The 108,935-nt window shown below is 40.6% G+C and overlaps 1 protein-coding gene across 3 annotated transcripts; it reads right to left on the bottom strand.

The window, feature by feature from the left end:
* Positions 1–3,712: 3,712 nt before the first annotated feature.
* MOB1B (MOB kinase activator 1B) lies at positions 3,713–89,477 on the bottom strand. 3 transcript variants are annotated; one of them, XM_055384486.2, is made up of 7 exons: positions 89,238–89,471; positions 41,148–41,259; positions 32,919–33,085; positions 21,939–22,032; positions 16,654–16,787; positions 12,612–12,775; positions 3,713–9,901 (listed from the first exon to the last, which is right to left on the bottom strand). In XM_055384486.2, exons 2-7 carry the CDS (start codon positions 41,174–41,176, stop codon positions 9,824–9,826), a joined length of 666 nt encoding a protein of 221 aa, XP_055240461.1. In that variant the 5' UTR covers positions 41,177–41,259; positions 89,238–89,471; the 3' UTR covers positions 3,713–9,823. The 3 variants fall into 3 exon arrangements, with proteins under 3 accessions (XP_055240461.1, XP_055240462.1, XP_004038838.1); XM_055384487.2 differs by lacking the exon at positions 89,238–89,471 and adding an exon at positions 49,072–49,107; XM_004038790.5 differs by lacking the exon at positions 41,148–41,259 and having other exon boundaries at positions 89,238–89,477.
* Positions 89,478–108,935: the final 19,458 nt, after the last annotated feature.

Genomic DNA, 108,935 nt, shown 5'->3' with positions numbered 1-108,935 from the left:
TTGTCATCAGGTATAGCAAGGAAGTTGGGAGAAAGGTGCTGGGGAAGCTAATAGGTATCACATTTCACAGCCAAGCTTGGGGGAAAACTCATGAATTGGTAAGAGTACTGGCAGCTACCGAGAGGAGGAAGGCAAGTCTCTTGAGACCTTCAACAGGAAAGCAGAGCTGGTCCTGGATGGATGTCATAAAGAGGCCTGGGGTTAAGGAGTAGAAATCTCCAAGTGTGGTTTCCACAAAAAAGACCCACACAAGAAGTATCTTACAATGATGAAGAGTTTAAGCACTGGAAAATGAAAGATTTCAAACACCAGTTCTACCAGTTTCTGGCTGCAAAAACTTGAATTCATCTGAGCTTAAGAGTATACTTTGAAAAATACAAATGTGGGAGGCCGAGGCAGGTGAATCGCTTGAGCCCAGGAGTTTGAGACTAGCCTGGGCAACATGGCAAAACTCTGTCTCTACAAAAAATAGAAAAATTAGCCAGGCGCCTGTAGTCCCAACTATTTGGGAGGCTGAGGTGGGAGAATTACCGAAGCCACGGAGTCAAGGCTGCAGTGAGCCAAGATCATGCCACTGTACTCCAGTGAGACCCAGTCTCAACTAACAACAACAAAGTAGGGAAGCAAAGAATCTAGCTTTTTTGGCATTAAGTCCAGCATAATTTCCCATTTTCCTACATGACCTGGGGGTAACACAAGGAGAGAACAGAGAAAAGCACTTTTCAAAACATCTTGATTTTTGGTCCACAATCTCTTATCTAAAACCCTGGCAGCCAGATGTTTCAGAATTTAAAACTTTTAGAAAAGATTTTTAGAAAAGAAATTCTAAACTTTGGAACTGGCTGGACGCAGTGGCTCTTGCCTATAATCCCAGCACTTTGGGAGGTACTCTGGAATGCTTGAGCTCAGGAATTCGAGACCAACCAGGGAAACATGGCGAAACTAATAGAAAAAATACAAAAATTAGCTGGTTGTGGTGGCACACACCTGTGGTCCCAGCTACTCAGGAGGCTGAGGTGGGAGGATGGTTTGGGCCTGCAAAGTTTTAGCTTTAGTAAGCTATGATCGCGCCACTGCATGCCAGCCTGAGTGACACAGCAGCAAGACCCAGTCTCAAAAATAAAATTTGGAATCGAAACTTCAGAAACGATACAGTGCATATACTGTATATTAATTATTAAGTAAGCACCCCCACTCCCCCTGCAGAGGTGTTAAATCAAATGCACTAATATTTTCCAGTGAAACAAAGAGTGTTAACATGAAGTGGGATAAAGACTATTAACATCTGGTCAGAATAAGTTTGCACTGAATTCAAAAAAAATACCTTTGGGGCCAAGCACGGTGGCTCACGCCTGTAATTCCAACACTGTGGGAGGCCGAGATGGACAGATTACCTGAGTTCAGGAGTTCGAGACCAGCCTGGCCAACATGGCGAAACCCTGTCTCTACTAAAGATACAAAAACTAGCCGGGCGTGGTGGTGTGTGCCTGTGGTCCCAGCTACTGGGGAGGCTGAGGCTGGAGAATTGCTTGCACCCGGGAGGCGGAAGTTGCATTAAGCCAAGATCATGCCACTGCACTCCAGCCTGGATGAGAATGAGACCCCGTCTCAAAAAAACAAACAAAAAAATTTTGGTTTTCTGAGCTTTTCAGGTTTTGAAACTGCAGATAAGAGACAGGATACAGAGCACCCAGCCAGTCATGATCGTGCTGCCACCTAATCCTTTCTTACCAGAAATTTTACTACTCCTTCAATTTGGGAATTCTTTTTCTCCTGTGGGAATTCTAGTGCAACTAAAGAATGAGACAGCGTTCTGACTGACAACATACAGGTTTATTAGGAAAACTAAATCAACCCAGAAAATAATAAAAAGCAGAAAAAATAAGAGACCCTGAACATTAAGTAGTGGTTACACAGCCCATGAGTTTGTCTACACAAACTCAACTACTTCTGTAAAATGATGTTTATCAACTTAATAAGCTTGGTTATAAATTTCCCCTTATAATCTTCATTAGTGCCTAGAAAACAGGGGGTACAGAAGCCATCATAAATGCAAGAGTGGGAGTCAGTGTGCTTCCTGCAAATCTGAAATCTGAAAGCAAAATAACATACTAGAAGAGCATAGGAGCCATCAGATGTATATAGCTTAGCAAAGAAAGCTGTTTTACTACATGCTTGTAAAGTGGACTGAGGTCATCAAGAAAATGTGACATTGTATTCATCATGCTGTAACAGGAGCATGTACAATTTCTTAGTAAAACTTCTACTAAACATGGTTGTTTAAACCTTAGAGGAATAATTAATTAGAATCTTTGTGTTGCAAAATGCTCATTGCAGATGTTATATAAGGGATTAACAACTTATAATACATTTAGTACAACAGAGGTAAATGAACCTAATTATCAAAATGTAGGTAATTTTACAATATATATTTCTTTACACACAATAAATGAATAACAGGGTGTTTTTATTTTTTTATTTCTTGAGACGGAGTCTTGCTCTGTCGCCCAGGCTGGAGTGCAGTGGCACAATCCGCCTCTCGGGTTCAAGCGATTCTCCTGCCTCAGTCCCGAGTAACTGGGACAACAGGCACGCACCACCGTGCCCGGCTAATTTTTTAATGTATTTTTTAGTAGAGATGGGGTTTCCCCACATTGGCCAGGCAGGTCTCAACTCCTGAGCTCGTGATCCGCCCACCTCGGCCTCCCTAAGTGCTGGGATCACAGGCGTGAGCCACCGCGCCCGGCCCACAGGGCGTTTTTAAAGCATGCAGACACAGTCCACAACAGCATTGGCTAGCATTTCAACTAGTCTTTCTCCCAAATACCATTAGTGACTTTGAGCAACTGTGGCTACTACCATTAAATATTCTTAACCTGAAGATTCAAACACAAATGCCTCTAACATAAATACTTCTGATACTCTGAGAAGACTTCTAAAATAGACGTTTTGGCCAGGCGCGATGGCTCACGCCTATAATCCTAGCACTTTGGGAAGCCAAAGCTCGTGGGTCACCTTAGGTCAGGAGTTTGAGACCAGCCTGGCCAACATGGTGAAACCCTGTCTCTACTAAAAATACAAAAAATTAGCCGGACATAGTGGCATATGCCTGTAATCCCAGCTACTTGGGAGGCTGAGGCAGGAGAATCACTTGAACCCAGGAGGTGGAGGTTGCAGTGAGCTAAGGTGCCATTGCACTCCAGCCTGGGCAACAGAGCAAGACTCCGTCTCATAAATAAAATAAAATAAAATACACATTTCCTTTTGGAACTTGGTAAATGATTCTCCAATATTATTAATATTCCTTAATGATCTGTAATGAAGACAAAATATTAAATAATAGCTTGGTGAAAAGGTCAACAAATGATTATTACTGTGCTAACTGTTCTCACTGTAATAGTATATATTATAGAAAACATACACCTGCATACTGCAGAATAAAGAAAAAAGCGAAAAAAGTAAAACAAAAACACTGGTTTCAAGTTCAGACACAGTAGGGTTTTAAAACCCTAATCCAAATCAGTGACTTGTACAATTTCTGAGCTTTAGTTTTCTAAGATGTTAAGACACTGGTTGTTGTGAACATTACAGAAAATAGTGCCTAACAAATTTTAAATGTTCAACATATTCCATATGCCATCAATATTTCCCTTGGAATGTGTTTAGTGTGGGAATGCCTATAGCAAAAATAAACAGTAATGCAAAGTCAGGATTCATGGCCAAACATAACTATTTATTCATTTTTTTCTTATAAACATTGAGTTTCTTCTTTAAAAAAAAAACAAACACCTAGAATTTAAATATTTCCCATCCCATCACATACAAGTCTGTATACATTATTTACATCTTTTGAATAAAACATATTACAGATTTTCTGACATCAGTATCCCTTTTTAAACAAAAATGAAGCAATTAAACTTTGATCAGTAACAACTACAATTTGCATAATCCGGCACAGTTTGTAATATAGCGCCTATGTTGAATTTCATAACTTAGATGATTTTTCCCCTTCTAGTTACTTGATTATAAGAGAGAAACTGTCTCCATGAGAGTAGTTCCCTGTCTTTATGCACTCTTCTCAATACTTGCACAGTGTAAATGCTGCCCTTACTCTTCCATTACTTGGCACTGACAATATTCCTCTGCTTTTGTCTTCAGAAATGATTTCTATTTGAACTTTAAGTGTTCTCATATATACTGTATTCTCTTTCAACCCAGATTTCATGACACTGTTCCTAGTGGTAATTCTATGCAGTAAAAGTTAAACCTACAGGAAAAGTTCAAATAAAACATCAAGTAAGTGTTTCCTACAAGATTAGTGCCCTCACCACCCTGGTTACGCATGTACAATAATAAATACAAGTTAGTAGCTCCAAAAAAACTATTTTCCCTAAAAAGTCATTTCTGTCGAACAATTTAAGGAGCAAAGCATCCTTAAAATGAAAATGCACTAATCTTTTTTACAACCTGCACAATTATTTCAGAAAAACAAAAACTTGTGCAAAATGGTAAGAAACGCCCACCTATACAAATTTAATATTAAATCAGATGAGAACATGAATTTACAAGTAAAAAACAATTTAATATTAATAATATATGGAGAAATTAAATATTGAAATTTTAACTTTGTATCACTAATAATCTCAGCTTCAGTGAAATAATTTAAAGAAAGCTTTCAAACACTAATTTCCTAAATAAACTGAAACCTATGAATTGACAGTAAATACTTCAGAATCTCTAACAATGAAGACCTGCAAAATCAGCCTAATTATTTTCCAGTGTGTGTGTACACTCACAGTGGAAAAACATACAGCTGGAAAAAGCCAGTGATTTTACTATCTACCTTTGAGAACTATAGCCCATATTTTTCAATTATTTAGTTCTATATGCAGAAAAAGTTATTACATTTGCAAAACTCATTTTTGTATTTTCTCTCTTTTGTCAAAATGTGAATCAGTTCAGCTACAAGTGACAGACCATACAGTGCAGTTTTATACCTTCAAAATGGATTATTCTCTGTGATCAGCCTATTAGGAAAGCCTTAAAAATTCAGAATCATCTGTGGTCAGAATTTTTGTTACATCTTCAAATTAAACTTTTCCATTAAATCTTAAGATAGCTTTACTGCTAAACATTTATCATATCATACACAATTAAGGTGATAGCTGAATAACAGTGATTTCCACGGTAAATTTTAATATTACAACAAAACTCTGATATTTAAGTTATTTAAGAGTAGTCCTTAAAGTGTTTCTAAGAATTGGTATATATTCTTTAATTTCAAAATAAGCTTAAAGTATAAATCTGTGTTTTTAAGAATTGGTAGATTCTTTAATATCCCAGATAAATTTCAAAATAAGGTAAGTTTTCTTATTGGTATGCAGTCACATTTCCAAATTATAAATATATTTTTGGTCCCACATCTTTTAAAAAGACATTAAAAGTTATAAATATACGAAAAGGTTATACAATTCTAAATATTTTGTGATATGTAGGCTTAAAACTCGGCATAATTAGTATATGAAACTTATTCCTATTTCTTTGTACAAAAATCTCCAGTCTTTTATTAAAGTCAAATTGTTCATCTGAGTGAAAACATTTTAAAAAAAATGGCAGTAAAGGCTGTTGTTTCCTTAAACTACTTCTATCTTAAATACTGGATCCACTTTTCCATAGTATCCATTCAATCAATACTATCCTACAGTAGTTAAAATTAAATTGAGAAGTTTTCATGAAAAGGAACAAAAATAGAAAACAAGTCCTAGAGAAAGGACTTGGTTTTTTTCCATTAGTATATCTAACTAAGGTAATTAAGGTAAGGTAATTAAGCTGAATTTTTTTAAAAAGTAAAACCTCCACATCCAAGTGATATTTTCCACTTCAAAATAGTGACATCAGGAAACTATTCTTTTACTCAGTGATGCTACCAATGCTTAAAACATTCTCTTGTGCAAATTCGGAAATCATGGCACTTTCCTTTGAACTTCCCTAATGGTTTAGCTCCAGAGAACAGCCAAATTTAAATTACAGTTGAGCTGATGATTAAGATAGGTCATACTGGCTGGCTGTGGTGGCTCACACCTGTAATCCCAGCACTTTGGGAGGCTGGGGAGGGCGGATCACTTGAGGTCAGGAGTTTGAGACCAGCCTGGCCAATATGTTGAAACCCCATCTCTCCTAAAAATACAAAAATTAGCCAGGTGTGGTGCTGCCTGTAATCCCAGCTACTTGGGAGGCTGAGGCAGGAGAAATGCTTGAACCCAGGAGGTGGAGGTTGCAGTGAGCTGAGATCATGCCATTGTACTCCAGCCCGGGCAACAGAGCAAGACTCCATCTTAAAGAAATAAAAAAAAAAAAAAAAAAAAATTTAAAAAGGTCATATTAAGCTGCCAAAAGTGTTCGGTGTAACTAAAATGATGAAACTGATTTTCCTGCATAATAACAAACTGCTTTTCATGGCACGCTCTAGAACAGTTCCAAAAACATTATACTTTTGCAGTATAGCTGGAATAAACAGTGCTCCCAAAAGAACCACTCTGAAGATGAACTCTTATTTGCATGTTAAGGCATGACTTATTCACCTTAAAAAGAAAGTTCTACAACTCAATATTTGTATCTCACATATTCTACCATTTCAGTGGTTATCAAAACCTCTCTCAGAGAGGGGTAAACAAAAGTATAAATGAAATGTTGTTTTGCTATTTTCCCATAAGCAAGGAAAATGCTAATATATAAAATGGAGTCTGGTGGTTATATATGTAATATATAAATATCCACATCATCTCTATTTCCTGATAAGAGATTGTAGTGTTTTATCCATCCTGATAAGACAGGCAGTAACTCAGTCTGAGATATATTATACATAAAACGTATCTTCTCCTACCTAATACATTTTATGGTGACCATTTAGAATTTACAAATAACTAACAGAGGGAAGGTAGAAAGAGACTGCAATTAAAAGTCTTCCAATTTAAGGTAAATTAACCTCCAAAACCTCTACCAGCAACTAACATGCTTGTTATTTTAGTGCAGTCTAATGCCATGGTTTTTAAGAGAAAGGGAATAATCAAGTCAGCAAATGAAAGCCAGTAGCACCATCTACTGCTAATTAAAATATTTTCACTTCTTGTTATTAATTTCTCTCTACCACCACTACTCCATCAATTAAAGTAATTCCAAAACATTGCTTCATATCAACATTTAACCAAAAAAAGCATTGTGTGTGACAATAATACTATGTTAACTTACTACTTTATATTTTATGGGATGCTTTTATCAAAGGATAAGAAAACCAACTGTTGCTTTATAGCTACGTATTAATATAGAGAGCAAGGGGGAAAATAATCATCTTGGTTACTTACAAATTAATTAAAGAAATCCAAAAAGAATCCAACAGACATTTATCAGCAAACTCTGCTGCAGAACAAAGCACTGATCCTTATATTTAAAAGGGCATCTTACTAACTTTCATGGGAACCAACCAAATCAAATCAACCTTTTATTACATCAGTTCTTTCACTTTCTGATTTTTTCCTTACTTGTAGCCATGTAACACCATGTGCAATGCCAGGCCTCTCCCCTAGAGAACTGCTATGCTTTGTTACCATACATACACATATATACATCTCCTTACTTCCCAGTGACTGTGATTAAAGAAATACTCTAAGCAGGCACCTGAGATTCTGGCACAGTGAAAACAAACTATCTACATATAGTGGGAAAGTAGGTCTTACTACTAAAAACAAGTACAGTGTACTACTGTATAAGGCTTGAAAGGGCAAGATTAATTTTTCACTATTCTCTCTATACTTGGCTATTGCAACTCCTTTTTTACTAGATTGATATGAAGTCAAATACAATATGGAAGACTGAGTAATTCTGTGCTTCATTTTCCTATATAGACAAGATTCAAAATCACCTCACAAATTTTATTTCTGAATCAACCCATAATGATTCATATTATCTATCTGAATACAAAAAGATTTAAGGAAATTAACTAGCTCTGACTGCAGTTTATAAATAAGCTTTACCAATAAATGTCCAAGATATTTAACTCTGCCAGGCTTTCCTGTTACTTCTACTGTTGGTACTTGGTAAATAATTGCTAGAATTGAAGTGGAGAAAAAGGCAGTTTCTAGTCAACATAATTGTAATGGCATTAAATTGTATCACTGCTCTACTTTAATGGCAAAACAAATTCATTTAATTTTAGATTCTTTTCTACTGAGTGTTTTTAATCTATACTATTTCAGAGCAAGCATTTCTTCCTAGATGTGAAAAAGATGTATGTTTCAACTGAAGGAAGGATATATATTTCTAACTGAAGAAAGATTTATCGAAAATGACAAAACTAAAACTGGATTTCTAAAAAGGGTATTTTCTAGAATAAAACTGAAGTGGAAAAATTAATATTTATTCTAAAAACTAAGTTTCCAAAATTGTTATTTATGGTAATAATTCACTAGAAAGTCATGGCGAATAAAATTTAGAAGTTAATAACTACTGAATTAGCATTTTTCATTATCTAATACTGCTGCAAAGAAAAACATTTCCTTTCATGGTGGAAAAACCAGAAGTCAGAATGCTTCAAACTGGGCCTATAATAACCAAAGAAGGTACGGTATCATCTTAAAATGACAGGCAAACATCAGCTCCATTCACTGAATGGAAATGCTAAGAAGTGATCAATTTCCCCCAACAGTCCTTAAATTCCATGTTTAATGTCTGTACCTAAAATTAATAATTTATTTTTAACTTCTCATGGAAGTTGATTCCTAAAAGGAAGTCTCTAAGACTTTGTTTATAAGTAATTGATTAAAATCTTCATGCCATTCTATTCAAAGGTTTTCAGACAAAACTTTCTAGAACTTGACTCCCCATCCCTAACTCCTCATACATACGAACATCTCCATGCCCCCAGCCAAATACACATTCCTATCCCCTCCTCTTCAAAGTAGAAGGGAATTCTGCAGACTTACGGCTCATTTGGCAATTACTAGGAAACCTCATAGTTCAGCATCACCTCTGAAGATGGCAATCCTATATATAACCTGAATTTTTACATCTACAGTGCAGTTAACATGTAGAAAGAAGCCAAAATGTAATACATTTCAACATCCTCAAGTTTCAGTATCACAGATATCAAGAGGTGGGAAAAGACCTGCTTGTAGAGCTTTAAGCATTGTTGAATGTAATATATTACCATCAATATAAAAAATAATTAAGAAATATTTTTTATGTTCTACATGCATACCTTTACAAATTCTGTTTCTTCAAAGCAGTAAAGGCTGGAAATCACCATTTTAGGTAAACTATGGCTTTTATCATAGATATTTTACAACATGCACCAGTAAGTGCCCTGGGTAGTAATCCTAATATTGTTTCAAGCCCTGTTCAGTTCTATATCTATGCTTTGCACCTCAGAAGTGAGCCTGCCAAGGCACTTAAAAACATAAGTCTTTTGGGGACTTCAAAAATGGGCCACAATTTATACCACACAGAAACCAATCCATCGGCAGTTCAATCAACAAGCACTTTCTTGCAGCACACAATATTATTAAAAAAACTCCTCAAGTAACCAAAACCAAGTTTAAAAACACTAAGATAAATTTACCCTTATCAAGTGTATAGAGAAAGGTTCTTGGCTTCCCCTAGCAATAGAATATGGTTTCACATAATCAGAATAAAGAAAAAGGAACCCAAACAAGCCCCCGCCCCCAAACCTAGGACAAAAACAATCCAGATAAAAACAAAATATAACAAAATCCCCAATACACTCCACACTGCTTCATTTGAGGAACAATTTGCACAGCTCTGCATCCTTTTATCTGTCTTTTGAGGTGAGTTTTTCAATCAGTTCTTGGAGTGGTGCAAGTTCTCTTCTATCAATAAGGTTGAATTCCTATGCATGATAAAGAAAGACAGAATAAATAGCAAAAACATTATTTGCATCTTATTCCAAAGTAAATTACCATGAACATTTGTTGGAAATTAGCTTTTGAAGTACATAAAAGTAGATTTTTTTTTCTTGTTCACTAGGTCTGTGTCTTGGGTAAATCACTTAACCACTGCTGATGTTATGCTTTTACATCTGTGACATTAGGATAAATCCCCCTATCTCATAAAATTATTGTGGGGACTAAATGTGATACTGGATGTTAACTACTTCATGTAATGCCTGACACAAAGTAACAATAAATGGGAGTTGCTGCTTCCTGTTGAAAGGAATGATCTGGACACCATTTAAATACAGTTAACCAAGTAGACATACACACACACATACACACACACACACACACACAAAACACTAGCATCTCAGGCAAATTCAGCATTATATGAAAAGCCAAAACCTGGTTACAAACTAACGTATCTGCAAGCTATCAAAAGATATGGTAGGAAAATAACATGAATATGGTTGAATCCACAAATGATAAAGTCCTGTGAAGAACAAATGAGAAAGCCTGAATTTAATTTGTGCTCCTTTAGAAATTCCACCCGTCATTCTGAAGTTCACTTCTGAATAGATTTCCCCTGAACTATAAACTATAAGGCTAGTAAATAGAGGCTTGTCTACACTTCTGATCTTCTGCCATGGTAAGGCATTCTTAGCTTCCAATTTAATTCATTTATTAGCATCTACCATATGCCAAGCACTACAGTTAAATACTGGAGAGAAGCATTAGAGGATATTTAATAACAGGACCAAGCCCAAGATTTGTAGAGTCTGGGCCAAGAACACAAATGGGTATATATCATATGACTAAATTACTAAATTTTATATTAAGCTAGAATGTTATTAAGTAAAACATGCTCTATCCTCCTACCTTAACAAATATACTTTCACAGCGACCAGGAGAACAGATTCAAACTTAGAATTCTCCAGACTCCTCAGGATTCTGCACTGGAAAGTAGTGACATGAGGAAAGCCAGCCCCAGGTGCCTAGCCCTCAGAAAACCTCCCTGCTTTTCCAACTCCATCCACCCTGCACCTCAAGAGGTCTCACATACGAGTGTGGACACTTTGGGTAATGTCCACACGCCCTCAGAAACAGCTGCCATCAGCAAACCCTCAGGCCTAGAGGTATACATATCAGAGACAGGACCCGCCCTCAAAAGAATGGAGCCCAGAAAAAGATGCATGGAGACCCTGGAAATACATTTTGGACCATGTGGACAGAGAATTCTGGGTTTCAGGTACCCAAGCAAGCAACAGAAGGGATCTAGATAGGCATATTCTTAGCCCTATGGATTCCTCACTCTGTGGGGAGGGGTGCAGGCTGCGGAAGGACCAGAGCAGGTATCTCTAAATTGTGGGGCCCAAGGCAGGTGCGCCCCTTACTTAATCAAACAGTGATACTGTATAACTAATGGACCTACCTTTAAGAAGCTCACAGTGTCCTGAGATACAAACAGAATCAGATGTGGTAAATGCTATGTATCAATCCCTTGCTATTTGCTAGGAATTGGGAAACACAGTGTAAGATCACTGAGTCCAGTAAAATTAACCTTTCTGGAGGGAGAATATACTCTCTTAAACCACCACAACCTGAACTTTAGCAATCATGTTCTGCCTAAACCAAACACAGATGCAAACTTTAGGACAACATTTTCTTTGTTCCTGAGTTCTGGACATGGGATACCACAGTAAAGTAACTGTTGAGCGCAACAGTTTTCACAAGTTACAATCTCCTAAAGTATGTTTATATAGGTAAAATGTGTGCCTTCAGTGTGAGGAGTGTGTACAGGGGGAAGATGGCTACAAATTTCTTAACAGAACAGGGGAAGTGGCAAAGGCATTTATAAATATATGCCTGTAGATATACAAAAACAACACGAATTCAAGATGTTGAATTGTTTATTCTCCTGATGACCATCTCCCCTTCTCAACCTCCAACAACAATAATAGCAACAATAAAAAACTGGTCAGCTCTTTTATTTCCACCTCTTTTTCATTTTTGCCTGTTATTTCTCTTATTATTAGAGCATGGTGAGAATACTGTCACTGCTCTTAGTCTACATTTCTAAGGCCAGTTATTTGAAGACTAAAAAAAGAGGAAGTTAACTAGGATATCAGACCAAAGACTAATGGCCCTCTGGCACAGAAACATTCTTTGTGACATATTTTTCCCTCAGACATGATGGATAGTCCTTAACTTAAAACTTATTTAGAATGTGGTTTTAAAAAAAAAAAAAAAAAAGGACAAAAAACAGATGTGATATTCAAAACCCATTCCTGCACCAGAGTCCGCTAATAAAGATCCAGGGCAGACTGCAGTAGGAGAAGTACTAAAATGCCCAGGAGAACCAGTTCATCCACAGATCTGCCAAACTAATCAGATTCATTATCCATCCCCTGCATATGGCCTGTTAACTGAAGCAAATCCAAGGTACGACTTTTCGAATCCATTTTAGACTTGCATACCATCAACTTGGAAACTAATAAAATTTAGAAACAAAAAGTCAGTCCTTATCATCATGGAAAACTGTAGAAGAGGATGCAGACTACAGAGATATGGCAAATTCCATCCTGACAGTGTGAATACAGTATTCACCTTAGAACTATGAAGATAAATGCTTACCCTGAGCACCAAAGGCCTCCTAATCCAACTTACCTGGACAAAAAAAATAAAGTGCTTGAAAGATGTATTTAGATGTGCTTCCTCCTGAAGCTGGATCACAGGGTCAAAATGCTGATGATAAATGTGAGCATAAACCCTAAAGAGGCGTTTGAGTATAGTTTTTGCCACAGACATGAAATTCTTTGGGAACGGGACACCTAGAAAAGAGATAAACAACTCCCTCTAGTAACAAGAGATGACAACAAGACAATGAGTTTGTCGGCAAAGGGCAACATAAATTACCAAGACAAGGCTGAAAAGAAGTAGCATTTATGAATTTATACATATACCCATTATACCTTTTCAGAAGTTCTCAACATGTCATGAATGAAAATAAACTTCAAAGTTTTTATGGTATAAGAATTAGTCTTCATTACAGCCTGTTATGTCTCTAACATACTACCACCACATTTCTAAAATGAAACACACACACACACACCCAAGATGGTAGTGGAGCTTAAACTCACACTCAGATCATCGGATTTCTTAAGTCTCAATACAAGTATGTGCTGAACAGAAATAATGCATTAACCACCTTCAGTTTTGTTTAAAATGCTTGCAGTTTATATTGTACTTTTTTCTATGGGAATTACTTCATTACTACTCCAGGTCTACATTTGTCCTGAAATTAGCTGCATTCTCTATTCCATCGATTTGTAAATTACAGCACTTTTACAGCACTGAAATACAAAAGTAGAAAAATAGAAAATCCCTGTGGAGAAGAGGGAACTCTTATATACTGTTGGTGGGAACACAGATTGGTATGGCCACTATGGAAAACAGCATGGAGGTTCCTAAAGAATTAAAAATAGAATATCATATGACCCAGCAATCCGTCTTCTAGGCATATACCCAAAGGAAATGAAATAAGCCAGTCGTACAGGTATCTGCACTCCTATGTTCACTACAGCATTGCCCACAATAGCCAAGATATGGAAACAACCCAGGTGTCCATCAACAGATGAATGGATTTTTAAAACTGTGCTATATATACACAATGAAATATTATTCAGCTACAAAAAGAGATCTTGCAATTTGCCACAACATAGATGGACCTGGAGGACGTTATGCTAAGTGAAACAAGCCAGACACAAAAAGAAAAATATTGTATAACCTCACTTATATGTGGAATTTTTTTTAAGTCAAATATACAGAGATAGAGAATAAAACAGTGGCTACCAGGGGGAGTGGTGGAGCTAAGTGAAAGGACAGAAAGTAGCAGATACGTAAAATGAACAAGACTAAAGATCTAATGTACAACATGAGGACCATAGTTACAAATAGTGTACTTAGTGTACTGAGGCTGGGCGGTGACTCACATCTATAATCCCAACGCTTGGGAGGACAAGGTGGGAGTATCACTTGAGCCAGGAGTTCAAGACCAGCCTGGGCAACATAGTGGCTCCTTGCCTCTACAAAAAACTAGAAATTAGCTAGGTATGGTGGTGTATACCTGTGGCCCCAGTTACTTAGGAGGCTGAAGCGATAGGACTGCTTGAGCCCAAAAGATGAGGCTGCAGTGAGATGTGACTGTGCCACTGAACTCCAGCCTTGGCAACAGAGTGAGACCCTGTCTCAAAAAAAAAATTTAAAAGAACAATAGTATACTGTATTCAGGATTTTTGCTAAATGAGATTACAGCTGCTCTTACCACAAGGGGGAAAAAGGGTAACTATGTAAGATGATGGATATGTTAATCTGTTCCACTATAATAACCATTTTATTATGTATAATCTCATAACATCATGTTGTATACCTTAAATATATACAATAAAATTTATTTTAAAAATATACACGATAAAATTTATTTTTAAAAATGTATAAAATCCCATATCCTTTGTTAAACTTACTAAATGATGCAGATTGGCAAAACAGCCAATATTGGTACTACTGGGTTCAATGTCATCATATTGCCATCATATTGCTATTGCTCATTTAAAATTATTATAGTTCACAAAGACACATAAGACAAACCAAAGTGAAAAGACAATCTATAAAATAATATGCACTCCTCAACAATATCGATGTCATGAAAAACCAAAAATGACTAAAGTGCACATTTCCAGATCAAAGGAGGCTAAAGAGACAACAAATAAATGAAAACAAATATAAAAGATTTCCTTTGCTTATAAAGTACATTATTAAGAAAACCTGAAAAGCCCAAATAAGATCTATATAGTATAGCATCAGTATAAATTTCCTAAGTTTGATATCTGTACTGATTTTTTTAAGGAAATACATATTAAAGTTTTTAAAGGCATCATATACGCAACTTACTCTCAAACAGTTTAGGAAAAGGAATGAATGAATGTATGTGTATGTGTGAAAGAGGCTCGGGAGAGGGAGAGGGAAGGAGGAAGATGTTAACAACTAAGCATCTGGATGAAGGGTTTGTATGATTCTTTTTACATTTCCTTGTATAAGTCTTGTAAATTTTCTAAATGTTTGAAATTGGATCAAAATAAAAATTTTACAACTGTATTATGAGAGAGAAGAGATAAGGTGGGGACACTCATCCAACCCTTATGATTGAGATATATATATATATATATATATATATATATATATGTAATTCAGTCTTGAAAAATTGCTCTTTTATTTAAAAAGTTCCAAGTGGTTAATGCATTCAATAAATATGTTTAAGATACTCCATAACAACAACTATTTATATTGTTGTCACTTTTTTTTTCAAAAAAAACATAAAATGTTAAAAAGTTCTAACATTACAGGAGCAGACTCTTAGCTTTTTGAGACAATCAGTTGTCAGAAGTTTGAGAAGGCAAAAACATGACTATCTAAATGTAAACAATTTCTACTTGATAAGTCTACCCTTAAAAGTAACAATACAAAAAAGCAAAGTCACTCAGCCGATGATACAGCAACCCCTCAAATCTTGTTTTCTTCTCACATAGCTTAATATCTGAATCTGTAAGATTCATATTGTGGGTCATAAATTCAAACTCCCTTTTGATCACAAATATATTACTAAATAACACTGGATAGAAGCCATATGAACTTCCCTAAATAAGTAGATACAACTGCGGCAGATGTTATTAGCTATCTACTCAATATCCATTCTCTTTTTTGGGCCAGATTTTGTTACTATCCTAGATATACTGATCTCATCATTTAAAATTATAGAGAGGGTTCCCAGTACTTTGGGAGGCCGAGGTGGGTAGATCACTTGAGGTCAGGAGTTCCAGACCAGCCTGGCCAACATGGTGAAACCCTGTCTCTACTAAAAATGCAAAAAAACTAGCTGGGCGTGGTGGCACGCGTCTGTAGTCCCAGTTACTTAGGATGCTGAGGCAAGAGAATCACTTGAACCTGGGAGGTGGAGGTTGCAGTGAGCCGAGATCACACCACTGCACTCCAGCCTGGGCAATACAGAGAGACTCTTGTCTCCCAAAAAATGAAAAATTTAGATTAAAATAAATAAAATAAAATAGAAGGTTTACCTTAATGTTCATGATAAATTTGGTATGAAAAACATAGAACACCTGTAAGTGCATAAGATTAAAAATATATGTTATGTATGGTAATTTACCATGGTTCCTAGAATAGGAATAACCCTCCATCTAGAACTTTCTACTGAAAGGGCTTCTTAAGCCTTTCCCTTACTTCAGGGAAGTAAGTTTATTCTCAATGATGATCATAATTTTTTTTAAAGTATTAAAAAATGCTATCATTGTCTGAAAATAAACTCAGTGATACTTTAATCTAGAATATCATCAAAAATAATTACCTTAAGAGAGGGAGATCATTTATTTTCTAATAAACCTATACTTTCAGCTAATTATGCATTTAAAAGCACTAAGTTAAAGGGGAAAAGCTCAATTCACACAGGATCACTTGCCTATTTTACCACTGGGTTAACAAACTTTTGTGCCTCTTCTTGGGAACTGCGTAACATATACATATATCAACACAGCCGTAAAGAACTCTCCAACTAGATATAGTGGAAAGACGGAGGAAAATTCTATAAAAATATAAAAGATAAATCATGATGGAACCCCATTACAAAAAATAATTATACCAATTTTTGATGGAAATAACGTCTCATCATCCAACTGGTCCTGAACCCAAGTCATCAAGTAATCAATATACTTTGGTGCAGAGCACTTAATAGGTTTCTTTATGTTCGTTCCATCTGCCCAATGATACTCATATCTGCATTGGAGAGATAAAAAGCACACAGAAGATTAGTATATACCTATACACAGTGTATGTATTTTATGTATCTATATTACTAATGTACACACAGACATGTTTTCAACACTCTGCTCCTCCAAATAAAGATACATTTTTAAATACCCAGTGGACTACTTTGCGTTTATCACAATCCAAACTAAGTAGATCCCAACAAACTCATGTTTTGTTTCTATGCTCTCCTCACATGTCCATTTTTTTACATAGCCATCATAAATAGCATTTATATTTTAGAATCAGACATTATTGTAGTAGAAAAACTAGCTTACTTCCTAGTTCTATGATGACTACTTTTGGACTTTATGGTTGTTTTTCTTCCTTAAAAACCACTTCTCCTTACACAGTACAATTCTTTTTAACTTGGGGCTTTAAAGTTTCGGTTAAGGATAGAGAATGACACAGAAGCACCAAAATAAGATTAATGAAGATGAGAATGATTTCATATTTGAGTACATTTAACTGAAGATCTAAACATGTCTTTAAAGAAGGTCCAAAGAAAATTTGCAACCCAAATAAAGGCTTTTGGTATTAGCAGAACACCACCATCCTTTGATTCAATAAACATCTAATATGCACCTTCCATGTAAAAGATACTAAGAACAAGAAACACTAAAATGAAAGACACTTTCCCTACTCTCAAGGAAAACAGGCTAGTAGAAAATGCAGACTCAAGAGTGAAGATGTAAAAACAGTGTAAGAACCCTAAAAGAGGCCGGGCACGGTGGCTCACACCTGTAATCCTAGCACTTCAGGAGGCCGAGGCACGCAGATCACTTGAGGTCAGGAGTTCGACACCAGCCTGGCCAACATGGTGAAACCCCATCTCTACTAAAAATACAAAAATTAGCCAGAAATCGCTTGAACCAGGGAGGAGGAGGTTGCAGTGAGCCAAGATGGTGCCCATTCCAGCCTGAGCAACAGAGTGAGACTCCGTCTCAAAAAAAAAACCCTAAAAGAGTTACACACACACACATACCCTGAATTTTGAGATAAGGAAGATGCATACAGGTGAAACTCCAAAGTGGAAAAATCTCTAAACTGAACTAGCATTTAGTATTTTAGTTTCCAAAAGGTTACTCCTGCTGCTTAACTTCTCCCTTTGATTCAATTCTACCCTTGTTCCCAGAGTTTGGGCTAAATGACAGGTCAGTGAGCCTGGGAAAGGAGATGACAATATATAATAGAAAAATACTATAGGGTATTTTAAACAATAAAAATTATCTTTGGATAGGATAAATGAGGATGCTTTCTATTTAATCAGAACTACTTATACCTGAACAATAATACTAAACAAGCTATACCTGAATTAAACATTCTGTAGACAACCTTACTGCCAAAAGTGAGGCAATAAGGATGAAGTCCACTTTGAAGGTCTCCAAGGAGATACTTTCCAACACCTCTTGATATCCTGTTTTTACTGTTTAGTCACTTACTTTCCAACACCTCTTGATATCCTGTTTTTACTGTTTGATCACTTTCACAGTCAAAATCACTTTCACAATCAAAAGATTCTAATAAAACACTAAAGTTCTTAGTGCAATTTAAGCCTATTGTATCTCCTTGTTTGCTCCTCTTAGGAGCTAGAGACCACGAATGGTAAGATTTTAGCCATCATTATGCTTTTTTTTTTTTTTTTTTTGAGACAGGGTCTTGCTCTGTAGCTTTGGCTGAAGTACAGTGGCACGAGCATAGCTCACTGCACCCTTGAACTCCTGGGCTCAAGCAATCCTCCCATCTTGGCCTCCCAAAGTGCCGAGATTACAGGTATGAGCCACCATCCCCAGCCCATCATTATTCTTAAGAGACGGGCACAACCATGTTTACTACCTTATGTTAAGAAATCTTAACATTTTTAACCTTCCCTCACAATCAACTTTTCATCTTGTCAATCATTTTCAGATGTGTCACATTCATATTTAAATGTAAAAATCAGAAACAGACAAGGTAAACCAAAGAATAATTTTCAATATCCTGAAGTATTTTTTAAAAATATTAACTTTCAATATCCTAAGGCTTTTTGAAAAATAAAATAATTAGGCCGGGCGTGGTGGCTCACGCCTGTAATGCCAGCATTTTGGGAGGCCGAGACGGGCGGATCACGAGGTCAGGAGATCAAGACCATCCTGGCTAACACAGTGAAACCCCGTCTCTACTAAAAATACAAAAAATTAGCCAGGCGTGGTGGCGGGCACCTGTAGTCCCAGCTACTCGGGGGGCTGAGGCAGGAGAATGGTGTGAACCCAGGAGGCGGAGCTTGCAGTGAGCCGAGATCGCGCCACTGCACTCCAGCCTGGGCGACAGAGCGAGACTCCGTCTCAAAAATAAAGTAAAATAAAATAAAATAAAATAATTGTATATTGCTTAGACCTTTAGAGTTTACAACTATGACTCCCTAATCTCTTTTCTTTCGTCGTGTTTATACTTAGGATGACTTCCTTCATTCTGTAGCTCTATTTTGCCGCGATGCCTTTCTCATTCTACCTTTGACAGACTATTCTCTTTGAAATGTATTTCTGTCATCACAGCATGAACTTGTAAACTGCAAACTCCAATTCACAATTTCTTTTTTAATAATAATAAAAATCAGTAACTGAGGGCCAGGTGCAGTGGCTCACCCCTGTAATCCCAGCACTTTGGGAGGCCGAGGAGGGCAGATCACTTGAGGTCAGGAGTTTGAGACCAGTCTGGCCAACATGATGAAACCCCATCTATACTAAAAATACAAAAATAGCCGGGTATGGTGGCATGCACCTGTAATCCCAGCTACTCAAGAGGCTGAGGCAGGGAAGATCTCTTGAACCTAGGATGCAGAGGTTGCAGTAAGCCAAGATCGCACCACTGCACTCTAGCCTGGGCAAGAGAGCGAGATTCTGTCTCAAAAAATAAAATAAAAATAAAAAAACAGTATCTGAGAACAAAGTTCTATGAGCCATCATTCAATACCACTTTGCAAGGGGCTTAGCATTTATTAAGTATTAACAAATGCCTCTCCTAGGCACAATCCTGCATCTGCTGGTAAAAATGAAGAACTATGACAACAACTACATCTTCTTAGCACTAATGACTGGGAAATGTCAAGATTCTCCCAAAAAAAAAAAAAAAAAAAAAGGGAGAAAGGAAGAGAGGGAGGAAAGACAAGAAGAGAAGGAAGAAGAAAAGAGACGTAGAGAAAGAAGAAAGAAGGAGGGAGAAAGGAAGGGAAAGAAGGAAGAAAGAAGAGAAAGAGAGGGAAGCAGACACGCAGGCAGGAGACCACACAGCTTTAACATTATGTACGCACACATGCATGCATACAGGAGCAGAGACAAACAGCTCTCAAGCCAGAAGAACTGGCTTTCTTAGAAGGCAGTGCTATTTAATTTCTCAAGGCATAACTAACCACAGAATAGAAAAATTAAACACATCTATTTTCACAAGTGAAGCTTAACCAAAGTGAACACCAGTAATACTGGCAAGAATTAATACTAAAGGGGGACTGATTTCATTTCTAAATGCCCCCGTTCCTCTAAGAAATCTTCCCGAAATAACAAGTAACAGAAATTCACACTCTAGCTTTGATGATAAAACTAGGAGACACCTATGTCTTTAAATTACTTTTTTTTTTTTTTTTTTTTTTTTTTTTTGAGACAGAGTCTCACTCTATCATTCAGGCTGGAGTACACACACTGGCACGATCTCAGCTCACTGCAACCTCACCCCCACCTCCCAGGTTTAAGTGATTCTCCTGCCTCAATCTCCTGAGTAGCTGGGATTACAGATGCACACCACCACGCCCAGCTAATTTTTCTATTTTTAGTAGAGACGAGATTCACCATGTTGCCCAGGCTGCTCTCAACCTCCCGATCTCAGGTGATGATCTGCCAGTCTCAGCCTCCCAAAGTGCTGGGATTATAGGCATGAGCCACCATGCCCAGCCTAAACCACATTATTTTTTAAAGGGACTATCTTGACTAGACTTTTCAAAAAGGCGAGGTGGGGAGTGTGACAGTTCATACAAGTTCAAACAGGGTGAGGAGAGAACAAAAGATGCACCTGCAACTACAAACCCCATACAAAGTCCACAGAAGACGTTTCTCCAAAGTAAACAGTCCCATGACGGGTAAAAACCACAAACATACTTCTGCAGGAAGAGGTGTAAATGGAGGAAGGGAACTGACAGATGCTAGATTTTGAATAGCTCTGCAGCTATACTCATCTCCATGGGCTAGAAAGAAGTGAAGGTTCAAACACAGCTTTGTGTCTTTCCTAGTGCGGTCTTCCTTTCTCTTTACTGAGAACTGCCAACTTCTTTTACCTCTTCATATGGTATCTCCATATTTTTCCTGAGCTACAATATTATACTTCTGTTACGGGCTCTTTGATCATTTGACTAAATTATTTGAGTCTACGGCAATGCATAGAGCAATATTCTTATAATGAATGTTGACATATGATGTAAAAAACATGTATGAAAGGCCTTACATTTAGGTACCACTAAATAAATGGTAACTGTCATTGCTATTATTAGTAGAAGTAATAATAAAAGCCAGTTTCCAAAATGTACTGATTCAACCCACATTTTTTGAGTGTTAAAACAAGGTGGCAAGCTCTGTCCTTGCACCAAAAGGGAATTAAAAGAACAAATCCAACAGGTTAAATAAAACATATATGAATAGTGTAAGAAATATAACAAACAAATTTCATTACAAAGGTAAAAAAAGTGAGTCTGATGAAATCAGAAGGCTTTGACAGAGAAATATTTGATAATAGATTTGAAGATCAGTAAGATTTTTTGAAATATTGACAGAAAATGACAGGAATGAAATGGGAGAGAAGAAAAATGTCCAAGAGAAGAAGAGAATAAGCAAGCTTCCAGAGAAGTACGTAATGGAGGGAACAGCAAGGTATTTCCAGTAATCCAGTTAGGACAGACTAGAGAAGACACATAAGCAAACAGAGGAAAGGCAAGATGGACAGTCACAAACCCCAAGCTAAGGAACCTAGATTAATAGTCACTGGCAAACCTCAGAAAGAGACGATAAGTAGAAAAATTATATGGTCAGAAACTTCGTTCTTCTCTAAGAACCGTAAAATAATGTAAAAATAAGAAACTGATCATTAACTATGTCTTACTTTGGGCCAGCTGACATCACTGGACAACTCTCTTCTGTACAGAAGTCTGTGATAGTTCCATAAAGCATGTTGATCTGATTGAAGAAATCCACAGCTGTAAAGCAAGTATCAGTTGTAAGTAAAACAGAATGGCTAAATTTAAGATGAAATTTTAATTGTACTTGAACAGAATAGGCTTATCGGCGTTCGTTCCCCTACAAACAGGTGAAAACCATACACAGAAGTATCAATACATTGAAATGAGGAGCTTGTGTTCATCAAACGACTCCCTTGAGAGCAAAAAGGCAAGCACAGAGATGAAGAGATTATTTGCAACACATACAAACAACAGAAATCTTATATCTAGAATAGATAAAGAACTCATATGGATCAATAAGAAAAAGACAACACAGCTGAAAAATGTGAGACAGTTTTAAACTGTCACTTCACAAAAGAAATTTCCAGGTGGTCAAATGTCCTATGAAGAGATGTTGGTAATCATGGAACTACAAATTGAAATGATAGTGAGATGCCATTCCATAGGCCCTAAAAAGGCTAAGATTTATCTGAAAATGCAACAAGGCAAGAATCCAACACATTCTTAAAGAACCAGGCTGGGCACGATGCATCACACCTGTAATCCTAACACATTCACAGGCCAAGGCTGGAGAATCGCTTGAGCCCAGGAATTCAAGACCAACCTGGGAAATACACTGAGACCTCGTCTCTGCCAATAAAAATAAAATTAGCTGGGCATGGTGGTGCATGCCTGTGGTTCCAGCTACACAGGAGGGTGAGGTGGGAGGATTCCTTGAGCCGAGGAAGTCAGGCTGCAGTGAGCCATGATCACATTACTGCACTTCAGCCTGCGTGACGGAATATGTCTCAAAACAAAAACTAAGGTAAGTATTAAGATTTATAAAGCACAACGAATAAAACAGTATGATTTTAGTACACCAATGGAACAGAAGAGAGACCTAGGCAGTTACAGAAACAGATGCAAACACAGATGAAACATTTGATATATGACATAGCCACCATTGCAGAATAAGCAAAGGACAATCTTTTCATAAATATTTCTGAATCAACTGGTTATTGCTATGGGAAAAAATAAAACCTGGCCAGGCACAGTTGGCTCACACCTGTAATCCCAGCATTTTGGGAGGCTGAGGCAAGAGAATGGCTTGAGGCCAGGAGTTCAAGACCAGCCTGGGGAACACAGCAAGACCCCATCTCTGCAAAAAATATTTTAAAAATTAGCCAAGTATGGTGGTGCTCTCCTGCAGTCCAAGCCATACCATTCAGAAGGCTGAGACAGGAGAATTGCTTGACCCCAGGAGTTCGAGGCTATAATGAGCTATGATCTCACCACTGCACTCTAGCCTGAGCCAAAGAACGAGACCTTGTCTCAAAAAAGAATAAAGTAAAATGAGGCTGGGCACGGTGGCTCACGCCTGTAATCTCAGCACTTTGGGAGACTGAGGCAGGTGATCACCTGAGGTCAGGAGTTCAAGACCAGCCATGATCAACATGGAGAAACCTTGTCTCTACTAAAAATACAAAATTAGCCGGGTGTGGTGGCGCATGCCTGTAATCCCAGCTACTCGGGAGGCTGGGGCAGGAGAATTGCTTGAACCTGGGAGGCGGAGGTTGCAGTGACCCGAGATCGTGCCATCACACTCCAGCCTAGGCAACAAGAGCAAAACTCCGTCTCAAAAAAATAAATAAAGTAAAATGAAATCAAATAAAATTTGACTCTTCACTCATGTCATACCCAAAAAGCAATTCAAAGTAGACTGTACCTCTAAATGTGAAAGGCAAGACAATTAAGTTTAAAAGAACATAGAAAAATATATTTGTTACCTTTGACATGTATAAATTTCTTAAAAAGAGCATAGGCTGGGCAAGATGGCTCACGCCTGTAACCCCAGCACTTGGGGAGACCAAGGCCTGGGGAGGATCACTTGAGCCCCAGAGTCTGGGACCACCCTGGGCAACACAGTAAAATCCCATCACTACAAAAAAATTAAATAATAAATAAATTAGCTGGGCATGGTGGTCATGCCTGTAATCCCAGCACTCTGGAACACTCTAGGAGGCTGAGGTGGGAGGATCGCTTGAGCCAGGAAAGTTCAAAGCTGCAGTGAGCCATGATATCATGCCACTGCACTCCAACCTGGATGACAGGGCAAAACCTCCTCAAAAAAAATAAAAATTTAATTTTAAAAAAAGAGAACAAAATGTACTAATCATAAAGGAATAGTTTCCAGGTTTCATTAGATTTGTTCCTAGGTTGATATTTTTGATGCTAATTTTTTTTTCCTTTTTTTTGTTGTTCATTTTTCTTTTTTTGGCCTCTATTTCCTGGTGATGAGATATTCATAATTTTATATTGACCCAAGAGCTGACAACCTCATTAAACTCATCTATTAGTAATAATAATTATGGTCTTTTATATTTTCAACATATTTTCTTTTCCAAAAAGGGATTTTCAGAACAATCAACATATTTTTTATTGGCTATAAATGAAAAGAATAATTCTTTCCTCCTTTCCAGTCAGTATATTTTTTATTCTTTTTCTTGCCTTACTGAATCGGTTAAGACTCCAGTAACTGGCTGGGTGCGGTGGCTCATGCCTGTAATCCCAGCACTTTGGGAGGCTGAGGTGGGTGGACCATCTGAGGTCAGGAGTTGGAGACCAGCCTGAACAATATGGTGAAACCCTATGTCTACTGAAATACCCAAAATTAGCCGGACATGGCAGCATGCGCCCGTAGTCCCAGCTACTCAGGAGGCTGAGACAGGGGAACTGCTTGAACCCAGGAGGCGGAGGTTGCAGTGAGCTGAGATCACGCCACTGCACTCCAGCCTGGGTGACAGAGCAAGACTCCGTCTCAAAAAAAAAAAAAAAAAAAAGACTCCAGTAACATATTGGTGGTGGATATCCTTGACTCTTTCCTAAATTAAGAAAAAATTTCAACATTTACTATTATAATGTTACAGCTATTCTGCAAATAGGTATGCTTTATCAGAAGAAAGTTCTCATCTATTACTTGATAACCCTTTTATTATGGATTTTGAATTTTAGCAAATGGTTTTTCTGCATGTATTGTTGTGATACGACTTTTTTTCTCCTTGATTTTGGCTAATGCAGTGAATTACAATGACCAATTTACATTTTTTTTCTAATTTTTTTTTTTTTTTGAGGTAGGATCTCACTCTATTGCCCAGGCTTGGGGTGCGGTCAGAGCTCACTGCAGCCTCCAACTCCTGGGTTCAAACAATCCTCCCACCTCAATCTCCTTGAGTAATTAGGACTATAGGCATGCAACACCACACCTGGTTAACGTTTTAAATTTTTTATAAATAGTGGGACTCGGCCAGGCACAGTGGCTCACGCCTGTAATCCCAGCGCTTTGGGAGGCTGACGCAGGTGGATCACCTGAGGTCAGGAGTTCGAGACCAGCCTGACCAACAAAGAGAAACCCCGTCTCTACTAAAAATACAAAATTAGCCAGGCACACTGGCGCATGCCTGTTAATCCCAGCTACTCGGGAGGCTGAGGCAAAAGAACCGCTTGAACCTGGGAGGCAAAGGTTGTGGTGAGCTGAGATCATGCCATTGCACTCCAGCCTGGGCAACAAGAGCAAAACTCCACCTCAAAAAAAAAAAAAAAAAAAAAAAGTGGGACTCACTATATTGCCTAGGCTGATCTGAACCCCCTGGCCTCAAGCAATCCTTCCACCTTGGCCTCCCAAAGCACTGGGATTACAGGTGTGAGCCACAACCTGAGGCCCCTCAGATGTTAAACTAACCTTTGTATTTCTGGAATAAACTCAACTTAGTCATAATGTATTATATACACTTTTAAAATGTTACTAGATTCAATTCACTAATACTTTTATTAGAATTTTTACATCTATGTTCATTTCAAAAGTTAGATGACCTAGTTCCCCTTCTTCTAATGTTCATGTAGAACTCATAAAACTAATATTTTTTCCATTCTTTGTAAGAGCCAAAGGCTGGTGTTATTTCTTCCTTGTTTCATGGAAATACTACTGTGGCAAGGTTTTTAAATAGATTACAATTTTTTTTAAGTTATAAGATTATTCAGATTTTTTATTCTAGTGTTAACTTTGATAAGTTGAATTTTTATAAGAATTAGGTTTTTTCAATTAAATTTTCAAATTTATTGGGATAAATTTATAACTTGTTCACAATATTCTCTTACAACTTTTTTTTTTTTTTTTTTTTTTTTTGAGACGGAGTCTCGCTCTGTCGCCCAGGCTGGAGTGCAGTGGCGTGATCTCGGCTCGCTGCAAGCTCTGCCTCCCGGGCTCACGCCATTCTCCTGCCTCAGCCTCCCAAGTAGCTGGGACTGCAGGTGCCCGCCACCACGCCCAGAGAATTTTTTGTATTTTTAGTGGAGACGGGGTTCCGCCGTGTTAGCCAGGATGGTCTCGATCTCCTGACCTCGTGATCCACCTGCCTCAGCCTCCGAAAGTGCTGGGATTACAGGCGTGAGCCACTGCGCCCGGCCTCTCTTACAACTTTTAATGCTATGTAAGATCTGGTATGTATTTACTTTTTTATCCCTGATATTGGCTATTTGTGCTTTCTAATATTATTAAATAATTAATATTTTAAATATTATTTTTAAAATATTAAAATATTTTTTTCTTGATCAATCTTACCAGGAGTTATAAATTTTTAAACTTTGCAAAGAACCACTTTTTTTTTTTTTGAGATGAAGTCTTGCTCTGTCATCCAGGCTGGAGTGCAGTGCTGCAATCTTGGCTCACTGCAACCTCTGCCTCCCACGTTCAAGTGATTCTCCTGCTTCAGCCTCCCAAGCAGGTAGGATTACAAGCACCCGCCACCACACAAGGCTAATTTTTGTATTTTTAGTACAGACGGGGTTCCACCATGTTGGCCAGGCTTGTCTTGAACTCCTGACCTCAAGTGATCCACCTACCTCAGCCTCCCAAAGTGCTGGGATTATAGGTGTGAGCTACCACGCCCAGGCCAATTCCCTTTATTGTATGTTTCTTTTCTATTTTATTAACTTCTGTTCTTTACTGATAACCTCTTTTAACTTTTTTTTTTTTTTTTGAGACGGAGTTTCACTCTTGTTGCCTAGGCTGGAGTGCAATGGCGCAATCTCAGCTCACTACAAGCTCCGCTTCCTGGGTTCAAGCAATTTTCCTGCCTTAGCCTCCCACGTAGCTGGGATACAGGCATGCCCCACCACGCCCAGCTAATTTTTGTATTTTTAGTAGAGATGGGGTTTCGCCATGTTGGCCAGGCTGGTCTCGAACTTCTGACCTCAGGTGATCCACCCACCTCGGCCTCCCAAAGTGCTGGGATTACAGGCATGAACCACCGCACCCGGCCTCACCTCTTTTAACTTTCTTTGCATTTAATTTGCTGTTGTTTTTCCAACCTCTGGAGATTGATGCTTAGTTCATTAACTTTAATATTTTTCCTTTTCTAATATATGTATTTATGTAAGGCTCTAAATTTCCTCTAACACAGCTTTAGCTATAATATATCCCACAAGTTTCCATATATAGTATTTTCATCACCAAATTTCAGTTCAAAATATTTTCTGATTTCCATTGAGATTTACTTTTTCCAAACATATACAGATTTCTGTTTATTACTGCTTTCTAGCCAGATTCCACCATGGTCAGAGAATGTATTGGTTTCCATTTTTGAAAATGTACATATATGTACTCTTAGGTGCTTAGGTCATGTGCTCCTAGGTCAAGTCTGTTAATCATGTTGCTCAAATTTTTCTAATTCCTTACCAATTTTTTCTTCTGCACTTTCTATCTGTTACTGAAAGAGGAATGTTAAAATCTCCCATTATGACCATGGATTTGTCTACTTCTCCTTTTAGTTCAGTCGACTAATATTAATAAACTTTTGAGATGTTATTAGAAACATATGCATTCAGAATTTTATATACTATTTGGGAATTGAACCAGTTATCATTTTAAAATATCCTTTTTTATTGCTTTTTGCCTTAAAAGTCTACTTTATCTGACATAACACGACTATCGGGATTCTTTGGATTAGTGTTTAACTTTAGTTTCAACCATTCTATATCTGTATATTTAAAGTATGTCTTGCAGCATTCAGATTTGTTTTGCTTTGTAATCATCTTGACACATTGGTGTTTTTGTTTGTTTGTTTTGGGTTTTTTTTGTTTTGTTTTTTTCTTCTTTTGTGATGGAGTCTCACTCTGTCGCCCAGGCTAGAGAGCAGTGGTGCAATCACAACTCACTGCAGCATCCACCTTCTGGGCTCAAGCGATCTTCCCACCTCAGCCTCTCAAGTAGCTGGGACCACAGGTGTGTGTCACCATGCCTGGCTAACTTTTTTATTTTTGGTAGAGATGGAGATTTGCCATGTTGTCCACGATGGTCTCAAATTCCTGGGCTCAAGCGATCCTCCCACCATGGCCTCCCAAAGTGCAAAGATTACAGGCATGAGCCACCATGCCCGGACAATCAACTTTTGTGTTGGACCATTTTGTCCTTTACATTTAATACAATTACTATTGATAATATTTGGATTTCAACTTACTATTAATATCCTACTATTTGCTATCTATTTATCCTACTCATTGTATGATTCTTTTTCTCTCCTTACGTTTTTATTAATTCTATTTTATTTCATTTTTTTAGAGACAGGGTCTCACTCTGTTGCTCAGGCTGGATTGCAGTGGTAGGATCATGGTACACTGCAGCCTTGAACTCCTGGGCTCAAGTATTCCTCCCACCTCAGCCTCCCAAGTAGCTATGGCTACATGTACGTAAATCTCCGGCTAACTTATTCTTTTCTTAGAGACAGGGTCTTGCTATGTTGCCTAGATAGCCCTTATTGCTGAATTTAAGAGCTCTATGTATATTTTGGATACAGGTCCTTTACCATATATGTGGTCTGCAAAGATTTTCTGCTAGCCAGTGGCTTCATTTTTTATTTTCTTTACAATGTCTTTCACAGAGCAGAATTTTAAATTTTCTTTCTCTTTTTTTGTTGGAGACAGAGTCTCGCTCTGTCACCCAGGCTGGAATGCAGTGCCACGATCTTGTCTCACTGCAACTTCCACTTCCCAGGCTCCAGCAATTCTCATGCCTCAGCCTGCCAAGTAGCTGGGACTACAGGGATACACCACCATGCCTGGCTAATTTTTTATTTGTATTTTTAGTAGAAATGGGGTTTCATCATGTTGGCCAGGATGGTCTTGAACTCCTGAGCTCAAGTGATCCGCCCACCGTGGCCTCCCAAAATGCTGGGATTACAGACGTGAGCCACCGTGCCCGGCCTCTTAAATTTTCATGAGGTCTAATTTATTAATTTTTTCTTTTAAAAGCACACTTTTGGTTTTGTATGTAGAAACTCATCACCAAATCCAAGGTTGCATAGATTTTTCTCCTGTTTTTTTTTCTAGAAGTTTTATAGTATTGTGTTGTATTTTTAGGTCTATCATTCAATTCATGCTAATTTTTCTGAAAGGTGTAAATCTGTGTCTAGATTTATGTTTCTGCATCTCGATGTCCCAGTGTTTCACCACTACTTGTTGAAAAAATAATCCTTTCTCCACTGAATTGCCTTTTCTTCTTTGTCAAGATCAGCTGCCTATTTATATGAACCACTGGTCTCTTTCATAAATTCAAATAGATTTTTCTGTGTTCCATTTTGAACATACTCACTTTGAGATCACATTTAGACATCAAAATAGTGTTATCAGGTAGAGTTTTGACTAATTCGTGAAGCCTGGGGAGAGATCTCAACTACAGTGATGAATGCAAGAGTCCTTGGTCAGTAAATTTTTATTTTATTTATTTAGAGAAGAGGTCTCCCTATGCTGCCCAGGCTAACCTCGAACTCCTGGGCTCGAGCCATCCTCCCACCTCAGCCTCTGGAGTAGCTAGGACTACAGGTGTGAACCACCACTCCCAGCTAATTTATTTTATTTTATATTTTTGTAGATACAGATTTTGCCCAGGCTAGTCTCAAACTCCCGGCCTCAAAAATCCTCCCACCTCGGCCTCCCAAAATGCTGGGATTATAGCGTGAGCCAATGCAACTAGTCTCTCCTTATATTCTTCAGGATTATTTTTTATTATTCTATTTTTCTCCTGTATTAGCTAAGTAATTACACTTTCACCTATTATTTGGATATAGATCTTATCAATAATTCCCTTTACTCCTCTATGAACCTGAAATGTTTACTGAATCACTGCCAGTGACTGGAAGTATCTGTCCTGACTCCAACCCTATTCACCTATTTCATCAAGTGTCATTTGGGAAGATTGCTATAAATAAAGAAAATTTTAAGTCCAACACTTCAGTTAAATGTTGTATTTTCAAAGCAGAGTATGTCCTAGGCAGATGTTCTAATGCTTCAGTCCAAAGCAATCTTTGTCCAGCTACAGTAAAATCATAGAACTACTGTGAAATTTTAAGAGTTCTCAAAGTTCTAGGCGTTTCAGTAGTACAGTAGTCCTCCTTTATCTGTGGTTTCACTATCCATGGTTTCAGTTATCTGTGATGAACCATGGGCTGAAAATATTAAATGGAAATTTTCAGAAATAAACAATACATAAGTTTTAAATTGTGTGCCATTCTGAGTAACGTGATGAAATTTTACAGCATCTCATACCATCTCACTCCATCTGCTTGGGATGTGAATCATCCCTCTGTCTAGCTGTATACCTGCTCATTAATCACTTATAGTAGCCACCTTGGTTATCAGAGTGAAGGATTACAAAAAGGGTTAAGTAAAGCACAATAAGATTATTTTGAAAGAGAAAGACTATATTCACATAACTTTTACTACAGTATAACTGTAATTGTTCTATTTTATTAAGAGTGTTAATCTCTTGCTGTGCTTAATTTTAAATTAATCTTTAATAAATTTTAAATTAAGCTTTATGAATTAAGCTTTATCATAGGTATGTAGTGTACAGGAAAAAACACAGCGTATATAAGGTTCAGTACTATCACCGGTTTCAGGAACCCACTGGTCATCTTGGAATGTATCCCTAGCAGATAAGAGAGGTACAGACACTCAGTTGTGGCAACTGAGAAAGAGACAGAATACAGACAGAAAATTATTTGCTTTTATATTTAAAAGTCAGACTCTACTGTAATATAGAAGCTCTATACAGCCTTCCTTACATTTTAAACATGAGTAAATGAACTCTCAAATTTTACAAAAAGGCACAAACTAGTACAAAAAGAACGTACACATATATTGGAGATTCATTCTGAATATTGTCTTGGAGATGACACAGAAATATCTTAGAAATACGGCAGGCCTCATCAATAAAGCAAACAAATCACTTTATTTCAAATAACTAGACTCTCTTGGTCCAGGAGGATAATCACATAATAATAACATGGCTCTTGTGTAAATGCTGTCATGGTAAGTTTTAAGACATCACAGTAAAATCCCCTGGTTCCTAAAAGGTATTAGAGGGGGGCAGCTCAATTTATAAATCCCATGACATAGTTCAAATTATAATAAGAGGCCATTAAATATAAGAAAAATACTGTTTTGCATTTCCTTAAAGCCTAGACATTTTGTGTATGCTTTCAATGAAATTTCATTTTATTTTTACTAAATTCAAATAAATTTCCTTTAATTATAAAATTCTATTATTACTATTTTTTTCACTAATGTTGAAAAACCCTGAAGCTTTTATTCCTCAACTTTCTCTGGCTTAATTCCCAAGAATATAATTACTATTCATACGTTATTCTCTGTAGGAGTTAAGAACATCTCATAAATATATTTTACTAATTTCATAAGATGACTACTTGATATCTTTTTTTAAAAAATAAGCACAACTGGCCGGGCGTGGTAGCTCACACCTGTAATCCCAGCCCTTTGGGAAGCTGAAGCGGGTGGATCACGAGGTCAGGAGTTCGAGACCAGCCTGACCAACATGGTGAAACCCCATCTCTACTAAAAATACAAAAATTAGCCGGACATGGTGGTGCGTGCCTATAATCCCAGCTACTCAGGAGGCTGAGGCAGAAGAATCGCTTGAACCCAGGAGGCAGAGGTTGGAGTGAGCCGAGATCGTGTCACTGTACTCCAGCCTGGGCGACAGAGCAAGAGTCGATCTCAAAATAAAAATAAAAATAAAAAAAGCACAATTAGACAAATAACTGAGTATGCCACTGAGAAAGGCAATTTAGTATAGTGGTTGACTCTATAGACTCAGAAATTCTATAGCTGTATATTTGATCCCAGGCTCTTCCATTTAATAGCTATATGACCTAGGCAAGTTACTAATTGTCTCAACTTAATCTATTAAACCGAAACAATAATCATACCTACATCATAAGGTTATAAAGATAAAATCATCCACGTAGAAAGGAGAGTGGTATGTCTATACAGTGTTTGACACATGAAAAATTATTATAATGAAGATAGTAAATCTATGCTTTGTATTAAAATAGGAAACAAGATTTCATAAAATTCCATATTCAGAAATAAAATAACAAGGACTGGATGTGGTGACTAGTGCCTGTAATCCTAGCACCGTGAAAGGCTGAGATAGAAGGATCACTTGAGGTCAGGAGTTCAAGACAATCCTGGACAACATAGTGAGAACTCCATCTCTACTAAAACATGTTTGTAAATGAGCCAGGCAGGGTGGTATGTGCCTACAGTCCCAGCTACGCTAGAGGCTGAGGGTGGGAGGATTGCTTGAGCCCAGGAGTTCGAGGCTGCAGTCAGCCATAACTGCGCCACTGTACTCCAGCCTTCCAGCCTGGGTGACTGAGTGAGACCCTGTCTCAAAAAATAATAATAATAAAGTAAATAAAGTAACATGAAGGTTAAAGTTAGATTGAGATATCACTCTTTTATCATATTAGCTTACTAACTAAATCCTAGAATGGACAGCACCAACACTCACCAACAATGAGGCTATTACCCTAATTCATAGTCTACTGAGAAATAAAAAGGCTACTTACTGTTAACTGCAACCCATTCATTTAGATCTTCCCCCTCAGGAAGCATGACAGCCATCCGAAGGTTGCCACTGCCAAGTGTGGCTTCTGCATGTTTTAAGAGCTCATACTGGTGAGAACCCTCTGGAATGTTCTTCTTTGGTTTAAAAGTTTTAGAAGAGCGACTACCACTATGAATAGAAAAGAAAAAAAAAGGGTTTAATATTTAAGGCATGACATTCAATAGAGTCATTCACCAAGCATTAGACCTAAACTGTATTGGCTTAAATCCCAGCAATAGAATTGCTGTAACTACTGTGCTCTCCATCCGAAACTCCTACAAACTTTCTCTGCTGTGTCTAGTTAACTCACAAAAAGAAAAATTTTTAAGCTGTAACTAACACCTCTTCTCAATAAATTAATGACTCAGGATTATAAACTGTAATCTAAAAAAAAAGTACTTCCATGATAAGTTTTAGTTATTTTATTCCTTTCACTCCTATTCTAAGTCTCTCATTCTAATAAAATAAATTTGTTTCCTTCTTAAAAGAAATATAGAGATACAATTTGATATCAATAAAACATAAAAATCCTGGAACAAGAAAAAAAAGCTACATGTTCAGCCAGGCACAGTGGCTCACACCTGTAATCCCAGCACTTTGAGGCAGAGGTAGGTGGATTACCCAAGGTCAGGAGTTGGAGACCAGCCTGGTCAACATGGCGAAACCCCATCTCTACTAAAAATGCAAAAAAATTAGCCAGGCATGGTGGTGGGTCCTTGTAATCCCAGCTACTCAGGAGGCTGAGGCAGGAGAATCGCTTGAACTTGGGAGGCAGAGGTTGTGGTGACCCAAGATTGTGCCACTGCACTCTAGCCTGGGCGGCAGAATGAGATTCCGTCTCAAAAAAAAAAAGAAAGAAAAGAAAAGCTACATGTTTTTCTACCCAATTATAGGAAGTATCAGTAATCAATTTTAGTCCAGAATTCTGGTTAAGCAGTTAAGTAGCTAGACATTCGTGTGGCTGGTTTGCTCAAATTTCTGAATGCTTAAGCACACACAGAGACACAGACACAAACACACACAGCCTATGTGTATGTGTATATATACACATAAATATTTTTTAATGGATCAACTGAAACTAGGCTTCAAGGTGGTTTTAATAGTTTTTAAGAGAGCTGGGCACCTCTAATTCCAGCTACTCAAGAGGCTGAGGTGGAAGGATCCCTTGAGGTTGTAGTGCACTATGATCACACCTGTGAACAGACACAGCACTCCCACTTGGGCAACATAGCAAGACCCCCACCTCTTGAAAAAAAAAAAAAAAAAGGCAGGGAGCTGAGTGTGGTGACTCACACTGGTAATCCCAGCTACTTGGGAGGCCAGAGGCAGGAGGATTGCATCACGCCAGGAGTTCGAGACCAGCCTGGGCAATGCAGTGAGACCCCCCTCCATCTCTAAAAAAATGTTTAAAAATTAAGCCAGGTGTGATGGTGCAGCCCGTAGTCCCAGCTAGGGACTAAGGAGGCTGAAGCCAAAGGATAGCTTAAGCCCAAAGAGTTCAAGACTGCAGTGAGCAATGATCATGCCACTCTACTCCAGCCTGGGCAACAGAATGAGGCCTGTCTCTTTTAAAAAAAAAAAAAAAGAGAGAGAGAGAAAGAGCGATTTTTAAATCTTCTGTTAATACTAGCAAATTTTTATCAAATTAGGGGTCACCCCTGTCCATTATTCTCCTTCACTTCTTATGAAAAGGAACAGACTGGAAAAAAAGAGGCTGGAGAAGTGGGAACTTTTTTTTTCTGGTTTTTTTTTTTTTTTTTTGAGACATAGTCTCGCTCTGTCACCCACGCTGGAGTGCAGTGGCACGATCTCAGCTCGAGAAGTGGGAAACTTTAATGTTATTAAATTCACATCATCAAAAACATCTAGGCATTTGAACATATGAATACGGAAGTGGAATTCCAAAAAAAAAAAAACCACATAAACAATGGTTACACTTTCCAAACTCTCCAAAGCTTTTCACTCTACCTCCTCTCAAGTTTACACCCCCAACCCCAATCCCTCCCTCTTTCCCTAAGATAAACCAGTAGTTCTCAACCCCTGGCTGCATTACTATAATCATCTGAGGAGCTGTCAAAAAGTACTGAGGATCTTGAAATGAAGTAAGAATCTATCAGTCAACCTGAATATACAATTCAAGTAACAGGTATTTTTTATTCTAAAGTACTGGCATTCTCATTTAAATGTAGGTCTCTCCATAGGTGTTTAATTAGAATTAAACTGATGTTCCTCATAACACACACCCTCTCCTATCTCTACTCAACAGCAAAAGGATCACTTTAAAAACACTCATCACAGGGCTGAGCACAGTGGCCCACACCTATAATCCCAGCACTTTGGGAGGTCGAGGTGGGCAGATTGCTTGAGCCCAGGCCAATATGGGCAACATGGTGAAACTGTCTCTACAAAAAATACAAAAATTAACCAAGTGTGGTGGTGCATACTTGTAACCCCAGCTACTCAGGAGGCTGAGATGGGAAGATCACTTAAGCCCAGGAAGTCAAGGTTACAGTGAACCAAGATCACGCCACTGCTTTCCAGCCTGGGTGATAGAGCAAAACCCTGTCTAGAAAAATAAAAATAAAAAATTGACCCAGCACAGTGGCTCTTCCCTGTAATACCAGCACTTTGGGAGGCCGAGGTGGGAGGATCGCCTGAACCTAGGAGTTCAAGACAAATCTGGGCAACACAGTAGGGCTCCCTCTCTAAAAAATATATTTAAAATTTTTTTTCAACCAGAGAATCAGGAGCTAAAAGAAAAAAAATTTAAAAATAAAAACACTCATTAGATTATGATACATCTCTGCTTAGAACAACTCAGCGACTTTCCAGTGCAAAAGTGTAAATCCAAAGGTCAAATATTAGATATAGTCAAGCTCTAGGCCCACACTAGAGTGCAGAAATTCTTCAGTTTAATGAGACAATGTATTAAACACCAAATTTGCTCCCAGCATCTCTAAAATATAATTATAAAAATATAAATGTTAGGTATGGCAGTACATGCCTGTAGTCCCAACTACTGGGAAAGCTGAGGCAGGAGCATTGCTAGAGGGCAGGAGTTTGAGACTAGCCTAGGCAACACAGTGAGGCTCTGCCTCCAAAAAATAAAAATAAAATGAAATTTAAAAATTTATTTATATAAATATAAATGGTAATAATATAAATAGACATATGCCTACCAAGCTTGAAACTTACTTCATTTTCCTCTTTCTAACCCTTTATCAAAATTTTGCATAAGACACATACTTCACTGGGCGCAGTGGCTCCCACCTGTAATCCCAGAACTTTGGGAGGCTGAGGCAGGTGGATCACCTGAGGTTGGGAGTTATAGAACAGTCTGGCCAACATGGCGAAACCCTGTCTCTACTAAAAATACAAAAATTAGCTGGGCATGGTGGTGCGCACCTATAATCCCAGCTACTCTGGAGGCTGAGGCAGGAGAATCGCTTGAACCCAGGAGGCGGAGGTTGCAGTGAGCCGAGATCACGCCATTGCACTCCAGCCTGGGTGACAAAGCAAGACACCATCTCCAAAAAAAAAAAAAAAAAAAGACACATGCTTCACAAACATATTTTACAAAAAAGACATTTTACTAATTTATGTGTGATTAATTTGGAAAAGAGGTCTCCTATGACTAATGTGGTGCAAATCTTCAGACAAAGTGTTAAGTATATTTCCTTTAATTAGCACACAGCTGAGATGGCTGCAGCAACTGAAGATGTGACAAGCAGCTCTGAAAATGGCTGGCAAGAGTACATGAGAACTACAAGGACCTCAGCTGTGTCTGCACTCAGGTAAGTCCGAGCCTCACCTCCCCCAGAGTCATCTACTAATCAAACCACTCTGCCCCGACGTTTTAGGCTTCCAATGTTTTCTTGATCAATTCTCCTCCCAGAACTTTATACTTTGGTAGAAAAAATAAAATCTAGGCCGGGCACAGTGGCTCATGCCTGTAGTCCCAGCACTTTGGGAGGCCGAGGCGGGCGGACCACTTGAGGTCAGGAGTTTGAGACCAGCCTGGCCAACATGGTGAAACCCCGTCTCTACTAAAAATACAAAAATTAGCTGGGTGTCATGGCGTGCACCTGTAATCCCAGCTACTTGGGAGGCTGAGGCAGGAGAATCGCTTGAACCTGGGAGGCGGAGGTTGCAGCCTCCCAAGTAGCTGGGATTATAGACATGTGCCACCATGCCCAGATCGCACCACTGCACTCCAGCCTGGGTGACAGAGCGAGACTCCGTCTCCAAAAAAAGAAAATAGGCCAGGCACAGTGGCTCATGCCTGTAATCCCAGCACTTTGGGAGGTTGAGGTGGGCAGATCATGAGGTCAGGAGATGGAGACCAGCCTGCCCAACATGGTGAAACCCTATCTGTACTAAAAACGTAATAATTAGCTGGGCATGGTGGCGCAGCCCTGTAATCCCAGCTACTCAGGAAGCTGAGGCAGGAGAATTGCTTGAACCCGGGAGGCGGAGGTTGCAGTTAGCTGAGATTGCGCCACTGCACTCCAGCCTGGGTGACACAGCAAGACTCCGTCTCAAAAGAAAAAAAAAAAGAAAAGAAAAGAAAAAATAAAATCTGGATTCAATTTTGTGAAGGCCAACTTTGACACACACATCAGCTACTATCTCAGGCAAATTACTTAGCTTTCCAAAGCCTATTTTTTCTTTAGCAGTGAAAGCCTAATAAAAATAGCAAAACACGAACACTACCTGTATCACAGGACAGTGGCAAAATGAGAGGATATATGCAACATTTAGTATTTTCATTATCCTTTCTTTTCTTGAACCACAATGACTCATAGAAAGAAATGGTAGTGCAATGCTAAAACCCCAAATCCTATTCTATCCAAGACTGAATGGGGGAAAAGATAATTAGTTCAGAAAGAAATAACTGTCACACATCAAGTTTAAAAGACAGTTTTTTAAATTTCTGGGTTTCTTTTTTTGGGGGGGTGCTATGCTGAAAGGTTCAGGCGATCTTGGAATAATCTTAGGGTTAGACTGGAAATCAGGAAAACAAGGTTCTACTCCCCATTTTGCAACTTTCTTCTTTTATTTTCTTTTTTAAGACAGAGTCTTGTTCTGTCACCCAGGCTGGAGTGTAGTGGCATAATCTTGGCTCATTGAAACCTCCGCCTCCCAAGTTCAAGTGATTCTCCTGCCTCAGCCTCCCAAGTAGCTGGGATTATAGACATGTGCCACTATGCCCAGATAATTTTTGTATCTTCAGTAGAGACAGGGTTTCACCACGTTGTTCAGGCTAGTCTCGAACTCCTGAACTCAAGTGATCTGCCCGCTTTAGCCTCCCAAAGTGCTGGGAATGACAGGCATGAGCCATCATGCCCAGCCTGCAATTTTCTTCTTATGCTACTTAAGAAACCACAAATTATCATCTGGGCTTCCACTTTTTGTATTTTGTTTTTTGAGAGTCCAGAAAATGACTTTTTACAAAAGTGTATCATTTAGAGATTAGATGTTTGTAAATGTTTTTAGTTCCCTGCAGCCTCTTGACTCTCTTCTCCATTCCTCATTTCCACATACATTTCTGCTTTCAAGTCCTGCATCTAATTTTCCTTCTATCTAACCCATCTGCTTTATTCCTGCAGAATACTCTAACCACGTAATACTTTTAAAAAATACTCTTTTTAAAATCTTTGTTAGGTTTTCTCCTTCAGCTGCTACCTGAATCTTCTCCTACCAGAATCCACCCAACCGGGGAATGGTGGTGGTCAATAATGCTCCTCATTCGCCCGTCAAAAGACCAACTGACAGGCCAGGCAAGGTGGCTCATGCCTGTAATCCCAGCACTTTGGGAGGCTGAGGCAGGCAGATCACTTAAGGTCAGGAGTTCAAGAACAGCCTGGCCAACATGGTGAAACCCCATCTCTGCTAAAAACACAAAAATTAGCCGGGCATGGTGGCAGACACCTGTAATCCCAGCTACTCGGCTGAGGCAGGAGAATCGCTTGATCCCAGGAGGCGGAGGTTGCAGTGAGCCAAAATCGCACCACTTCACTCCAGGCTGGGCGACAGGGCAAGACTCCAACTCAAAAAAAAAAAAAAAAGACCAAATGACAAAATGACAGAGTCTTCAAATACAAAAGCATAAATACCCAAGCATGTACACGGAAGTCCTCATCAGTGAGTACAAGCTCTTGTAGCAACACTGTATGCCCAAATGCATACATCTCACATATTTTAAGACATACGAATACAAATCTTCACAAAAATTTTCAAAAACATAAAATATGCTGCCCTCTTACCCCACCTACCTCAGAAGAAATTACAGTTTCTAGTATCTGGTATAAGCATTAGAAAGTTTTTTTTTTTTGTTTTCGTTTTTTTTTTTTTTTTGAGACGGCGTCTCGCTCTGTCGCCCAGGCTGGAGTGCAGTGGCACAATCTTGGCTCACTGCAAGCTCCGCCTCCTGGGTTCACACCATTCTCCTGCCTCAGCCTCCCAAGTAGCTGGGACTACAGGCACCCGCCACCACGGCCACCTAATTTTTTGTATTTTTGGTAGAGACAGGGTTTCACCATTTTAGCCAGGATGGTCTCGATCTCCTGACCTCGTGATCCGCCCACCTCAGCCTTCCAAAGTGCTGGGATTACAGGCATTAGAAAGTTTTGTGCCTGTTTTTATTTGCTTTTACACAGTAGCATAGTGTACTTAATAATGTTTTTCACTTAACATATCCAGAAGACTGTTATATTTAAGATACAAGTAAATCTACTTTATTCTTTCTAAAGACTGAAATAGTATTTCCTTATATACATTATATTATAATATAGTTTGATCAGTCCTTTATTTAAAACATTTAGATTGTTTCCTCCAGTCATCTGCTACCACAAACAACACTGCAGTAAGCATCCTTGTGTGTACGCATATATGAAGGATAAATTCCTAGAACTGTTGTTTTAAAGAGCAGTTACATTTTTAAATTTTATGTAGTGCCTATTTTTTCCCCAAATAAATTGTACCCTTTTACAATCCCATTAACAACGTATGGGAGCAGCCACAACGTATGAAAGTCTTAAAGGACAGGTATTAGATTGCTAATTTCTCTTGTACAGCTTCCAACACAGCATCATAACTATGGAGAATAGTTGTGCTTTGTTTTTTGTTTGTTTGAGACAGGGTCTTGCTCTATTGCCCAGGCAGGAATGCAGGGGCATGATCAATGGCTCAAGTGATCCTCCCACCTCAGCCTCCTGAGTAGCTGTGACTACGCCACCACACCCAGCTAATTTTTTGTATTTTTATTAGAGATGAGGTCTCACTTTGTTGTCCAAGCTGGTCTCGAACTGCTAGGCTCAAGCAATCCCCTCATCTTGGCCTCCCAAAGTGCTGGGAATACAGGCGTGAGCCACCATGCTCAGCCACTATGGAATGCTTTCTGACTAGAATGTGAATGATGTATTACATATTAGAGGTATCACATTAATAATTCATAGCATTACTCTGCTGCTTTCCAAATAAACATCCACGATATTCACATTTGTTTTCCCATTCTTACTCGTATTTGAAGGCAAATCAATTTTTAGAGCAGGACAGGGTGATCTGTCTAGTAAACAACTCAGTCCCAGAGATAGCTCTGAATACATATCTCTTAGTCTTCCAATTTGATTTATCTTTTGCAAATTTCAATATCATTTATTTTCTCTTTGAGACTCTAAAACAGTGGCTCCCAACCTTTTTGGCACTAGGGACCAGTTTCACGGAAGACAACTTTTCCACAGGGGTTGGCGGGGTGCAGAGCTCAGGTGGTAATGCTTGCTTGCTGGCTGCTCACCTCCTGCTGTGAGGCCCAGTTCCTAACAGTTTTTGTTTTTGTTGTATTATCCCTAATTTTTTCTGTACCAGATACCTATATATTGACACTGAAGAATATGTAAATTTATTCAAAATTAAAAGCAAATTATTTGTGACACAAATGATTGTAAAATAAATGATTTGTGTTACAAATCATGTATTTGTGCCAACAGCTCCATCTCTTCAAGGTTAAGTGAGTTATTAGTCTAACCACAGCTAGCTAAATGGCAGAACCAGGGTCTCGAAGAAGTTACTGTTACTGAGTCTCAGCTTCCTCGTCTACAAAATGGAGATAATAATACCTACCTTACTACTGAAACTTATGTTAAGAACTTCACTACTATTAGTTCTCTCTGCTCCGCCTCTAGGTACTAACCTTTCATTCACTTCAGTAGCTCCTTCCATAGGTCTAAGTCCAACACTACAGATCAGGTATTCGATAAATACTTGTTAATTGAAAGTTCCAGTCAACTTCAGGCTGAGAACTCCTACATCAGGATAATAATGATGATTAATATTAACTAACATTTACTGCAAGCTTTGTACTCGGAACTATTTTACATGCAATATATCTCATTTAATCCTCATAACTCTGATATACATGCTATTATTTTTCTTTATTTTATGGTGACAAATCTAAGGATTTAAAGTACTTACATACTCTGCTCAAGATTATAAAAGTGGTAAATTAAGGAGCCAAAATTTAAATCCAGGATTTAAATCTCTAAAGACCATTCTTTTCTTTTTTTTTTTTATACAGAGACTTGCTCTGTCACCCAGGCTAGAGGGCTGTGACCCGATCTTGGCTCATCCGCCTCCTGGGTTCAAGCGATTCTCCTGCCTCAGCCTCCTGAGTAGCTGGGACTACAGGCACCCACCACCACGCCCAGCTAATTTTTGTATTTTTAGTAGAGACGGGGTTTCAGCATGTTGGCCAGGCTGGTCTCGAACTCCTGACCTCAGGAGATCTGCCCATCTCAGCCTCCCAAAATGCTGGGATTACAGGCATGAGCCACAGCACTCGGCCTAAAGCCCATACTTTTACCCACTACCCAACATTACTCAATGTTTTACCTTTAGCTTCTACCCAATTATTTCTAATAATTTTCTCCCTTTTTCACCACATTTTAATCAAGTCATTCATGAACAACACAAGGCTAACTTATACCAAGAGAGTTATTAATAGGCACCTTTTTTTTCTTATTTTTAAAACATTCTTTTTTCCTTACCCTTGTCTCCACCCCTTTGTAATTTTATTTATGTATTTTTTTGAAGACAGGGTTCACTCTGTCCCCTAGGCTGGAGTGCAGTGATACAAACACAGCTCACTGCAGCCTCGACTTCCTGAGCTCAAACGATCTTTCTACCTTAGCCTTCCACCTCGGCCTCCCAAGTAGTTGGGACCACAGGTTCACGCCACCATGTCCAGCTAATTATTTTGTTGTTGTATTTTTTTGTAGAGAGGAAGTCTCACTTTGTTGCCCTGGCTAGTCTCAAACTCCTGGGCTCAAGTGATCCCCCCATCTCCACCTCCCAAAGTGCTGGGAATAGATACATCTCAATCTTCAAACCACCTAATTCCCCTCCTATACCAACTCTAATTTATATGAATACTTAGCACATACTCTGCCAGTAAGGAAAATTAAAATTCCACCCTACACCAATTTCCCCCAAATGTTGCCATTTGGCTTTCATCCACGCTTTCAGAAAGGCAGACATGCATCTGCAAAAAATGTTAGAAGCTGTCAAAATAGAATGTGTTCTAGAAATAATAAGACTAAAAGCTAAAGGCTAAAAGCTATGAGTATTGAAAAGATAACCTTGTTTCAAGACAGACAGCAGTCTGAACAGACATATCTACTTACATTTCTGCCTATAATCCCTTTTAAATCACTATTATTAGTGGCAGGTGGTATTGCTACTATTGTTACTGTTAAGAGAGTAAGAAATCCTTAACTCGGCTGGAAAAAAAGAAAGAACACTATCTGCTATCCGCAGTTCAGAAATCGAGGAATTCTTATAAGATTAAAAAGTTAATGAGACATAGTGACTGAGAAGTCTGAGAAAACCTAGCATAGATATGCCCAGTAGAGGTCTCTATGAAGGTAAGAGTGATTCTGCTGTGCTCCAAACTCAGAATCTAGACTACGGGAGAGGACCCTGAGAGGATCTCCAGAAGATTATAGGCGAACTTGACCCAGGATCTTTGCACAAGTGAATCCCAATACCCTTCTGAGTGGCCTTTTTCTGAGAAGTAGACAAGCGCAGCCTAAGCTGAAGCTCAGAGCATGGTGGAGGGAGGGATTTTAACCACCACCCCAGCAGGCAGGGGAACTTGGCAATCAAAAGAGAACTTACTGGCATACCTCTATACATTAGGCAGCAAGCAGTTCCTACTCCTTCCTGTCACCAGAGGTATGCTCCCATAATCAGTATATTCACCAAGAAGCAAACCAATATCCTCAAACACTCAAGTTGAGCAGACAATCCCAAATCACTAAATATTCCAGGAAAACCAACACCATGAAAGAACTACTCAACAATATATCTAATGCTAACAAAAACCAAGAAGAACATACTAAATATAATCAATATCTTTAGAAATAACAGAGACACTATTATATTCAAAAAACAGGCAATTATGAAAAGAAACAATTAGGGAAGGATGGAGAAGCTGAAGTTCTCCTTAAGCAAGTGGTGTCAAGTCGAGAGATATTAACCACAGTGAGGGGAACTGAAAAATTGAAGAATTCTGGTAAGATTAAAAAGTTGACTTTTTAATATAATTGACTGTGGAGATGGTTACTAAAAAACTGTATTAAACAGTGCACTCTAAACGGGCGATTTGTAAGGTATGTGACTACGTCTCAATTAAGCATTTTTTAAGGCACAAAGAAAAATATAATTGTCATTATAAAAGTGAACAGTGGACCATACAAACAGAGTCAACTGATACTGACAAAAGAGGAAAGGCAATTCAATGGGGAAAGGATGATCTTTTCAACAAGTGGTAGTTCTCTACTACTTGGGACACTGGGACATCCAGAGGCAAAAACATAAATCTAGACACAGATCTTACACCTTTCACAAAACTTAACATGAATTAGATGATAGACCTAAAACTACAACACAATACTATAAAACTTCTAGAAGAAAACATAGAAGAAAATCTATGTGACCTTGAATTTGGTGATGAGTTTCTAGATATAAAAAAGCATCTTATGAAAGAAAATACTGATAAATTAGACTTTATTAAAGTTTAAAATTCTTCTCTGTGGCTGGGTACAGTAGTGCACGGCAGTAATCCCAGCACTTTGGGAGGCCAAGGTAGGCAGATCACTTCATCTCAGAAGTTCAAGACCAGCCTAGGCAATATGTTGAAACCCTATCTCTATAAAAAATTATCTGGGTGTGGTGGCACACACCTGCTGCCCCAGCTACTCAGGAGGCTGAGGCGGGAGCCTAGGGGTGTTGAGGCTGCAGTGAGCCAAGATTGTGCCACTGCACTCCAGCCTGGGCAACAGAGTGAGACCCTGCTTCAAAATAAATAAATAAATAAAATTCTGCTCTATGAAAGACACTGCAAAGAAGGTCAAATATCAAGCCACCGACTAGCAGCAAATCTTTGCAGATCACATACATAGTTAAGGACTTATATCCAAAATATACAAAGAGCTGTTAAAATTCAACAATGAGAGACTGAGCAACATAGTAAGACTCCATCTCTTGGGGGGGGGGGCGGGGAAAGCCTAGCCAACTAGACAGGGATGTGAGGTCTGTAGTCCTAGCTACTCAGGAGGCTGAGGTGGGAGAATCACCTGAGCCCAGGAGTTCAAGGCTGTAGTAGGCTGTGATCATGCAACTGCACTCCAACCTGAGTGACAGAGTGAGACCCTGATTCTAAAAAGAAAAACAAAAATCAACAATAAGAAGACCCAGTGTCTTGATCCTGCCTTTTCAGAGTCTACGACTCACTTGTCAGGGACTCCTGCAAAACTGGTGATATCATCCCCAATTTTTTAGTTTTAAGCTTAGGGAAATTGTGTAATTTGTCTGATATTTCACGGCCAGTTTCAGATCCTGTCTTTCTAACTTACTGGCTAAGAACTTCCCTAAGTTTAAAATGAAAAAACTGAGAACGACATCACCAATTTTGAAGGACTGTTATGATAGATGAGTAAATACATTTGAAGCACCCTAGTTTTGAGGCAGCAGTCACAGGGCAAACGCTCAATATAATGTGAAAGAAAAATATAATCTTGGAACCCCAAACACACTAGGCTTAAGAGAAAGTTGGCTGGCTAATCAGAGCCTCACAAGAATGTAACCACTTGCCTCACTGCCTACCCTCCCTCCTTTTTTTTTCCTTCCCCTTCTGTTTCCTCTTTCCCCTTTAATATTGAAGTTCCCAAAACCCCTTAGGAAAAAGCACAGGTCACAGATCCTACTGTGACTTGTGTTTCTTTTTCCCAGGCACATCCTCAACCTTGGCAAAATAAACCACTAATTGATTGAGATCTGCCTCAGTCAGTTTTTGGTTTACAATAGGAACTAGCATTTTTCAAATGTTCAATAACAAATGACTATATATATGCATATTTACATGCACTTATATGTGTATAAATAAAATACCCTTTCTGACTTTATCCCCTTGCCATACTAACCCATGAAGGGTCAGCTTAAAATATGACCTCCTCCTGCTTATTTGTTTATATTTCTTTTTCCCTCTCCCTCTCTTTCACTAGATTGTGGGTTACAAGGGATATGAGTCTTCTCTTAGATACCTTTGCATTCCCAATACCTAACACAGAAGCTGAAACATAACGGAATGAGTAATAAATGTTTATTATCTCAAATAATGATGTTGAAGAAAAATCTCATTCTTATTGCGAGGAGCCATTGTTACCAATATTAAAGAAAAGGATCAATCTGTCATCTTTATTTGATTCACTATGACAAATCTAAAGGATTCCAACTGTGCAAGAGAAGTAACAGATTGAGGAATATTTCCTAGTCCTAACACCAAAATTTCATTTTCAATATTAGGCCCCTTTATAGTCCTGCCCTACTTAAACTTTGGCCAAAAAAAAAAAAAAAAAGAACAAACAAAAACCAGCTTAGCCAAAGCATTTGCCTGCAAAAGACATTCAATGCAATCAGTGACACAGAAGTTTTGTAGTCTTAATGCTTTGAAATTAAACTCTTATAATACAGAAGCCAGCCCGATAGGAAAAAAAAAAGCACCACAAAAAGTTAAAATCAGGTAGCGCCTACTTCTCCTTATCTCATACAATGTTAACTGCACTTTCTTTATTCACCAAATAATGTCTAGTCATCCCTAGATAATCAGTGCAGGGGTAATTTTCCTCAGGAAGCTTCCCTGATATCCTAAGACGGGTTAAGGATGCCTTCTCTGTGTTCAGACAGGATACTATCATTGTTTATTTTACACAGCACCATGAGTTTCTCAAAAATAAGAAATGTTTCTAAGGCATCACTACATCTCCAGAACCTATCACAAGGCTTAGGTCAGAATAGAGCTTCAGTATTTGTTGAGCTAAATGACAAAGAATTCCAGGACAAAAATTTGAAAGTACAGCAAATACTTTAGACATTTGTCAAAATTTATATCTTCAGCTTATATAAATAGGCCTAATCATGATAGGTTCAAGTAGCATAGTACAGAGTATGCATGCAGAATAATATGCATCTTGTATTTTAACTAACATTTCAGTAGCACAACTGAACAAACAGAATCCAAGCACAAAATTACAGTACGAAGCTATAGAATTTACCACGACAGTTTAAAATTCAGGGCCTTGGAAAGGGCCCTAACAAAAATCACGAAAGCAATCCAACTACAATTGGTTAAAGACTTCTGTTCTGACTTCTAACTTCTGTTTCTGACTCCCTCTCCATCATACTTCCTCCTTGGGTAATCTGATATTCTGGGCACTGAACTAAGGGGAAGCTGAGTTGGGTATTTATATATATTTAGGTTTCATAGGATATATGTAGTGTGCAATCACATCCATGTATGACTAGATAATTGCTACTCTGGGTACAAGAATGACATCCAGGAATATTCCTACCACCCAATGCACTGCCTTATCTGGTACCATTAACACTAAAGCAGAGGACCAGGGACATCTAGATATGAGCTCCATATGGTATTGGCACAGAAGTATGTAAAAACACTGCAATTCATATAAAACCAAGGGTGAGACAGTTTGGATATTTGTCCCCACCCAAATCTCATGTTGAATTGTAATCCCCAATGCTGGTAGGTGTTTGGATCATGGGGGTGGGTCCCTCATGGCTTGGTGATGTCTATGTGATCGTGAATGAGTTCTCGAGATCTGGTCATTTAAAAGTCTGTGGCATCTCATCCCCTACTCTCCCCCTTTCTCTCTCTCCTCTCTACTTCCTCTCTCTCATACTGTCTTGCTTCTACTTTTGCCATGTGACGTACCTGCTCTCCCTTTTGCCTTCTGCCATGATTGTAAGCTTCCTGAGGCCGCCCCAGAAGCTGATGCCATGATGCTTCCTGTACAGCCTGCAGAACCTGAGCCAATTAAACCTCTTTTCTTATAAATTACCCAGTCTCAGGTATTTCCTTATAGCAATGCAAGAACAGCCTAACACAAGGAGCTGCCCCAAATTTGACAACAATCTTAAAATATTACAGACACTACCAATAAAACGAGTTGTGAATCTCAAACTTTTCTAAACTGTCAATAATAAACACAATTTGATCAGTCATGGTAGAGAAAAAAGTACACTGTTGACATATGAAGAAGCGGTCAAAAAGTATACAGTCAAAAAAATCTAAATAAAAAAGTATTACAGGCCGGGTGCAGCGGCTCACGCCTATAAACCCAGCACTTTGGGAGGCCAAGGTGCGAGGATCACCTGAGGTCAGGAGTTTGAGACCAGCCTGGCCAGCATGGTGAAACCCAGTCTTCACTAAAAATACAAAAATTAGCCGGGCATGGTGGCATGTGCCTATAATCCTAGCTACTCAGGAGGCTAGGGCAGGAGAATCACTTGAACCTGAAAGGTGGAGGTTGAAATGAGCCAAGATTGCAACTAGGTGACAGAGCAAGACTCCATCTCAAAAAAAAAAAGTATTACAGATATCTAGCAGTTGCCATAAAAATGTTATTTTTCTATAGTTTGTGATGTTAACTAACCTTGTGTTATTAAAATTGTGATCTGTGTTTTTTCATTCTAAATATTCATTTTGACATCAAATTTTGTATTTATATATTTTTTCATTTTCTCAAAAAGGGAAATGTTTTGTTTTTTCTTATTTTGATTGAAAAAGATTTTCTCCAAAAATCTAGATCTCTACCCACTTGAAGGCTTATTAATGCTACTTACAGAAGGAAAATCAGAAGTTATAGCTTGATATAACTGATTCTCTCAATTACCAATATATAAACCCATTTAGGTACACATATAGTCTTCTACTACTGTATTTACCAAGCTATGAGAAGTGTGCGTTAACTCCTGTCTCTTCTATTACCATGTACAATTTAGAAGCAGGTCCCATATGTCTTATTCACTTGGGTATTTTTTCAGAAGTTACTTTCTAATGCAGTAAATGATCAATGATTGTTGATTTTTTTTAAAAAGTTACTATACCTTGAACTACTGTCTTTAGAAAAGTTTATCAAAGCTCTTTCACTATTTTATGTCACATGATTATTCATCATTGTGGGGTAAGTGGAAAACATGATTAACTATAAGAAATGATGTGAGCTAATCTTGCTAAGGATTCAGGTGTTGAGATACTGGATGTCATCCCAGTTCTTTGCTCACCTCAAAGATCACCACAGTTATAACAGCTGTGCTGTTCAATGGGCAAAACTAGCACCAAGTGCAAAAAGCAGAACTAGTAAACTACTTGTTCCTCTTCCATAAAAGCTGAACCACCCCATTTAGCTAATGGAATCTCTAGAACTATGTGAAATGAGAATGTATGCTTATACAATATTATGTCAAAAAAACCATCAGAAATGACCCTATGGTTTTATTTTTAAAAGGTAAAGTACTTTCTAGGGTGACGGAAATGTTTCAGGTTTCAAAAGCAGTGTGGTTTACAAAAAGCATACACTCGTTTAACTATACGCTTAAGATCTGAGCACTTCATGTTTTGTAAATCATATCTCGATAAAATAAAAATAACTTAGCAATGAATTCCCCGAACCCACTGAGATATATTTCTGAGCTACATTAAAGGGAAATACTGCCACAATGCTCTTAAACATTCATATAATAATTTTTTCTTTGCTTACTTCTTTGCCTCCAGTTCTTTATTTTGAGCCTTTCATAATCCGACAATATGAACCTTCTCTCTACAGACAAAAAACACAATATTTTGCATACAGGAATTCAGGGAGGGGCTAAAACCTGTTCATAAACCCAGATACAGAAATCCTGCCCTAGTCTGTATCTTTTCCCTGAGGCTATCATAAAAACATCAGTTTCTCTTTAAATGTCTATGAGCTTCACATTTAATTTCTAATCCTATAGACATACCTTTTAGATAAAACACACACACATTCAGGATAGGTACAAGTTTTATTTCAATTAAAAACTACAGTTTAGGTTTATTCTTTTTCTATTAAACAGTGACTAGCAGAAAGCTTTGATCATATTTATAAAATAATTTATGTTAAAGTTCAAAACCATGGCATTTATGAGAAATTCAACGCATTAAATTCATTCTTAAAAAAATAAAGAAATCCATGCTAATGCCTATAAAAACTGATAAAGTGTACTAGGAAATAACTTTACTTATTAAATGGCAATTCCACTTTAATAGACCACTAGAATATTAAATATTAAATATTTAATAGACCACTAGAATATTAAATGGCAATTCCACTTTAATAGACCACTTTAATATCACCACTAGAAGATATTGGTAATATGTACACAAAAGTTATAAACTATTTTCTCCTATAAATCTAACTTCAAATGCAGCTGATCTGAGTGTTTGTTTCTTAGGATTTTTGGTTTTTAATAAAATAAGAATCATTCCTGATTTGGAGGTCAATTTTAACCAATGTGTAATTAAGGTCAAAGACATTGAGGATTTAAATGAGAGTTGCCAAAGCATACTTCTGATGCATCATCTGAATACTCTGAAACATTAACTAAGATTGATAACAATATTAAATTATAAAACTTACTAAAGCCTTTCACAACTATTAAAACATTCTAATCAAGAGGTTTAAGAAATTTAGAAACAAAATTCTTACACAGGGTTAACATCAAATCATCTGTTCTTCTGACAGATATTGAAGTATCTCAGTCCAGTTTTACCATAATGATAAAATTAAAAATACCAAGCATGTGATCTCAGTAATTAGCTTTACTTTAAAAGATTAAATTAGCATTTGAATGTTCGAATGTTAATTTTCTCTGTAAAGAAAGGTACCATAGTTTCTCTGAAAAGAAAGATACCAAAGAGAAATGTCACAAGGAAGGATGGAACAGAAGAAGGGAAAGAAGGAAGAAATTTCTTGACTGGGCACGGTGGCTCACACCTGTAATCCCAGCACTTTGGGAGGCCGAGACGGGCGGATCACAAGGTCAGGAGATCGAGACCATCCTGGCCAACACAGTGAAACCCCGTCTCTACCAAAAATACAAAAAATTAGGCGGGCGTGGTAACGGGCACCTGTAGTCCCAGCTACTTGGGAGGCTGAGGCAGAAGAATGGCGTGAACCCGGGAGGCGGAGCTTTCAGTGAGCCAAGATCACCACATTGCACTCCAGCCTGGGCAACAGAGCGAGACTCCGTCTCAAAAAAATAAATAAATAAAATAAAACAAATTACTTAAGTTGCAGCAGATAAAAGTGACAAAGAAGTAAGCAGAAATTAGAGTACAGTACTGAGAACATATTTCATGTCTAAAAGGGCACCTGGAAATTCAAATCAACCTGTTAAGAAACAGTCACTACTACTGTGTGTGTATGGCATAGAAAAGAAAAAAAAAAAAAGAAATAGCCAAAGTAGCCAAGAGAGATATGATAGCCAGATACAAATAAAGAGAAAATCAGACAATGTACATGTGGCAAGAGATGTCTACTTCTGCAGTCATAGTAAGACAAAATACTACAGTTAAATTTCGTTAATCAAATCCTAAATTCAAAGCTGAGATACATTAAAAGACCAATTAATATTTAATGCCCTAATATTATTTTTATTATTAACCTGAAAACAAAAACGAAAGGAAAATTGTTCACCCATTCGGAATCAGATTTTAGAGACATTTAATTGATAACAATGTTGATACATGGACAGAGATTCATCTTTAATCCTCTAGGATACCTAATACGGGCAAGTCACCACCATGTTAAGCAATGTGGGAAGCTAGGAAAACACATAACAGATATTCCTTGCAGTTTAAATTTGGTGGTTTGTGTTGTTTTCTGACATGGGGTCTCGCTCTGCCCTTGCCCAGGCTAGAGTGCAGTGGCGCGATCTTAGCTCACTGCAACCTCCACCTCCTAGTGGTATGGAAGGGAGGCAGAAAAGTCCTGGGTAGACAGAGGAAGGTGGGTCTCTGGAGAGGGCTGGGCCTGTGCCCATGGACCTAGGTGAGGACAGGCACTCCTGCCTTTATGCCCAAATGCTGCATTTCTCAAGACCACCCTGGCCCACCATGGCCCCATCCTGTGCCTATAAAATCCCCCGAGACCCTAACAGGCAGAGACACAAGCGGCTGGACGTGGAGAGGAACACATCAGCGGAAGAAGACACAAGCAGCTGGAGGTCAAGAGGACATCGAGTGGAGCACACCGGCAGGACAGCAAACCAACAGATGCCGGCACTGGGCAGGCCATAAACCAACAGAAAGATGCACAGGCCAGGGCAGTCGGAGGAGACACTGGGCCACAGAGTGGCCAGACTCCAGGGGAAAATCATCTCCCCCTGGCTCCTCCATCTTCTGAGAGCTACTTCTGCTCAATAAAACCTTCCATTCTTTCTCCAAGTCCACCTGTGATCCAATTCTTCTGTACACCAAGGCAAGAACTCCGGGATACAAAAAACTCTCTGTCCTTGTTAGGCAAGAGGTCTCAGTGAGCTAATGGGTAAACTAAAGAGCACCGGGTAACACACGCCCACTGGGGCTTCAGCACTGCACACTCCCTGCAGAGGTTTGAGCAGCAGGACACCAAAGAAGCGAGCCACACCCCCCACCGCACACCCTTCAAGGGGGACAAGGGAACCTTTCCCGTTTCACCACATTCAAGAGATCCTCCCGGCCTCAGCCTCTTGAGTAGCTGGGATTGCAGGTGTGCGCCACCATGCCTGGATAATTTTGTATTTTTAGTAGAGATGGGGTTTTGCCACATTGGCCAGGCTGGTCTTGAACTCCTGACCTCAAGTGATCCACCCACCTCGACCTCCCAAAGTGCTGGGATAATAGGCATGAGCCACTGAGCCTGGCCCCTTGCAGTTCAAATTTGGATTCATCTGTTTTCTTGCAAAAATGAGAGCTGCTGCAAGTCAAAGTTGGAAAAAGGAAATATCAAATTTGCTGAAAAAAGGATTTTAAGAATATCTACTAATACACTGCAGTGATTCAACACAATAACACAATTTCCTTTCACTTAGACACAACACAATTGCAAATGCTTAACAGAACAATAAAATGGTTTAGTACTTACAAGAAAACTATTGAAGATGTTGGGCTGAAAACATACACTAGCCTCCACTTCCTACTCAAAGTCACAATAAAGTGAAGTTTTTTAAATCATAATCTCATAGAAATAAAAAGAATGAAAGAGAAAACAAAATTTTGGAAATTATAAAGTAGATGAATAACTGATTTAATGTCCCTAAGAAAACCCAATCCTAGTCTGGGTGTGGTAGTTCACACCTGTAATCTCACACCCGTAATCACAGGCCAAGGTGGGCGGATCACCTGAGGTCAGGAGTTCGAGACTACCCTGGCCAACATGGTGAAATTCCATCTCTACTAAAAATACAAAAATTAGCCAGGCATGATGGCAGGTGCCTGTAATCCCAGCTACCTGGGAGGCTAAGGCAGGAGGATCACTTGCACCCAGGAGGTAGAGGCTGTGGTGGGCCAAGACTATGCCATTGCACTCCAGCCTGGGCAACAAGAGCAAAACTCCATCTCCAAAAAAAAAAAAACCCAATCCTAAAATTAAAACCAATCCAATTTACATCATAGATCCCACAAAAGATTTAGGAATTAGTGACACCTCTAGATGCAGAATACTCTGGAAGTGCAAGTAAAAATACAACAGGATTTTTACCACTCTGTTTAAAAAGCAGTTATACCTCCAGAACCCCTAAACAATCTACACAGTGGGCTTCTGTACTACCCCAACCCCGAGGAAAAACTGAAAGCTAAAGGTTTATTCTATGGAGAGTGCAAAACAGAAGGTCTCTGGCTTAAGAGACACAGGTATAGTTGCAGGCAAGTTTACCATACTTAACACATGGAGATAAACTGAATCTGAATAATCATGTCGAGACCCCTAGCCTATTCCCCTAACCAGAAACCTTGCAACCAGGGATAATAACCTCCAAACAAAGACTGAAAAGCTCTTTTTTTTTTTTTTTGGGGGGGGGGGGGCAAATCTGACCACACCATGTATAAGGACCTGAAAAGATAATCATACCAGGAGTTCTTCAAGGAAATAACCTAGCTATATCATCCTTCAGCAAAGCCCACAGTTGATAAACCCTCCACACTCATGCACACAGAAATCCAATTAGCTTTTTAATTGCCCTACTTATAATTAAAAGCAGAAAGCAAAAGAGTTACCAGACACTGGAAGGAAGCTTCTAACATGAGAGACGACACCAAAATCGAAAAAAGTAACTTGGAGGACAAACTAAATGTTCAAAAAAGCCCAAACACTATCAATAAAAATCTTTAGCAATAGGAAAAAAAGAATGCTTCATGAACTGAGAACAGAACACCACATTAAAAAAAGAAGAAATTAAATAGGACTCTAGAAATTTTTTAAAAAATGATTGCAGAAATTAAAAATACAAGGAATAGAAAATAAAACTGACGTAATCTCCTAAAACATAAAGCACAAAAACAAAGAGATGGGCCGGGCACGGTGGCTCACGCCTGTAATCTCAGCACCTTGGGAGGCCAAGCCAGGCAGACGGCCTGAGGTCAGGAGTTCAAGACCAGCCTGGCCAACATGGGAAGACCCCTTACTAAAAATTTCCCCTTACTAAAAATACAAAAAATTAGCCGGGTGTGGTGGCTCGTGTCTGTAGTCCCAGCTACTTGGGAGACTGAGACATGAGAATCACTTGAACTTGGGAGGCAGAGATTGCAGTGAGCCGAGATCACACCACTGCATTCCGGCCTGGGTGACAAAGTGAGACTCTATCTCAAAGAAAAAAAAAACAGATGGGAAAAGAGAAAAAAAAAATTAAGGACCAGTCAAGAAGCCTAATATCCAAGATATAGAAAATTCAGAAACATAAAATGTTTTATCAGTAAATCAGGATATTTTCCTAGAACTGAAAATGCTCTTTTAGACTAAAAGAGAACCCACAACAGTGCATGAAAATAGACCCACGCCAGAGGATGCCATTATGAATTTAGGAAAAGTTACAAAGATAAGACCTTAAAATAATTCAGAAAAAAAAAAGAAGTCCCGTATAAAAGATCAGAAATCAAAAAACCAATAAAAAAGTATTAGAGACTGGGCAAGCTGGCTCACGCCTGTAATCCCAGCACTTTGGGAATCTGAGGCAGGAGGATCATCTGAAGACAGGAGTTTGAGATCTGCCTAGCCAATATGGCAAAACCCCATCTCTACTAAAAATACAAAAATTAGAGAGGGGTGGTGGTGGGTGCCTGTAATCCCCAGCTACTCGGGAGGCTGAGGCAGGAGAATAGCTTGAACCTGGGAGGCAGAGGTTGCAGTGAGCTGAGATCTCACCACTGCCCTCCAGCCTGGGCAACAGAGCAAGACTCCGTCTCAAAAAAATTAAAAAAAAAAAAGAAACCCATTTAGACTTCTGAATAGCAAATGGAACTTCGATCCCAGACAAATTAAAACAAAATTCTGTAGGAAAACTATTTCTACCCTAGAACTCTATACTCCTCTGACATAATGCCAATCAAGTATGAGGGTATGTTCAGATATATAAGGTCTTAAAATACTTACATTCCTCTTACTGCTTCTAGAGTTTTAGAAGATCTGCCTCACCAAAATACAAAAGTAAACCAAGACATGAGATCAAAGAAACAGGAAATCCAACCCAAGAACTATGTAAGGGGAATCCCATGGATGAAGGCTAAAAGAGATTCCAAATATGACAGCTATGGTGCAGGACTATATAATACCAACAATACAGACTGGAGCAGGTCAAAAAACTCCAACATAGGTTTGTTCAAAAAGATCGAATGAGCCAGGCACAGTGCCTCATGCCTGTGATGCCAGTGCTTTCAGAGACCAAGGAAGGACAGCTTGAGGCCAGGAGTTCAAGACCAGCCTAGTATTTTGCTGAAAGTTTTACTTTCAGTTTGGGTTTGAGGATTTGCAAGCAAAAGAAACCACAATATTACACTTAAATGCAGTTCAAAGAAAAGTTTAATGATTAACATAGCAAAAGAGTATACTGGTGGCTCATGCCTGTAATTCCAGCAATCCCAGCACTTTGGGAGGCTGAGGTGGGCGGATTGCTTGAGCTCAGGAGTTCGAATACAGCCTGGCCAACATGGCAAAATCCTGTCCCTACTAAAACTACAAAAATTAGCCAGGCATGGTGGTACACACCTGTAGTCCCAGCTACTCCAGAGGCTTGAGGTGGGAGAATCGCCTAAGCTCAGGAGGCAGAAGTTGCAGTGAGCAGTGCAAGGAGGCAGAAATTGCAGTGAGCCACTGCACTCCAGCTTGTGTGACAGAGTAAGACCCTGTCTCAAAAGAAAAAAAAAGAGTATAATGGTTAACTTAGCAAAGACTAAAGTGAGAGAAAAGGAAAATACACACACACACATTCACCAAGTTGAGGAAAATACCTACATTCAGATTAAGCAGTGCCGGGAAGTCCTAGAACAGCCATCCGGAGTTCCAACTGAAATGAGTTCCGGGCAATGTGTGCTTACTCCACAGGCGAGACTTCAGAGAGCAATCAGAGGGTCCCAGCTTATGTTGCCAAGCCGCTAACTGAAATTATCAGCTACATGCAAATATGCAGCTCTAAAGGTTTAATTCATAATGCTTAATTTTTTACTTTGTGTGTCTTCGGATGGTGTGAAACCTAGAGAATTGCCCAGATTCCCTAGGTTTGAGAAGTTCCACGGTACACTCCCTTTCTTATCTGAAGTTTTTCAGGACTGGTGGGTGTTTAATCTCCATGTAGGCTGTAGCCCACATAGGGTCATTTGTTGGTCAGAGGCCTAGCATTGCTTCTGAAGGCTGAACAAGACTAATATAATTTTAAACTCCTTATATCTGGGCAACATAGCAAGCTCTCATCTCTACAAAAAAATTTAAAACATTAGTCGGGCATACTGGCATGCACTGTACTTGTAGTCCCAGCTAGGCAGGAGGATCATTTGAGCCCAGAAGTGGGAGGCTACAGCTATGATCTGCCATATTCTAGCCTCAGCAACAGAGAGAGACCCTGTCTCTAAAAATATACATATAATAATAATAATTAATCTTAAAAATTAAAAATAGGCCAGGCGCGGTGGCTCACGCCTGTAATCCCAGCACTTTGGGAGGCCGAGGCGGGCAGATCACGAGGTCAGGAGATCGAGACCATCCTGGCTAACACGGTGAAACCCCGTCTCTACTAAAAATACAAAAAAAAATTAGCCGGGCGTGGTAGTGGGCGCCTGTAGTCCCAGCTACTCGGGAGGCTGAGGCAGGAGAATGGCATGAACCCGGGAGGTGGAACTTGCGGTGAGCCGAGATCGCGCCACTGCACTCCAGCCTGGGCGACAAAGCAAGACTCCGTCTCAAAAAAAAAAAAAAATTAAAAATAATTCTTTAATTATAAGAAAAGAATTTAAATATGTTTGAAGGTTAATTGGGGGAGTATTTGAGGATAAAAGACTAATGAATACATATGAAATTAAACAAAACAATTACGGAGACAGCATAAAGTTATGCAGAAGAGGAAAAATAAAATTATATTCCAGGCTGGGTGGGGTGGCTCACACCTGTAATCCCAACACTTTGGCATGCTGAGACAGGCAAATCACTTGAGGTTAGGAGTTCGAGACCAGCCTGGCCAACATGGTGAAACCCTGTCTCTATTAAAAATACAAAAAAATTAGCCAAGCATGGTGGCAGTCGCCTGTAATCCCAGCTACTCGGGAGGCTGAGGCAGAAGAATCACTTGAATCTGGAAGGCAGAGGTTGCAGTGAGCCAAGATCACACCACTGCACTCCAGCCTGGAGTGAAAGAGCAAGACTCAGTCTCAAAAGAAAAAAAAAATTATATTCCAGTACTTGGCTCAACTGTCCACAGTGTTTACATAATATATATTGAAAAGTTGGCAGAATGGGGCCGGGCACAGTGGCTCACGCCTGTAATTCCAGCACTTTGGGAGGCCGAAGCAGGTGAATCACTTGAGGCCAGGAGTTCGAGACCAACCTGGCCAACATGGTGAAACCCCATCTCTACTAAAAATACAAAAATTAGCCAGGCACATGTGGTACATGCCTGTAATCCCGGCTACTTGGTAGGCTGAGGCAGGAGAATCACTTGAACCCAGGATGCAGAGGTTGCAGTGAGCAGAGATCGTGCCACTGCACTCCAGCCTGGGCAACAGAGAGAGACTTCACCTCAAAAATAAATAAATAAATAAAATAAGTTGCAGAATGAGAAGTACGTATGTGGTATTTGCAAAACTTTTTTTCTTCTTTGTAGAGACAAGATCTTTGCCATGTTGACCAGGCTGGTCTTGAACTCCTGGCCTCAAGTGCTCCACCTGCCTCGGCCTCAGAAAGTGTTGGGATTACAGGCGTGAGCCACTGCACCCAGCCCTATGTGGTAAGAGAGGGGTGAAACCTTTTCCTCCACAGTAAGGATTCAATAATTGGCCAGGCACAGTGGCTCACGCCTGTAATCCCAGCACTCTGGGAGGCCAAGGTGGACGGATCATGAGGTCACGAGTTTGAGACCAGCCTGGCCAACATGGTGAAACCCCATCTCTACTAAAAATACAAAAATTAGCCAGGCGTGGTAGCGGGAGCCTGTAATCCCAGCTACTCGGGAAGCTGAGGCAGGAGAATCGCTTGAACCCGGGAGGCGGAGGTTGCAGTGAGCCGAGATCACGCCACTGCACTCCAGCCTGGTTGACAGAGCAAGACTCTGTCTCAAAAAAAAAAAAACAAAAAAGTTATTTTTATTACAAGCCCTATAGAACTATTTGACTCTAAATTAAACTACGTACATGAAGAACACTGATAAAAATAAAGTTTTTTAAGTTTGAAAGCCTAATTAAAACTAGTTTGAATGCTTAATCAAAACATGGTAATAAAATGGATTATGTATAGAAATGTTAGTAAACTGCTCTGTTTTTAAAACCTAAATATACTATATAATTGATATGGTTTGGTTTTATGTCCCTACCCAAATCTCATGTCTTAGTGTTGGAGGAGGGGCGTGGTGGGAGGTAATTGGATCATGGGGATGGACTTCCCGCTTGCTGTTCTTGTGACAGTGATTTTGTTCTCCTGAGATCTGGTGGTTTAAAAGTGCTTAACACTTGCCCCTTTGTTCTCTCTCTCTCCTGTCACCATGTAAAGAAGTGCTTGCTTCCCCTTCTCCCTTCTGCCATGATTGTTAAGTTTCCTGAGGCCTCCCCAGCCATGCCTCCTGCACAGCCTGTGGAATTGGGAGTCAGTTAAACCTGTTTTCTTTATAAATTACCCAGTCTCAGGTATTTATTCACAGCAGTATGAGAACAGACTAATACAATAATATAGATATATGACCCAGCGTTCTTACAGTATACTATAGATAAGTCAAAACCATCTATACAAATGGAGACTTCTCATTCTAATGGCATCCTAATTAGCTAGTAGCTGGTAGCTGCTACTGCTATCATCCTTAGTGCTATTACCAAAATTGTTTCAAAAACATCCACATTAGAAACACTGCTACATTCAATCAATGTGATATACCAATGGCCCCTAAGGAAAACAAAAGCCAGAAACATGTACCAGGTTGTAATTTACAAAACCAACAAGCAGCATGGGGCAGTGGAAAAACACAGACTGATGACTGGAGTCCTATGGCTCTGGAATCACACTGCAACTCCACAATTTAGTGAGAGAGTTGATTTACTTCCCAGCCTCTCTAGAACCTTATTTGCCTCATCTACAAAATGGAGAGACCAGCATGCTGCAAGAGTTTTCCCAAGGATTAGAAATCAGAAAATAAAATACTAGTGCGATGCCTGGCACAAAGATCAATAAAACCCATTTACTGTTATTATTTAACTCAGGCATTACCTACTTCATGTGGTTAAAAAAAAGAAAGAAAAAGAAAAAAATTCCTTGATTTTTGCTGTTGGATCACCTAGACTGGAAATGCTGATCTGTCCAGAACTAGTTACGTGATTCCAGGTAAGCTATTTAATTGCTTGACTGCAATCATTTTGATTGCAAATCATATAATTTACACGATGGATGATATGATTTCTCTTATAATCTGAAAATTAAATTATATATATAGAAATATAGAGCACCACTTGGCATACAATCGATATTCAATAATTAATACCAGCTAAATAGATCTGTACCATCTCTTTATCCTTGGTAGCTACTAGAGGCCTGCTCCACAGATACAGGCTTGAGTTATATCTACATATTGTACATTTTTAACAATAAACTGCGAAAAGAGCAGAAAACCAGCCAGGTGCAGTGCCTCATGCCTACAATCCCAGTAGTTTGGAAGGCCGAAGTGGGAGGATTGCTTGAGCCCAGGACTTCGAGACTAACCTGGGCAACACAGTGAGACCACGTCTGAACAACAACAACAAAACTTAGCCAGGCATGGTGCATGTGCCTGTACTCCCAGCTACTTAGGAGACTGAGATGGGAGGATTGCTTGAGCCCACGAGTTTGAGGCTGCAGTGAACTACCATCGCCCCACTGCACTCCAGCCTCAGAGTGACATCCTGTCTCTAAAAGGTGGAAAATTGTCTTAATGTCATAAAATTCAACTAAAATAAGACACTTGGAATTCTTGGTAATCAAAATTAGTCTCACCAGAATGTATTTATACAGTTGACAAAGTGTGGCCTCAGAAAATCATAAAACCCAAAGCAAATATTTCATCTAAAAACAAAGAGGCTGGACTAGAAATTTTTCCAACCCTAAAAAATCACTAAAGGTAATCTATTTATTCAGAGGTCTGATCTCATTCTGACCAGTTCCACAAGCCAATCACAAATCTTCTCTAACATGTTTAGGAAGAAAGCCTGCATGTTCTCAAATAAAAACTGTTATTTTATGAATAAGAAAAAGAGACACAAAAGTACGATGATTTTGCCCAAATTATACGTTTTGTAACTACCACTACCTAAAGTCTAAGTCCTACCTCTTTGAGCCTGATTTACAGGGGCATACACAGTTCTAGACATATTCTTTCAGAATGTAACTGCAAATCATAAGAAGACTTGAATTCCTCTATACAACTGAGCCAAAACATTTATTTCATTAAAGCTAATTTCATTCTCCCCTTTCTGTCTGGGAAGCTAACAGATCTTTCAGATCACCAATGCTTTAAGCACGAGCTTATGGTACCCAAGCACAGGACAACCATGATTTCTCTAAACAAAGTCTAACAAAAGCAGCTAGTGGTTATCAGTGTGATGTCAGGAAAGGCCCACTGTGAAAGTAATACACAGATGCAATCAAACCTGGGACACAAGGCAGAGAAACGGCTGTGTTTAAAAAAAAAAAAAAAAAAAAAAAAAGGAAAGGTACAATTAAAAATGTTTAAAGAAGTCCCTTTAGTGCTAATACAGTCAACTGCAAAAGTGACATTTCACATTATTTGAGACGTTGCAATGCTCCCCAATACCTAGAATGGGTTTCGACTCTGACCATTTAAACTAAGAGAGGGTAACAGAAATAAGTGAAAACCATCAGAGGGAAAAAAAGAAAAAAATGCATAAAACTAAATGCAAAAATCCTCCCTCTTCCTCTTTTTGAAATAAGTGAAATGCAAGCACAGTTGTCAGACCTGACATTTAAAAAAAGAAAAAATTCATTAAGCTACCAGGGTTTCACACATACAATCATACACAGTATTTACTGATTTTACTAATAAAAAAAGGTAAAGAGTGTTCTGAGTTGTCATAACATATAAATTACTCTTAATAGTTCAACTTGTAAATACTCAAAAACAACAAGCATGCCATAAAAGCATATTCTTCACATGCACTAGCAATTGGACACTACTGTTTACTCATACTTTGGGGAAAGAGTTACTAAAAGAAAAAAACTCTTCATCCTGAAATAACTCAGAAACTAAAAACCCTGGCATAGCTTTCTAACAGACTCCATGAGAAAAGCAATAAGAGAATTAAGAGAAGTAAGTGAAAAGTAACTTTAAATCTACCCCCAGAATTTAGTTATTTTTACAGCTCCACATATGCCATCTGCCTCCCAAACATGTTTATGTACACTAAATTATCAGTTTATTGTCCGTAGTAAAATATCAAAAAAAAACTAAGAAACAAGATATACACTGAGTTAAATATCTCAGTTTGTGAAATCCACCCTTATAGACTATACTATATGCTAATCTTTGAAAAAAGCATTATTTTTCTAGTAAATTGTTAAAACCTCATTTTAAATCTAAATTTTAAATTTTAAAACTTCATTCTGGCCAGGCACGGTGGCTCATGCCTGTAATTCCAACACTTTGGGAGGCTGAGACGGGTGAATTTCTTAAGCCCAGGACTTCAAGACCACCCTGGGCAACACAGGGAGACGCTGTCTCTACAAAAAATTTTAAAAATTAAGGCTGGGCACGGTGGCTCACGCCTGTAATCCCAGCACTTTGGGAGGCGGAGGCGGGCGGATCACGAGGTCAGGAGATCGAGACCACGGTGAAACCCCGTCTCTACTAAAAATACAAAAAATTAGCTGGGCGCAGTGGCGGGTGCCTGTAGTCCCAGCTACTCAGGAGGCTGAGGCAGGAGAATGGCGTAAACCCAGGAGGCGGAGCTTGCAGTGAGCCGATATCGCGCCACTGCACTCCAGCCTGGGCGACAGAGTGAGACTCCATCTCAAAAAAAAAAAAAAAATTAGCTTGGTGTGGTGACGTGTACTTGTGGTCCCAGCTACTCAGGAGGCTGAGGTAAGAGGATCACCTGAGCCCAGGAGGTGGAGGCCACAATAAGCAGTTGTTGGGCCACTGTGCTACAGACTCAGCCACAGAGCAAGACCTTATCTCCAAAAATAAAATAATAAAATTAAATTGGCCAGATGCAGTGGCTCACACCTGTAATCCTTTGGGAGGCCAAGGTGGGCAGATCACTTGAGGTCAGGAATTGGAGATCAGCCTGGCCAACATGGGAAAACCCCTTGTCTACTAAGAACACAAAAATTAGCCGGGCGTGGTGGCACACACTTGTAATCCCAGTTACTTGGGAGACTAAGGCAGGAGAAACACTTGAACCTGGGAGGTGGAGCTTGCAGTGGGCCAAGATCACGCCACTGCACTCCAGCCTGGGTGACAGCAAGACTGTCTTAAAAAAAAAAAAAAAAAAAAGAAAGAAAGAAAAGAAAAAGAAGAAAAGAAATACAGGGGACAGAAATTATTACCTTTACTATTATCTTGTTTATTTGGCATTAATTTTAAAAATCCAAGAAGCTTTCATGACTCTTTTTCTTAATGATGCAATGATAGTGGGAATGCAGGGAAATGAGCACTCTCATTCCCTGGTAGAGGGAACACAATTTACAGGGCACATTGGAAAATAGGAAACTTGTGCCTGGTATATGACAATCCCGTAAAGAAGGTCTCTACAAAACTATGTCATAAAGATACAATAAATAAGGCTGAGTGCAGGGGCTCACACCTGTAATATTGGCATTTTGGGAGGCCAAGGTGGGAGGATCACTTGAACCTAGGAGTTCAAGACAAGCCTAGGTAACATAGCAAGACCCCGTGTCTATTAAAAAAAACTTTATTTTAAAAATCCAATAAATAGGTATTCTAAACTCTTCTGTGCACAGTAGCCACCTTTTAATATTTTCCCTAAAATCTTTACAATGGAAAAACATACAACAGACTGAGGAGAATCACTCATACTCTCACCACCCGTGATGAAATTCTTGAAAATGTCAGGCCACGTGTGGTGGCTCATACCTGTAATTCCAGCACTTTGGGAGGCTGAGGCGGTGGATCACGAGGTCAAGAGTTCGAGACCAGCCTGAACAACATGGTGAAACTCCATCTCTACTAAAAATACAAAAAATTAGCCGGGCATGGTGGCACGCGCCTGTAATCCCAGCTACTCAAGAGGCTGAAGCAGAAGAATCGCTTGAACCCGGGAGGCAGAGTTTGCAGTGGGCCGAGATCACACCACTGCATTCCAGCCTAGGTGACACAGCAAGACTCCATCTCAAAAAAAAAAAAAAAAAAAAATTCTTGAAAATGTCATTGATTAGTCAGGAAAAAAAATTGTCACTAAGAGGCACTATGCTAGGTGGTAGAGATTTAAAACAAACATTTTTTGAAAATGCCCCATCTTCAAAGAGATCATACACATGACAATGGGTGGAGTACAATGTCTTTTTGGAAAGGACTATGATAAGGACTATAAAGGGCACTGAAATGGTATCTAACAAATTGGGAAGGGGGCACAGGCCAGGGAAAAAGTTGGCTCCTGAGCTAAAGAAATGGGGGTGGGGAGGAGAAGAGCAGTCCAGCCAGAATAACAGGAACGGCATTTACAAAGGCAGAAAGACGTGGGAGCAAAGCAGGTTGAGAGAAATGCAAATAAAATCACTGAACACTGTGGGGGAGGGAAGTTAGAGCAGGAAGGCACAGATGAAGCTGGAGTGGTAAGCAAACATCTCATGGAGGCCTTCTATGCCTTGGAGTTTTGCAGACCACTTCCAGCCCATTCCAATATCTACCTGAAATGCCCAAGTGAACTACAGGAAGCGAGTGCACCGAAGGATTCCTACCACTTCCCCTCCATGTTAAAAACCAAGATGCTAAAGTGGAACAGCAGTGGCAGCAATGCCAAGAACAAGCAGGGGAGGCCCCCGCATCCACACAATAAAAACAGCCTCTGACTAAAAACCGGAAGCTCAATTCGGCAAAATTCTTGCTGTTTTGAATAGGTGAATGCACTACACATATTTATAACTGTGGTATTGACAGCAATTTTTTTTTTTTTTTGAGACAGATTCTCACTCTGTTGCCCAGGCTGGGGTACAGTGGCATGATCTCAGCTCACTGCAACCTCCGCCTCCCAGGTTCAAGCGATTCTCCTGCCTCAGCCTCCCAAGTAGTTGAGATTACAGGCGAGTGCCACCACGCCTGGCTAATTATTGTATTTTCAGTAGAGACGGGGGTTTCATCATGTTGGCCAGGCTGGTCTCGAACTCCTGATCTCAGATGATCTGCCCACCTTAGCCTCCCAAAGTGCTGGGATTACAGGCATGAGCCACTGCGCCTGGCTGACAGCAATTTTTTTCTTTATATTCCTAATTTTTGATGAACACAGACTGCAATTATTTCACACATACACCCAAGAAAGTTTGTATACTCAATGCAATATCTTGCAGTGCAAGGGTCTTTAACCATCATTAGCCAGTGGACTTGGAACTGAGAGTTAAAAACAACCATTAAGGAGCACATCTATGTAACACGCTGGTCTCCAGTGCTAAGATTCTTGAGGACAGAGACCACATCTTATTTCTTTTTTTTTTTTCTTTTTTGAGACGGAGTCTCACTCTGTTGCCCAGGCTGAAGTGCAGTGTCACAATCTCGGCTCACTGTAAGCTCCACCTCCTGAGTTCGCGCCATTCTCCTGCCTCAGCCTCCCAAGTAGATGGGACTACAGGCGCCCACCACCACGCCCGGCTAATTTTTTTGTATTTTTAGTAGAGACAGGGTTTCACCTTGTTAGCCAGGATGGTCTCGATCTCCTGACCTCATGATCCACCTCCCAAAATTCTGGGATTACAGGCGTGAGCCACTGCACCCGGCACATCTTGTTTATTTCTAAACCCCTTCCTTTCTCCTCCCACCACCAGCAAGCACCTAACACTTTGCTTTTACACACAGGAGGTGTTCAATAAATGTTCACTTTATTACGCAATAATGCCATACATTTGTAAGACAGCTAAAAAAAAAAAACTGGAATGCACAAACAGTTTATACACTGGGCTTGGGAATTTCATGAGTGGAGATAATGACAGTGTTTATACAGGACTCTGGTTTACGAAAAGCTTTCATATACATTCTGTCATTCAAGTCTCACATTAACCCAATGGAAGAAGCATTCGTTACCCTCCAGTAGGCAGAGGAAATAGAGACTAAGAAATTAAGTCATCTGCCCAAGGTCACATAGCTAGTGACAGACCAAAGACTCTGAACCTCGGATTTCCTCACTCATAGGCCACTGTTCTCTCCCATGACAATCTTCAGTTAATTAAAAAAAAAAAAAATGGCTGTAATCCCAGCACTTGGGAGGCCAAGGTGGACGGACTGCTTGAGCCCAGGAGTTCAAGACCACCTGGACAACATGGCAAAACCCTGTCTCTACAAAAAATACAAAAATTATCCAGGCATGGTGGCACACACCTAAAGTCCCGGCTACTCAGGAAGCTGAGGTGGAAGAATCACGAGCCCAGGAGGTTGAGGTTGCAGTGAGCTGAGAAGATACCACTGCATTCCAGCTTGGGTGACAGAGTGAGATCCTGTCACTCACACAAATAAGAAAATTATTGAAAACATATTTGCTAAGCAATGTCCTAATGTGCTGGGAAATAAAATGATGAACAAACCCTCAGCCCAGGAGGAGAAAACTTAGAATCCAAAAGGAGAAAAAAACACATTAAACAAGAAAATAATTGCAAGTGTGAAAGGACAGTACGGGGATCTACATTGAGACTCCCTTATTGGGAATCTCTCAAAGATAGAACTGGTGTTATACTGAATCCAAGGATTTTTCTTATTTACCTTATCTCAAACCATTTAAATTAAATATACAGGCATCCACTTTGGAAGGTGCTTTCAAATCACCTAGGGATCTTATTAAAATGCATTATAATCCAATGATTAGGACCCGAAATCCTGCATTTCAAACATACTCCTAGGTGGTGCCAAAGATCCACACTTTGAGAGTCTACAGCAGACTTCTCAAGGATTATGGTTATGTAGAGACACTGATCCTCTCAATCCTAAGAGTACTTTCTGCCACCAGAGGACCAAGAGCAGTTTTTCTTCTGCTACATAAAATGACAGTGGTATTTTTCTTCCCTAATGTTAAGTGATATCAAAAAAAGGCAAAGACATCACTAACAAGTATAGTTATCCCTAGACAACACCTTACAAATACATTCCCGCTTGAAAGAAAGCTAAAATCAATAAAGCTCACCAGGCGTGGTGGCTCATGCCTGTAATCCCAGCACTGTGGGAGCCTGAGGAGGGCAGATCACCAGAGGTCAGGCGTTCAAGAGCAGCCTGGCCAATATGGTGAAACCCCGTCTCTACTAAAAATACAAAAATTAGCCGGGCACGCACCTGTAAGTCTCTGCTACTCGGGAGGCTGAGGCAGGAGAATCACTTGAACCCAGGAGGTGGAGGTTGCAGTGAGCCCAGATTGCGCCATTGCACTCCAGCCTGAGTTACAGAGCAAGACTCCATCTCAAAAAAATAAAATAAAAATAAAATAAAATCAATAGAGCTCAACTAAAGCAAATTTTGGTTCCCAAATGTCTAGCTGTTTAAAATTGTAGTTTTTTCGTATAGTTTGGTTCTAACTATAATTAGAAATATAATTTTTTAAAAATGTTGGTTCTTCAACCCAAATGTCCATCAATGATAGACTGGATTAAGAAATTGTGGCACATATACACCATGGAATACTATGCAGCCATAAAAGAGGATGAGTTCATGTCCTTTGCAGGGACATGGATGAAGCTGGAAGACATCATTCTCAGCAAACTATCACAAGGACAGAAAACCAAACACCACATGTCCTCACTCATAGATGCATAGATGGGAAATGAACAATGAGATCACCTGGACACAGGGCCGGGAATATCACACACTGCGGCCTCCTGGGGGGTGGGGGACTGTGGGAGGGATAGCATTAGGAGAAATACCTAATGTAAATGATGAATTGATGGGTGCAGCAAACCAACACGGCACATGTATACCTATGTATCAAAACTGCACATTGTGCCCGTGTACCCTAGAACTTAAAGTATAATTTAAAAAAAAAATAGTTGGTTCTTGATGGCTTGCTATTTTCCAAATGAAACACTGATGAAGATTAAAGGGCTAAAGAGTCTAAGCCACTTTGGGACTTAAAGGGCTGAAGAGTCAAAGTCACTGCAGCAGACCTCAAAATATTGCTGTGAATTGGTCTGCTGTTCACTGACTCAAAAGTACAATTCCTAAGAGTTGAAAATAAGACAGCTGAATATTTGGCAGGTATGGAGAAGGGTTAGTGAGAATGCAACCAGGCATATGTGAGCAAAAACTATAACCACAGGGAGTTTTTAAACAAAGAGCTATTTCAGTAGTTAAATCTAACACTACAGAGCTCCAGCAAACAAATGGATTCTCTAAACAGCAGGAGGGTTATGCTGTTGCTCATCTGTTTGAAACATGATCCCAAACACCAGAAAAAGTTGCCTTAAAATACCTTTCCCCCATTGTTTCTACTAAATTACTCTTTATTTACAGAGTTATACATTTCCACTAAGTTATACTGTTACTTCTTTCTTTTTTTTTTTTTTTGAGTCTAATTTTTTTTTTTTTTTTGAGTCTCACTCTGTTGCCCAGGCTGGAGTGCAGTGGTGCAATCTCGGCTCACTGCAAGCTCTGTCTCCCAGGTTCACGCCATTCTCCTGCCTCAGCCTCCTGAGTAGGTGGGACTACAGGTGCCCACCACCAGGCCCAGCTAATTTTTTTGTATTTTTAGTAGAGACGGGGTTTCATCGAGTTAGCCAGGATGGTCTCTTTCTCCTGATCTTGTGATCCGCCCGCCTTGGCCTCCAAGAGTGCTGGGATTACACGCTTGAGCCACCGCACCCGGCCCTACTGTTACCTATTTCTACAAAAGAAGATTTACATAAAAAATATTCCTCCTAATGCCCAATACTATAATACCATAACTACTAAACTATTATCATCAAATTTCAATTTGAGAACAACAAAAAGACTTAGGCAGACAGATACAAGGGTAGCAATAAAAGAAAATTTGACTAGGCAAGGTCATGCCTATAATCCCAGCACTTTGGGAGTCTGAGGCGGGCAGTTCGCTTGAGCCCAGGAGTTGGAGACCAGCCTGGGAAACATGGCAAAACTTCGTCTCTACGCATGTGGCACCGGTGCCCACCTAAGGTCAGAAACATCAGAGACATCTGACACACTAAGACTGGACCCCATAGGAGGATGCTCTGGGGGATCCTGTGGACCTCAGCCTCCCCAAAGAGGATGCTCTTGCAGAGGTTCTGAGGTCTAGAGGTTCTGAGCCCTCCTCAGAATTCTCCCGCAGTTGTAACGCTGCTTGGCCCCAAAATTGTTTGGAATCTGGAGCTTACTGTTTAATGGGAAAATGGGATGGTGTTGCATGTATCCAGGCTTTTGTGCTGCGGTTCTAAGCAGGGGGCCTGATTAATGTGACATTCTCCTTTGGTACTGTTTGGCCCCGGGGCTCTTCAGAGTCTGGCGAGGTTTGGCCTTTAATAATCAAACTGCCATGGAGACTGCTTTACCCAAAATTTTGGTTCACAGCCTTCATTGGATTATCTATTGGGGCAAAGTAAAACTGGCAAGCTTGTATTGCTACCTCATGGCTAAGGTTCCAAGCAATTGGATCTTCGTTTGTGTGTGTGTATACATGTCTAGATGTATTTATTCATATGTACACTTATTGTTACATGTTGTGTCTACCAAAATTGGCTTATAAGTAAGAGTGCTCATAAATTAAGTCTAAGCAATTTTCAAGTTCACGTGACTTAAAAGTATAACTCTACTAAACAAATTAGCTTCAAAATTCTAGGTGGAATAAAAATAGAAATGCCTTCAGAATTGTCAGCATACATTTTGTCTGAATTTTATGTTTGTCTTTGCTAGATATTTTTAAATGTCAGTGTTAATTCGGGCCTGCCTCTCATTCTATTCAAAGTCTCACTGAGATAAATGCACATCTGATTGCTTCCTTTGGAAGGACTAATCAGAAACTCAAAAGAATGTAACCGTTTGTCCCCCACCTACCTATGATCTGAAAGCCCCCAAGCCTCCTCCCCACCTCGAATTGTCCTGCCTTTCCGGAACGAACCAATGTTCATTTTACATGTGTTGGTTGATGTCTCGGGTCTCCCTTGTTAAAAGGGAAAATTAAGTACGGCAAATGGGATAAATGTTTTAGGTAAACTTCTTGTGTAAATTAAAATCTTAAAGTTATTTTCGATGCTCATTTAATATCTGGGTCATCTTCAACTAAGAAATGGTTGTGATATGGGGAAATATGTTTCTAAAATTGTGGAATTGTTCTTATCTATAAATGCCCATATCTGATAGTTCAGGATTTCTTGCTTTTTAGGGTTTCACTAAAGTTTTAGGTTACTAAGGATAAGAATTTTAGTTAACACATAATTCTGTATACAAAATGTGCCAGAAAGGATTATGTTATTAGTGGAAGAAAGAATAATTTTGTCTAATTCAGAAGTCATCTAAAAGTCAGTTCAAATTACAGATTTAAAAGGTTATTTATGAAACAATGTAGTAAGGAGTCATTAAGTAGGGGAGAAAGATGTGGGAAAAGTTTAAATAATAAAATATTCTTTAAAACCCGATAGAGAATTGAAGACATAAGGCTAATTAACACTTTCATATTCAAAGCTCTTAGCCTTGATTAAAGTAAAATAAGAAGTATTGTAAAGAAACGCAGGCCAGGCACGGTGGCTCACGCCTGTAATCCCAGCACTTTGGGAGGCCAAGGTAGGTGAATCACGAGGTCAGGAGTTCGAGATCAACCTGGCCAACACGGTGAAACCCCATCTCTACTAAAAATACAAAAATTAGCCGGGCATAGCGGCACGTGCCTGTAATCCCAGCTACCGGGGAGCCTGAGGCAAGAGAACTGCTTGAACTGCAAGCTCACTCAGCTTGCAGTGAGCTGAGATCGCACCACTGCACTCCAGCCTGGGTAACAGAGCAATACTCCATCTCAGGAAACGAAAAGAAAAGAGAAGAGAAGAGAAGAAAAGAAAGAAAGAAATCCATCAGCAGTTTGGCAATTCTTTTTTTAACATAGTTAAGCATGAAGCTGGATTTACTGTGGAGCCAAATTTCACACACATGCCTGCATTGCTTCACATTATGTTTACTGTTTTGCATAGATAGTGCTGGCACTGGAGTACTTACTGGTCATGTGCCTAAAGTGGATTTCTTGACTGCATAGAGTGCATAATAGTACTGGTAAACTAAAGGATATTAAATTGTGTATCAGGAATAAAATATTCATTATGTGAGTTTTCTGGGGCCCTAGGTAACACTGTAGCCTCCAGGGTAAATTAAATAGGAAAATTTAGGGTTGGTTTCCTGTTTGTTTGTTTTTGCTTCTAGTTTTCATTCATTTGCTGTTTATTCTCCTCTGGCTTTGCTTGTGTATGCATATATATAAAAAACCATGATATTTTTTAGTTCCTAGTGGAAGGCTTTTACTTGGTTCCGTGAATGGTTATTTTGTTTCTGACGCATTTCTAGCAAGTCATCATTTGTTCCATTTATCTGGAATTCCTAAACTACCTTTATCAGTAGGGATTAATGGAGCATACCAGCTTTTCATCCTTAAGCTAACTTTTTGGATTTTAGGCCTCCTGATACTTTAACTGTGTTGAGTATATTCTTGTAAATAGAATTTGAATCATACTTCTCTTTCTCTGCCTAATTTCCCCCAAAAATCTGTAAACTATTTGTGAGTATTCTTAATTCATGGCAATGTGTTTGTCTACATACAGTCAAGCAGGGTCACTAGGATCGCTCAGAGAGAGAGAACCCAGAAAACTGGCATGCTGGCAAAAGGGTAAGAATTTCTTACCAGTCTATATCTGGCTTCTTTCTCTGTGCAAACTAGTTAAATATAAAGTAAAAGTCACTGTTTATCTCCTCTGTAAAGTTTTAAATTAATTGCTATAATAATAAGAAGCCGGGTGCAGTGGCTCATGCCTGTAATCCTAGTACTTTAGGAGGCCGAGGCAGGCAGATCACCTGAGGTCAGGAGTATGAGACCAGCCTGGCCAACATGGTAAAACCCCATCTCTACTAAAAATACAAAAATTAGCCGGGCATGGTGGGGCACGCCTGTAATCCCAGTTACTTGGGAGGCTGAGGCAGGAGATCGCATGAACCCAGGAGGCAGAGGTGCAGTGAGCGGAGAGTGAGACTGTCGAAGGAGAAGGAGAAGGAGAATGAGAAGGAGGAGGAGAAGGAGGAGAAGAAGAGGAAGAGGAGGAGGAGGAAGAGGAAGAGGAGCTTAAATCAAATATTTTGTCAGAAAAGTGAAAAGCATAATGTCTTTTATCTAGTTCATGTGACTTGAGTAATTTTTGGGAAATAAGGATAGTTTTAAAGATAATTGGTAAAATATGTCTTCAAAATGTAAATATGTGGTTACATATTATGTTATGTATAATTATGTATAACATAATATGTAATTAAATTATGTTCAAATATTTGCTTTAGGGTCATAAGCTGCTTCTTTCACTTTTGAAAATTGTTTAACTTGCCTGCTTTCCAGCTAGGTAAGGCCTGGGGACATGTGGAGTCATAACTATACATCAAACCTTATTGAACATAACTCACCAGGTTTTACATCAAAATTAAAATTTCTAAGAGTTGCCATTATAACATGCAATTAAGACTACTAGAAACAGTTTTACAGCTGGGTGCGGTGGCTCACGCCTGTAATCCCAACACTGTGGGAGGCCGAGGCGGGTTGATCACCTGAGGTCAGGAGTTCCAGACCAGCCTGGCCAACACGGGGAAACCCTGTCTCTACTAAAACTACAAAAATTAGCCTGGCATGGTGGTGCGCGCCTGTAGTCCTGGCTACCTGGGAGCCTGAGGGAGGAGAATCACTTGAACCCGGGAGGCAGAGGTTGCAGTGAGCCGAGATAGCGCCACTGCACTCCAGCCTGGGCAACAGAGCAAGACTCCATCTCAAAACAACAACAAAAAAAGAAACAGTCTTACATACAATGTGTGTAAGAACAGTAGAATGTGAGGTTTTTTTGGTAAAAGGTTATAAAAGGTTTTTACTTCTTTAAAATTTCTGAGTCATCATTCTGGCAAAATAAACAATTTACGGGAATCTGGAATTCCAAAATCAAACTTCAGTTTCAAAATTGTCTTTTTTTTTTTTTTTTTAAATTATTATTACACTTTAAGTTTTAGGGTACATGTGCACAATGTGCAGGTTTGTTACATATGTATACATGTGCCATGTTGGTGCACTGCACCCACTAACTCGTCATCTAGCATTAGGTATATCTCTTAATGCTATCCCTCCCCGCTCCCCCCACCCCACAACAGTCCCCAGAGTGTGATGTTCCCCTTCCTGTGTCCATGTGTTCTCATTGTTCAATTCCCACCTATGAGTGAGAATATGTGGTGTTTGGTTTTTTGTTCTTGCGATAGTTTACTGAGAATGATGATTTCCAATTTCATCCATGTCCCTACAAAGGACATGAACTCATCATTTTTTATGGCTGCATAGTATTCCATGGTGTATATGTGCCACATTTTCTTAATCCAGTCCATCGTTGGACATTTGGGTTGGTTCCAAGTCTTTGCTATTGTGAATAGTGCCGCAATAAACATACGTGTGCATGTGTCTTTATAGCAGCATGATTTACAGTCCTTTGGGTATAAAAACCCTAGAAGAAAACCTAGGCATTACCATTCAGGACACAGGCATGGGCAAGGACTTCATGTCTAAAACACCAAAAGCAATGGCAACAAAAGCCAAAATTGACAAATGGGATCTAATTAAACTAAAGAGCTTCTGCACAGCAAAAGAAACTACCATCAGAGTGAACAGGCAACCCACAAAATGGGAGAAAATTTTCACAACCTACTCATCTGACAAAGGGCTAATATCCAGAATCTACAATGAACTCAAACAAATTTACAAGGAAAAAACAAACAACCCCATCAACAAGTGGGCGAAGGACATGAACAGACACTTCTCAAAAGAAGACATTGATGCAGCCAAAAAACACATGAAAAAATGCTCATCATCACTGGCCATCAGAGAAATGCAAATCAAAACCACAATGAGATACCATCTCACACCACTTAGAATGGCAATCATTAAAAAGTCAGGAAACAACAGGTGCTGGAGAGGATGTGGAGAAATAGGAACACTTTTACACTGTTGGTGGGACTGTAAACTAGTTCAACCATTGTGGAAGTCAGTGTGGCGATTCCTCAGGGATCTAGAACTAGAAATACCATTTGACCCAGCCATCCCAAAATTGTCTTTTTAATGCCTGGCTTTGTGGATGGATCAGAGGGCCCCTGAAAACATCTAGAAAAAAGGTAAACAGGATTATCTGACATGTTTAGGTACATGGGATTGCCAAAATTATGTTCAATCTTCTTTAGGATATATTTTTGTGGATAATGTATGTTCCAAAATTGTATGGGATTTCTAAAATCCCAATGTCTAAGTTTGGTTATTAAGTTATTGTAAACCACAGAAATAACCAAATTTCCTTGTATAAAGCTACTAACCCAAGTAAAACCAAAAAAAATTAAATATCAAGAAAATACTTTGTCCAATTTGCATTTTAAACCAACTGATACTGAAACTGTTTAAGACAGTTTATCATCAATGCTTGATCCCACATTCCTGGGAAAATAATTAAAGCTTCAGATACATTTAGTGACCTGATGGGCCATTTAAACATTTTATAAAGGGATTTCATTAAATTGTTATTTTCAATGCATGTTTTCTGGTTGTATAAAAGCTTTCCCATGCAAGAGGGCTGATGCTAAAACAGTAGATTATTATACTACAGTGTATTTTTACCAGGTAAAGAAAGTTTTTTATGGTTTGGATCTTCTGAGAACATCAGAGAAAGACTGTCCTTCCCATCCACACTACAACAAAACTTCAGGACCTTGAACTTTGGGTTCATAATCTCACAACTGAGAGGGCTCTCTCCATACTTTTGGAACTGTACACCCATTTGAATCCTTGAGGTAAAGCTAACCAAGGAAATTTCTCCCAAGAAAAAGATGACGTCCTTGATGTGAACAGTTTTTCCCCAAGTTCAGAGATTAAAACTTCTACTATCATGAAACTCTTATCTTTGAATGTTTTTCCTGCTTATAATGGAAAAGGAGTCTGTTATGTGCACTAATGGGGTGTACTTTTATTTTTGAAGGAGTTTGCAGCCAGCCTTATACTTCCATAGATAAAAGATGAAGACCCAATGTAGGTAAGAAACCTTAATGGTACATACGTTGCCTCATAATCAGTCAAAAACAAAACACTGGTTCACTACTCTTAACCCATATCATGGGTTAAAGAGAACACTGCCAGGAGGCCTTCACTGTTCTAAAAGGGCATCATTTCTTAGGTCCTTTTTCCAAGGTTAAAAGTAAAAGAAGTAGTGTTAGAAATGTATCCCTCATAATACACTCTATAGCAAATTCTACTGTAAAAGCTACAGTTACACAACAGACTTTAAATTCTCCTGTGAAAGTTATAATGGAATTGGCTGAACAGAGAAGTATGTGAACAGCTGCTGCTACTTGTGGCCTATAGAGAAATACATCCAATGAAGATTATAGAAATTCAGTGGTAGGCCAGGCACAGTGGCTCATGCCTGTAATCCCAGCAGTTTGAGAGGTCAAGGTGGGTGGATTACCTCAGGTCAGGAGTTCGAGACCAGGCTGGCCAACATGGTGAAACCCCGTCTCTACTAGAAATACAAAAACTTAACTGGGCATGGTGGCACATGCCTGTAATCCCAGCTACTTGGGAGGCTGAGGGAGGAGAATTGCTTGAACCCGGGAGGCAGAGGCTGCAGTGAGCTAAGACCATGCCATTGCACTCTAGCCTGGGCAAGATAGCAAGACTCTGTCTCAAAAAAAAAAAGATATTCAGTGGCAGGGGATTAACAAAGAAATTGCTTAGGCATGTGAGTAAAATCTTTAGCTCATTCTTTGTTCTATTTGATTTTAGGAGGTTTGTTTTATGGGGACCTTGGGTAAGGAACTCTTGGTATTACCCTCCCAAATAGTCATAATAATAGTCTCTCTAGTGCACTGTATTCTCTCAAAGGTTTTAAATGCTTGCATGCAGCCATCTCTAGAATGTCATATGGTCTCTCTTCAACTGAAATGACAAGAGCTGAAAGAAATGTGTGACCATGAGGACACCGTAACCTATGAATGATGTGCTGAGACCAGAAACCCAAAATAATGGTAACTGAGAGTGATACTAAGGCCCTAAATTTTGGTCACACTCTCACCTAAATGAGAACCTGACCAAAAAGGGGGAATTTTTTAAACAAAATTCTGAGAGGCCATTGTTTTGGACTAATCTCATGCACTAGGCCCCAACAGACCAAACCAAACTAAAATGGAGTCGTTCGTGCTAAGGCTTTAAGGAAACACGTAGATCCTAGAATAGACCAGGTTTTGTTTTATCTCCTGCAAACTCTGTAACAAACATTCCTGACAGCATAGGTACCCACCCTCTGAAGCCCCCATTAAATATTTTAATCAAATTCATTTCCTCTCGCCTAGAGACCATCAAACTGAAGATGATCAGGCAACAAAGGTTCCAGCCAGTTCCAGGTGAAGACACCACCCCTGGCCATCAAGGAGCTACCCTGCCTCCACTAGACAGAGCAGGGAGACAGTTCCACGATCCCCAATAGGTAGGGACTATGCCTCAAGCCAGCATGAAACAAGCTACAGAAAAAAAAAAAAAAGACCAACGGTCCCCCTCTGCCTCCCATAAAGATTTCACGGGATAACATCTCTTGGGGGCAGATGAGGTAGGAAAATAGGGCCTGAAGGCACGGAACATAAGGCCGATTCACACTTCAGCTATGACAGGAAATATCCTCTCCATGGGGCATAGGCCAAGTAAATGACTATAACTTTACTTCATTCTCTCCATTTATATAGGGCATACCTGAAGTAACTAATGGAATCCTCTAGAAAGTATTTAACCTCCCTTACATAGGGCATACTCGAAGTAACTAATGGAATCCTCTATAAGGTATTTAAACTCCTCAAAATTCTGTAACGGGGCTCTTGAGCCCCTATGCTCGGGCCTGCTCCCACACTGTGGAGTGTACTTTCATTTTCAATAAATCCCATCATTCCTTCCTTGTTTTGTCTGTGCATTTTGTCCAATTCTTTGTTCAAGATGTCAAGAACCTGGACACCCACCACCGGTGACACTATTACCCAAATAATGTTTGTTTACCTTCAACTCCTGCTTTCAAGTTCTAACCACAGAATATCAAAATAGCACTAACACATACCATAACAAACCGATAGAAATTGGCTACAATTTAAATAATCATAAGTGGTTTATAAAAAATAACAGCTGCTAGCAATCATCATTGTTAAGATAATGATAATAACCGAAGTATCACTGTCGCACATAAGTCCAATTGATTGAGCTAAGTCTTCTACATTCAGTATCTCTAATCCTCCCAACATTTCTGAAGTATTGATCCTAAACATAGGATTCATAGGAAAAAAACACATTACTGTCACACATGTACCATACACAGCTGAATCTCAGACTGCTTTCATCCTTTATATGCTACAGGAGGGGCCCACACAGCCCCAAGGAGAGAAGGTGGGGCAGTAACGGCGACTGTACAACAGCTTGGGCCCAGGCCAGAGAGGGTGGCCAGACAGGGTCAAGAGAACAGCTGTAGTACAGGGACAGAGCAAACAACTACCTGAGAATGACAAAAGTCAGGTTTCTTACCGACAACAAAGAAAAACATAGGAAAGGAGAAGGCTAGAATGAACCCTGTGCCACTGACTTGCAACTGAAGGTAGTGATGTGAACTCATTTAATATACACAGATAGATATAGCTAAAAATATATAAATGGATATAAATGAATGTATTTTTTAGTACTGTCCAATGAGAGTGCCTGGGAGCAGCAACACATCTGTAATCAGCATACCTACACCTAGATTTTGGTTTCTAAATACTGTTCTCCAATGAGCAGAACCAACGTCCTCAGATAAATGTCTATCTCCTAGACTGGGGCAGAAAAAGTGTAAGATAAAAAAATATTTTGTTGTGCCAGGAAGTAAGGAAGTGCTCAAATGAGGATGGGAACAAGTCAAAGAGACAGAGAAGCCAACTCACTGAAGAACATGGGAATCCTTATATCCACACTGCCTTAGTCACTTTAGGCTGTTATAACAAAGTACCTCAGACTGCATAATTTATAAACAACAGAAATTTATTGCTCACAGTTAAAGAGGCTGTATAGTTCAAGATCAAGTCACCAGCAGATTTGATGTCTGGTGAAGCCCTCATAAATGGCGCCTCCTATGTGTCCTCACATGGTAGAAGGGCAAAGAGGCTAACATGTTCCCTCAGGCGTCTTTATCAGGGCACTAATACCATTATTGAGGGCTCTACCCTCAAGATCTCATCACCACCCAAAGGCTCTATCTTCTAATACCATCACCTTGGTGATCACTTTCAACATAGGAATTTTACAGGGATACAAACATGCAGATCACAGCACACATTGGTATTAAAAAAAAAAAAGAGTAAATTCCTCCTTACAGTAAAATTGCCAACTAATAAATTTAGAAGCAATGACAGAATTAGCACTTTGGCAATCATCATAGTAACAATTTAGACAAGAAATATCAATGAACACTAAAACTAGTGGGTGAAAACGGAACAAGGAATGGGAGAGCTACATACTACCAAAATATCTCCCTATAAAATATTAATAACAAAAAATAATAATAACCTTACAGTGGAGAATCCTGGCAAACACATTAATCAAAGGATCAAAGTTAACACCACCAATAATGGACAAATAGACACTATATGCATCTGATAAGATGCAGTAAGAAAAATGCACATCACCCGGGCACGGTGGCGCACACCTATAATCCCAGCACTTCGGGAGGCCAAGGCAGGAGGATTGCTCGAGCCCAGGATTTTCAGACCAGCCCTGGCAACGTGGGCTGTCTCTACAAAAAATTTAAAAATTAGCAGGGTGTGGCGACACATGCCTGTGGTCCCTGCTACTTGGGAGGCTGAGGTTGGAGGATTGCTTGAGCCTGGGAGGTAGAGGCTACAGTGAGCCACAGTCACACCACAGCATTCCAGCCTGGGCAACAGAGTGAGACTATCCCAAAAAATACATAGATAGATAGATAGATAGATAGATAGATAGATAGATAGATAGATAGATAGATACATACATACATACATACATACATACATACATACATACCCATACAAACGTACATAAGAAAAGAAAAACATACATGGCTTCTGTGATATTCCTGCCTCAAATGCGTTAACTCAAATGCACAAGGAAACATCAGAGAAACCCAAAGCGAGGAATGTTCTACAAAATGGCCTGTAATCCTCAAAAATGTAAAGGTCATAAAAGTCAAGGAAAGACTGACAAACTATTTCAGTTTGAAAAACACAGGCTGGGCCCGGTGGCTCACACCTGTAATCCCAGCACTTTGGGAGGCCAAGGCCGGGCAAATTGCCCAGAAGTTCAAGATCTGCCTGGGCAATATGGTGAAACCCTATCTCCACAAAAAAATGATTAGCCGGGTGTGGTGGAACATGCTTGTAGTCCCAGCTACTCAGGAGGCTGAGATGGGAGAATCCCTTGAGCCCAGGAAGTCGAGGCTGCAGTGAGTCGAGATCGGGCCACTGCACTCCAGCCTCGGCAACAGAGCAAGACTCTGTGAGAAGAAAAGAAAAAAGAAAAACACTACAGACATATAAGTGGATGCAATACATGATTCATGACTGGATCCTTTTGCCGAAGATGACATTGTTAAAGCAACAGATGAAACTCAATGGGGTTTCTGGATAAGGAATATGTGGAAGTTCTTTGCACTGTTCTTTGCAACTTTCCTGGAAGTTGAAAAATGTTTCAAAATTAAATTTAAGGCCGGGCGTGGTGGCTCACACCTGTAATCTCAGCACTTTAGGAGGCTGAGGCCAGTGGATCACCTGAAGACAAAGCTGAGACCAGCCTGGTCAACATGGTGAAACCCCATCTCTACTAAAAATATAAAAATTAGCCGGGTGTGGTGGCGGGCACCTGTAATCCCAGCTACTTGGGAGGCTGAAGCAGGTGAATTACTTGAACCCAGGAGGCAGAGAATGCAGTGAGCCGAGATCGCACCACTGCACTCCAGCCTGGGAGACAGAGTGAGACTCCATCTCAAAAAAAAAAAAAAATTTAAATTTAAAAATCACTTCTGTAAAAGAATGTTACTTCACAGCTACACTTTTACTTAATTAAATGTGTTGTAAAAGATGGACCTAAGGCTGGGCACGGTGGCTCACGCCTGTAATCCCAGCACTTTGGGAGGCTGAGGTAGGTAGATCACTTGAGACCAGGAGTTCAAGATCAGCCTGGACTACGTGGTGAAACCCTGTCTCTACTAAAAATACAAAACTTAGCTCAGCATGGTGGTAGGCGCCTGTATACAGTCCCAGCTACTCGGGAGGTTGAGGCTGGAGAATCACTTGAACCCAGGAGGTGGAGGTTGCAGTGAGTCAAGATAGTGCCTTTGCACTCCAGCCTGGGAGACAGAATGAGACCCTGTCTCAAAAAAAAAAAAAAAAGATGGCCTTAAGTTGGTTAACATAAAACAAAAATGGAAACGTAGGAAGAAAAGGAGAGTTAAAGTTCTCTACAGGACTCAGTTTGACATTCCTAACAGGTAGAACTGTTTCATATTTTTCAAGTAACATATAGCTATTTTGCCTCAATATCTCTTAATCAAATACACAGTTTAGGGAAGTGCTACATGTATTAGACATGTGCTTTCATATATCAGAAACTCCGAAAGTACAAAAACTGCAACTACACTTAGAGAAAGAAATCAATAATGGTAAAAGTAACCAAATGGCAATTATTTTGCACTCTAGTATGTGAAGGAAAAAAAAGCTATCTCCAAACATGATAAAAGTAAACTAAAGCCAGTCAGTACTGCAACTCCCAAAACTACAGTTCTTTCTGAAAAGATGACCATATTTACTTCCACTCCCCACATTCCCTCAAAAATACAACATATTAAAAAGGATAACATACATTATATATAAGGATATAATATATGACATATATGTAAGATGTTATCCTTTTTAATGTTATATTAAATTCTATATATTTAATAACAAAAAGAAAAAAATAAAATAACCTTACAGTGGAGAATATATTATAAGGATATAATATCTGATATCCTTTTTTGTTGTCAGATAAAAAACTGTAAGATAATACTTGGTCATCAGCCATTCAAAATGATGTTGCAGAAATCTATTCTCTGGCAAAAAAAAATTTACAAGTAAAAAACCTGGTCTATGCACAGTGGAAATCCATTTGTATATTTTTAAATACATACAAACAAAAATGCAATAAAAAAGATTCAGAAGAAGTTAGCAGGGCGCGGTGGCTCATGCCTGTAATCCCAGCACTTTGGGAGGCCAAGGTGGGCGGATCACAAGCTCAGGAGTTCCAGAACAGCCTGGCCAATATGGTGAAACCCCATCCATACTAAAAGTACAAAAATGAGCCAGGCGTGGTGGCGGGCACCTGTAGTCCCAGCTATTCTGGTGGCTGAGGCAGGATAATCGCTGAATCCAGGAGGCGGAGGTTGCAGTGAGCTGAGATCATGCCACTGCACTCCAACCTGGGTGACAGAGCAAGGCTCTGTCTCAAAAAAAAAAAAAAAAAAAAGATTCAGAACTTTATCCCTAAATACAAACAACAGTTGTCTCTGAAGGTGTGATTATGAGTGATTTTTATTTTCTTCCTTTTCCTAACATTATTTTGTGATTTCTCCAACATGTATATTATTTTTACACTATAGATAAAGGTTAAAAATATTTAAATATTATACGAATTTAAAAGTTACTATTTCGTCTTCTACTAGTGTATTCTTGGTGAATCTTAGAAAAGAGTCCCAGCAGCATGAGACAATAATGCCTGGTAACATAAGACTTCCCTTAATAACAAGGCCCACTTGAATATCACCTTTAAGAAAAAAAAATATATATAGACATATATATACACACATATATACATATATATGTGTATATATGTATATACACGCATGTGTATGTGTGTATATATATCTATATATAGATATAATTTTGTTAATTATAGATGATAGTATAAGGCAGGATCAGCTGGGCGCAATGGCTAGCACCTCTAATCCCAGCGCTTTGGGAGGCCGAGGCAGGCAGATTGCTTGAGGCCAGGAGTTCGAGACCAGCCTGGCCAACACGGCAAAACCCCATCTCTACTAAAAATACAAAAATTAGCTGGGCATGGTGGCACACGCCTGTAGTCCCAGCTACTCAGCAGGCTGAGGCAGGACAGTCACTTGAACCTCGGAGGCAGAGTTTGCAGTGAGCCAAGATAGCGCCACTACACTGCAGTCTGCGTGACAGAGTGAGACTTTGTCTCCCAAAAAAAAAAAAAAAAAGGCTGGGCGTCGTGGCTCATACCTGTAATCCCAGCACTTTGGGAGGCCGAGGTGGGCGGAGCACCTGAGGTCAGGAGTTTGAGACCAGCCTGGCCAACATGGTGAAAATCCCATCTCTACTAAATATATAAAAATTAGCCAGGCATGGTGGAGGGCACCTGTAATGGTGAAGGGCACCTGTAATCCCAGCTACTCAGGAGGCTGAGGCAGGGAGAATTGCTTGAACCCATGAGGTGGAGGTTGCAGTGAACCAACATTGAGCCACTGCACTCCAGCCTGGGTGGCAGAGCGAGACTCCGTCTCAAAAAAAAAAAAAGAAGTATAAGACAGGATCTCTGGACCTAGACTTCCAGGACTCAAATTCCAGCTACACTATTTACTGGCCACATGATTTTGATAAAATTATGTAACCCCTCTGTGCTAGTTTCCTTATGTATAAAATAGGATTCCTGCTAATTACTGAACTATTTAAAACACTTTGTCCCTGGCACATAGTAAACACTCATTGAACTATTATTGTTATTTTTTTTTATGTTTTTTTAGAGGCAGGGTCTTGCTCAGTTGCCCAGGCTAGAGTGTATTGGCACAAGCATAGCTCACTATAACTCAAATTGGCTCAAGCCATCCTTCTGCCTCAGCCTCCCAACGTGCTGGGATTACAGGATGAGCTACCACACCCGGCCTATTTGATTATTCTTATAAATTATTAACTTTTTTTAAAGGTGAGGCTGCTGAAGCATTGAAATCAGTTAAATCATTTGCCTGAAAACAAAATGCTGGCTTTGGGGGCTTGGGGGGAAGTGAGGGACAGAGAGAGAGAGGGAGACAGAGACAGACACATATAAACATAGCACTATCATGAGTCTAGAGAGAAACAGAGACAGACACATATAAACATAGCACCATCAAGAGTCTAGAGAGAAACAGAGACAGACACATAAAAACATTGCACTATCATGAGTCTCTTTTCCTAAATTGCTAATTTTTCTTTTGAGATGGAGTCTCACTCTGTCGCCCAGACTAGAGTGCAATGGCACAATCTTGGCTCACTGCAACCTCCGCCTCTCAGGTTCAAACGATTTTCTTGCCTCAGCCTCCCGAGTAGCTGGGATTACAGGCGCCCGCCACTACGCCCAGCTATTTTTTGTATTTTTAGTAGAGACGGGGTTTCACCATGTTGCCCAGGCTGGTCTTGAACTCCTGACCTCATGATCCACCCACCTCAGCCTCCCAAAGTGCTGCTAAATTGCTAATCTTTTTTTTTTTAAGATGAAGTCTCACTGTGTTGCCCAAGCTGGAGTGCAGCGGCATGATCTCGGCTCACTGCAACCTCCACCTCACGGGTTCAAGCAATTCCACTGCCTCAGCCTCCCGAGTAGCTGGGACTACAGGCACGCGCCACCATGTCTGGCTAATTTTTTTGTATTTTTAGTAAAGACAGGGTTTCACCATGTTGGCCAGGCTGGTCTCAAACTCCTGACCTCGTGATCCACCCGCCTCAGCCTCCCAAACTACTGGGATTACAGGCATGAGCCACCATGCCCGGCCTAAATTGCTAATCTTAAGAATGACAAATGGAAGGTATGTAGCACAGTGCTCAGTAAGTATTTCCTTCCTTTCTTCCTTCTTTTCCCAATCCATCTGTTTCTTCCTATACAGAAATAGACCTAGCTCAGCTTTCATTGTTGACATAAAAAAAAAAAAAAAAAAGAGGGCCAGGCACAGTGGCTCATGCCTGTAATCCCAGCACTTTGGGAGGCCGACGCGGGCGGATCACGAGGTCAGGAGATTGAAACCATCCTGACTAACACGGTGAAACCCTGTCTCTACTAAAAATACAAAAAAAAAGTAGCCGGGCGTGGTGGTGGGTGCCTGTAGTCCCAGCTACTCGAGAGGCTGAGGCAGGAGAATGGCGTGAACCCGGGAGGTGGAGGTTGCAGTGAGCCGAGATCACGCCACTGGACTCCAGCCTGGGCGAAAAAGCGAGACTCCATCTCAAAAAAAAAAAAAAAGAAAGAACGAAGAAATAGCCTTGGTTTAGTCATTCACATTCCCAAACCACCTTTCCTACAGACTTTCATTTATAAGTTAACTGTAGCCAGGCGTGGTAGCATGCACCTATAATCCCAGCTACTCTGGAGGTTGAGGTGGGAGGATTGCTTGAGCCTAGAAGTTTGAGGCCAGCCCGGGCAACACAGGAACACCCAGTCTCTTTTTAAATTATTTTTTAAGACAGAGTCTCACTCTGTCACCCAGGCTGGAGTGCAGTGGTGCAATCTTGGCTCACTGCAATTTCTGCCTCCTGGGTTCAAGCAATCCACCCACTTCAGCCTCCTAAGCAGCTGAGCGCCACCACACCTGGCTAATGCTTTTTGGTAGAGATGGGGGTTCTGCCATGTTACCCAGGCTATTCTCAAACTCCTGGGCTCAAGGTTCCACCCCCTCAGTCTCCCAAAGTGCTGGGGTTATAGGCGTGAGCCACCGTCCTCGCTGACCCTGTCTCTTAACAAGAAAAAGTTAAATTAAATGTACTTGTTTTAACTCCATTCCAAATAAGTAGCCTTACATTAGGAAATTACACTTTGGTCTTTTCCAAGTCAAATTTTTTTTTTTTTTTCAGAATTCCATTAGTCAAAAGAGACCCATAACTTAAAAATGCTAGAAACTTAGAGAACATGAAATATACTTTTTGAATGATTACTTAGAACTCACTTTTATCCTCAATTTCCCTGCCTTTTATATGCACAAAATGTCAGGAAAGAAAAACCCCCACGTCAGGAGACCTGAGTTCCAACTGTCCCCAGGCCAATAATTGGCCACCAACCTGAAGTTGGTGATTTTGCCCCTTTAGCAAAAAGAAGTAAGTAGGCCATGTTACTAATAGACCCCTGCTAGCTCCAAAATTCTACGGCCTCTTGCACAAACGTGGAAGTGAACAATTCACAGGCAATTTCTTGACTCAAAGATGTTTCCTCTGACTGTACTCTCCCATTTCCCCTTGTCTTCTTAGAGAGCTCTTGTTCACCTTCCATTAATTATCACCCACTTCTTTCATGAAACTTTCCTAAAGCCTAAGTAGAACAAATTGCTACACATACTTTGGGCCCCCATGATTGTATTGCATCTATCATAGATGACGATATACCATCCACCATCTCTGGAATCTCTTATCTTCCTCTACGCCTGGCACACAGCAGGTGCTAAGGATGTGTTTAAAAGATTTGAGTCCACAAAATTAAATGAGGTCCCTGTGAAGTTTCCGTATCTATCATGAGAGTTTAGCTTAATCTGAAGATACACAGAGGCCAACTTGCGGCACAACCAAAGCTCTGTCCCAGCCAAACCCATATATGCAGTGCAAATTTATCCTGAGCATTTATACAAAAGCTACACAAAGGTATCATTCCTGCAGATGATCTGGGAACCCACTCTGGGGATTATCCTAATCTGTCTCAACTCCCTATCCAAAAATCTCTATACCCTGCTCTCCTTTGTTCCATGGCACTTACAACCTTCCGCCATACTACATGATTTATTGATGTTCAGTATTTACGGACACTTACCAGAACATAAGCCCCACCGATGCAGGGATTTTTTTCTCTCTTGTCACAAATGGTGCCCAACATCTACATCAGTGCCAGGCACAGTGATTTTTTTTCTTTTTTTGAGACGGTCTCACTCTGTCGTCCAGGCTGGAGTGCAGTGGCACAATCTTGGCCCACTGCAACCTCTGTCTCCCGGATTCAAGTGATTCTCCTACTCAGTCTCCCATGTAACTGGGATTATAGGCATCCGCCACCACGCCCAGCTAATTTTTTTATTTTTAGTAGACATGGGGTTTCATTTCTTGATCAGGCTGGTCTCAAATTCCTGACCTCAAGTGATCCACCCACCTCGGCCTCCCAAAGTGCTGGGATTACAGGCCTGAGCCATTACGCCCCGCGACCGGCCTTTTTTTTTTTTTAAGACAGAGTCTCACTCTCTATCAGCCAGGCTGGAGTGCAGTGGCGTGATTACGTCTCACCACAGCCTTGACGTCTTCAATTCCCTCAGGCTCAGATGACCCTTCCACCTCAGCCCCCAGAGTAGCTGGGACTACAGGCTCACACCACCACACCTGGCTAATTTTTGTATTTTTGGGGGTAGAAAGAGAGTTTCGCCATGTTGTCCAGGTTGGTGTGGAACTCTAGGGTCAAGTGATCCGCTCACCCCAGCCTCCCAAAGTGTTGGAATTACAAGCAGGAGCCACTGTGCCCGGCCCACAGTGCATCTTTTAAAAATCAGTAGTAATTCTTTCCTTTTATCTTAGAGCCCTCAAGAGTCATGAGTCACCACCTTTGCAGCCCCATCTTGCATTGCCCTTATTTCCTCTGCTCCATCCACTGATCGTAGGCTTCCCAGTAAGCTTCCAGGAACGGGAGGAAAATATTTGTATTTAACTCCTAAGCTGTAACGCTTTCCTTCTCTGCTCATCTGTTGGTACAGAAATAGTATTCAGATAGCCAGGTGTAACGGCTCACACCTGTAACCTCAGCATCTTGGAAGGCAAAGATGAGTGGATTGTTTGAGCCCAGGAGACCAGCCTGGGCAACATGGCAAAACCCTGACTCTACCGAAAAAAAAAAAAAAAATTAGCTAGGCATAGTAGAGCATACCTGTAGTACCAGCTACTTGTAGCGGGGAGGGGGTTTGGGATGAAAGGATCACCTGAGCCTGGGAAGTCAAAGCTACAGTTAGCTGTGGTCATGCCACTGCACTCCATCCTGGTCGACAGAGTGAGATCCTGTCTCCAAAAAAAAAAAAAAGAAACAGTATTCAAACAGTTATACCAAATAACAAATAGAAGAAATAACCAAAGCTTTGTTCTTTCACTTCCAATAATAATCATTTCCATGTGGTGTTCACTTTGGATTTTTAATTGACAGTAGACAAAGACCAAAACTGAAAGTGTTGAATTAACTTTTCTGATTGTCAAGCACATGGGCTAAATATGTTGAGAATATATCAACTGCTAGATAGATATAACCTAACTGAAAAATTGTGCCCCAAATAGTGCAAATGCTCTAAAGTTCTATATACATTAGTTACAGCAAGATTTCTTTTGTAGTTACTAACCTTCAGGAGAAATGAACTAATCCACCACAATTCTGAATCTATTAAATACTGAGCCATGTAAAAATAGGACACTACTGTATTTGTATTCAAAAAATAGCATCAGAAACTTCTCCATCCCCTAGTTTCAGCCAAATATGGCTCTTCCCTGCTTTAACCTTTTTTTTTTTTTTTTTTTTTTTGAGGCAGAGTCTCACACTGTCACCCAGGCTGGAGTGCAGTGGTGCGATCTCATCTCACTTCAACCTCTACCTCCCGGGTTCAAGTGATACTCCCGTCTCAGCCTCCCAAGTAGCTGGGACTACAGGTGCGTGCCACCTCGCCCAGCTAATTTTTGTATTTTTAGTAGAGACGGGGTTTCACCATATTGGCCAGGCTGATCTCGAACTCCTGACCTGGTGATCTGCCTGTCTTGGCCTCCCAAAGTGCTGGGATTACAGGCGTGAGCCACCGCGACCGGCCTTGCTTTAACCAATTTAGCTTACTAGACACAAGCCCATCAGCAGTAGTCGTGGATATCATCTACAGTGCTATTTTGAATACAGCTTCTAAATTCTTGAAAACAATCAAACATTAGCAATGTAAAATTAAGCCCAAGATGAGAAGCTTCAAGCTGAGATACTTGAATATGGTGATTAGAACTAAAACAAGAAACTGCCCAGGTGCGGTGGGCTCACGTCTGTAATCCCAGCACTTTGGGAGATCAAGGCAGGCAGATCACTTGAAATCAGGAGTTCGAGACCAGCCTGGCCAACATGGTGAAACCCCCATCTCTATTAAAAATACAAAAATTAGCCAGGCATGGTGGCGCGGGCCTGTAGTCCCAGCTACTCAGGAGGCTGAGGCAGGAGAATCGCTTGAACCCGGGAGGCAGAGGTTGCAGTGAGTCGAGATCACGCCACTACACACTCCAGCCTGGTGACAGAGCGGAGACTCCGTCTCAAAAAAAAAAAAAAAAAAAGAAGAAGAAGAACTAAAATAAGAAACAAGGACTTTTTTATAAAATCACCCAGTCCTGTCATCTAGCCCTATGCCAATCTGACAAACTCAGAATCAACTTCTAGGAGGAGCCTAAGAAATCCCTTTCAGTTTAAAGGTTTTAGCCAAGTTGACACAAGCCAGGTCCCCTATGCATATTGGAAATAGCAAGTCTGCCCCTAGGTCAGCCTTGTTCAGTTTTGCTTAAACACCCTAAAAAAAAAAAATTCTAGATGTGAGCATGTGAAAATAACAGTGAATTAAATTCTCAGTATTCAGACGTCAATGTAATGACTAAAAATTATTAGGCAAGGAAAGAAGAGAAACTTTAAGAAAATATTCTTTAAATGCTAATTTCTCCACAACAGTTAAACAGTATATGGGTGAGTTTCAACTTCTAAGTTTTTTATTAGTTTTCTAAACACAGACTAAACATGGAATGAGTGCATGCATCACAACGAAGCCTTCAAAGGAGTTATTCCTCAGGGTGTAACCCCTGTTTTCAGAGGACCTGAGGCTTATCTACTGCCTCCATATCCACATCTGGCCATCCCATCCTTCTGCCCTTCCCTCTCCACGTTCCCCCCCACTCGTCTGGAACAAACGATAAGTAAGTGAAATAATGACCAGCACTAAACATGACGCCAAAGTTGGCATTTACAAATGATTTTCAAAACAACTCCCCAGTGGACCTAATCAACCTAGGCAGGGCACACTATCCAAAACCTATTTGCTGGTTGTCTAAAAAGATAAAACTCGTCCTCTTCAGGGAAGTCCTCTGGGAGGAAGGGCGCCTCTAGGAAGCAAGGGGGCGGCTCCAGACCCCTTTCTCGGGGACCCCAGTCTGTGTCCAAGGGATCCCGACCCGCAAGTAGCCTTGTTTCAGTGTTACATCTACAGAACTTGTCATCCCAACTTCCCAGCCCTAAGACGAGAGAGGAAGTTAAAAGGGTCCTGGGATGACAGGGGAAAGTACGACAGTCTTATCTTCTGTGCTTAGGACCCAGAAAAGAGCAATGGGCAGCCGCGACGGAGCCATTCAACCGAGCACCGCTTGGATACGGATTGTGCAGGAGAGTGGGAGATACCCACGAGAAGCGCGCAAACAAGCCCGGGAATGCAAGCGAAGGCAGAGACGGGGGTGATGAAGGAATCCAGGCGCTGGCCCCGGGGTGTGCCGGGGGGAAAGAACCTCCTCAGGGCTGCAGGAGCCCACGAGCACTCGAAGCCCTATGGGGAGGCAGCGGTTAGGTAGTCCGAGCGCTCCGCGCAGTCCCGGGGCCCCGCTTGGTGGTGACGCCGGGCCCCGGGAGCGCTGGGCCAGGAGGGTCGGGACGAGGGCGGGCGACGGGCGACTGGCGGCGGGCGGGGGCCCAGGTCCACCCGAACAAAGCCGGCGCGTGCGGGGCCTGGCTACTCACAACAAGAAGCTCATGTTGGCCGCGGGGCAGGCTGCAGGCTGGGCGGTCGCGAGGCCTCGGAGCGGCGTGGGCCAGCAAAGAAGAGGAAAGGCGAATGGAACAGGAGACAGGGAGGCGGAGGAGGAGGTGCCGAGAGCCGGCGGCTCGGTGGCCGCAACTAGTTCGGCTCAGCTAGTTCCAATGGCAGGCGGAGGCGGCGGAAGTGGGTAGCGCTTGTCTTGAATCACTCCAGAGGAGGGGAAGGAAAGGGAGGCGGGGCAGGCTCTCCGCGAGCCCCTCCCCAGCTCCCCGCCGCCCCCACCTCACGAGCTCTCGCGATAGCGGTGCAAGCCCACCCCGCCCCTCCGGCTGCTGCATGGGGTCTCTCACCTTCTGGTCTCCTCTGCTGCTAGGGACCATGCCCAGCGTGTGCGCCGGGGCTGCCCTGCCCCCCTGTCCACCCGGTTAGGAGTCATGGCAGAGCTCTCGGAGCCGCTCAGCTGGGCTCCAGAGGTCAGGAAGGAAGTGGGCTTCAGCTCGGGGATGTCAAGGTCCCGCAGTGAGGGATGGGATTACCACCGGAGTTAGGCCTACAGTGAGTGTCCGGCCAAGGGCGGTGAAAGGTGATGGCATCTCTCAGTTCACCACGGAACCCAGCATGATAGGGTGGTCATCGGTGTAACCACTTAGGGGGCCAAAGCTTGTAAGCATTCTAATGCACAGAACATCCTAGAAGCTAGAAGCTATTCAGACCCACTTACAAAGGGACTTTTATTCTCACAGGGTTATGGGGCCCAGGGCAAGCCTTTATATTCTGTTTAAGAATCCTTCACATACCTTGAATATGTCACCACAGCATTACCAATTTAGGAGGGAAATACGGGTACCGAAGAGATGTCCGTCTTCTTTACTCACAACACCCATCAAATCTACAAGTTTTCAAAGAGAATCTGAGCAAAACAAATCATGTGCAGATATTAGCTCACCTTTGGCTTGTCCCAAAGGGCAGAATACACTTTGAAGTAAGTGCAGATATGAAATGTATTATACTGCATTTGTGCGCTATTATTTGGCACGTCGGTAAAGTGGTAAAAAAAAAAAAAAAAAAAAAAAAACGTTTTAGGCCGGGCGCAGTGGCTCATGCCTGTAATCCCAGCACTCTGGGAGGCCGAGGTGGGTGGATCGCCTGAGGTCAGGAGTTCAAGACCAGCCAAAGTTCAAGACCATGGCCAAACCCCGTCTCTACTAAAAATACAAAAATTAGCCGGGTATGGTGGCACACACTTGTAATCCCAGCTACTCGGGAGGCTGAGGCAGGAGAATTGCTCCAACCCAGGAAGCAGAGGTTGCAGTGAGCCAAGATCGTGCCACTACACTCCAGCCTGGGTGACAGAGTTAGACTCCGTCTCAAAAAAAAAAAATTTTATAGAAGAAAATACTAGAATCTTGCACTATCTCAGGAACAGCAGAGGTTACTGGAATGGGAAAACTTACAGGCTCAAAAGATTACCAGATAAGGATAAATAGCTAATGCATGCAGAGCTTAATACCTAGGTGATAGGTTGATAGGTTCAGCAAACCACCATGGCACACACGTTTACCTATGTAACAAACCTGCACGTCCTGCACATGTATCCTGGAACTTTAAATTAAATTAAAAATTTTTTAAAAGATTCCCCAAAAAGAAGAGGAGGATTTATCTTAATGAAAATAATAGATTTATGGTATAAAACCCTGTGCTCCAAATATTGATATGGTACTGACTTACTGTATAATTCTTTTTTTTTTTTTTTTTTTTTGAGACGGAGTCTCACTCTGTCGCCCAGGCTGGAGTCCAGTGGCGCAATCTCAGCTCACTGCAACTTCTGCCTCCTGGGTTCAAACAATTCTCCTGCCTCAGCCTCCTGAGTAGCTGGGATTACAGGGCTGTGCCACCACACCTGGCTAATTTTTGAATTTTTAGTAGAGACGGGGTTTTACTATGTTGGCCAGGCTGGTCTCAAACTCCTGACCTCGTGATCTGCCCGCCTTGGCCTCCCAATATGCTGGAATTACAGGCGTGAGCCACCACGCCCAGCCCTGTATAATTCTTGTAAGGGTCTTCTGAAAGTAAGGCTTGCATTACCAGGTTACTGATTATCTTTGGAAAGAGTGAGTTGACCTGTCATAGCCTCAGTTTTAGCCCATTTAAAATGAGAGCCTTGTATCATTACATGATCTCTAAAATATCTTCCAGTTCTAAAGTTCTTTCCTGCCAGGGGCATCCTTCAAATGACTGGCACATATTTCCAAACTGCTCCCTGATTTGGCTTAGGTAGCCTTAGTTTTGGTCTGACATAATTTAGATGTATCCTGTGACACTGAATAAGGGAAAACTGGCAGAGGAAAGAATCTGCAAAAATACCTTCTGAGTATTTCTTTATCATACCACTAGGAGAGTTGCCTGGAATTAACATGCAATAAAACGTAAATATACTGGTCCTAAATGTGAGGGAGGTGTCAGGTTAATAATATACAATATGATTCCAGGTTAGACTTTAAATCAAATGATGTCTGTCATATAAAATTATGCAGCATATCAAAAACATTGGGAATTTCAGAATCAAAGAGAGGTTATATTCAAATAGATATTTATAATTATCATCTCTTCTGACCAAAATCTAATAACCTTTTGTTTATGAAGCAAGATTATTAAAATTTTTGTTCTATCCAACTTTTCAAAGAATTGAAATTATACTATAACATGTACAGAATAGAACAGAACATGAGTGGGCATATGCTCTTTAAATATTCATTTGAATAAAGACACATGCACATGTATGTTTATTGCAGCACTATTTACAGTAGCAAAGACTTGGAACCAACCCAAATGCCCATCAGCGAGAGACTGGATAAAGAAAATGTGGCACATATACACCATGGAATACTATGCAACCATAAAAAAGAATTAGTTCATGTCCTTTGCAGGGACATGGATGAAGCTGGAAACCGTAATTCTTAGCAAACTAACACAGGAACAGAAAGCAAACACCGCATGTTCTCACTCACAAGTGGGAGTTGAACAATGAGAACACATGGACGCAGGGAGGGGAACATCACACACCAGGGCCTGTCGTGGGGTGGGGGGCAAGGGGAAAGAAAGCATTAGGACAAACATCTAATGCATGTGGGGCTTAAAACCTAGATGACAGGTTGATAGGTGCAGCAAACCACCACGGGGGTTGATAGGTACAGCAAACCACCATGGCACATGTATACCTGTGTAACAAACCTGCACTTTCTGCACATGTATCCCAGAACTTAAAGTAAAATTTAAAAAAAAAAAGAGGGAAATATGTGTGTGTGTGCATATATATATATATATATATATATATATATATATATATATATTCATTTGAGGCCTGATGCCATGGCTCACACCTGTAATCCCAGCACTTTGGGAGGCCAAGATCGGAGGATTACTTGAAAGCAGGAGTTTGAGACCAGCCTAGTCAACATAGTAAAACCCCCCATCTCTATGAAAAAATAAAAAAAGAATAAATATATTCTAAGTGTATTTTGGCATGCTACACAATCGCACTTAACAAAGCTAGCAATTCAACCTGACCCTTATCAGTGCTCCTTAGATTTTAATTCTATTTCTTGCTTCATTAAAGACTAGCCAATGTACAATTTTAAGTGCTTCTCAAGGACAGATTAATTTGAATAATAGAAAAGAATGGGCCAGGCGTGGTGGCACACACTTGTAATCCCAGCACTTTAGGAGGCAGAGGCGGGCGGATCTCTTGAGGTCACGAGTTGGAGACCAGCCTGGCCAACATGGTAAAACCCCATCTCTACTAAAAGTACAAAAGTAGCCAGGCATGGTGGCATGCCCTGTAATCCCAACTATTCAGGAGTTTGAGGCACAAGAATCTCTTAAACCCGGGAGGCAGAGGTTGCAGTGAGCCGAGGCCACGCCAATGCACTCCAGCCTGGGTGACAGAGTGAGACCCTGTCTCAAAAAAAAAAAAAAGAAAGAAAGAAAAGAAAAAGAAAAAGAATGGAGGGCTCGGGCACAGTGGCTCATGCCTGTAATCCCAGCACTTTGGGAGGCTGAGGCAGGCAGATCACCTGAGGTCAGGAGTTTGAGACCAGCCTAGCCAACATGGCAAAACCCCATATCTGCTGAAAATACAAAAATTAGCCCTGCGTGGTGGTGGGTGCCTGTAATCCCAGCTACTCGGGAGGCTGATTCGGGAGAATCACTTGATCCTGGGAGACGGAGGAAGAAGTGAGCCAAGATTGCGCCATTGCACTCCAGCCTGGGCGACAGAGCGAGACTCAAGTCTCCAGAAAAAAAAAAAAAAAAAACAAAAAAAGAAAAAAGAAAGGAATGGAGACAAGAAAGACTGATGACGCTTGATGTCTTTCAGTGCATTTATTTATTGCTAAAACCCACAAAGCATCAAAACACAGAGCCTGCCGGGCGCAGTGGCTCACACCTGTAATCCCAGCACTTTGGGAGGCCAAGGCGGGCGGATCACCTGAGGTCGGGAGTTCAAGACCAGCCTGACCAACATGGAGAAATGCCGTCTCTACTAAAAATACAAAAAAATCAGCCAGGTGTGGTGGTGCATGCCTGTAATCCCAGCTACTCAGGAGGCTGAGGCAGGAGAATCGCTTGAACCCAGGAGGCAGAGGTTGTGGTGAGCCGAGATTGTGTCATTGCACTCCAGCCCGGGCAACAAGAGTGAAACTCCGTCTCAAACAAACAAACAAAAACAACAACAAAAAAACAAACACAGAGCTTATTATTTAATGTTTAAAATGGAAGAAGGAATGTTTTATTGACCACAAACCTAACCCAGTACCGTCCCCTTCAAGCTCGTTACTCTTTTGAATATGAGGTTTATGCAATAGGATGGCTAGATTTTGGGTTATAATCATTTATCTACTCAACAAGAATTCATTGAGTGTCTACTATGGGCCTCTGAGAGTTTAAAAAAAAAAAAAAGCCCTAGTGTTTACCATCTGAATCCTATAGGTCATTGGGAAATACAAGTAATCAAATAAAAGCAAAATTAGAAAATGTGTAAGTGTCATGAAAGAAAGGGCCTTGTTGTATATGAAGTCTTTTTTATTTTTTCAAGCAGAGTCTCACTCACTCTGTCACCCAGGCTGGAGTGCAGTGGCACGATCTCGGCTCACTGCAACCTCCACCTCCAGGTTCAAGCGATTCTCCTGCCTCAGCCTCCCGAGTAGCTGGGATTACAGGTATGCATGACCACACCTGGTTAATTTTTGTATTTTTTAGTAGAGACGGAGTTTCACCATGTTGCCCAGGCTGGTCTTGAACTCCTGACCTCAAGTGATCTGCCTGCCTCAGCCTCCCAAAGTGTTGGGATTACAGGTGTTAGCCACTGCGCCTGGCCTGTATATGAGTATATATTAAAGGGATCTTACCTATTTTGGTGGTCAGAGAATTGGATCTTGTCTATTCAGAAGTGAGTAGCATGTACATACTCCTTGTATTGTATTTAAATTCTGGTTACATTTATAAACAGCATAATTTGATAAAACAACTTTCCTAGTCATCATGCCAACTCCCTTTTGGTGTTTGGAAGCACCACAACATAAAAATTGATTTTTGTTTTCAAAAAGCCAGTCTTTCAAAACTTTTTAGAAAGTACTACTTTGTGTATAATTTTGAGGATCTTAGTCCATAGGACAAAAATTATGAAAGATTCACTGGCCAGGTACAGTGGCTCACGCATCCCAGCATTTTAGGAGGCCAAGGCAGGAGGATCTTATGAGCAGCCTGGGCAACATAGGGCAACCCTGTCTCCACAAGAAAAAAAAATTGCTGGGCATGCACCTGTAGTCCCAACTACTTGAGAAGCCAAGGCGGAAGGAGTGCCTGAGTTCAGAAGTTCCAGGTGGCAGTGAGCCGCGATCCAGTCACTGCACTACAGCCTGGATGACAGGGTGAGAACCTGTCTCAAAATAAAATAAAAAGTTTCTTGCATGGGCCTTGAATTTCTTGGTACATCAAGTTTACCATTGCCCGCAATTAATTGTTTTTCCCACTAAATTCAAACCACATAGCAGTAAGCTGCCATGGGGAGAAGGAGGGAAGGTCCTTTTCAAGCCTATTCAAAACAGCTTATCCCAAATTGATAGGACATTACCAAGGTTGGAAAGTCTAAAATTAACTCCGCCAGCTGTGTTTTGGTTTGCTTCAGATAGCACATGGGCTCAGGGGGCTCAACTTGCTAGGCTTGTTTGTTGCTCCAATCTGCTGTGCTCTGAAAAAGTTTGTTTGCCTGGAGTGCACGTTGTGCACAAGACATGGTAACTAGGCAGCTTGAAAGTATATTGGAACTAAACAAATAAGTCTCTCCTTGAATCTCAGAAAAGCCTAGCAACAATGTAGGGGGATGGAGGAGTTATTGCTGAGTAGGTCATATGAATGGTTTAACATTTAACCTTGCTGAAGTTTCCCAGAGAGCAGGCTGCTGATGTGCTGACAGAGATGAAAAGATGACGATGTAGTTTCAAAGAGTCTGTGTTTTTAGCCCACCCATCTCCATGAGGTCCTTTAGCATGAAGGACCATATATAGACATAGAGAGTATCCCAACTGGGTGCAACTTAAAAATATCCTAAGTATCAGCAGCTGTTACTTTCACCCACACAAATTCACAGTTGGCTTAATTAAACAGTGCCTGTTCTCAAGAGCTGCAGCCCTTTGGTTAGTACCCTAGGTACTTATGCTGCTTCCCTCTACTTCATTTCCTTCCTCAAAATAACAAAAAGCAGAATGGATGAATCAAAGGAATCAATTATTAGCAGTTCAGGGTTTGCTTCTATGTAAATAATAGAATGTAGAAGTCAGATCTTTGAATAGGGTTTTGACTCCCTGCCACTGGAATCCAAGGACAACCACTGGAATCCAAGGACCCTATGCAGTCCCTACTCTTGGACATTTGTTCTCTTGTGCCCATGGCCATTACCACGCCCTCTTCTTGGCATCTCTCTCATATTTTCCAGAGTTGTCATAGTCACAACCATAGCAACCTGAGCAGGCCACAATCCTCTTATAGCTGGAGACATGAGATACTACGTTATACAACATAATTCCCCTGTCCTACACCAACAGGAGTTTGGTTCCCAATAGTCAAACCATTTATTTTTCCTCAGGATAAGTATTCCAGCCCTTCCCAAATGTTACTATTTTTGAGGTTTCTATGGCATCAAAGTAACCAGAAAGCATCCACAGAGTGGAAAACCAAGGTAATCTATCCCACCTTGAAATTTGACCAAGTATTTCTAAATCCCTTATTTATGGGCTGTACTCTGTGTTTCCACACGAATAATTCCATTTGAATACAGAATAAAGAGATTTAGCAAAAGAAAATCTTAGTAGGCAAGATTTCCTATCCAAAATAGTGCTTTTAAAGAAAATGATCTTGTAATGCACTCCTTAACAGGGAGCTGTCTGAGACCTTTCTGGAACACTGCAGGGTGAAGGACCACTTGCAAGATTCAGTCAGTTGTCAGTGATGTTTCTTAAACATCTGCCATAAACCAGTCACCACACTAAGAGTAAGGATACAAAAGAAATACACAATATCACAACCTCAAAGAACTCATTTCTTGTTTGTCTTTGGTGTTTTTTTGAGACAGAGTTTCACCATGTTGCCCAGGCTGGAGTGCAATGGCACAGTCTCAGCTCACTGCAACCTCCACCTCCTGGGTTCAAGCAGTTCTCCTGCCTCAGTCTCCCAAGTAGTTGGGATTACAGGCATGTGCCACCACGCCTGGCTAATTTTTGGTATTTTTAGTAGAGACGGGGTTTCACCATCTTGGCGAGGCTGGTTTTGAACTCTTGGTCTCATAATCCACCTGCCTCGGCCACTGCGCCCCGCCAACAAAGAACTCACTTCTAATGGCAGAGGCTGACATGTAAACAAATCATTACAGGACAAAATGATTCCTTTTATAACAGGATTATACACAAAAGGCTACAGGAAGCCGGGCACAGTGGCTCACGCCTGTAATCCCAACACTTTGGGAGACTGAGGCAGGTAGATTACCTGACGTCAGGAGTTCAAGACCGGCCTGGCCAACATGGTGAAACCCCGTCTCTACTAAAAATACAAAAATTAGCTAGGTGTGGTAATGGGCGCCTGTAATTCCAGCTACTTGGGAGGCTGAGGCAGTAGATTCACTTGAACCTGGGAGGCGGAGGTTGCAGTAAACCGAGAGCACACCATCGCACTCCAGCCTGGGCAACAAGAGCAAAACTCCGTCTCAAAAAAAAAAGCTACAGGAGCCCAGCTGATTTTTTTTTTTAAAAAAAAGAATTGATTTGAGGAGGAAGATAAGGATCAAGGAGCGTTTTACCAAAACAAGGAGAGTTTTAAAGGATTATTATACCTTCTCCAGGTTTAGAAGAGGCGATGGAGGAGTAAAAAGACAGAGAAAAGGCGTTGCAGAAAGAGGACGCAGCATGTATAAAGCCTAAAATGTGTAAAGGCATTAAAAAAAAAAGTGTAGACGAAATGCTGACTACTGCAATAGTTGGCACATTAATATAGACTCTCATTTGCTCATTCATTCAACAAATATTTATTAAGCACGAACTGTACACCACTTGTGTAAGTATACACTGGGGACATAATAGGGTACAAAATAAAGTTCCTCCCCTAAGAAGTTTACATTCTAGTGGGGAAGGGATATTCTAAATATGTCAGTGTATAAACTCCCTAGTTCTATTTGCATTTTAATTATCCCTAATTATGACATGAAAATCTCAAGCCTTCTTTTTTCTTTTTTTTTTTTTTTTTTGAGACAGCGTCTCACTCTGTGCCCAAGCTGGAGTGCAGCGGCGCGGTCTCGGCTCACTGCAAGCTCCGCCTCCCGGGTTCACGCCATTCTCCTGCCTCAGCCTCCCGAGTAGCTGGGACTACAGGCGCACGCCACCACGCCTGCCTAATTTTTTTTTTTTTTTTTTTTTTTTTTTTTAGTAGAGACAGGGTTTCACCGTGTTGGCCAGGATGGTCTCGATCTCCTGACCTCGTGATCCACCCGCCTCGGCCTCCCAAAGTGCTGGGATTACAGGCGTGACCCACCGTGCACGGCCCAAGCCTTCTTGAGGAGTATTTTTTAAAAAATCAAGGTATCAGGAATCAAGTAGGGGACAAATTCTGGAATCACAGCATAAAGACAAAAGCTCTCTGATTACTAAGCAGACAATAGTTCCAATGCTCATTTGAACTGTGCTTTAGTTGATAACACAGAATCACAAATTCAGTCCTGTAGGAGGTACTATGAATAATTAAAGTACAGCCTTTAGCTGTAAACTCAATGACCGCATAGCCAAATGACGCATCTAAAATTAGAGCAGGTGTGTATATGTAAAGAAATCAAGATCGACCCACAATGGCATTTCTTTTTTCTTTTTTTATTATTGTTATTTTTTTTTTCAGACGGAGTATTACTGTGTTGCCCAGGCTGGAGTCAGTGGCGCTACCTCTGCCCACTGCAACCTCCTCCTCCCGGGTTCAAGCGATTCTTCTGCCTCAGCCTCCCAAGTAGCTGGGACTACAGGCACACACCACCATGACTGGCTAATTTTTTTTTTTTTTTTTTTTTTTTTTTGAGACGGAGTCTCGCTCTGTCACCCAGGCTGGAGTGCAGTGGCGTGATCTCGGCTCACTACAAGCTCCGCCTCCCGGGTTCGAGCGATTCTCCTGCCTCGGCCTCCCGAGTAGCTGGGACTACAGGCGCCCGCCACCACGCCCAGCAAGTTTTTTGTATTTTTAGTGGAGACGGGGTTTCACCATATTGGCCAGGCTGGTCTCGAACTCCTGACTTCGTGATCCGCCTGCCTTGGCCTCCCAAAGTGCTGGGATTACAGGCATGAGCCACTGCGCCCGGCCCACAACGCTGTTCTAAGAACAAATCCTCCCACTTCTCCCCTGCGTCCTTCCTCCTTCTGGCAACCTCCAGGGACTTGCATCATCTATCAGAGTCACTGTCACAGGACCATCATGCTAGTAATTTCCATAAATCATCTCTGGATAATCAACAACCCTTACCGGGCCACACAACATGGCTCAAAAGGCCAGTTCCTCACAGGAGACCCACGTGGTTACTCTGGATAGGACTGAAAGCAGCACTTTGTTCCCTGTGATACCCTAGGGCTAGCCTTGGCTGCCTTTCCTGCCAGTGCTCATAAAGAGCTTGCATAATCATGGACGCATATGAGCATCTAAGCCAATGCCTAAAGGAGACCACAGAATCTTCAGGAAATGAGGGGAACCAATATTTATTTTCTGTCCTGTATGTAATTTTCTGCCAGTTTTCTTGCAAGACCGTACATCTCATTCATTTCTCACCACGCTATGAGGAAGATGTTATTGGCCTAGTCCTATGGATGAGGAAATTAAATCACATCTTGCACAAGACCAGTAGTAAGTAGTGAATCTAGAATTTGAACCCAGTTCTATCTAATTCATGTAGGATCAAATCATCCAGCTGGGCACACTTGCTCAAGCCTATAATTCCAGCACTTTGGGAGGCCGAGGCAGGAGGATCACTTGAGACAAGGAGTTCAAAACCAGCTTTGGCAAGATAGCAAGACCCCGTCCTTATAAATATAAATGTAAAATATTTAAAAAGAAAAATGCAAGAATAATATTCAGTAAATGATGCTGGGACAACTGGAGAGCTCTCTGAAAAGTCTTGGTTTCCTACTTCAATTTCTTACACCAAATTAAATTCCAAATGGTTCAAAGACAGACCGGGTGTGGTGGCTCACACCTGTAATCCCATCACTTTGGGAGATCACCTGAGGTCAGGAGTTCAAAACCAGCCTGGCCAATATGGCGAAACCCTGTATCTACTAAAAATACAAAAATTAGCCAGGTGTGGTGGCACATGCCTGTAATCCTAGCTACTCTGGAGGCTGAGGCAGGAGAATCACTTGAACCTGGGAAACAGAGGTTTCAGTAAGCTGAGATTGCCCCACTGCACTCCAGCCTGGGGGATAGAGTGAGACTCTGTCTCAAACAAAACAAAACAACAACAACAACAAAAAAAAACCCCAGTCATTCAAAGATTTATGAATAACCATTTGGAATTTAATTTGGTGTAGAGAAATTCAGGTAGAGAACCAAGACTTTTGCATTTATGAATTTTATTCATAAATCTTTGGACCATTTGGATTTTAATCTGGCATAAGAAATTCAGGTAGGGAACCAAATCAATTCTTATGAATAAAAATCGAACTCATGGCCGGGCGCGGTGGCTCATGCCTGTAATCCTAGCATTTTGGGAGGCCAAAGCGGGTGGATCACCTGAGTTCAGGAGTTCGAAACCAGCCTGGCCAACATGGTGAAAGGCCGTCTCTACTAAAAAATACCAAAAAAATTAGCCAGGCGTGGTGGCGTGCACCTGTAATCCCAGCTACTCCGGAGGCTGAGGTGGGAGAATCACTTGAACACAAGAGGTGGAGATTGCAGTCAGCCGAGATTGCGCCATTGCACTCCAGCATGGGCAACAGAGTAATACTCCATCTCAAAAAAAAAAATCAAATTCATGAAAATACTAGGAAAAAGGAGAAGAATTTTTTAATAATCTCAGGAAGAAAGCCTTTCTAGGCTAGACATAACTCCAGAATCCACACAGATGTACACATAAGATATTGATAAATTTAATAAATGAAAAAAAGTCAATAATAAAAAATAGTAATAACAGAATGTTAAGATCTACAGATTGGTGGAAATATTTGCAACAACTACAGATATAGTGCTTATTTCTTTGCTGTACAAACAATTCATAATTCAACAAGAAAAAAACCACAATACAATTTTTTTATTCTTTGCTGTCATTCAAAGCACACGATACTGGCTGGGTATGGTGGCTCATGCCTGTAATCCCAGCACTTTGGGAGGCCGAGGTGGGCAGATCACCTGAGGTCAAGAGCTTGAGACCAGCCTGGCCAACATGGCGAAACCCCATCTCTACCAAAAATACAAAAAATAGCCCGGTGTGGTGGTGCTTCCTTGTAATCCCAGCTACTCGGGAGGTTGAGGCAGGAGGATCGCTTGAACCTGGGAAGCAGAGGTTGCAGTGAGCTGAGATCTCACCACTGCACTCCAGCCTGGGGGAAGAGTGAGACTCCATCTCAAAAAAAAGAAAAAAAAACAACAAAACAAGGAACACAATGCAATTTTTAAAGGTAGGAAAAATACATAAACAGAATATTCTGCAGCTGCAAATAAATGAGGCAAATCTATATGAATTGATTTTATATTATCTTTTTCTATTTTATTTTTCTTTTTTTGAGATGAAGTCTCACTCTGTCACCCAGGATGGAGTGCAGTGGCATGATCTCAGCTCACTGCAACCTCTGCCTCCCTAGTTCAAGCTATATTCTCCCGCCTCACCCTCTCGAGTAGCTGGGACTACAGGCAGGCACCACCACGCCCAGCTAATTTTTGTATTTTTAGTAGAGATGCGGTTTCACCATGTTGGCCAGGCTGGTCTCAAACTCCTGACCTCGGGTGATCCGCCTGCCTTGGCCTCCCAAAGTGCTGGGATTACAGGCGTGAGCCACCACACCCAGTCATCTGTTTCATATATAGGAAAAAAAAGGCTAGGCATGGTGGTTCACGCCAGTAATCCTAGCACTTTGGGAGGCTAAATCTAGAGGATCACTTAACCTTAGGAATTTGAGACCAGCCTGGGCAACATAGTGAAGCCCTGCTCTATTAAAAACAAAGAAGGAAGGGAGGGAGGGAGGGAAGGAAGGAAGGAAGGAAGGAAGGAAGGAAGGAAGGAAGGAAAGAAAGAAATAAAGGAATCTATTGCTAATTTAAAAAAATAAGGTAGAGGAGGTATTTGAAATACCATATATTAGTTTCCTATAACTACCACAAATTCAGTGGATTACGACAATACAAATTTATTATCCTATAATTCTGGTGGTCAGAAATCTGAAGTGAGTGTCACTGGGTAGGATCAAGGTGTTGTCAGGGTTGTATTTTGGAGGCTCTAGAGGAGAATCTATTTCCTAGCCTTTTCCTCTTTAGAGAGGCTGCCTAAACTTCTTGGCTGATGGCACCACATCACTCCAATCTTTGCTTCCAGCATTGCCTCTTCTCTGGTTCTTCTGCCTCTCTCTTCCATCTCTTAAGAACTCTTGTGATTACATTAGGCTTACCCAAGCAAAACTGGACAATCTCCCTATCTCAAGATTCATAATTTAATAACATCTGAAAGAAATCCCTTTTGCCATATAAAGTAGCAACATAATCACAGGTTCCAGAGATAAAGATATGGACACCTATAGGGGACGATTATTCTGCCTACCACACCAAGCAGATTGATAAACTGAAGAGAATCAACTGAACAACTATTATAAGCAACGATATAATTCATGAGAGTTGCTGGAGATAAAATTAATATAAAATAGTCAATATCCCATTTATCTAGCAACCAAAATGGTAAAATACATAGAAATATATATGCTCTCAATTATGCAAGAAAACTTAGGGATTGGCCAGGTGCAGTGGCTCACGCCTGTAATCCCAGCACTTTGGGAGGCCAAAGCAGGTGGATCACCTGAAGTCAGGAGTTCAATACCAGTCTAACCAACATGGCGAAATCTATCTCTACTAAAAATACAAAAAATTAGCCAGGCGTGGTGGCGCATGCCTGTAATTCCAGCTACTTGGAAGGCTGAGGCAGGAGAATTCCTTGAACCCGGGAGGCAGAGGTTGCAGTGAGTTGAAATTGTGCCATTGCATCCCAGCCTGGGCAACAAAAGTGAAACTGTCTCAAAAAAAAAAAAAAAGGAAAGAAAACTCAGAGATTAAACATAGGAATATTTTTCAGCCCAGCATGGTGGCTCATGCTTGTAATCCCAGCACTTTGTTTTTCTTTTTTTTTTTTTTTGAGATGGAGTCTTTCCCTGTCACCCAGGCTGGAGTGCAGTGGCATGATCTCTGCTCACTGTAACCTCCGCCTCCCAGGTTGGAGCAATTCTCCTGCCTCAGCCTCCTGAGAAGCTGGGATTACAGGCAGGTGCCACCATGCTCAGCTAATTTTTGTATTTTTAGTAGAGAAGGGGTTTCACCATGTGGGCCAGGCTGGTCTCCAACCCCTAGCCTCAGGTGATCTGCCAGCCTTGGCCTTCCAAAGTTCTGGGATTACAGGCGTGAGCCACTGCGCCCAGCCTAGTCCCAGCACTTTGGGAGACCGAAGCGGGCAGATCACTTGAGGTCAAGAGTTCAATACCAGTCTGGCCAACATGGTGAAACTCCATCTCTACCAAAAATACAAAAATTATCTGGGTGTGGTGGCACGTAACTGAAACCCAGCTATTTGGGCGGATGAGGCAGGAGAATTGCTTAAACGTGGGAGGCAGAGGTTGCATTGAGCCAAGATCGCACCACTGCACTCCAGCCTGGGTGACAGAGTGAAACTGTCTCAAAGAAAAAAAAAAAGGAATATTTTTCAGTGTATGCTCTTTTGTATCATTTAAGCTATTTCATAGCCATCTTCTGTTGAACATATGTATTAGTTCATTCCAATGCTGCTAATAAAGACATACACGAGTGGGGAGAACATCAGGAAAAATACCTAATGCATGCCGGACTTAATACCTAGGTGATGGGTTGGTAGGTGCAGCAGACCACCATGGCATATGTTTACCTATGTAACAAACCTGCACATTCTGCACATGTACCCCAGAACTTAAAATAAAATAAATGTTAAAAGAGAAGGCTTGAAATATTCCCAACACAAAGAAGTGATAAATACTGGAGGTGATGGATACCCTAAATATTCTGTCTTGGTCATTACACATCCTATGCATGTAACAAAATATTACATGATGTGCCCCAAAAATATGTGCAAATATTATGTATCAAATAAAAAACTTAAAAATTCCAAAAAAGAAAAAATTACCCGTGACTGGGTAATTTATGAAGGAAAGAGCTTTAATTGACTCCCAGTTCAGCATGGCTGGGGAGGGCGGGGGTGGGGGGGTGGGGGGGGTAGGCAGTGGGGGAAGCCACTTGTAAAACCATCAGATCTCGTGAGAACTCACTCACTATTACAAGAACAGCATGGAGGTAACCGCCCCCATGATTCCAAAACCTCCCACCGGATCCCTCCAACAACACGTGAGGATTATGGGAACCACACAGTTCAAGATGAGATTTAAGTGGGGACACAGCCAAACGATATTAGTTTGTAAATCTGATCTTGTCACTGACTGTTTAAAATTCTGTATTTGTTGTTTTGTTTTGTTTTTGTGGCTATTAACCAACTCCCCTTTCCTATTTTGGGGAAATCTGCCATTGTGTATGGTTTTGGTAGGATTCAGCAACCCATCTTTTACTATGAAACCTGAAGAGGAAAGAAACTGGATCCTCCTGCCCTGGGCACTGACTCTGGAGGCAGCTCCACTGAAGCCAAGGGACACTTAGATCTGTTCATGGGAACCTGCAGAAGCATGCCACAGTGGCCAGTCTGTTCTGACTGAAAAACGGCTGGTGTATTTTGTGTTTTTTGACCTGACGGAGTTCCTTTGCGTCTTTCTGCTTTCCAAGTCTTAGCCTCAGCCTCCTGCTGATTTTGTGAGTCCCACAAAACCATCCAATAATGTGGATCTTTTTTCCCTATTTCCTGCAATAATAAAACATGACTCCAGATATCAGTCAGACCCCTTCGCAAGTCCTACAAGGCCCCACCTTATTTTTCTGGGTCTCCCTCTTATCCAACTCTTCCCCACTACATACCTGGAATTTTCATAATGTCTGGAACATGCTATGCCTTTTTTACCCCATCATATGCGTCCAGAATGTTTTCTTCCCCATACGGAAAAGCAAGTCCCTTCTGAACTTTTAATACTCATTTAATTCAACTATAATTTCTGCAAATCATTCCTTTATGTTACTTTCTTTCCTACTTCTATCATCTATTACAATATTTATTACGTTATGTTTGAAGTATTTGAAGTTTTCCGTATCAAACCAAGAGGTCCTTGAGGGGATCAGACCAACAGGGGCAGGTCTAGCACACAGTATATTGAGCCTTCTTAGTAAATATTCATTGACTGAATGAAGTTAGTTAAATGCCTTTTTGATGATTCAAGATTATCATGAACACTCCTCCTTTCTTGGTCCATTTCACCGTAGCTCCTTGGGGCTGGAGAAGAGTATAGGATGATTTGTTCCTTTAAAAATGTATCTAAGGCCGGGGTGGTGGCTCATGCCTGTAATCCCAGCACTTTGGGAGGCTGAGGCAGCTGGATCACTTGAGGTCAGGAGTTCAAGACCAGCCCGATCAACATGGTGAAATCCCATCTCTACAAAAATACAAAAAATTAGCTGGGCCTGGTGACTGGCACCTGTAGTCCCAGCTACTCGGGAGGCTGAGGCAGGAGAATCGCTTGAGCTGGGAGGCAAAGGTTGCAGTGAGCCAAGATCGCACCATTGCACTCCAACCTGGGCAACAAGAGCAAAACTTCGTCTCAATAAATAGATAAATATGTGTCTAATATTTGGCAGCTTAAATGTAGTTTCATATGCATTTCCTTGTTGATTTTTGTTGCAATCATATGGGGCAAGCTAGGGTAATGAGTTTCAGAGTGATTGAGTAACTTTCCTAAGGTTACGTGACTTTAAGTCGTAATAATAATGATAATAAAATAATAAAAATAAAATTAACAAAAGAAAAACTAACATTTATTTAATAATTACTATGCCTAAGCACTGTTTTCTGGTTTTTGTTTTTTTGTTTACCTTGCTGTATCTCATTTGATCCTTTTCACTATGTGGTAAGTACTATTATTATCTGCATTTTGTAGATGGGGAAATTGAGATCTCTGTTGGGGTGGAATCAGTGTCCCAAGTCATTATGCTGAGTTGGTATTTACTGTGACCTCCTGATGATTCTTAGTGGTTATATTCTATGGCAATTTTTTTGTTGTTGTTTTTTGGGACAGGGTATTGCTATATTGCCCAGGCTGGTCTTGAACTTCTGAGCTCAAGCAATCCACCCACCTCAGCCTCCCAGAGTGCTGGGATTACAGGCATGAGCCACTGCTCCTGGCCTCTATGACTATAGCTTCTCTTTGTGCCATTTTCTTGTTAGCATGCAGTGCCATCTTGCTGCCACTTATTTGCTACTTCTTATCTATGCTGGAAACCAGGTGAGTAAACTTAATGGTATTGTGTCTAAAATTAGGAGGAAATAAATGAATATCCATGGATTCTGTAACTTCTTTTTTTTTTTTTTTTTTTGAGACAGTCTTGCTCAGTCACCCAGGCTGGAGTGCAGTGGTACGATCTTGGCTCACTGCCATCTCGGCCTCCCAGGTTCAAGTGATTCTCCTGTTTCAGTCTCCCAAGTAGCTGGGACTACAGGCGCTTGCCACCATGCCCAGCTAATTTTTTGTGTTATTAGTAGAGATAGGGTTTCACCCTGTTGGCCAGGCTGGTCTCTAACTCCTAACCTCAAGTGATCCACCCGCTTCAGCCTCCCAAAGTGTTTGGATTACAGACGTGAGCCACCGTGCCTGGCCCAAGTCAACGACCAGCCAGGTGAGGAGTTCGAGACCAGCCTAGCCAACATGGTGAAACCCTGCCTCTACTAAAAATACAAAAAATTAGCTGGGCGTGATGGTGCGTGCCTGTAGTCCCAGCTTCTTGGGAGGCTGAAGCAGTAGAATTGCTTTAACCTGGGAGCCGGAGGTTGCAGTGAGCTGAGATCTTGCCACTGTAGTCCAGCCTAGGTGACAGAGCAAGACCTTGTCTCAAAAAAAAAAAAAAAAGAATTTGACTTGATGCATTCAGTTCATTCCATGCATATTTACTGAGTGTTTACCATGTGCCCAGCACTCTACAGATGTTAGATAAATATTAGTGAGCAAAACTGACATCTGTCTATGGTATGCATCCTCACTCTATATTCAGCTACTATTCTAAATTTATAGCCCAAGGTCATCAAAAAAACACTGAAATTTTTATAGCAATGTGAAACTTCCCAAATATAAGCTCTTAAAAAGTAAGGGATTGGCCAGGCGCGGTGGCTCATGCCTGTAATCCCAGCACTTTGGGAGGCCGAGGCAGGCGGATCACGAGGTCAGGAGATCCAGATCATCCTGGCTAATACGGTGAAACCCCATCTCTACTAAAAATACAAAAAATTAGCCAGGTATGGTGGCACGCGCCTGTAGTCCCAGCTACTTGGGAGGCTGAGGCAGGAGAATTGCTTGAACCTGGGAGGTGGAGGTTGCAGTGAGCCAAGATCGCACCACTGCACTCCAGCCTAGGTGACAGAGCGAATCTCCAACTCAAAAAAAAAAAAAAAAGTAAGGTTACCAGGCCAGGCACTGTGGCTCATGCCTGTAATCCCAACACTTTGGCAGGCCAAGTCAGAAGGACTGCTTGAGCACAGGAGTTCAAGACCAGCCTGGGCAACAAAGTGAAACCCTGTCTCTACAAAAAATTCAAAAATTAGCTAAGCATGGTGGTGTGTGCCTGTTGTCCCAGTGACATGGGAGGCTGAGTCAGGAGAATCGCTTAAGCCCAAGAGGTCGAGGCTGCAGTGAGCTGTGTTCACACTGCTGCACTCCAGCCTGAGCCATAGAGTAAGACGCTGTGTCAAAAAAAAAAAAAAAGAAAGCAAATGTAAGGGGCCAAAGATAACTATTGGATGCTAGTGACGAAATAAATTTTAAAATAGGCATAATACAATGCTGCTCTGCTGTGACTTAAATTTCATTTTGTTATTTATTATTATTATTTGAGATGGAGTTTTGCTCTTGTTGCCCAGACTGGAGTACAATGGTGCAATCTTGGCTCACTGCAACCTCTGCCTCCCAGATTCAAGCAATTCTCCTGCTTCAGCCTCCTGAGTAGCTGGGATTACAGGCACGTGACACCACGCCTGGCTAATTTTTTGTATTTTTAGTAGAGACGGGGTTTCAACATGTTGGTCAGGCTGGTCTTGAACTCCTGACCTCAGGTGATCCACCCACCTTGGTGTCCCAAAGTGCTGAGATTACAGGCATTGAGCCACTGCACCTGGTTGCTGTGACTTAAATTTCATACAGTGTTGTATCAGTTTCCAATTGCTGCTGTAACAAATTACTATAAACTTGGTGACTTAAGTTTATTATCTTACAATTCTGGAGGTCAGAAATCCAAAATGAGTTTAACTGGGCTAAAATCAAGGTGTCATCAGGCTGTGTTTCTTCTGGTGCCTCTACAAGATGACCTGAAAGTTTCCTTGCATTTTCTAACTTCTGGAGGCTACTTGCATTCCTTGGCTCATGGCTCCGTTCCTCCTTCTTCAAGGTAAAACACCACTTTGTTAACAGTGATGATATTATGGAATGATTTTCATTTTCTTCTTTTAGCATTTTCTGATGGTGCATGTACTCCTTTTACAGCATGAAAAAAGAAAATAATGAGAAGCTTCTCTTCAGAAAATAGTTTAGAGTTCTGTGCCAGTGGACATAGTGCACATAGTACAGATCAGCAGGAATCAAGGCTACTGAGATCTACTTGGAACTAGATCATGACCAATTTTGTAGCCTGAGTAATAATCTTAGCTTGATCTGATGAGCAGTGAAGAACAATGGTGTTTTTTAAAGCATTAGGTTACCAGGTTTGTAATTTAAAAAGAAGCTGTAATGATAGACTGTATTAAAATA

The sequence above is a fragment of the Gorilla gorilla genome, chromosome 3, assembly GCF_029281585.2.
Source record: "Gorilla gorilla gorilla isolate KB3781 chromosome 3, NHGRI_mGorGor1-v2.1_pri, whole genome shotgun sequence".
NCBI lineage: Eukaryota > Metazoa > Chordata > Mammalia > Primates > Hominidae > Gorilla > Gorilla gorilla.
This window is presented reverse-complemented; position numbering and strand designations above follow the sequence as displayed.

Excerpts from the sequence above, each read along its gene's own strand:
- MOB1B (XM_055384486.2), bottom strand. The coding sequence starts at position 41,176 with ATGGAAGGAGCTACTGAAGTGAATGAAAG. Across the intron at positions 33,086-41,147 it reads GCTACTGAAGTGAATGAAAG|TGGTAGTCGCTCTTCTAAAA; the intron begins GTTAGTACCTAG and ends TTCTATTCATAG. Across the intron at positions 9,902-12,611 it reads ACTTTATTTTTTTTGTCCAG|GAATTCAACCTTATTGATAG; the intron begins GTAAGTTGGATT and ends TATCATGCATAG.